Below are 144,179 nucleotides of genomic sequence, written 5' to 3' on the forward strand. Positions count from 1 at the left end.
TGCAGTGCGTAAAGTCAAAATGGCCATGGACACCCCTACTGGTTGTAGCATCTCATCTCTAAGGACACCTAAAATCAAAACGGGATCTCTGAGACACCAATTTTACAATTTACAGTCATCATTCTCTTCTGGATGTCGAGCCCTTAGAAGCATTCAATGTGTACAATGTATATCAGCAAATGGTTCATTGGCAAGACAAAGTTTGTCATACATGCATGCTAGTACCCGCTATATACAGCAGGTGTCTGGACTCCTGAAAGCTGGTGTGACAACTCTCCGGAGTAGTTCATCATCTTATGAAGTGGTGCAAGGTATGTGAAGTTTCAACCTCCATACGTTGTATTGGAACTGATAAAATATTGTGTAGCAATACAACTGATAAAATATTGTATAGCCATATTCTGTGATTATATTATTTGGCGCACCTCATAGGCTAACCTTCTTGCCTAGTGTCATTATGTGTTGAAGAATATGTCTCTGTTTGATGGCATGAAGGTTGCCATAAATTCAGTAAAAGATAAATTAAGTTTGGATATTTTTCTGGAATAGTGTTCTCTGTTGCAACTTGCAACCCTTTATTCTTCTGCTATGGGATGGGTGTATCACTTCCTAGAATTGGGAATTAATGAACCTGGAAAGTTATGCTTCTGTAGGTTGCTTGATACTTAAGTATAAATATTTACGCATGTCTCAAAAGTTGAATATCTATTGTAGAAGAACACAGAAAGTCGGGGAGTCACTAAATATATATATATATATTTTTTGATTAAGCTTCCTTTATCGTCTCTTCAGAGTTTTGGATTGTTTCAGAAAAATAATAGGAATTTTCCTTTCCTGATGTCATCAGTAAAGCTCATGGCTTGTGCTACATCTTTGAGTACAATTATTTTGCCCAAAAATTTTCATTTCATAGCATATTTTTTTGTTTTCCGAGGTCCTTGTTCCAATTTTTTCAATGTGGTCACAAGTTTATTATTTATGACAATGATTAATGGCCTATATGTTCTGAGAATAGATAAAAAGTTATGCCTGCTTGATTCTCGTTTTTCTTGTTTGGATTTTCGCTTGATCCTTTTCTTCCAGTTCTATTAATGTTTATTCCTGTGCTTGTGTCAGAGACATACTCCTGTTTTTTAAGACTGAAAAGCTCAACTGAAGAAGATACCATCAGAATGCAACCTGGATCTAGTGAAACTCATATATTGTAAGTATTATTTCCTTCTAATGTTTTATGAATGTCCTGTTTGAATTAGTATCTGATTACTTTACAGTTTTCCAGATGGCTTTGGAGATGATTTAATTGTTGAAGTCCAAGATTCTACAGGGAAGCATCTGGGCCTTGTTCATGTCCAAGTGGCTGCTATTGCTGATGATTCAGTAAGATTTTCTCCTGCAATTTTTCCATCCAGTTACCATTGTTTGTGATGATTGATGTTTGTGATGATATGATCGGATGCATGTTCAATATGAATGCAGGCTGACAAATTTCACTGGTGGCCTATTTATCATGAGCCCGACCATGAGCTAGTGGGCAAGATACAACTTTATATAACTTATTCAACAAGTTTAGATGAAATTAATAGTCTCAAGGTAAGTCATATTATGATTGTTACGTAGTGTTCATATTATCTAAACTATGGTAGTGAGTCTATATTAGGTATACCATCAGCCTTGCTATCTGGGGCTTGGTATTTGCTTTACCTTCAATTATTTTCCAAGAAAACAGCAATATATCGATATACAGTTTTAGAAGTTATTGCAAGCTGTGCTAAGAACTCTAGAAATGAGTTTTCCAGAATAACATTTGGAAGCATCAGTTGTCCCTTCACGTAGAAATTTTTTCATTTTTATTTGACGTATTTATTGCAAGACTAGAGCATAATGCAATGAACAATTTGCATCCTATTAGCCCCTTAGATGCCCATGTCAGTATGTCACCTCTTTTCTAGTGGAAAAGAAGAAATTATACTTTGTTTGAATCAATGGTTTTCATATGTGATGGGTTGTTGCTAATGGGCCAAGGCTGAATGGAATGTTGATGAGGTGGGCGGGAAGGAAGAGAAATAATGCTAGTAACTGACTCACGTGGGTCGTGTGGGGTAAGAGAGAAAGAGAAAGAAGGGCCGTGGGGTTAGGCTTATTTGTTGTGGAGGGTAGGGTGGATAAGGGAGTAAGGAAGGATTTATTACGGGAGGAGAGTCTTTAGGCTCTCAAATGCTTGGGTAGTCTATATTTTCTCATAACCTTTATGTCTTTATTTTTTGAGTTTTCTGTTGCATTGGACCTCACACAGTTACCCATAATTGACCTTTTGTCTTGTGGGTTCAGTGTGGTTCTGTGGCAGAGACTGTCGCATATGATATAGTTTTAGAAGTTGCTATGAAAGTTCAAGGCTTTCGGCAGAGGAATCTAATATTGGATGGTCCGTGGAATTGGCTTTTATCAGAGTTTGCATCATACTATGGGGTATCTGAGGTATATACGAAGTTAAGGTAATATGATGTTGATTCTCTTATATTTGTTAAATCTTTAATATTGTTAAAACAGATGCTTCCCACCATATATTTTGTTATTGTGCTAGTGTTGCTCCTAACTTTTCATGTGAATAGGTATCTATCTTATGTCATGGATGTGGCTACACCAACAGCAGATTGCCTTAACTTGGTGTGTGATCTGCTAACACCTGTTATCATGACGAGTAATATCAAGAAGTCTCTGAGCCACCAGGAGGTAATATAGAAATTTCTGAGTTGAACCATGTAATTCAAACTGTTAGTGCAATCTGTTTTGTAATCTCTTTGTACTTTTATTGTAATGTGGTATGAATCAAAAGTTCCATGTTAGCATGTAGTTCTTTCCAATAGTTCAATGGATTTTTTTTTTTTTTTGGTCTTGTCTAACCTGGTAGATTGCTGTTTATCAGAACCGACTATTGGGAGAGACCAAGGATCAAATCGAACAGACTCTCACTCTTGTTTTTGAGAATTACAAGTCACTGGATGAATCATCCCTCTCAGGTATCACAGAGGCTTTTAGACCTGCGTCTGGTCTTGCAGCGCATGCACTGGAGCCTGCTGTTAAACTCTACAAGCTGCTTCATGATATCTTATCTCCTGAAGTTCAAACTGCTTTCTGTCATTACTTTCAGGTAAGAGAATTTTGAGATCTTTGTCATGATGCCTGAAAGTAAATGGGCATACTTACTCCCTCAGTAAATGACTATAACTGCTTGTATCTGCCAGGTTGCTGCAAAAAGGAGGTCAAGAAGGCACCTTAGTGAAACTGATGAATATGTTTCTAACAATAATGAAACTAGTCTGATGGACAGCATGACCATGTCTACTGCTTATGGGAAGATGAAAACACTATGCATAAATCTAAAGAATGAGATCTACACTGATATTCAGATTCATAATCACAACATACTTCCCAGGTATAATGCATTTTATCAAATAATCTTTTATGCATTTAGTTTTGTTGGAGTTTTAATTTAGATTCAGATGCTGGAATCAGTTTTAATTTAGTTTTGTTGAAATTTTCCTATATATAGATAAATATTGTAAGAAAAGAATGCACGTTTGGTGGTTGACCTGGAATATGGAATAAGATGCTTTGTGGCTAATAAATGACAATCACATGATTTTTGGTAGTCTGATGACTCTTGATTTGTGAGTTATGTTTCATCATGTGTTTTGGACTGGCGTTTACTGCTTAAGAACATCTACTAAACACTCTGTTAGTTATCACTTGTCATTAAAAAGTGCCTTTGTATATACTTCCTAACATTCTTTCACCATGACTGTTACACAATAAGATACGTATTCATGTCTGTTATGATTGGTTACCTAGATAAAAACTATGAATACAGTTTCTATTCGTCACTGTAACCTCTTTCTTTAATAGAGAAGACAACATCTAAGCTTGACAATTTTCAAATGAGTAATGCCATATTAAATTTAATAATTGCATAGCAGTATGTTATTTCTCAGGATTAAAAGTCCATCACGGCTTAAAAAAAAAAATAGATTAGCCTGAAAAAAGAAGCAGCAGCAGCAAAGCTAGAAGACTAGCACCACAACTGATAAGAACAGGACAAGCAAGATGCTAACAAAAACGGGTGTAGGGGTTATGTGAACCATGGAAGTAGGGATTCTTTGTCATTTGACCTAAGATTTGAATGCACTTTACCAACTCTCTTCTCATCTTCTGTTCCTGCTTATTGTGTACTGTATTTACCAATATTAACAATTACCAATGTTTTCACATATGTGATGGCATGTTTTTCTTGGATATTATGATTCTTGTTTTATTATTTTTGCGCTTTTGATTCTTGGCAAAAATCATCGTTCAAACCACTTCAGTTGCCATATTTCAAAATTTTATGTTCCTTGTGTAACCATTCTTGTCTGGTTGTTTATCTAACTGTTAATGCTAGTTGAAGGTTCTAATATTGTTACTTTCATATTCTTGCACAGCTTTGTGGATCTACCAAATTTGTGCGCATCCATATACAGCACTGAGCTTTGCAGTAGATTACGAGCTTTCCTCATTGCTTGCCCACCCACAGGCCCTTCCCCGCCAGTAGCAGAACTTGTTATTGCAACATCAGATTTTCAGAGGGACCTTACCAGCTGGAAAATTAGGTAAATGTTCTAGGTACTAGTACATCTTTTTTTGTGTGGTCAAAGAATTAATTTGTGCTACTCAGCATGATTCTAACTTGTTTTATTCCTCGTCAGTCCCATCAAAGGTGGAGTAGATGCAAAAGAATTGTTCCACTTGTATATTCTTGTCTGGATCCAAGATAAACGCTTGTCCTTGCTTGAGTCATGCAAACTGGATAAGGTGCTTATTTCAACACACTGCTATTATGTGATATATCCTGTCCTTTGATATTTTATCTGCGGATTGGGTTGTTTCTTACCTCATTCTTATTAGTGTTTTTTCAACATACTGCTATTATGCTATCAAAACATTATCTTACGCAACAAATTGTTAAAAGCTTTGCCCTTGCAGGTGAAATGGTCAGGGGTTAGAACTCAAAGTTCTACTACTCCTTTTGTTGATGACATGTATGAACGAGTGAAGGAAACGTTAAAAAATTATGATGTCATCATTTGCCGCTGGCCAGAGTACACCTTGGTTCTAGAGAATGTATGTTAGAATTGATCTTACTTCCTCTTATCTTTGCTCATCCCAAATCATTTTCCCCCATTTTTCCTTGCAAATTAAAGTTGCGAGATGCATTTGGTTCCATTTTGATTGTACTTCTGGCCATGGTTTGATACTGATGAGACTGTGAGATATGGTCAGACTTATAAGAGGAGATCAAGGGAGCAGTTGGGTGTAGAAAGTAAATACCCATTGGGTTAGGAATAACATCCTGGGGGTCCAGAAAAGAAGGATTATGTCATGATGTTTTGGTAGGGTGGCTTAGATTTAGTCTCGATATTGAAGTCACCTTTTTGCTTGCTTTATTTGGCTGTATTATTTTTGTTGGCACTCAAGGATGTTTTAGAGAAGTTAGACAGAAGTGAGGAGAGTGCTGGTCTCTCGAACACCAGTGAGAGATCTTTTCTTGTTGCTGTGTTCTTTCATTTGGTTTGTAATTTCAGTCATAGGGAATAGGGTTTTGGCTAGAATCAGTGAGTTTCTCTTGTAACACTGATTCGGTTCATATGCATTAATATCAAAAACCTCAGAATTTTCCTCATTTATTTCTCTTTGCATTGAAAGCTTGGTTCTATTAGTTACTTTAGAGCAGAGCTCTATCAAATACCAATAAACATTGTCTGATTGACTTTTAAATTACATTATAGAATAACTCAAAAGTGAATTCGGTGCTACAATGAGATTCAATGTCAATAGATCTGTTATTTGTCACTTCAACCTCCTGGGTGACATTATTTGTCAAAATGGTATACTTTTCTTTTGTTTGAAGGAGGTAGAAGTAAGGAGGGTCTTTGTTGTGGTTTCATGTGTCAACTATTAAATCATGTCATTGACATGCGTTGGAGTTATTTATTCATTTCAGTTCATATTTCAGCGTCTTTCCCACTTATCATTTCTCCTGTAGATCTTCAAACATCCATCTTGCAGAGTAGTATTTTGTTAATTCGGTTATGTGATTTGTAATATCTTTTCTGTAAAGCTTTCGTACACATGGATATATTTTCCTTGATGCTAAATTTATTATTGTGTCTGAAGAAAAAGTAATGAGTTTTCATTGTACCCTTTTTTTCTGACAATAGGCCATAGCTGATATTGAAAAGGCCACAATAGAAGCTTTAGACAGACAGTATGCAGATGTGCTGTCGCCTCTCAAGGAAAACATGACTCCTAAGAAGTTTGGACTTAAATATGTCCAGAAACTTACCAAACGACCTGCATCTCTCTATGTAGTTCCTGACGAGGTGATTAGAGTTCTCAAGTCTGCAATCTTCAACACGTTTATGCTGTTGTCTAAACATATGTTATTGCTTTCAGCTTGGAATTCTTTTGAATTCCATGAAGAGAATGCTCGATGTCCTGCGTCCCAGGGTAGAATCAAAATTCAAGTCATGGGGTTCTTGTTTGCCAAATGTTGGGAAACACAGCACCAGGTGAAAGACTTAGTGAAGTAACGGTGATGCTGAGATCAAAATTCAGGAACTACATTCAAGCTATTGTGGAGAAACTTGCAGAGAATGTTAGTATCACTATGAAACTATAAGTTTCTTGTTGAGTTATGAACCTATGATATGTTGATGGCATTGGTTATCTCTGAATCTCGTAATAGGAAATATCTTTAGGATTATTGAGCAATAACGCAGTCAGCATGTGTACGCACATCAATATGTTTACACTGTTCTAAAACTCATGGTATCTTATTTCCTATGTGCACGTTTTATTTCCCCTGAAGTTTGTATTTTCTACAGTTTGTAGTAATGCAAGATATTCATTTGTATTTTACTGATCTTACTAGAATAATACTTTTCAAGTGGTGACGGTTATGTGTTTCCCTGATATGCAATTTTGATTTCAGATGAAGTTACAGAATGCTACGAAACTTAAAAAAATTCTGCAAGATTCAAAGGAAACTGTCATAGAATCTGATGTAAGAGGAAGAATGCAACCACTGCAAGACCAGCTGGCTAATACCATTAGTCATCTTCACACCGTCTTTGAGACTCACGTCTTCATTGCCATTTGTCGAGGTTATTGGGATCGTATTGGACAGGTAAGTTCATTTTCATCTCGGTATAATTGACCCTTGATGACTAAGAAATCTGACTGCAGGAAAATAATTTAATTTTTTTTTTTTTTACCGGATTCCTTCTTTTAAACAGGAGATTTTAAGTTTCTTGGAGAACAGAAAAGAAAACAGATCATGGTACAAAGGTTCAAGGATCGCAGTATCTGTGAGTAGTCATCTGCCAACTTAACTAGCATAAACATGATTCGTATTGTAAACTCTACACAATTGGGAGGAATAGCACGTGCTGAATTTATTAGTTAGTTGACTTCAGAAATACAGAAGTGAAAAACTTTCCGTCGACGGCTCTTGGGGAGCTGTGATAGACCATTGTTGCAGATTTATTGCAGGATTGTCAACTTAATGAGGATTATCTATATGTTTATCATACCTGGTCCGCCATATATTCCCCTTGGTTTGGAAATCAGATTTGCAGGTTTTCTAGCCTTAGCCAGGAGAGTTCTGAGAAAGATTCCTAACTGGTTTACTCTACTGGAACTATATTTTCTCAATTAGGCGTTGGAACTATATTTTTAGCTTAACCATCGTGAATTTAAGCAATGTAGAAGATATGGAGTCTATTAGCTTCCAATGTTTGAAACACTAGTTTAGTTTTCATCCTTTCTTCTCTTACCTGAGGTTGTCTGTGCAGATTCTGGATGATACCTTCGCCTCGCAATTGCAGCAGCTTCTAGGACATACGTTGCAAGAGAAAGACCTGGAGCCTCCTAGATCCATCATGGAAGTTCGTTCCATGCTCTGCAAGGATGCTCCCAACCTCAACAACAACTCTTTCTATTTTTAAGCTCAGCCTTGTAAATATGATTTCAGGAAAACCGTGGAAGAGAAAGACTTGGCTGGAGGGAGATGACCAGTGCCTGCACAAGTTAGTTTTTTTTTTTCCCGCCAGCAAAGCAAGATGCGTCCATAAATTCAGTGAATAATATCATCGGGGCTTACCAATTTTGTTGCAGGGGCAAGCAACTCGGCTGCTCCTGAAAATGTTGCATTCCTTAATTATTTGGCCCAGCAATTTAGTACATATTTATCCAGCAAATTCCCACGTATTTTTAGCGTCGTTTTATAATTTTAGCAGCTTTATTCTTTTTATGTGAAACCTTTGCCCGTTGCCGGAAGAGCACTGTCTGATATTACCAGTTTGCCAATCACTGCCAAAGAGTTTAGACTATTATTCTACCAAAATAAGTTTAAAATATTAGGGCATGTTTAGTATCATGTTAACAAAACCATCAAAAGTTAAAATTATGATCTTGATGGCTTTCAATGTAACATTTAAATTGAAATGAAATTTAATTCATCAAGATTTGGTTTTGATAGTTTAAATCTTAAATTATCTAAAACAATACCAATAAGTTTTGTTCCACTACATATCTGGTCATGAATTAATAGTTCAACATGTTTAAACTATTCATTTTTTTTTTTAAATTCAAATCATGTTTCCAAACTATGATACATGCATAAAAAAGTAATACTAATGGATATGTGTGTATACATATATAATAAGTAATCTCATAGTTACTTTTTATTATATTTTTCTTCTTACACTTGATTGTTTTTCAAATCTTATTATTCATTTAATAGAAATCATTTTTTATATTTAGTTAGCATATTTTATCTTTCATATTTAATATGTACCATATAATTTAGATTTAAAATAAGCTAAATATATTTTTAATTATCTAACTTTATATAAAATTTTAATCTAATCCTTTAATTTTATAAAATATCTTTTTAATTCTTTATCATTATTTAAAAAAATTAAATTTAATATGTCAACATTTAAAAATTCAATATAAAAATTTATTAAGATAAAGTTAACATTATTAGAATTAAAGGACTAATAAAACACCTTATAAACTTAGAGGACAAAATAAAACAATGTGTAAAATTAAATGATTAGATATACTTTCTTTGTTCAAAATATGAAGCATTTTTAGCCGAATCTCACCCTTAATAAAAAAATTACTTACTTTTAAATTAACCCTATATTTTTTTATTTATCCCTATTAAATACCATACAATAAATATAAAGTTATTCATTAATAGGGACATTTTTAAAAGAAAAAAAAATTACATCTCAAAAGATTAAAAATAATGCCTTACATTTTTAAATATCAAACTCTTAAAAAAATTCCTTATAATTTTAAATAAAGAGAGTATACTTTAACCAATTAAATTAATTATAACCAATTTGACCAATTCAATATAATTCCACTAATGAACCCTAGAAAGGTTTCCCGAATTGCTCCGTGTAACTTCTATAGCTATATATTTATAAAATCCCACATGAGCCATTATTCATAAAATCAGTTCAATTCTTTTAAATAATTTACTATTTACTAGTCAATTGAATATGGATAGCTAGCCTTGCATTAATCTCCTTATATTTCAAGGCCCCCCACAAATCTCCATGTATTTCTTCATTCTATTATTCTTTCAATTTCTATATGATCCAACAGGGAAGGCAATGGAATAGGGGAACGTTAAATTTGTGAATGAGAAATTCAACCTAATATTTGATGAATTAGGAGATATTTACAACTGATTTATGGGGCAAACCACTTAGATAAATTTTAAATGACAAGTGGGAAATCAAGCTGATTTGCAGCACAAGCACAAGTAAAAAGGGTAAATAATTAATTATAATAAAAAGGGGGTTAATGACTATCAAAAAGACGAAAAAGGGGGTGGGGGTAAATAACTACACTACAACTCTTCTCCACTCTTCACTGGCACATTAGAGAAGCTTTGAGATAACATGGCAAGATGTCCACAATGCCTTTGTTGCAGCCTCTATTATAACAGGGTTTTGATAAATCCTGTCAACCAAGCCAAGCCAAGTTGTCAATAAAATGAATGTACTACCTGAAAATTGGGGAGGACTAATGACCACCTTGATGTACAAAAACCCTGTTTGGATATAATTAGATTAGACAATTGCTTAATTAAGACAGCCAACCAATTAGCTACATCTCTTATAAGTGCAATCTCAAATAAGTTAGTGTGCGATATATATAGACACTACAAGTAGCTCTTAGAAGTTAAAAAATCAATTATGACAGTTTTTTCAAAAATAATTGTAACAATAACGGCTTAACCTGTGTTAATCTTTTGCAAAACAAGCTAAGCGAAAATAGCTTGTAGAGGCATTACAGTTGCTTGAATAAGTTAATCCAAACACAAACATTTTAAAGGGGAAAAAACAAATGCGCATTCATGCTCACACATACAAAACAGTTGATCAGTGCTGGTTGGAGTATAACTGACCGTTAACCAGTTAATAGCACAGCCAAATGGGACTGTAAAAGCAATATAAAACAGGATAAACGAAGGGAGCTTGGCCAGGCATCGGTAAAACAAAAATATCTATAGCATTTCCCTGCTTTGGAGAGATACCAATCTGGTTAGAAAGAAAATATAACCCCTTACCCAATGGCTGTAGCCCCCCAGGACGCAACATTGTATATAACTTTGCTCCCATCCCATGCCTTTTGAAGCTTACCCTTCTTCTTTTTCACCGAGAATGTCTTTCTTAGTACTGATAAGAACACATCAACAAGTAAAAAGCCATTTAACATTCATTTTTATCTAATTAGCATTATGATTGTCTCAACTACGCAAATAAATCCATCTCCAAAGCGAAAAGAGTACACACAGAAGAGTTATTTCAGGCGTTGGTTTGCACTGGAAAATACGGATGAATAACAACTGCAATGTATCATTCTAGGAAGGAAACAATCAAAAGCACCTTTCTGAAGTTGATTAGGAGTCATGTCCTGCAACTGCAAACCATGCAACAAAGGTATGTAAGTGAGATGTAATATAAACTTCAAATATGTCATGCAATATATGCTTTGATTGCTTTCTGTTATTAATATTTGATCATGGCCGACTTTCATAAACCACATTCTTCATTGGTACACAAGAGGGGTTATTATCCAAGAAGCACCAAAAGGGATTTCGGGTTTAAAGAAGCAATGCAGCTTAAACAGAGAATTGTTCACTTTAACAAACATACAAGTGTCTTACATGATTACCCATTTACTACAATGGGATGATTTTTCAGGCATACGTTTGCAAACACACACTTGTAAGTATATAATTTTGTTCTTACATTGATTGCAAAAAAACATAAACAAATAAAATAAGATAAAATTTAAGCACCTCAAGTAAGATTTTTATCTCTATTTTTCAAGGAAGAATAATAATATTTTCTTCATTTTTCACCGTTCATTCTTTCACAAATTAAAATTATTTTTTTCCAGACTTCTTTGGCCATATTTTCAATTCATTATGAACATAAATAAAGTTTTGTAGATATAAAGATCATTACAAATAAACCCCAAGTAAAGCAACAATAACATGCATAAAGCCTCCTAACTTGAGGTATACAGATACCTTAGTATGGTCGAGGGATAGCAAACACGCAGCCATGAAGCAAGCCATTCCCTCTGCTATATCTTCCTGTCGAACAAGGACATAACCTTCTTGGTCTGATTCAATATCTTCACCTTTCCATAGGTCATCCTCACTGACCATATCCCAAGAATTACCTTCTTCTGTCATAACCCAATAAATTTTCTAATCATTCTAAAACTGAAACATAAAAAACAAAAGGCTTTTCCAATGTCTTCAATCTAAACATTGAAACTAGATTACTTTGTAATGTTATAAGCAACAAGTTAAATACAGGAATATATTTGGAGATGTACCAATTGTATTCCATGAATCTGATGCCTGGGCACACTGCAACTTTTCAAGAAAAGCAGGGCATTCAAACCTGGATTTGAGTAGGTCACGTAACTGCATTGGACACACAGACTAGAATGAATATCCATCAACAGCGGAACCAAAATCTTACGAGAGCTATTCACTATGAATCATCCACAATAGATGGGAGATAAGATTGCATTCCACATCATGATCAAGCAGGAGAGTGTCAAATGCTCGTATTACAGTTCCAATGATATACGCACCTTCGATGCATATACGTGTCCTTAAGGGCACTAGCGTCTAAATGCAAGTGGAACTGCTCAGTGAAATATTTCCAAGAAACATGGTCATATGCATGATCGATGCTGTCAGTCAAAAAGTGTACAAGTAAAGACACTGGACCAGTAGCTCTGGGCTAATATGAATGGTTGGCAATTTAAAAACACAGAAAACAAGCTCCTAAGAAGGTTCCGCAGTATTTGATCACTACATCAGCACTTGGTCACTAGAGATAATACAACGTAAAATGTAAATCAAGAATTATTTCCCGCTATTTGTCTGCCTCTTGGATCCAGATCACCCGCCAAAATAAACTCCATCTAACCACCAAACCTCAAAAGGATGGAGAAAACAGAAAAATAAAACAAAACAATTACCTCGTCGGCGTCTTGATCATCTCTTGTAGAAGGTGATCCTTCAAGGCGCCGATCCGACCCAGTAGGTTCAACCTCAATCCCAAAATCCTTTTCAACTTCGTCAACAACGCTAGTCATGTTGAGTAATTCGAGAGATCTCCGACACTGCTCAAACGCAGCAAGCAACGTCTCCCTCCTCGGCCGAACCCGATCCTTTCCCAACCGCTCCCTTGGAATTTCAACAGTGGGTTTTGTATCACATAAATCGATCTCCATTGAAAGTTCGCGAGGCTAGACAATGGCCAGAAAACACTAATAAAATAGCGATTTGTCTTGATAAGAATTGAGCCCTAGAAAAGTTTATCGTCAGTATCAGATGTCGTCAAAGCTGCTGGGCGATGATGTCAAATAGATGTTGTGAGCTAAAAGGGACACGTGCTTCTCATGGTCGTGGGGGTTGTTTGTCTCCTGCACGCGAGCCGACCGGTGGCGCGGATGATGATAACGGAGAGACTGGGCGGAGCGGGCCACGAAACCGCCAGTCATCATATAGCCCTTCGGTCGCAAATTATAAAACATTTTTAAAAAAAATTTACCGTGTTCAAATATAGTACACTTTAAAAAAATTAAAATTTTATTAAATATATTTATTTTAATATCTTTTTTTTCTTTCTATTTAATATTAATTAAGTATAAATTTAAGAATATTAATTAAAAAATATTTTTAAAAGTTTATATTTTTACTTAAAAAATTATTAAGTATATTTTTTTAACAAAAAAATGTTAAGTGTATTTAATAAGAGTTATTAGTATATGAGATTTTATTTAAAAATATTTTATAATTTAAGACGAAAGGAATATTATATAATTCATCAATAAATTAATACTCCCTCCCTTTAAAAAGATAAAATATTTTAAATTTTTAAAAATGTTATCATTATTTCTTTTTTAAAGTGTCAAATTAAATAAATTATTTTATATTTATTTTAAAGTAAAATATTCTATTAAATAAGAATAAATATAAAAATATAGGGTTAATTTAAAAATAAGTAACAATTTTATTGAATAGTGAGATTTAATTAAAAATACCTTACATTTTTTAGTGAAGGGAGTATCAATAATCAATAATATATACTCCCATAATTCTCTTTATAAATCATTTCTATCGACTTTATTAATATTAATGCAAAAAAAAATACAAGGAATAAGATTATGTAGAATTTTAAATATGTCCCTTTATTACAAATTTAAAAAGTAATGTCATATTATTTTTTCTTTTTTATGAAGAGTAATTTTAAAAATATTTTTTAAATATTAGCTAAAAAGTCACACCATAACTTATAAATGAGATTAAATAGACCTTTTAAAATATGACTTATAAATGAAATTAGAGGAAGAATATATATACAAGCTAATGTATAGTTTAGTCTTCCAACTTTATATAAAATTTTAATTTGATCATTTAATTTTATAAAGTATCTTTTTAGTTTCTTAACCTTAACACCATTAGTTTAATGTGATTATTTTTTGTGTCAATTATTATTATTTTAAAAAATTAAACTCAATATGCCAACATTTGATAGTGTTTTGTCAACATTTAAAATTTTAATACAAATTTTTTTCATGATAAAACAAACTGTATTAGAGTTAAAGAATTGAAATAATACTTTAATCACAAAATCAAACTTTATGTGAAGTTAAAGGATTAAAAATTTATCTTAATCTATATATAAACACATCGTATCAAATGTACACACAAACCCAGAAACCCATTTATATAAGTAGTTCTAACAATAATTTACATATATACTATTTTTAATTTTTAGTTATAATTTATAATAAATGAGAAAATGATCATAAATTCACATATTAAAAAATTAAAGTTAATAAATACAAGAGACAAAAAATATTTACAAATACAAAGAATTTATATTTTGCACCAAAATTAATTAAAAAAATACTTATATTTTAAAAGAAGAAGTACCATTCTTCTTAGGTTCATGCAAATTATTTTTCATCATTTAGTTCTTGTCACTAACTTTGTTTGTTTTGAATTTGATAGCAAGCTATTTGGTTATTTTGAGTAAAATATTCTCACCACTCTTTTATTTTGTCTTAATTACACAATCATCTCTTTTATTTTGAAAACATATAATTTAGTTCAATATATTAACTTTGTTAGGAATATTTTAAAAAGATTCTTGAAATTTATTTACTAATTTACCCCTCACCCTAATAAATTCTAAATTATATTATTTTGAAAATTATATAATTTAATTGTAAAACACATGTTTATGAATTTTAAATTAAAATTATTTATATAATCTCTTGAACTTATATCATTTTTCATTATATAATGAACAAAAATATGTGTTTGAAATATATTTTTAGCAATTTTAAAAAACATAAATAATTAAGTTTCAATAAACTTGATAGAATTAAAAATTTATACTATGATAAAATTAATAAATTTTATGATTTACTAAAAATTTCAAAATGTAAATGATCCATTACCCTCATATCTCTTTATGCTGGGTATGGATAAACTTTCTTATATTTTTTATAATGCTGTAAATGATGAGAAGTGGAATCCATTAAAGGCAGGGAGGAATAGTACTTCAATGTTTCATTTATTTATTGATGATGATTTACTCTTATTTTGTGAAGCTGATGTGGGTTAGATAATTAATGTGTTGGATTGCTTAGATTTGTTTAGTGGAGTTTCTAGTCAAAAAGAGAATAAAGATAAGACCAACATATATTTCTCAAAAAATGTATCCAAATTGAAGTGAAATTAGCTATTTTGAGTATGTGATTTTTAAGAAAAAGAAGAATTGGGAAGATATTTAGGGCTTTTATCGCACAAGAAAGAGCTTTAAGAAACACATTCCAATTTTCAATTAACAAGGTGCAAAATAGGCTTAGTGGTTGGAAAAAGCAATTTTTATATCTCAACGATAAGTTAACACTTGTATAATCAGTATCTTCTTAATTGTCAATTTTTACCATGCAACATGCTTAGATTCCTATCAGGGTATGTAATGAAATTGAGAAGGTGCAAAGGGAGTTTTTTTGAGGGCTTATCAAAAGAAAAGAGAAATCTCTATGCTATCAATTAGGGTGCGATTTGTCTACTTAAGGAATTTTGGGGACATGGTGATAAGGATATGAAAAGGAAAAATGCTACACTTGTGGCTAGAGTAGGATGGAATATGCTAGTTGTAACATCCCAATTTAAATTTTAATAGTTAATTTGGGTTAATAAAAATTTTGAAAAATATTTAGAGCTAAATAAATTAGTAGGAGATGATTATTAAATTTAACTTAAGATATAATTATAAATTAAAAATAAAAAAAATAAAAAAAATAAAAAATAAAAAAATAAAAATATTATTAAATTATTATTATTATAATAAAAAAAGAAATGAAGAAGAAGAAGAAAGTTTGGCTTCCTCTTTCGGCATCCGTGCAATCATTATATATAATAATAATATAAAAAAAAGGGGGGAGAGAGAAAAGAAGAAATAATTAAAAAAAAAGATGTGAGACCCACTGAATTTTTATAAAAACTCACCTTCCTTCATTTCCTCATTCATTCCTTCGTGCGTGCTGAGGCAGAGAGAACGCAAATCACCGGTGCGAAATATCTAAATTTTTAAGGTAAGAGTTTTTAATAGGATATTTAGGGTGTGATTTTAAGTTTTTCAAGACTAAGTAAGTGTTCTAAAAATTTTTCTTAGTCATCCTTCTTCTTTGGTTTCTGAGTTTGTAGTGGTAGAAAATTTAAGATCTGGAAGAGGGATGAATTTATGTTGAATAAATATGATTTTTGAGGTTGTCAGTAGTATAATAAATGTTATAGAGTATAAATTTGTTAATGATCTTTGAATTTATGGCTTATGAATCAAATTCTAAACTAGATCTGAAAATATATGTTGATTTATTGAGGTTTAGATGATTATTTGGGATGAGAAATGAATTATTATGGCTATAGGATTATGATTCTAAGCTAGAGACTCAATTTTTAAATTTTGAGTATTTTAGGTGCGAATTTATAAAATAAAAAGAAAATTTTGATAATAGAAATTAGTTTAGAAGTTGATTTTTAGATTATTAATGTTTATTGATAATTAAAAGAGGAGTTAAAAATTATACTTAATAGTATTAACTATAGATTTGTATTAAGATTGAGATTAGGAATTATGTTATATTTTTAATTCTATTATTAGAATTATTTTATTAGTTTCAAAAATTGAAACTAATATTTATAAATAATATGTTATTTGTAGATTGTATTACTGGTGAAGATTGTGGTGAGAGAGAAATTTTAAGGAATAATTTATTGAAAAAGCCACAAGGTAACCATGCTTTTAATTTGTGATTAGTGTTACTTCATGTTAATTGGGTGATTATTGAGAAAATTATGAATTTTGTAATATTGTATAATTGTGCAATATTATTATGAATTTGTTTATTTATTGTGGGAGGTGTTGGGAGACTTGCTATTATTGTTGTATTTATGTGCCACGTGGTATGCCCCTATTGGAGCTCAATAGGTGGCTTGTAAGGGCTCGGGCTAATCTACCTTTGGCCGGGTAATTTAGCACCGAGTGAGGGCTACGGCTCGAGGTTAATGGAGGGATATAAGGATGGTTGTTTGTGTTTATTGTAATATTTCTTATATTTGTTGGAATTATATTATTTTTAATTCTCACTTAGTAAGCACACACTTAACTGTTTGTATACACTATCATAAATTGGCTTTGGTTACTGGGACTTTTGAGTCTCATTATGTGATTAACAATTTTCAGGAGAAGAGCCACAAGTGACACGTGGAGGAGTCCCAGAGGCTTAGTGGTATAGATCCACTGTCTCTTTTGGGTATTTAATTTATGATTTATAATGTGTTATATTGCCAATATTAGAGCTTTTTGTTTATTGTCAATTATATGAATATATAAATGTAATCATGCCTTTCAAACTATTTCTATTTTTGGTACAATTTGGATGACTGTAATTTTAATATTTGGTTTACTTTGGATTGGTTAAAATGGCATGATTATAAGGCCAAATAACTGGCTTGTGTTGAAAATTGACTAAATTGCTTATTTTACTTGTTGGGAGTATAAGGATGGACAAATGTGATTTAGTTTACTTGTTGGGAGTATAAGGATGGACAAATGTGATTTAGCCTAATGGCATGTGGGAGGTAAAAATTTATCTGAAATGTTATAGTGTGTGAGTTGAAGCCAATTATAAAATATTTTATATCGAAATTATTGATATAAAAATGTGTTGGGTGGCTGTAACCCAACTATGGTTGAGTTAAATTATTTAAAAAAAAAATTGGTGTGTTACACTAGTAAGACCTGAAAACTTATGCTCTAAAGTACTGATTGAGAATTATGGAAGAGATGTTGATCTTTTGAAAGAATGCTTTACTAAAAATTTTGGATTCTACATTTTAGAAGTTTTTGGCAAGGATTTGGCCAAAAATTGTAGACATGGTTTTATGCGAATGTCAAGAGTAGGATCAATTTTTGGCATGATGTGTGGCTGCAAGATAATGCTAAGTTGTATGACTTATGTCATAGAAAACTTGAAGGCAGATTGTTGGAGTGTTACATGTGTGGTATGATAAGTGAACATAGTGACTGGGAGTTGTTGTATCTTAAGGATTTTCTAACTGATGAGATGCTATTAAGATTGAGGGCTACCCTGTATCCTTGTGCTAATTGTGGAGTTGATTGTATTAGTGGAAGGGCTTTGCTTCTAATGACTATTGTGTTGCTGATATGTATAGGTACACGTCTAATTTACATGCTAATATTCTTTAGAGAAAAATTTGAAGATGGCATGGGCCTAAAAGAATCTAAGTCTTTCTTTGGCTTGTCAACCATAATAGATTACTAACTTTTGGTATGAGGGACGAGGTTCTTGGGGGGGTTCTCCTATCTATTATAGACGTGGGTTAGCTAATGAATCATTTTTTTGTGCAATTAGAGATTGTATAGTATCTAAATGTGCTTGGCTATCTCTATGTTGTTCGACGATATATGGTAATTTTTTTAGTTGAATTGTGAAGACTGGCTCAAATACAATTTAGGAAGAAGGGGTGAGTAGATTGTCATTTTTGCTGTAATGTGTTGGTTTCGATAGAATTGGAGGAAAAAGTATCTATTTAAGGAAGGGTTTAATCTTCCTAATGACATGGCTGCTGTTATTAAACAATATGTGTAGGCATTGTCCAACTTAACAAGCTGTAGCACCATGCTAAATCAACCTACTTCAATGTTTCTTGTTTATTAGGAAAAGCCCTCGGCTAGCTAGATTAAACTAACTTTGATAGGGCTTCTAAAAGGAAATTAACACTAGCAAGTTGTGGTGGATTATTAAGGGATAGGTTTGGCAAATGGGTTGGAGGTTGCATAAAAAATATGGGTGTTTTGTTCTGCATTTGATGCAAAATTATGGAGTGCATTATGGGGATTGAGGTTAGCAAGGAAATTGGGGGTGAGAAAGATGATTGTAGAAGGTAATTATACCTCTGTGATAAGTATATTGAAATGTGTGTGAGAGGGAGCTGATATTTGCAAGTCTTTATTATGGCTGATACAAACAAAGATGATAGGTGATCGGGATTTTCATTTTTTGCATATTTACAGATAAGGCAACTAGTATGCTGACTAGCTTACTAATCATAGTTTTACTTTTGATTTGATGCTGTTGATTTGTTTGAGTCTCCTAGACTTGTTATATAATGATAAATTGGGTATTGCTTATCCAAGGAAATTTTGCTAGTTGAATAATACTGGCCTTTTGCCCAAGCATTCACAAAAAAAAATCAAAATGTATTTTATTATTTTTTTTAGTTGTCTAAAAAAATATTTTTTGGCAAATATATATTTTAAGATAATTCTTATGTTAAATAGGGACATTTTAGTTGAATTAAAAAATTAAAAATTCAAACCTAATGATTAACTAACAGTTGGATAGATAAAAAATAGAATATTAAATATACAAGAAAAGTTTATGCAATATATATTTTAATTTAAAAAAAGTTTGTGAGTTTTTAAAATAGAGGGAATGTTTATATAATTAAAATATAATCGAAGAGTAGTATTTTATTGTTTTGATTCAGCCATTCAGGGGTGTTTTGTACGTCAGCAGTGGGAATATTCCACGTTTATTGATGAGGATAACGATGACGGAGGTGAAATCCATTTCTTTAGACAAGTAAAGAAAATCCTCATTTTAGCTTTAAAAAAAGAGGTAAAGAAAATGTTACATGCATATTAGCTTCTAAGTTTAAGATTACTAGGATGAGATATACGTCTATCTAATATTCAACACGCATTAGCCACATACGCTCGCCATGTACAAAACTTTATTTACATTCATCATGAATTGAAAATATGGCCAAAGAAGTTTGGAAAAAAATAATTTTAATTTGTGAAAGAATGAATGTTGAAAAATGAAGAAAATATTATTATTCTTCCTTGAAAAATAGAGGTAAAAATCTTACTTGAGGTGATTAAATTTTATCTTATTTTATTTGTTTATATTTTTTCACAATCAATGTAAGAACAAAATTGTGTACTTACAAGTGTATGTTTGCAAACGTATGCCTAAAAAATCATCCCATTATAGTAAATGGGTAATCATGTAAGACGCTTGTATGTTTGTTAAAGTAAACAATTCTCTGTTTAAGCTGCATTGCTTCTTCTTTAAACCTAAAATCCCTTTTAGTGCTTCTTGGATAATAAGCCCCTCTTGTGTACCAATGAAGAATGTGGTTTATGAAAGTCAGCCATGATCAAATATTAATAACAGAAAGCAATCAAACATATATTGCATGACATATTTAAAGTTTATGTTACATCTCACTTACATACCTTTGTTGCATGGTTTGCAAGACTTGACTCCTAATCAACTTCAGAAAGGTGCTTTTGATTGTTTCCTACCTAGAGTAATACATTGCAGTTGTTATTCATTCGTATTTTCTAGTGCAAACCAACGCCTGAAATAACTCTTCTGTGTGTACTCTTTTCACTTTGGAGATGGATTTATTTGCGTAGTTGAGACAATCATAATGCTAATTAGATAAAAAATGAATGTTAAATGGCTTTTTACTTGTTGATGTGTTCTTATCAGTACTAAGAAAGACATTCTAGTGAAAAAGAAGAAGGTAAGCTTCAAAAGGCATGGGATGGGAGCAAAGTTATATACAATGTTGCGTCCTGGGGGGCTACAGCCATTGGGTAAAGGGTTATATTTCTTTCTAACCAGATTGGTATCTCTCCAAAGCAGAGAAATGCTATAGATATTTTTACTTTGCTGATGCGTGGCTAAGCTCCCTTAGTTTACCTTATTTTATATTGCTTTTACAGTCCCATTTGGTTGTGCTATTAACTAGTTAATGGGTTAATTATACTCCAACTAGCATTGATCAACTATTTTGTATGTGTAAGCATGAATGTGCATTTTTTTCCCTTTTAAAATGTTTGTATGTTTGAATTAACTTATTCAAGCACTTATAATGCCTCTATAAGCTATATATATTTTAAATTTGGACCATCCAAATTAAAATATGAATGGTCCAAATTATATGATGAACACCTAAACTAAGTCCATACCTCACCTACTTTTCTGTACTCATGGTTGATAAAAAATATTGCTATCCTAATTACTCTTTTGGACCTAAACTTTATTTTGATCCTTTCAAGCTCCCTCACCCTAAAAAGGATATGTCTTACTACACCATTGCTGTTGTCATTGACCGTTATGAATTCAATACTGGTAGGTTACAAGACAAACTCCGAATTGCTTAGAATCTTTGTGAATCCTTCATTGTTGAAGGTTAGGAAGGATGTTTCTTTCTAGTTTGCTTTGATAACATTACTGATCAAGACTTCATCATCATTAATGGCCTATGGACAATTGTGAGCTCTTTGGTTGTTGTTGAAGGATGGACTTCTAATGCCATTACTAAAGAGATTCAGCTTGAATGTTTCCCTATTTGGGTATAGTTCTAGAGCCTCCCTCCTAGCTTCCATAACGAATCGTAGGTGTATATGCTTGGTAATATCATCAGAGATACTGTTGTGAGAGACGGCTCTACCATGTTCACTACTACCCTCAACTACATCAGAGTCAAAGTTAATCTCAACCCTTAACGTCCCTTTATCCACTGAGTCTTTATTCAAGTTGACAATGAAGAGGTTCGATGGGTTGATTATCATTTTGAGAGAGTTTTTATAATTATGCACCTTGTGCACTCTATTGGTCTTACCAACCATGAATGTCATAGGGATATCTTTTATGTCTTAGGAGCTAAAAAAAGGGTCTACTATAACATCATCAGATTCAATACTCATCTCAACCTTAGCTTTGATTTTAGCCCTCAAAAATTTGAATGGAAATGATGGATTCATGATCACTGTTCATGTCTTTTCTTTTATGCTTGCTTCCTCTCTGAAAGTAATCACTAAAATGTTTTTGAATCCAAGACTAGGGACATTATCCTTAGTAATTTTAGTGGTCCTTCTAATATTATCTACCTTGTTGATGACTCAACAGATGTAAACAGTGTTTGCCCTCCCCCTTCTTAAAGTTTACCCCCCAAGTTTTTCCTAATGGGTCAAAGAGTGGGACCCTTTTGAGCCTAATTTACTTAAGACAGGGTACACTAGTGGTACAGCTATCCCAAAAGCCTTCCTAATAATCAAATTCCTAAGGGTTTGGCATAACTCTCACCCCTGGGATTCAATCCCATAGCCTCTCCTACAAAGCTAAGAAGCAAGCAATATTGATACCACTGACCTCCATTAAACCCTCTCCCTTATTCCTTTAACACCATTCCTAGAGTTAGGAAATGAACAGGCTTGGCCCATATGGGCTCAGCCCTTATATGCCTGGTTCTTATGGGTTCAGGCCCATAAGCCCGATTTCCTTAAAACTCTCCATTTTTTAAAGCCTGGCCTTTATTATAAGGGCTTAGGGTTAGTCCCATAAGCTAGTTTTTAAAAAAAATAAAATAAAATTTATCATTATAACAATATATATTAATTAAAATATTCTAAAATCAAAGAAATTGAGATCTTCATCTTGGTCATGATTCATAAATCAAATAATCAAAACTAGAATCCCGAATCAAGAAAACAAATCACAGGAAAACAAAAGCCATATATTGTCTACGAACTATAAGAATCACAACAAAATCAAAGAACAATACGTCAGCAAGGAATAAGACTCAGAAATAAAACCAAAACATTTAAACAATTAGAAAACCACCAGAACAATGGTTAGTGATTGAGAGATTGAGATTGGGTGAGATCAAGGTCATGAGGAGACGGAGACAAATCATAGAGGCGAGATCTAAAGGATAGTCGTCAGTGGTAAGAGGAGATAGAGACAACGGAGAGGCCAGGAATAAGAGATTAAGAAGGAGAGCATTATGACTGAGTCGTGACCACCTTAATTGAAGAGGGAGAGCACTGTGACGGAGGACCCATAGCTTTAGGGTGAGCAGAGTGAAGAGCGACGACTCATAAGTCATGAGTAGTGGAGACTGGAGAGGTTAAGAATCTGCACAACCATGGTCTAACCAGCAGTCGAGCACTAACAATGAGACTGTAAGAGCACCAGGCAAGATGAGAGATCATGAGAGATTAAGAATTGAGAGCAAAGAGGGAGACTGGAGAGGCCATATATAGAGTCAAGCTAAGTGAGTGTTTAAGTGAGGGATTGAAGGTTGCAAATGACTAGGTATGAGATTAGAGTTTTTAGGATTTATGCAAACACTCAAATGGTGTGTTTTGAAAGATGGGTAACAAAAAAACAGAGAGAAACTGGGCTTAGAGGCTTGCCTAGGCTTGGGCTCATTTTTTCAGGACTTAAAAGGGTTGAGCCCTAAAGCCTGATTTGCTAAAAAAATTAATTTTTAAAGCCTAAACCCTTATAAAAACAAGCTTAAATGGATAGCCTTTTAAGCTTGGTCTTTATTCCTGACTCTAATTCCATTCCTCCTGTACTTGACATCTCCCTTACCTCTTCTCATTTTTTCTCCACCTCTATTGGTTCTTTAGTTAATAAATGAAAAATTGAAACCCTTGATAGCCCCTTAAAGAATATTATGCTTATCATTGGGAGATTCCTTTCATTCTCTCTACCTACCATGTAGCATCCTAAATTTTATGGGGCATTATATTGACAATAGACACCTTAAAGAGGGCATGGGATCAAATTTTGAGCTTAGAGTAGTAGACTTAAGAAAATAAAATAAAATAATAATTAAAGTAGTTAAATTTAGTGAATGTTTGAAACTTACTTATAAATAAAATATAAATAGACACACACACACACACACACACAAATCATAGCCAGATAATCTTGTTAAATTTTAAAAGATATCATATCATTTTAAAATTATCTTTGAAGATATTATGAAACTAATAACAACTAAGGAAAAATATTTTAACTTTATAAATTTATAAGTTTAAATTTTTAACCTAGTGAAAACCCTACTTTTTTGTTCATTGAGTTTCCATTTCATTCCTCCAAGATGGCTGATTGCTCTCGACGAAGTCTCACAAGTACTTTTTTTTCCCTTTCCTTCCCCCTCTCCCGTTGTTTTCCTTTTGCCCAGTGTCTCTTTTTATTGTTAGCAACCATCCTTGTCTATGCATGCACGCAATACACGCATCCTTTTTTATCCTTTCCAATTGACAATCCTCACAAATCTGAGACTACTAAAAACTAAATTATGCAAGTGGTGGTATTAACTAAACATAACTATGATTTATGTACACATGCCTCATAGTGATGTTAGTTTTTGCAAAATTCCATAACACTGCTTCAAAAATAAATCTAACTTAGTCAATGTCTTTTTTGCATTTTTGCTACATGCTTGATTAAAATCACAATGCCTAACAGTAATGGAATTTTGCAAACATATATCATATAATAGTTTACACACATACACACACATTTTATAATAGGAAATTAGATTAAAACTTAAAATCTATAAAAATGTATATTTAATTTATATAATTGATGTTTAGCATGAAATTGGAACATTCCACTAAATTAATTAAACTATAAGGGGACTTGAATTTAAGAAAGGAAAATTGGGTTCTCTATGATAGCTTTAAAATTCTAGAGTAATTTTTAGGGTAACTTTAGAGCAGCTTTTACATATTTTTTGATAGCTTGGATTTTATTTTAATATTTTTTGTATATATGTGCTTCATGCAGAGTCTCATTGAAAGCTCTTCTTGTTTGGATTTTGTTATGTGGTTGCTTGCTAGCTCAAGGAGAACACATAACTCGAGATTTTTTCATGTATTTACAAACTATATATATTTGGTATGGTGATTTTGTACAAGTATTGCTCATGTATCATTTTATTTATTTGAGTATGATATATATAGACTATGTATGTGCGTGTGATAAATTATGAAGAAATTTTAAAAAATGTGATTATGAAATTTAATAAGTTACTTTAATCTTGCCTAGCAGGATTATGACTTATAGTCATGATTTAATGAGATACTAGGTTCCTTTTAAAGCCTGCATGTAAGCTATGATTGTCGTATATACATGAATGTATTGGTGAGGGGTTCAGGAGATGAGCTAATGATGTCACTATATATAATTCAGGGACCATGTGTTTGCCTCCACTATGTGCGTAGTGGTTGGCCTTATATAGGGCCTTGTTCCTCAATACTTACTTGGCCAGGTTTGTAGAAGAGGAATATGGGACCATAACACCTCTTAGTTAGGTTCTTTAAGGAGGGGATCCATAGTTTAGGGCTTAGGCTCTATACCTTTAGTTGAGTATATCTCAAGCTTTAGAGATTCATTAGTTAAACTAACATATAGGCTGGACTATGGATAAGCCTATTGTTTCGGTCAGCAGTATAAGCTTGGATAGAGCAATAAAGGGGGTTGCTTATTTTGCATATGATCATGTGTTGCATCTAATGGTTATGAATTGTGTCATTTAAGCTTTTATGCTCATAACTAAATAATCATAATGGAATTGCATGTATGCCTATATTATGTTCTCTTGTGTGTTTTATTAGTTACATATATGGTAAAATCTTGAGTTATTGAGATGTTAGTACTCATCCCCTTTTTAACATTTTAAGTAACCCTGGTAGAGAAAAAGGTAAGTGTTTAGAAGTTTGAGGCTCAGCTTAAGTAAGTCTTAAGTCTCATTTTAGTTTGTAAAATAATTATTTTCCAGGTTAGGGTGCATTTCTCATCTTTGTTTCATTTTGTTAAATTGTGCGTTATTTATTGATAACTGATAAAAGTGGTTAGTTGAGTCCTGAGGCCATAGGAATTGCATAATTAATTTATCTAAAGAAAATAGTTTATCATAGAATTTTAGTGTGGAGACCTTTATTGAAATAAATATTTAGGCCTTTGTGATGAAGTGTGACATGTTGGTATGAAACCTTTAGTAAGACTAGACTTTATGAAATTGAATTTTTATTTGTAGGTTCTTTTTATCTACCATGGTAGACTCTTTTATACTATAGTAGGGTGTTGTATATGGTTTTAGTTTTAATTAAATATTAAGGTCAAACATTTGATGATCTTAGTAGTCTTTTTAAGTAGTTTAATTTTTTTCTACCTAGGTTAGTTTTAAATAATTGTTTATTAGGAAAATATTTTTATAACCATAGTAGCTCTTGAAAATAAGTTTAACTCTTTTCTACTATGGTTATATAAAAAAAAAGGATAAATTTGAGAACTTGTTTTAAACTTTTATAACATTGAATTAAGGTTTTAGTTAGTAAGATCAGGGCGTTACATTTCAGCCCTTCAAACATTAAAAAGTTTTCCCAGAAATCCTCAAACATAGCAATGCTATTGACGACATCTTCCCTAGCTACAAAAATATTATAGGATAAATCTCCTACATTATAGCCAATAGTTTTGAACTCTCTCTTTTCCCTCATCTTTGCACACCTTTAAGTGATCTTTATTAGATTAACTTAAATATCTGTATTGGCATCCCTTAATGTTTTTTCACATGGTACACTAAGAATAATAGTAGGTTTAAATAGGACAGTCAAGGGTTAGGTATTCTCATCAAAGTAAAAAATGGAGAGATTAATGAATAGCAGCTCCTCCCATTTGAGCTTGAAGAAGATAGTTTTGCCATCAAGCTTTGCAACTGCTTTTACTTTCCTTGCTTGAGTGCTTATATCTCTTGCTCGTGTGGATATTTCACTATTAATAACAACTAGTTTACTTTCATCAACTTTGAGAACTAGGTTGCTCTTAATAATATTAAGATATTGCAAAACCCTTCCAAAGTTCACATGTGGTTGCCATGGATGACATCTTGCTTGAGCTCGTCTCTCTTATTTTGCTTGGACTACTCTAAAATATCCGACAGCAAGTTGTAATATCACTCTTAATCAATCACAATTAACTCTAAATTCCAAGGCAACCATTAGACTAATCTAATTAGATTACTAAGTTTGTAATTTGTAGAAAATGAGATCCTAGGTTTTTCATGATTCAAATTATTAAATATCATTTAACAAAACCGACTTAAAATTAGTTGAAAAATACTAAGTGGAAAACAGGGTGATATGGTGTGTGCAAATATGTCGTGACTATCCCTCACTGTGCCATATGCTGTGATGCAAGCGCCATGCACTGTGGAGTGTTGCATATTATTAGACAACATTTTTTTGTCAAATGATATCAACCTGGGGCAACTTTTGACGAGCCCTATTTCTCCATCTAGCATTTGAATGAGATGATCTATGTGTTTAGAGTAAGCTCTTTTCATAATCTAGCTAATAGTATAGATTTTACTTCCAAATATTGTCACATAAGGAATATGGACACCCAAATACATATTCATAACTTTGTACACTTTTCACAATTCAACAGTGTCTAAAACCTCACCCATGTACCAAAAACCATTGTTAACACCTAGAACACACTCAATGGACCTAGGACTATCTGTATAGTACACCATATGCACATAAACTCAATAATTTCAATTTCTTCACTCCTCAACCCTTTTAATAACAAAAATAGAAGGGAGAGGTTTTAACATTGTATTAGACAAATAATTGTTATAGTTATGATGAAATCAATATTCTTACATTTTTACTAGTGTTTTGGCCTTATTAATCACTAATCAAACTTACATACACATTTCAGGGTCTAAAATACATTCCAAACTTATAAACAACAGTAAAGTGTAAGTGTATACAAAATGCATTCTAATTGGCAATACTTTATTTATTACATAAAATAAATGAGGTTAAGAGGCTTTACAGTAGGAATTCTAAATTCCTAACCCTTTAAAGTATTTTGTCTTTTTGCACCATAATTAGAACATATAAAATGTTAAAAAAGAGGGGTGAGTACAATCACTTAGTAACTAAGGTATGCTTATCTTATGCAATTTCATATCAATTGATTTAAAGCATATAAATAGGAGTGAAATACTTGATTTCATAAAATAACATGTAACACACATGCGGGCATTACAATATGCCATTAACTTTAATAGTCATATCATGAGACATGTTGCCACAATACAAACAACCACGTGATAATAATCTGTTTGATAATAATGATATACACATTGCCACAACACAAATGATTATGTGATAATGGCACAATCAACTATCATGACTTATTATAAACTTAACAATCATGTAACACGTTATATAAACATATGAATTAGGGCTCTGTCTGTGTGACTGGATTGCTTAAGCTTACCAATTATGAGGTACAACTCAAACAATGATCACGGCACTCATTCTTAGACCACGACTTCCCCCATTCTCAAATCCATAAGGTGTCGTAACCTTAAGCTAATCTCCTTAACAAACAGGTGAAAATAGCTAGGTTTAAGTCCCTCGATAAATAGTGGGATAAGGCTAGCCTTTGTGTACTGAAAGATAGCCATAAATATCATATGAATTTTATCTACTCCTCTCCCTAAGCAAACTCTCATCAAACAACCATGTAATATATAATGCTCACTCATTTCATAAATTTACAACTTAATTAACACATTGAGTTAACTAATACATTCACCCATATGAGTATCTTTGTTAATTTCTCAATTAGTTTTCATTTTAAATTCTAATGCATATTCTCCACATCACATTTTCATTAAACCAACATTCAAAAACTTAACTTTTCTTTCAAAATATAATCAAGGCATTTTTAAATATACTACATTCACACATCGCATGTTTGGCACATATACATAATCTCACAAAGTATTCATCCATATCACATCAATCATTTTTGAAATATAATTCAATTAATGTACAACTATACATAATAGGTTTCTCTCTATTACCTCAAACTTTTATAACATCAAAGATCTACCCCTTAATAACTTGCTTCCAAGTTGAATATGATGCCCGAACAATCAATCTACAAGTAATCAAGTCCAACCTCAATTAACATTACTATGTACACATACTTAACTTCATTTTTCAAATATCTAAAATACCCAAAGTCCTTGTTTCTCACATTTATTCTTACCTATTGGGTATGTCAACTCTCTTTAACTCCTATGAGCTTTATTAAATGTCTAACTTGCTATTAATAGCTTCAAAACACTTTAACAACCCTTATTTATTATTCATTTTTTAACATAAATGTCCACCTACTAACATTAATGCATAAAACTCCTTATTAATAGTTTCATTCTATCATTATCAAAACTAAGTCTTAATATTTGAATTATTTTGAAGAGTTTTGAATATCATACTAGCTTTTTGTGTTTTACACTAAAACTAATTATCACCATCGGTATTTATCTAACATAAACAATTTAAAGAATTTATATCAAACTAGTTATTACTACTAGTATTGAGGTATTTTAAAATGAATTTATTATTTATGAAGAAAACTAATAATACGATATTAATATCAGCACATTACAAAAAAATGACTTTTGATAACAACTTTGACTTTTCAACATTAAAAGTCTCATTACTAATAGTTTTTGATAGTTGTTAACATAGTTGCTATTAAAAGTATAGTTACCACCAAAAGTTTTATGCCGCTAAAAGTTTATTTTTCATGGCAACAAAAGTCCCTGTTAAAAGTTTTTTACGAAAAATAAAAGAGCCATCATATGCCACATCACTTACCCCGTCTATGCCTCTTCATGCCATGTCACCTAAAACTTTGTTCCAGGATTACCTTGTCACATGTAACTCCCATTAATTCTATTTAAGTCAGTAGGTTTAGACGTATAACCTATATGAATTGAAAATAACCCTACACTACAAACCTTAGTTTAAAACTAGTATAGAGAGGAAGGGGAAGGATAGGAAGGGCTTGCCTTAGTAACTGAGAGCTTTAAACCCTCTCAAATCCTTCACAATGTTATGCCCTATTAGAGTTTAAACTCTTTCCTTCTCCCTCTATCGCTTTCTCTTATTTCCTCTTTATATTTTTTTGGTCTGTTTACATCTTTTTTCTATAGAAAATGGGTCACATGCTGCGGTACACGCCATACTTCCTACGGCATATGGTATAAAGAGGCTCCTTCTCTTTCTTCTCCCACGACACACCACGCACGCACTACGACATGTGGCATAGGGACTCTTTTACTTGTTTTTCTCTATTTTTAATACCTATGTGACCTAATTTCACTTTTGGCCTAACTTTATGGTTGAAAACACATTTAAAAAATACTCATTAGCCCTCTTTGACCATGCACAACATAAATCCTATATATACTCAATCACCCTTAATTAGTTGATTATTAGAGTTTAATTTTTAAGATGTTACACACCTCCTATCTACATTCTCAAATCCATGAATCCTATGGTCTTAGAGAATAGCCATACTGCCCTTTAATCTAAATCTTTAGTCAACCTCAAGAATGTTTCAAGCTCACTTAGGAAGCATAGCCTTTATTTTGATAATCAACATGTTCAAAAAAAATTAAAGTCTCTTTACCAACCTCTCAACAATCCATTTATTAGACCTCTGTTTGTGATCCCAACTCATCCCAGTAATCGAACTTCTATAATAGCATTAGAACTAGCCTTTGTATTACTTCCACAGTTACCATGAAAGCCTTTTATTGGAATTGTCACTTCATAAATCCATGACAATTTAATGTTTAAAGTGACTTGTTTCCTTTCATTGTCCTAATGTTATTTTTATTTCTAAAACAAAAATTTATCTTTTAATTGTCAATACCATTTTAGCACCGTTAGGTTTTGATTGTATTTATGGCACTTATGCTTGTAAAAAAGGAGGATGTACAGTGATTGATTGGAACTCCTCCTTATCTTTCTCTCTCTTAAATTGTACTCCCTACTAGTGCTTGATTAGGACTCCCTATAATGATTTTGATGTTTTGTATCTTGGCTTTGATTAGAACTTTATCTTTTCTTGGCTTGCATTTTCAAATTAGACTTGCATGAAGTTAATCCAACTAGTACATAGTTCACATGGTCAAACAACTACAAAGGTAGTTACAAATCTAAAGCCCATCTTATAAGGTCACCTTTAATCTAAAATTAACTCCATAAAATTAAGGTAATAATGAGAATAACCCAAATGAATTATAAGTTTGTAAAATTTTTATAAATGGGATCCCAAATTTTTAAAAACTTAAAATGATATAAAATTATTTCATAAACTAAAATTAGAGCAAAACATGTATATGGAAGCATGAACATCATACAAGGTAAGATAAAATCAAACTAGGGTTAAAATAACAAAAAAAAACTAATTCTGGCAAAATTACGTTGCGACATAAACAGCAAAATCCGTGACAGCAACAAGCTGCCAGGATAAATTTTCTAGCTAAACTTTTGACACGCACCAAATCTTCGTTTGACATCCAATTGAGGAGATATAGGTGTTTATAGAAAGCTTTCTCCGAACTCTAGCTAATGGCATTAGTTTCACATTCAAATCATTTCTCAATCAAAAGTTGGACACTAAAATGTAAAATCACTCATTTATGCTCTTAAAGCACAACTAGGGTGTCCAAAACTCAATCCAAGTGCCAAAAGCCCACATTAACCTTAGATCATACTCAATAGACTTGGGACAACCTTTGTAACACACCACAACAACTAGATATAACATATTTTACAATTTCGACCCTCAATCCCTTGATTTAAGAAATAACAAGGGGCATTTTGACTTCAAAACTCCAAATAATTCAATACAATTATACATATTGTCAAATTTATATTTGTACTAGTATTTTAACCTTGCTCATATATCTCAACTAAACTGATACCATACATGCTAGGCCCAAAATACATCTTTCAATAATCAATATTCAATAGTGCAAGTAATAATAAAATATGATCATCCTAATTGGTAATATCAATTAATTACACATATATAACTAAAATTATGAGAGACCTATAGTAGGAAATTGAGTTTCCAAGCCTCTAGTACTTTTCCTTTGTCCTACTTGAAACTAGTGCTTATAAAATGTTAAATAGAAGGGTGAGTACAACCACTTATTAACTAAGGTCTACCTAATCTATGCACTTGCATATTAATTAAAAATAGATGTAATTGAAAATAAGCACACACATAAAGCATGTATGACAACATATAGCCTCGATCACAATAATAACAACCATGTGACTAGGCTTCAAATGCATAATCACATATATATTAGTAATGCATAACTTAGGTTGTAATAATACCAACCATACACCCCCAAACTGCACCAAACCACAATACTAACAACCATATGGTCAGGACTAAATGCATGATCATATGCCAACCTCGTATACCCTCCTGATTACCTCCAATATGAAACAAGTGGCTATTCGGTAGCTACGTCTTTTACGGACTAACTTAGCCTTCTACTTGCAAGGAGCTACTGGGCTAGGATCAACTTCTCACTTGTGTAATCTGGTTTTCCCCAATACTAACAACTATAGGTTGTCGTACCCTTAATCTAGCATTCTTATAAACTAGTGAAGATTAGTTAGGTTTGAGTCTCTCATTAAACAAGTGGGACAATTCCAAATTAACCATAAGATAAGGTCTACCTTTTGATTCTAACGATCGATGCAAAGGCAAGTTCTTGATTCTAATGTCACTGTCAATACTATATGGATTTACTAATCTACTCTCCCTAGGCGAACTCCCACCAATGATCATACTATATACGTATACCATGTATTCATGCATCTCAATTATCAATCATATAACAAGGATTCACATATCCATACTCACATAATCCACTCCACATACCAAATATCATATAACTAATTGTACATATTCACATAATCTCAATCATCATCATTATTCATATGTAAGTGAACACAACACTTTAACAAAATCACATTCTCAAATATGTCAATTTTGCATCAAGAGTTTAAAATAGAAAACATGTTTCAAATCATCCATTTCAATAAGAATCCATCAATATTTAACTATATAAACTAGATTTCCCCCAATTATCTCAAACCTTTGAGAGGTCAAAGGTTATCCCTCAATCACAATTTGCTTTTCAAGCTAAATTCAAGCTCATCGATGCTTTGTGAGGATAGTCTACAATTACATTAATACCTATCAGTGTCAATCATTAAAATCACCATATCCAACAATTAATTTCATACTTTAATAACCAAATTTTCAACTATAAAATCAACCTCACATCTAATGAGTTCTTTAACTCCCATTAATTTCATTTAGCTCTCAACAACTTAAATAATCACTAATATATAATCTAACAACCCAAAATCATCATCAATGTCATAAATTACTAACTTTCAACTCTCAAGTTTCAATATTTTAATAATCCAAAGCTCTCAACTATTGAGCTTAATCATCATATAAGGTTTATTAACTCTCATTAGCTCCAACTAACACTAACCCAATTCTTAATCAACATTAATGGTAGCCATCTACCTTAAGCACCACTATTTATGGCATTTTAGGGTATAATTTCGTCCACAATTGAAGCCCACTCTCTAGATGCATAAAGCCACCATATCTAGGCTCAAATAACTTAAATAACTCTCATTAGTCCCATTTAGATCAATGAATTCTGACCCATAGCTTTAAGTTCAAAAATTCATCATCTCCTAACTTCAAATCTCACTTTTAAAATGTGTCGAGAGAAAGAAGGAGAGATAAAGAAGACATACCTAGGTGAAACCAAGCTCCAATCACTTTTAAAATGCCCAAGAGTTGATGCCTTAGTAGAGGAACAACTCACTTCATTGCCCTCCTTTTGTTTCTAATCTTCTTTCCTTGTTTCAGACCATTTTTCACATTTTTAAAGAAACTAATTTTATAATTATGCTATAGCATAAATTTTTATACTGCAACATAATGTAGTGGGCCAAAAATCTAATTTCTTTTCTCTCTAATTTGAGTTTAGGTGATCCAAGTTACTTTTGAACATAATCTAAAAGGTAAAACCAAACCCAATAGCTCTAACTATTTTCAAATCCATTTATATTTAAATTTATCTTTTATTAGCTTAATTAATCAAGAGAATAATTTTTTGGGATGTTACACACCTCGACCATGCCTTTATCAACTCTTTTTAGCCTACTTCTTTCCCTCACACCAATCTCTCTACATTGCCCATCATAGCTTCCTACGACACCCCCATCTTTCTCTTAACAAGCCCATTCAAAACTATTAAAAAAAAAGGCCCAACAGATTTAAGCCCTTTTGTTAAACTTTTCTAAATGCTCAGCTATTATTCAAAACAACTAGCATCAACCCACCTTTGGCTCCCTAGCCTTTTGTCTTTGTAAAAAACTAGCTAACACCCTAACTTGTCTAAAATCTTAGAGTAGAAATTCAATTGGGAATATTCATCACATAATTTGGGATCTTGAAAACAAATTGGCTTGCCTTTCCTCCTCTCATCTAGGTCATTTTATTGACTCTTTGAAACATGATCTTGAATTTTTATATAATTGTGAGAACAACCTTCTTACACAAAGAGCTCACATGAACTGGATTACTCAAGGAGAAAGAAATTCCAAATATTTCCACGCTATAATCAATAAGAGGAAGGCTAGAAATTCCATTCAATGCCTAAAAAAGGATAATGGTGAATGGACAGAAGATCAAGATGAAATATCCTTAATGAAAGCTCCTATTTTAATGATATTTTCTCCTCCACATATGATTTGCGAATATCCCAACCACTATATGAAATTAGCAATATTCATCTGCCCTGTCTCTCCCATGCTAACATCAGTTTTCTTTTAACGCCCCTTTCTGAGCTTGAGATCAAGACTGCAATTTTTGAACTTCCCAAAAATAAGGCTCAAGGTCTATATGGCTTTCATATATGATTTTTTTTCAAAAATTATGGCCTATTATCAAAGTTGATGTTATCCTTGTTATCTCCTTCTTTTAGAACTCCAAATTCCTTCTCAGAGGACTTAACAAATCCTTCATTACCTTAATCCCTAAAGGCAAATTGACCTAAACTTTTAGGGATTTGAGACCTATCAGCCTTTGTAACATGGCTTACAAAATCATCTCTAAGATATTGTGTAATAAGTTAAAAGGAGTTCTTCATGACCTTATTGATCATAATGAATATGCTTTCCTACAAGGAAGACTGATCTTTAACAACATCCTTGTTGCTACTGAAATTCTGTATCAAATTCACCATGTAAGAAAAACCCTCCTCTAAGCGGTATACTCTCAAGGTAGATTTTGCTAAAGCTTTTGACAAGCTCTCATGGAACTTCATGAGGCCATCCTCATCAAAATGAACTTTCCTCTAAAATGGGTTAATATTATTCGACAATGTATAGGTATTGTTTCTTATCAAGTCCTAATAAATGGATCACCCTCCTCTCTTGTTCATCCAGCCAGAGGAATCATATAAGGAGACGTTCTTTATCCATACCTGTACATTTCAGTGGCTAGTGTTCTCTCACAACTCATTTCTCAAGAGGAAACATCTGGTTCATGGAAAGGTATCAATATTTGTTGAAATGCTTCTCCTATCTCTCACCTCATGTATGCAAATGATACCATCCTTTTCTTTTAAGGAACTTACGAATCTACTCTGGAAGTTCAATTTGTCCTAGATACCTTCTGCAAGTGGTTAGGGCAAAGCATTAATAAGACTACATCTAAATTAGTGTTCAACCCTTTTATTTGAAACCAGGATAAGGTATCAATCTCTAAAATCTTCAACATCCGCTTCTACAACAATCTAAGGAAATATTTGGAAATTTAGATTGATATGGAGAAAAGTAAAAAGCTTGTTTATGACAATACTTTAAAAAATTGAGAACAAGCTTGAAGATTGGAAAATTAAAGCTTTTTCTCAAACCTCTTGGCTCACTCTCATCAAGTTTGTTTTATCCCACTCTCGTATTTACCACTTATCTGACATCAAGCTCCCAATCTATGTTTGTAAAAAAATTGATAGTCTCTTAATGCATTTAGCAAAATGGGATATCATTTGCAATGACTCCAATATCGATGGTCTCTATTCATCAAATTATTCATGTTAATGACTCTCTTCTTGCTAAGCAGATCTCACATGTCCTTACTACACCATCCTCCCTTCTTGGAAGCACTCTTAAAATCAAATATGTTGACTCTGGATCCATTCATCTCCTCAAGTCTCGCTCCAAATGCATCTTGGATGTGGAAAGGTATTCTCAAATTGAAAAGCCTCCCTGTTGATAATCTTTCTTGAAAGGTTGGAGACAGTTAATCAATCCCAATCAACTACTCGTTTTAGTGGCCCATGCATGCAGACAAGCGAAGCTCTATCAATCAAAATGACATTGTTAGCAATCTTATGTGGCATAATACTTACTTTTAGAATTGTGAAAAAATCCTTATCTCTATGATGAGGATCATGTTAATTCCATCATAAAAACCCCTTCCTCCTTTTTCAGCGACCAATACCGCGTTGTTTGGAAGCTGGATCATAATGGTGATTTTTTGTTAAGAAAGCTTTAACAACTCTGAATATCTCCCATCCAAATCCATCTTCTGTCAACATGAATTGGAAACACCTTTGGAAACTCTGTCTTCCAACCAAATTCATTCTATTTCCTTTTAAAGATATCTTCAACCATCATCATTTTAGAACACTGATTCTTCATCCATCGCCCCTTTTACTAGAGCTATTTGGTGTGGGACATGCAAATTCTCCCTTTGTCTCTCCTCGTTATAATATGCTGAACTTCATCATCATTATTGCTCATAAAATCTGGTCTAAAAGAAATGACGTCATTCATTCCAAATCAAAGTCCACCACCTCACCTAACCCCCCTAATTCTATCAACACTATCCGCTCTATTTACAGTTTCATCGCTACTTGTTTTAACACCAACCCTAAACAGAATGACCCATTATCAGCTCATCTCTGCTCGCCATTATGAATCTTTCTATCCTAGCTTTTCCAACAACATTTGATTAGATTGTACAAATTTTCAAAAAGAAACATGAACAAAATTGGTCAATCTTCATCACATCTTCAGAGGGTCATCCTTCCAAAGTTTTAAGTAGATTTCTCATTCCAGCAAAATCCACAACCCAACTCTTGCGACTTTCAAAATTGTTCTCCACTGAATCATTTCTTCAAAGAATGCAACCTCGCAATAGGAACTTAAGTCTGTTTATCCAGAGCCATTGAAAGAACCTCATCTGCCCTGATGTCTTTTCAAGAAAAGAACATCTCTCTGCTATTTTTATCATTGTGGCTGTCATTTTCAAAAAAATTTATTTTTCATTATTTCTTGGGTCAATTTCCTTTTGAGAATTTTTATGCCTTTTCTTATCCATGCACTTAGACTCTTTAGATTAATTAAAATTGTCCATTTATATATATATATATATATATATATATATAAATCAACAGCCAAAAAGTAAGTACATGCTTGTGATATAAATATAATTTAATTTTCTTTAATTGTGAAAATCAAAAAGCAGGAATTAAGCCATGATTTTTTTTCCCAACCAGCTTGTGCCGTGAATATTACATCAATGGCAAAAAAAATTCGTCATTTAATTTTATACTAAATTTTAATTCTATCTTACAATTTTATTAAGATTATTTCTATTTCTTCAACATCAAAAATAGAATAAAAATGTGCTCCCATTGACTACAATCAATTTACTATTAATTAATGAAAAAATGCTTAAATAAAATTAAATTAACGCACCTAAAACAAGTTACATTTTTATTAGCAAGAAAAGGAGACGTTTGAAAACAGAGAATGAACGAAATTACGGAAAGACCATTGTGTTTCAAGATTGAGCATCGTCCACAATTTTCCCTCCAACACGGTTGATCGTTTTGGAGGGTAGACACGTGCAGGTGCCGAAGAGTTGAAGGAGACCCGCTCTCATTGGGCTCTTGAGTGACCACTGACCACCCACTAAGCCAGACATACTATCTTCAGTTGCGCTTTCCTTCCTTTCCCCCAAACAAACCGTCATTTTTTATTTCTGCTCTCTCCTTCAACTTCAATAATTACTCATTTATTTTTTCGCTGGAGAGGTACGGTCCAATCAATGCAGATCCATCAGCGACTCTAATTCTTTTTTCCTCGATTGAATGTTATGTTTTCATATAAGATTGTTGAACTTCTTTGACATTTTGATCAACTTAGGTGCAGGGGTTTGTTGATTAAATATGGTGACGTCTGGCTAATTGCCTGGGTTATGATTCTGACATTTTGTCTCACAGATATGACTACCAAAAATGCAGACGTATTTCAGGTAAATGTCTGGCAATTTTCTCTTGATACGAATGAAAATGGCGAGCTTCTTTTTTCATTCCTTTTTTCTTAGTTTATTTTCCTCGCTGATACGTGGTATCTAGAATGTATCGATTCAGAAAGAGGGATCAGTGTCATAATATAGATATTATACAGAATGAATGATGGTGTGAGTCATCTGGCTTTGTGTGTTGCAGGGAGATGGTGGGGTACCTGATCCCTCTCCTCAGCCTGGAAAGCCAGATCAGTTGCATTCTTGTGGCAGCAACACGGTAACTTTTTTTTTGCTACTTTCAACATGAATCTGGATCTATGGGACTGTTGCCAGTTTACGTGCCAACAATATGGATCATCATTCTATTCTTAGGGCCGATCACTTGGCCATTCAGTTGCTTCCAAACTCTATATATGATCATGTAATGGATGAAATTTTTTACTGTTGATGCCTCTGGGTATTTTTGGGGTTACTGAGATGATGAAAAACATGCAAGTCACAACTTTTAGGGTCACTCTTAAATTTAGATGTTTTAAGTGGAGTGAATGCATATATATCATATATTTTTATCTTTACTATTTAACAATTTCCTTTACTAGAGTTCGCTTCATGTGCTGTGGGTTCTCTCACCTGTCAGCTCAAATCCCTTTGATTTCATGTGTGTACTGCAGATTTTCAAGAGCGGACCACTTTTATTATCCTCAAAAGGTGAGTTTCACTGCACAAGCTCATGAATTTGCTCTCGTAAAACTTAGAAATTCATCAACAGACAAAAGTGTATATAATATTCATACATATTTTATTATTGATTGTCCTGAATACGTAAAAGCCAAGAGAGAAGTGTGATAATTTTCTTCCCTTTTTCATGGTCATTGGGATGTCCTGCATGTTAATGTACTCTCACACACTGTAGATTGATAATTATTGCTTTATGTACCCATCCAGAAGCCTCCGATGGAATTTTTAAAGGACAGCAATAAAAAGTCAGGCAATTATCAGATAACTAACTAGAAAGATGAACTGAAGACAAACTCTGTAATGCTTGATCTTTGAATTTTTTCCCCTTTTAATAAAGACTTCCATCTGAACTAATTATACGAGTGGGACTTGAAGAACTTTACACACCACAATGTCGGAGTTATAATCCTTCTCCCATATAATTGTAGTATGTATTTTTGTGATATATTACACAAACAACAAAGCTAGAATCCTTCCTGTGAAAGAACGATTGAGTTTTGTGAATTTAATAGTATTGCATGATGAGTATTTCTTGATGTGTAGGAATTGGATGGACATCTTGGAAGAAAAGGTGGTTTATCTTAACCCGCACTTCATTGGTTTTCTTCAAAAGTGATCCAGTAAGTCATTGTGTTTAATCTTTTCATCATCATTTTTCTTAAAAGTTGCAAAACGAATATATACCCGAGGAAGAGTCGTTGGATATAAAGTCTTGATTACTTTGGCATTGCCTATTATATGGTAGGGATTATCTATATCTTATCTGTCTCTGATAAACTTACCTTCCTTTTAAATGATTATTTATGTTTTCACCCTTGGCAACTAGGATCTTTTTTAAATGTTTTGCAAATCAAGAACAACCATCTTAGGCCTATAATTGTCGTTCTGTGGAATGGCACACCAGAATTATCTTATGTTCATGTTGATTTGATGACGAGTACATTAACTCGTAATTTTTTATGTTTGGAATTTTAATAGTAAACTGAATATAAGTTCGGGATTTATTATGTGGTTTGAGCTGAAGAAATCAATTATCAATATCACTAAAAGGGCTTAGGCACATAATGCTTGAACCTGCAGCTTCATTACCTTATTGTTTTATATGTATGATAAAGAAATTTGCTTTTATACATGCACGAGCGCGCACTCACAAACTTGATGAGCAGTCTTACATGGGACTTGAAATTTGTTCATTTCTAGATAATGCTCGGAAATGCATACTATCTTTATTTGGCATCGCAAGTTCTCTAGGTAAGCAATATTGGAATAAAAGAGACCTAACATAGGACATACATGCATGCAACCCTGAAATGCATGCCTGTTATTTATAGTGTGAAGTTGTACCTTCCTATGAATCCTTAACAGGTTTTTTTTTCTTCGTTAAAATACTTTCCCTCTTAATTTTTATTGCTTTCTCATTATTTTTTCTACTTTTCAGAATGCCGTTTCTCAGAAGGGAAGTGAAGTGAATTTGACACTTGGCGGCATTGACCTCAACAATTCAGGCAGGTTAGCTTGTTTTTCCAAACCAGGCATTATTTGCACTCTAATTGTCTTGATATACTCACCATAGCAGGATCTGTAAAGGTTATTGACCTCCTGTAATTTACTTTGTCAACTTTTTTAGTGTTGTTGTCAAAGCAGATAAGAAACTTTTGACTGTTCTTTTCCCTGATGGTCGTGATGGACGAGCTTTTACACTCAAGGTGATTCATTCCTCTTTTCCTTTTGTTTGAAGATTTTTTTTACTCAGACAAGTCCTTTCCTTTATGAATTTATAGTTCATGCTCTATTGTATTTTATTTTATGATGAATTTTATTTGTAGAAAATGGTAAAAATAATTTCTTTATTATATTTAATGAAAGCAGGAGCCATTACTTTTTCTACTGTAATTTCCTCAATGGCTTTAGACAAACTGAGATAAATGTTGAGTAAGAAATGATAAGAACTATATTACCCTCTCCTGCTTGATTTATTTATCAATGTTGCAGGCTGAAACTACGGAGGATTTAAATGAGTGGAAGACTGCACTTGAGAATGCTTTGGCACAAGCACCAAGTGCTGCCAACGTGACTGGGCAAAATGGTGCCATCAAGAACGAGCAGACTGAATCAAAGGATATTTCATTGGACCAGTGTATGCTCATCTTATAGTTGTGTTTTAGATATCTTATTGAATTTCTGGCATGCATGCTATGACTACTAATGTCTGTATACAATGCTTGAAAAAAATTATTGTCCTCCTAGTTTCATTCAAAATTTCTAGTCAACTGATTGTCTCTTTTGTATACTGGGGTGGATTTTGATAGCCTAGCATCTCAGTTGTTAAATCTTTGTTATGGTGCTTTTACTTAATAATGCTGTGCAAATTTATTACAAGCCTTTTATTTTTCTTCACTTATTTTATAGTGAAAGATAGAGAACCAATGAGGTCTAAGGTCATTGGCCAGCCAATTTTACTTGCTCTGGAAGATGCTGATGGAGCTCCAACTTTTCTGGAGAAAGGCCTTAGATTCATAGAAGAGCATGGTGGGTCCCTGTTTTCTTTTTTCCTTTTTAATGAACTATTTCTGGTCTTGCATTTGGTAATGTGTTACATTTTCTGCGATTTACTAAAGATTTAGACAATAATATGTTATGTCAGATAGAGACGAAGGAACGAAGATAGAGAAGTAGGAGAAAAGAATATATATATATATATAGAGAGAGAGAGAGAGAGACCAAACTCATATTCTTATTATCCGAAGCCTGATTACAAACTACCCAAGACCATCTATATATAGCCAAGGTCATTAACAACCTAATCCATATAACTCATCTAGCTCTCTCATTATTTACAATTATATATCATAATAAAATGCAACTTCTTTTTCTTGCATGTCCACATCAGATTCTTATGATCAAAGTACATGGTTCTTCGCCTGCAACTGTTTTGTAATGCACGATAGATTTCTTATGTTTTTCACTTTTTAAATATGTGCATGATGCATCATCAATAGGAAATTTATTTCAAGTGCACTGCTGTTTCTCTGCATTTGGATTTATTTTAATCTGGAGCACTTCACTTCATTATGTTCATATATCATTTGCCAGTGTTACCTACCAACGAAGAAAAGCATAATGATGTGTTAATGAAATAACATTTGTGATTCCTTGCATGACTTAGACACCTGCTGCTTGTCAAGCACGTATATTGGCATATCAATTGATGTTTTTGGAGCTAAAAGTAGCTTGGCAAGACCTAGCTTCTGAATATTTTCTTTTTGAAGTTGTCTCATGGAAACCTTCTTTTCCCCCCCTCATAACGACGACAAGCCTGATGCCTTGAGGCCCGAAAATGGAAAGCAAAAGACACCAGAAAGGAATTAGACAAGATCATGCATGTCTTCCATGACTGAATTTAGACAGCCGAGTGGAGTCTCCTGAATCAGTGTCGCATGGAAATTTTTGAGTTGTTGAGTGGTTATCATCTCGAGCTTCTCATTTTTAAAGTTTAATCTTAGGGCATCTGCTTTCGGTAGGAGCATCATGGCATGGGGTTTGGTCCCCCCCACCCCCTTCTTCTTCTTCTTGTTTTTTTTGGCAGAAGTAGTACAGTCATGGGGTAGGGAGTTTTTAGAATCTTCATTGGGTTTTTACAAAGGACGTGTTAATAGTTTTCATGAGGCTAATCATGATTAAAAAAAAAAATAGGAGTCAAGGTCGAAGGGATCTTACGGCAAGCTGCTGATGTCGAAGATGTTGAATTTCGAGTTCAGGAATATGAACAAGGTTAGTGCTTTTATTCTCATGGTTTCTAAATTATGTGTTTCTGTCCAGTTTCTTGTGTCATAACTTGCTTTCATTATGATCATTGCACTGTGCTATTGACTATTCTCACGTTTCACATTGTTAAGAGATTCCATCATCCATAAGGCTTTCTCTTGCAAATGCTTCCGAAAATATGAGGGATGTTGCGGATTAAACATTTTCCCCTTTTACATATGTCAATTTATATAAACGTACAAGGATTTGTGCTTGTGCGCAAATCTCGATAAAGGATTAACAAGATAATAAGCGTTAAAGTATCAAAAAAATAACTATGCATTAAAGCATAAAAAAAAAAGTTAAAATATCATTTCTGCCTCCTTCCTACATTATGAGATTAATTCAACCATGATGATTGACCATGAAGTCATGAAGATAAGCAGTTGATAAATTCAGCCATATGATTGTGAAAATCACTCCTAGAACCTGCAATCTGAGGCCTTTCTTGTGATGGTTGTCCAGTAACCTACAATAAGAATCAAAGAGATCCATAAAGTGTAAATGTTGCTGATATCTAGCCTTTCTCACTCAAAAATTTGATTTACTATTTTCCGTTTTAAGTAATTTTCAGATGTTTCTGTTTAGGTTTAAATTTTAAATATTTAGTTAGTTGGCCAAGATGCTTCCCTGATTTTTAAGGATCATTCGACTAGCCTTCATCAATTTATTTTTTACTCAAGGTGAATAAGTTGGAGCCTAGCATGTTGCTATCGACTCTAAGCTAATTCCTGTAAAATACACAGCAGAGAATAACTGGAAGAGTTGCCAATCACCCTTATTTGCAAAAATAATAATAAGTCCTCTACATGCTGCTTGCCACATCTATAAAAGTTGGATTCCCTAGTTCAATATTTAGCATGCACGAGCTTCTTTCTAAGCAGAACAATGTGGGTGATCTGCATGAAGGTCTCTGGTGTTCCAATCATAGGACCCATCTACCTATAAGTATACATGTGTTTGTGTGTGTTGAGTTATCAATGATAAAATCTGATGTTATTTGGCATGGCATACGGATGCAGGAAAAGTTGAATTTTCTGCAGAAGAGGATGCACACGTTATTGCTGATTGTGTTAAGGTATCCTCATTGCTGATTTTTTTCTGTAGGTCATGAACATGAAAGGTAATTTCTTAAACTAACATACTTTCAGCATCTACTCCGAGAATTGCCATCATCTCCAGTCCCCGCATCTTGTTGCAAGGCACTGTTAGAAGCTTGTCGTAAGTGTTATTTTGGCTTTATGATCTATATATATTTCTAGTTATCATTCATCAGCCTGGATCTCTTGTGTATGATTTGCTAGTTTCAGACAAGAAATTCTTCTATGACAAGATTTATAAGCAACCATCTGACACGTGTCATGAGAATTGTTAAATGAGCATTATCTTGCACTTGCATAATTTTTCTTCCATGTCTATGTGAGTACGAGTTATTTTATCATCCCTATTTTTTAGATTTAAATGTCTTGGCTCACAAATTAGTACGATTCATTCAGGTCAGGATAAGCCAATCTTCCAATTTCTTAAGTACACATTTTCTTGGTTTGTAGGTAAGATGTTGAAACAGAATCTTTTTTCCTCGTAGATTGTAGTGTTAATTTCTTTATCTAGAGTTAATAATTTGACGATCCCAATGAGAACAGTTTTGAGTTTATCTAAGAAGACTACGAAAACAAGTTTCTTTTCTGTAAAATTGATTGGCCATGAATCTCAAATGATTAAGTTAAACTACGCTAGTGAAAAAATGATTGATAAATATACCAACAAGGGCTTGTTAGGTTTAATGGAAAATATTATAAAAGACTTTTTTCCTCGTAGATTGTAATGCTAATTTCTTTATCTAGACTTATAATTTGACAATCCAAATGAAAACAGTTGAATTTATCTAAGAGGACTTAGGAAAAGTTTCTTTTGTGTAAAATTGATTTGCCATGAACCTCAAATGATTAAGTTAATTCACCATGCTGATAAAAAATGATTGATAAATACAGAAATAAGGGCTCGTTTGGTTAAACGGAGTGGTGGGGTTTTCATGTTCCTCGTTTGGTTTGAAAGAAAAGGTGAGTGAAATAATAATTAACTAAATATTATACCCCCCATCAAATTTAAGTTCTTAGCTTGGCATTCCCGCCCCCGGGGGGGAAGTTGTTGGTTTCCGTCAAATGAGATGGAGAAGCTGAGAAAGGCCAGAAGTTGGATGCACAAGGATGCAGAGCAACAGCAATAATGATGTGAAAAGTGAGATGCGTGATTCTAGGGATATCCAACGAAAATTTAGAATTAATAAATTAAGTGAGGATAGTTTGGCTTTTGTAAAATACGGATGCTCCTCTTCCCTTCCAATCCTCTAATTTTGGAGGGGAGGGGAGGAAATTTTCCCTCCTTCCTCCCTCAAAATCCTTCCAGCACTATGTAAATGCAGTTCCCTTAGGCAACTATACCGGATCCTACCTTCCAAATTGTTGGAACTGTGGCCCTCAATCTTTTTGGGATTCCAAATTTTATGATTTCTCATCTTGGATACTCATTGTTTTACTTTTGATATTAATGAATCTCAGTACCTACATTTTCTCTTCTATTGCGCCCTCGTTATGAGAAATTAAAAATTGTTGTCCCAACAATTTGTCAATCAAATTGAAACACTCTTATTATCCTCAAATATTATATATAAACTGTTGGTAAATTTCATTTTCACAGGGTAAGCATGATTCCTGACGAAACCTTACAACACATAAGGAGAAGAACAAAACCTATGCTAACAGAATATGACTGAAGGCAGATACCTAGAATATGTGACTGTAAGATAAAGATTAATGTGACTATTCTAAATTGATGAAAAACTTGAGGGTGACGCTGCATTTTCCAAACCCACAAAGTGCATGAACAGTTTAGATGTTGTATAAGGTTGGCTTTTCTTGGGTGTAGAATTAGAATGAAACCATTTTTGGTATGGTCTTTTATTTTGCACTAGTAAAAATTTTCTGCTATTGCGACTGCTGTTTGTGGCTACTATAGAAAGCAATTTTAGAGCATTATGTTTGAGTGAATACTGCATTTTTGTATCTTAGTAGTTAGTTTTTTTCCTTTCAATATTCTATGGATCTTTAAAGTTTGATTTTCTTTTCACTATTGGCAAATGGGCACAATTATTAGGAACTGAACGAGCTAGAAGGGTTTCTGCTATGCGTGTAGCAATATGTGAAACTTTCCCAGAGCCAAATCGCCGTTTGTTGCAAAGGTATTTGGTTAAGCACTTTTTCCCCATTTTAATCTGAAAAGGAAATCCTTTTCTTTTCCTCTTCTGCCTCCATTTTGGTGAACATGTATGAATTACTTTAATGGCTATATTTTGTTATCTTGTTGAGAGAGCTACAGGTTAAGATGACTCTTTTACTATCACTTAATTTCATAACTTTACGTTAATGTTTATTTGACTTTTTTTTCCTTTTTGACACAATCATCCATTGCAAATGTGCCAAATATTTCTTTAGGTTTGAGTGGTGGTCTACATAGATAGTTTGTGTATGCATTGATGGACTATTGGACTCGAAAGCATTGATAGATAATCTTTTAAATTGAAAAGATCATCATTCAAGTAAATGGACCTTGAAATGTTGGGTCCCCCCCCCCCCGGGCGAAAATCTCAACATAACCTTGTTAAACGTATTGATCTATCAAGACATTGACCTATATGAATGAACCAAAGAATTACACAATAAACGACAAAGAAGCCACGCATTGAAATTATATTCTTGAAACTTGCTGAAAATTGTCGGAAAGAGGATGGTCAAGACCCAAACAGTTGAGTCTTAAACATCCACACTAGCTAATGGAAATGGGATCAGATCAACCATGCAATAATAGTTGGAAACTTGGAATGTGATTTGGTATTTTGCCTACATATGGGTTATATTATATAAGCAATCCTCCTTCTATGGTGTTAGGCCTAGTTTCTTTCAACTAACAACTAAGCGCTTCGCCTATCAGTCTTTCTACTAAGCTCTGATTAGTAGTCCCCCTGAAGCTTGAGTCAAAGAATCTGTCAATTCCACATCCCTTGATTCCAATTCAACTATAGGAAGTATTGTTATGATTGATTTTGCTTCTCCTCTTCATTAATAGCCTGGGAATTGAGATTCTTTATGAAGACTTTTCCTAAGTTCATCAATCCCTTTCTTTAATTGAAAGACCAAGGGAAAGAAGTTTGTTATATACTAAAAATCATTTTTGTCAAATAGATTCATCTGATATTGACTCAGAGCCAAGTTGACATTCTTCTTCAAATGCTTTCACAAGATGAGGAGTATGAGATGGGCATCAAAGGGCGTAATCTCCTAGTTTACTGATTCTTTGACTTTTCAATATTTTATCTTCCTTGCCACACAAGTAGCAACAAGTCTGAACTCCTAATCGCTTAGTAAATCTGTCACAAGTGAAAATGAGACCTTTTTGCCAAACTGGGAAAGTGCTAACATGTTTTTTTGTCATGATAATGATGAATTATATGGTTCTTAATCATTTTATATGGTTCTTAATGTCAATGACAGAAATCTATGGAGTATATTCCACTTTACTTTTTCTATGATGTAATTTGTTCATTTTACTACTACCAGAATACTATTGATGATGCAAGCTGTAGCTTCTCACAAAGCAGAGAACCGAATGAGCTCCTCAGCAGTAGCAGCTTGCATGGCACCCTTACTTCTTCGTGCTCTTCTTGTTGGGGAATGTGAGATTGAAAATGATTTTGATGTGGGCGGTGATGGTTCTGTTCAACTTCTGCAAGCAGCTGCTGCAGCTAACCATGCTCAAGCAATTGTTATAACTTTATTGGAAGAATATGACAGCTTATTTGGGGTAAGTTTAATTGTAGCTTGGTTTTCAGGCATGGGTATCATTCATAATGTATGCATGCAGCCATGCATATCAATTCTTGAATATCAGTCTTGAGTGGTAGATGTTCTTTGCTCAAACGTTTATTGATATATGTCCATGCTTTTCATTTATGTGCCCTTTTGTTCTTAACAATTGAAAGGAGGGTACCCTTTTCTTCTAAATAATGTCTAGGGGACCTATGATCTTTTGTATATTTATAATATAAAGATTTCTCCAAGTTTGAGGATTTAATCGTTCTAAATGGTGCAAGTATTTTGAAGGCTTAATACACATTTTGATAAACACAATATTCCTTGTGTGAGTTTTAAACAAGAACTAATATTAAATTGGTAATAAAACTGGGTCCAAAGGACCTAGGTTTGGAGAGGGGATTGAACCCCCGTTGGAATTGTGAAATATGGTTTGCCAACCAATATCATAATATTATGTTGTGATGAGGTTAAAAATCTTAGACTTATAAGGCTTTGGTACTTTGTTCGTATAGTCACTTTATCTGACAAAATTGTGTGCTTCTTTCTCTAATTATTTTTTATTGAAAAGTATATACAGCCATTTTTGTGGATTATTAAGTTATACATATTCTAGTGGCAGGAAGCTCGAGTATCCCCGGATATGTACATTGAGTCAGATGAGAGTGAAACTGGGAGTGAGGGTTCTGATATGGAGTCCTATGATGATGATGATGATGATGAACAAGACAAATCAGTAGAGGAGTGTGATCCAGATGAAGATGATGATCTTCTTAGTGAAGCAAGCAGTAAGACTGGAAACTCTAAGGAATATCACGTACCTGATAATGAGGTTAGTGACTTTTTTTTTCATTTGTAGCATAGAATAGATTGCATGGACTGTAAATGTAAATAATAATAATAATAATTGTTGAAAATTAGAATTTATTCTTTGTATTTACTGTATATCAAGGTTAACCAGAGTAGTTGTTAGGTATAAGTATTTATTGCTCTGTCTTGTATATTATATATATATATATATATATGAAAATTGGTAGATCAGTAAAATATACTGGCTACATTTTTTGAATCACTATCTCTCCTTATCTTTAAATCTATATGGTATCAAAGCAATGGTTCTAAATTCCTAGGATTGTGCTTCATTCCAACCCTTCATTTTCTTTTAGAATATTGTTCATCCATGCATCACTGTTGATTGACCTATTGCCATTTAACCTCTATTCACCACGTGTGAGCCACCATCGTGTCCAAAGTTGATGTCCATTGCTGCACACACTCCCATGTGCCACCTTTATTTCTCTATATAGCTACATCTTCCTGACATGTGAAGGCACGTCTGATGTCCATTCTCACCGTTGTTTGCTCCGTCATGCTCGTTAAGGTCATCCCCTTTTAATCCCAGGGTGTGCTTCTCCATTATCCACTGTGTTGCATGTTTCATCATTCATCATGCTCTTTCAAGGCTGTTTCTTTTGTGATGTCTACTTCGGAATCCAAGACCAGTGCCATTTCCTCTATTTTCAATGGTGCTCCTGTTATTACCACTGGGAAGTTACATGGACCTTCAAATTACAAGTCTTGGGTTGCTTCTGTTTCTTCTTTGGTTTAAGGGACAAGGCTACTTGGATCACTTGGCCAAGTAAGAAGCTGATATTCTTGAAGCTCAGCAACCTGCATGGATTAAAATTGATACTCAACTATGCTCCTTGCTATGAATTCCATTGATCCCAAGTTACTTCCTTCATACTTGTCTTTTGCGACTTGCTTTGATGTCTGGAGTGAGGCTGCCACTTTATACAGCAATGATATTCACTGCTATTACAATGTGATTATCTCTCTTGTTAGTTTGAAATAAGAGGACATGGATGATACTACTTATGTCAGCTGCAATGAGTCTCTTTGCTAGGAATTTTGCTCTTTAATGCCTATTACTTCTGAAGTCTAAGAAAAAGAGTTGGACAAACTATTTGTGTTTCTTACTTTATACAATCTTTGTCCTGTTCTTAGTCATTTTCGGGACCAAATTCTTAGTAGATCATTGCTTCCTGCTCTAGATGGTGTCCTGCTTATCTTGTTTAAGTCTCTTAATACTGTGGCTCCTCTCGAATCTACTGCTAGTGTTTCTATTCTGATTTCTCTTAACTCTACTCATTGTGGACGTGGACATGGTGGTCCTAAAAAATGCTCTCACTGTACTTATTGTAACAAGTTATTACATACTCAAGATCGCTACTACAAACTTTTTAGGTGACCTTCTTAGTTTGCCAATGTTGTTTAGACTTCTGACTTGTACTCGCATACATCCTCCACTCCTACTGATGAGTAGCCATTTGATTCCATTACCTTGAAAGGAGCTAACTATGAAGAGTATCTTCATTTCCAAGCCATCAAGTAATCATCTTGTGTTGCCTCTATTGCCCATACTAGTAATTTTGTTGCTTGTCTTGCTCATTCTTCTCTTGGACCAAAGGGTATTGACTTAGGTGCTTCTTCTTATATGTCTAGTAATAAGAATCTCTTATGTCACTTTACTAATTCATTCTCTCTTTCAGCCATTACTGAATCTAGTGGTTCTTCTATTGCAATTAAAGGAATCAGCTAAGCTTCCATTTCTCCTTCTATAAATTTACAATTTATCCTTTACATTCCTGGGTGTCGTTACAATCTTATTTCTGTTAGTCAACTTACTCATGCTCTCTTTTGTTTGATTATCTATAGTGATGTCTTTATCATTTTGTAGGATTGGAGTATAGGTCGGAAGATTGGCATCAGGCGTTAGTCCCAAGGACTTTACTATTTTCCATCTATTATATCAGTAGCTGCTTGCATTGCCATCCCACTAAATCTTATTCACAGTTGCATTGCCATCCCACTAAATCTTATTCACAATTGTCTTGACCAACCTTGTCTTTCCAAACTTTAGAAGATGGTTCCTAATCTTTCAACTTTCAATCTCTTGATTGTGAGTCATGTCAACTTGAAAAAAAAAACTCCGTCTTTGTTTCCTAGTTGTGTCAATAAACGAGCTTATGCTCCTTCTAAACTTGTTTACTTTAATGTTTAGGGTCCTAGTTATGTGACAAGCAATCTTGGTTTTCAATACTTTGTAACTTTTATTGATGATTATTCCTGTTACGCTTGGTTATATTTTATTAAAGAACATTCAGAAGTACTATTTGTGTTTCAATCTTTTTGTACTAAAATTAAAAATCTGTTTGGTATTTCAATTTCTATATTATGGAATGATAATGCAAAGGAGTACTTCTCTACCCTATCTGTCCATTATTTATCTTCTTAGGGTATTTTACATCAATCTTCATGTGCATACACACCTCAACAAAATGGTGTGGCCAAAAGAAAAAATTGACATCTTATTGAAACCACTCGCACTCTTGTTCTTTATTCTAAAATGCCACATCGTTTTTAGGGCGATGCTATTTTCACTGCTTGTTATTTGATCAATCACATGCCTTCTTCTATTTTACACAATGAGATTCCTTACTCTATTTTTTCCTTCGGCACCTTTTTATTCACTTCCTCCTCGTGTTTTTAGGTGTACTTGCTTTGTCCATGATTTAACCCTTGGCAAAGATAAACTTGCTGCCAAAGCCATCACATGTGTTTTTCTTAGGTACCCTCAGCTCCAAAAAGGTTATCATTGTTTCTTTCTTACCATTAACAAGTACATTACCTCTGCTGATGTCATTTTCTTTGAGACCTCCCCTTATTTTCTCTCTTTTGAGTCTAAACTTGTTTCTGAGGTCCTTTCTCTTCCTTACCTCAATCCACCCACTATGAATAAACCACCAATCATTCAAACATACCACCGTCGCTCTCATCCTTCCTTCTTGGCAGGTGTTAGTGATATACTTGTGGACTTGCCCCCCCACGCCAGCACTGGCTCCTACTCAGATCCTGCATCCTTTTGATGATGCCCCTATTGCTCTTCATAAAAGTACATTCTACTTGTAATCCCTATCCTATTTATAATTTTTTGAGCTATCATCGTTTATCTCCATCATATATTGCTTTTGTGTCTTCTTTAGATTCCGTTATCATTCCTAGGAATGTCAATGAGGCACTTTCCCATCCTAGGCAGTGACAGGCAATGCTTGATGAGATGGCTAATCTCCATACTAATCATACTTGGGATCTAGTTGTTTTACCTCTTGGAAAGCCATTGATCGGTTGCAGATGGATGTTTACCATTAAGTTTGCTCTTAATGGTTCTATTGATCTATTGAAAGCCCGGTTAGTTGCTAAGGGCTATACCCAAATCTTTGGCCTTGACTATGACAACACTTTTTCACAAGTTGCCAAAATTGCATCTGTTCACTTGCTCTTGGCCATTGGAGTAATCAATCATTGGACTCTTTATTAGCTTGATATTAAAAATGCTTTTCTCCATGGTGACCTAGAGGAAGAGGTGTATATAGAGCAATCTCCTTGTTTTGTTGTTCAAGGGGGTCTAGGAAGGTTTGTAGACTGTGCAATTCCCTTTATGGGCTAAAACAATCTCCTCAAGCTTGGTTTAGTGCAATATGGTTCTTCAAGAGTATGGAATGATCTGCAGTGCTGCGATCACTCTGTGTTCTATCATCACTCACCATCTAGTCAATGCATTTATTTGGTTGAACTTTGTTATTACAAGTAATAATTAGGATGGGATCTCTAAACTCAAAAATCATTTAATGGAATCCTTTCAAACAAAGGATTTGGATAAGCTCAAGTATTTTTTTGGGCATTGAGGTAGCTCAATCATCAACTAGAGTTGCTGTATCATAATGAAAGTATTTTCTTGATATTCTGAAAGAGACAGGGATGCTACCAATTGTCACTCCTATGGATCTAAATGTCAAACTTCTACTAGGATAGGAGGAGCCTCTTGCAACCTAGAAAGATGCCAGAGATTGGTTGGAGAACTCAATCACCTTACTCTTACTTGTCCTAATATCTCTTTCCCTATAAGTGTGGTAAGTTAGTTCTTAGAATCTCCATGTGATAGCTACTGGGAAGCTGTAGTTTGGATTCTTAGATACATCAAGGAATCCTCAAGTCAAGGACTCTTATATGAAGACAAGGAGAGTTCTCAAATAAGTGGCTATGGTTATAGTGATAAGGATGATTCCTAAGATGATACTCAGATTGTTAGGTAAAGTAATGCGGACTAGGCTAGATGCCTGATTGATCGACGCTCTATAGGGTATTGTATGATTATTAGTGGAAATCTAATTTCCTAGAAGAGTAAGAAACAAAATGTTGCTGCTAGGTCTAGTGCTAAAGCTGAATATCGTGCTGTGGCCTTAGTTACATGTAAACTTATCTAGTTAAAACAGCTTCTTTAGGAATTAAAATATGGGAATATTACTGAAATAGACTTGATCTATGACAATCAAGCTACAATGCATATAGCCTCAAATACAGTATCTTATGAGATAACTAAACATATTGAGATAGATTTTCATTTTGTGGAGAAAACATTCAATTAGGATGTCTTGTTATGAAGTATGTTAGCTCCAATGATCAACTGTCAAACATATTAACCAAAGCTTTTCAGGGACCTCGAAGAAAGTACATTTGTAACAAGCGTGGTGCACATGATCTACACATACCAACTTGAGGGGAAGTGTTGAGAATTAGAATTTATTCTTTGTATTTATTGTATATTAGGGTTAACCAGAGTAGTTGTTAAGTGTACGTATTTCTTGCTCTGTCTCGTATGTTCTCTATATATATGAAAATTGGTAGATCAGTAAAATACACAAACTTTTTCAAATCACTTTCTCTCCTCATCTCTAAATCTATATAATAATAATAAATTGCGTTGAACTAAATTTAAGTATATGAAAAGAAGCAAATTGCACAACGATGTATCAAGACAACGGTCATTGACCTTGGACTCAAAAGAGAAGATCAAGCACCAAAGGTAGCCAAAAGTCAACTTTTCACATATATGGAATCAATGCTGCAAAAGGAAAATAAAACAGAAGTGAAAGAAGATCCATCATTCCATCTATTTTGAAAGCAAATTGCACAACTTTTCACATGGTCTTTCTTTTGGACTTTTGGTTGAACATTTTTCCTGCAGTGATCTGATGTCCCATCCAAAGATTGAATTCGCCTCAAGGGTACCTTAATGATTGCCAAGGGGCCATAAAACAAGAATAAAAATGGAGAATCCCTGCCTCATGAGCATTCAAGGTCCACAAAGTGCTCTCATATGCCTCTGAGGAACAATTTTTTTAACAGACCTGCTGCATATAACCTTATCTTGGATCCAAGATCTGGATTATAAAAAAAATAGGGAATAAAGTTTGACTCCCCAACCTTAAGGAGCCAACCCTAAAGGTAATGCACTGAGGTATCCCTCTTGAAACCTCCAAGTATTCTTGAGGCTCCTAGCACTTAGGGACCAACCCTTAGGCCACCTTGATTGAGGTTTACCATTCAAAGCTAACTTAAAAAAAAAAAACAGAGAGAGAGAGAGAGAGAGAGAGAAGATGAAACTAAGTAGTTCCTAGACTTAGATTGGGCTTAAGCTTTAACGTATCTCCTCTCAGGAAACATTGCCTGTGGCATTGTAAGGTTGGACAAGGATGCCTTCTAGTGAATACCCATCATGATTACTTTTAGTAAGGTTTGAGCTTCATGAGATTCCTGGGATTTTCTGCTTGCTACTTGATCGGTGTTTTCTTTTCCAACAAGATACTTATTTCCCTGAGTAGCTTTACCCCATGCCTTTGAGTTGTCCACTAGCTTTACCCGTGATGCTGTTGATAAACTAAATGCTTAACTGATGCCACAGATTCTGCGTTTGCATGCTTGTTTGTTAGATAAAATATCATTTGGTCATAATTCATCATCTGCTTGCCCATCAAAATCATACGGATTGTATGACTAATTTCCTCTTTTAGAGAATTATAGTGAATGGAGCTATCTTTTTTGGGGCTTGGGAAGTGGAAGAAGTGTGAAATTTCTCTGCTTATGCCATTTATTTTAATTGTGCAGGACCATAGTCATTCGAGTCCAAAATCCTCAGATATGAGTGAAGATCTTAAAATCAATCAGGTGAACTCAGAAAATCTTGATATTCTGAGTATGACTGCTAGTTTAGAGCAGTCCAGTAAGCCTTCTGGAGTACCTGAAGGTGTTTTCACAGATGAAAGTACAGTGCATCATACAAGTTCTACTAATGCTTCTTGTATAAAAAAATCAGTAACAATGTCCAATGCCCCAGCATGTGATTCTCGGCATCATTCTAAATGGGGACGTACCTCTGTGAGTTAACTTGTTCTTATGGTTAACAATTGATGTTCAACTGCCGTGTTCATTTAGTTTTCTAGTTTTTTGAGTCTAGTCATTTCTACTTTTTGTCGTTAAGTCCACGTTATTGTATCTTTCATAATATCTCCAGGCAAGGAAGAACCTTTCTATGGAATCTATTGAATTTTCAGCTGAAGATGAGTAAGCAATTGACATCTGTAAACTGTGAAAACTGTGATAGTTTTTCTTCCCCTAAGTTTCTTGCGATATCTTTGTAGTTTGAACTGTGTCTTTTTCATTGCCAAGTACGCTGTGATACTCAATCCACTGATTATCTTTCTGACCATACGTAGTGTTGGATTTGGGACGTTTGACGATGCCAAGACTGAATTGCAAAATAAATTTGCTGAAGAGGTACGTACTTGATTCTTTCTGGGAAGTTTTTGTTTGTGTAGTACAACTCTTTGATGGCAAATATTTTTCTTGTTTACACCTTGTTGAAGGTTAAAGAGAACCTGAAGCTGCAACATGGTCTGCGAAAACAAAATAGCCCGTCACATGAGCCTCATCTGGCTTTTGAGCAAGATGTATGTTCGTTATGACAGATGTTGCCCTCTCCCCAGCCCCCCTCTCAAGATTTTGTTGCCTAAAATTTCTATCTATAGATGGCAAGCCTACAGGAACAGTTGTCAGAGGAGAAGAGTTCTTGTGCAACTCTTGAAGCAGGGCTGAAATTACCTCCAGGAATCTTGTCAGGTTTGACCAGTATTGATGACAAGGTTGGTCTATCTTTACCTTTTTATCCTAATGTTTTTATCTTGGACTAGAATTTAATCTGCAAACTTGTTGAAGACTAAGGCAGATTTGGAGGAGTTGGCTCTGTTAGAAGCAGACCTCACCAGTTTAGAAAAGAAGGTCAATGATATGAGAATACGGCTTAATCTACAGCATAAAACAAACCAAAATTCTGCATTGAATTTCTGTAATAAGCCCGAGCAGATTTCAAACGATGAAATGAAGCTGTACGCCCATCATTACTTACAATCTTACCACTGCGTATTCTTCTTGTTTCTACGATCTTCTGTTTAAATTTCATGAAAAGAAACTTTGTTTGACAGGAAGAATAAACCAGATACTGAAGTTACAGCCACGCCACAATTTGGCAAGTCAAGAAGTAAGGTAAATCTCACCTTAAGAATTTGTTCCATGAGCTCTGCCAGCCCATCCTAGTGCAAATATGAGAATCAAATAATTGTTTGAAGCTATTAAGTTGTCAGTTTTGGACGGATGGGATGATGAGGACTTTCAACTCTTGCATAGCTCTCCTCTTCAGCAATGAACTGAGCCGTTTTTGGGCTATTCAAACTCTGGCTGGCCGAAATCTCAAATTGTGCTTGTCTCATTTATTATAAATGATTGAGCTTGATCCCGATATTAAGCTAGTTTAGAAAGAAACCAAGTTTGAAATTTTGATATTTAGCTCGTTAAACTTGCAAACTGCTAGAGTCATAATAAAGTATTCTTTTATATGATATATATATTGTATTTATATATGATCTTTTTAAAGATTATAAACAAATACAAAAGTCCATGCATTGTTAAAACTTTGTAATAAATGATTTTTATAGAAATTCATTATCTTTTTTTATATAGATTAACTTTGTAGATGCATAAATATGAAGGAGCTGGATCATGCTAAAATTCAGCTTGTCTTGTTTGCTGTCCTAAATATGCCTATAATGCGATAAAAGAAAGGGTTGAGAAGAGGGGAATAAAAAACAAAACACCTAAAGAGGAAAAAGAAATGGGATCAAAGAAACCAACTGTTCAGCCTTCTTTTTTTTTTTTTTGTGAACCAGCTTTATTTACTTGATGGGTGTGCAATGCGATAAAAGGAGATTTGGGACTTTTATCCAGAGGAGGAGGAGGAGGATTAAATCACTTGTTATCCCTCAAGTTTTGCTTGGTCCAACACCAGAGGCCCAACACTTGATTATTGCGAATGATATTGATATATATATATATATATATATTTGGACTAAATATATTATTTGTTGAACCTTCGGTATTTGGTACAACAGGACAGTCAACTTGGAGCAGAACATGACGGTGAGAGAAAGCTGGAATCAACATCCTTGCCATGCATTCATCCCCGCAAAATAGTACCAAGAAATTTGGAACGAAGAAAGAGGTTGGTTTCACAAACTTAACAATACTCTGGTTATTGATTGACTTTTACTTTGAATGGTGCAATTCGTACTGTTATCTTTTGTTGCAGGGAGTAGAAATGCCAATGTTTTTGTTTGATAATCTGCTAGAAATGCCAATGTTTTTGTTTGAAAATCTACCAGAAATGCCAATATTTGATGTTTCTCAATTCTACAATCCACAAAAAAAAAAAAAAAGGAAACGCGCGTCTTAATTGCTTTTATGATCCATGTCATTTCTTTCCCTGCTACATAATCATCCTCTATATAACATTGCATGGTAAAAAAGTTGGTGGATGAAGAGATCAATTTTATGTGCGGGGGTTTTAGTTAGTGACTAGGTGAGGCTTGTAGATGTGTTTTTACTTTTAACTAAGCCAATCATATATTCATATTACTGTATTGGGAATTGACAGTATAAACTTAATTTATTAAAATGCTTTAACAGCAGGGAGCAAACCCACTGACAAAACTGTCGTTCAGACTAAATTTTATGAAGGATAAAGGGCGTGAGTCTGCTCATTCTGCACAAAACCCAGAAAAAGGAAAAGGATCAGAATTTCACCAGCCACTGCCATCCCCCAATGCCTCTCGAGGACCTAAAGTTCATTCTGTATCAATCCCAGAAAAAGGAAAAGGAGCTGAATTTCGCCAACCATTGCCATCCCCTGGTAAGTCTCGAGGATCTGAAATTCATTCTGTACCAAACCCAGAAAAAGATAGAGGCATAGGCAGTTCTTTCCAGATCCCAGATAAAGGTTCAGGCAAGGAAGGTCCGTCACTTGAAGTTTCAGATAAAACGGGAAAATCAGGTAGTCACACAGCCGAACACTCGGAGAAATGGAGTCAGCATCCACAACCCTCGGAGAGAGGCAAGTCAGAAGGCCATAAGCCTTATAATGTGGATAAAGGACGTTGATAAGAAGGCCGATATGTTCTTAGAAGTAAAACAAATTCAAGATGATCCCAGGCCATCGCAATCATTCAGTATCGTGCTTGGCCTCCTGTGGCATTGCTTCTTGTTCAATCCCTTCTTGTGGCTTGTGGAGCACAGTAGGAAGAGAAACCTCGTCTGGTAAGGTCGATACAAGGACCCTTGTTGCTGGAGATACACAAGTCCGTTTACCCCAAAATGCAGGATGCAGAAGGCATAGGTCAACCATCTCCACGACCTAATCCTTGGTGAAGAATAACGTTGAGTTGCTTGTCCTCAGCTGGTAAAGCGTCCTGGGGCTGTTGTGTGTATTTTTCTAAAAAGATATGCTTTCGAGAAACCTTTTTTTTTAAATTAGTTTTCTTTTACTTTTGCGTTTTTGTGTTAGATAAAAGCTTTTCTTCTATTGATTGCGGTGCATGATCAGTCTTTTGACTCTTTGTAACTGAGTGAAGAGGCTGAAATCTTTTTTCAAAAAATGATCAAATATATTAATAAGGTAAAAAGATAATTTGCAGTAGTATATGCTAAGCTTGGATGAAATAAATTAGATGCAGTAGTAACAAAAGAAACAAAAGCAAAATAAGAAATTAAAAAATCTAAATCATAACTTAGAACATCCAAGATTGAAGATTTATGCTAAAGAGCCCATAAAAGCTTCTATTCATGGCAAATTATATAACGAGGGCATGATCAAGGGAAAATTAAAAAATTGCTGTTAATATTCAAGAGAGCATCAAGTGAAGATAAGTAAGATTAAAGTTTTGAATTGTTAAAGTTGATCGCTGTCGAAGAAAAGAATGCATCTCTTGTGAACTATGTCAAATGAAAACTTAGCAGAAGTTGAGGCCTTTTCATTTGTACTTTTTAATTCAAATCTTCATTCCTGACAATTAAAAAGGGAATGAGACAGAGTTAGGTTGTCAGCTTCACTTCTTGAAGAAAGACATTGAGACAACCTTGGATATGAGACAACTGGCAAACATTAGTTAAATAGTGAACAGTGCTAGCAAATCCTTGATTACCTAATTAGGAAGGGAAATGACTTCTTTATGAAAGGACTTCATTCCTTTTTTTACCGGATCAAATTTAATAAAATAATGATTTGCAAAATGATTTCAATTTGCCCTTCCTTGTATAAAGAAGGCAATTCAGAACATAGCCAAGAGACCAAGCCAATTTGGGCTATATTTGAAGATTTAATGGACAGCTCTAGATTCATCCTCAAGACATCCTCAAAATCACTTATTTATTATCAGATGAAACGTTGTTGTTATGTTTTTTTTTTTTTTATAGATGAGTGTGCCTGCATAGCCTTATTCCTAGATGAAGATTTTTTCTCTTTTTTGCCGGTAAAACCTTAGATGAAGAGTTGATTAAGCAGGGAGAGATTGTAATTTATAGCCATAAAATAAAGAAGGTAAAGACTGTGAAGAAAGAACCAAAAACAAAAAAAACATGGAGCAGTTTATGAAAACCTAACCTTGCTACTTGCCCAATGATCACTCTGGCAAGTAAACAGGATTATAATAATAAATTATTTGAAGTATTTCAGGTATTAAATCTACAAAGAAGTTTCTCTTTTATTAATTTAAATAATTAATAGATTGAGAAAAATAAATAAAATGAATTATTTTGTGAAAATATAGAGAATAAAAATAAAGTAAGAAAATAATGACAAGAAAAACACAATCACTTGAAATTTTGATATTTAGAATTCACTCTATAGATTACTAGTTTTTACTGTTTGAGTTAACTCTTTAATCAATTATACTAACAACTATTTTTAAAATATTTTAATATTCTCACGAATTACTAGTCCCTTTTTAATTAGCATTAAATTTATTTTCATGATACTAAACAACTAATTAAACTGTAATGCTATAGTTAAAGTCACCACAAATTTTTAAAACTATCTCTAGCCTAATTATTTATATTTATTTTTCTAAATTTATGTTCTTTTTTCACCTCCCAACCCATCAAGATTATCTATAGATTTGATTAAATGGTGACTAATCATAAAATAATATGAAAAATAGTAGAAATAAATATAATTAAAAAATATTCATAAATATAAATGTAATGAGTCAAAGCAAAAAAAAAATGAAAACTAACTTCTCAATTGATCTACATCTCTGTCCTAAGTGAGTAAATTAGAAATATAATAAAATTAAATAATACTGTTTTAAAATTCTCAATTATGATAAATGATCATGAATAAAATTAAGGAGTAGAAAAAATGATGATAATATATATAACTTCTCAACAATCTTACTTTCAGTCTTCAAAATTTTTACGAGCTACAAATATTTTAGAGAAAAATTCTTAAAATACTTAAATAAGTGATTGAATATTCTTGAATAAGGCTATGAGCTCTTATTTATAATATTTTACAATTAATATTTCCTAATCCTTTTAAAATATCATAATATTATTTTAGATTTGATGTTATTTAAAATTATATTCTTTTCAAAACAATTCTCGTGTTCTCTCTTGCCTCTTCAGTGCATTTTTTCTTTTATATAATTTTCCTCTTTCCTTTAATATATTTTATAATATTACCTGCACACAAAAAGTAAAAAAGATATATGAATATATTTTGTAGAGAATTTTTTCTTTATTTTATAACTAAGTAGTGAGGGAAAAATATCAATATTAATTATATATATATATATGAAATGTTAATAAATATAATTAAATATAAATCAAAATCTATACCTATTTAATTATAAAATATGCACTTATCACCTATTTTTTGGTTGCCGCTAATATTCTTTCACACACTCTTCTTCCTCACTCCTTTCCCTAGCTAAAAATGGGAGGTCTCTATCATTAAAATAAAATTAATGAGAGCTCAATGTATTTTATTTTATATTTAAATAATTGAACAAATTAAAATACATTATTTACAATACATGGTTGAAAACAGAAAAGAAAAGAAGAAGCCTATTGAAAATAAAAATTTATGCTAATATTATACATATATATTATATATATGATTGTTGCACTTGTTCCGCTGCAAAGTGTAAAGACTCTTCAATCTGTCGATTTTTGTTTTCAAAACGTGTTTGGTAGATTTTTTTTTTTTTTGTTTTTTCTTTTTCGTCATCACCCTGTAAGTAGAACAGGTTCCCTAAGTTTCAACGAAAAAAATAATAGCTTCCCTCAGATATAGTTCCATTAAAAGTCACTGTGGAATGAATCGCTTGAATATTGCACGATTCAATATATCAATGTCAATATTGTATAAAAAAGGGGGGCCTGGGTCCTCTCCTGATCCCTTCCCTTCTTTTTTTTTCTCCTCATCCTCATTTCCACCCCTAAACAATAAAATAAATAGTCTAAATTTATTTATTTTATAAAATAATTATCATACTATCATATAAAAATAAAAATAAATTTAAACTATTAAAATTTAATCTTTACAGTTTACAGTTGTATATTGTTATTAATTTATTTATTGCAGTTATTAACTATGCAGATTACATTTTAACATTTTAAAATTATTTATTTATTTTTTAATATAACATTATGATATTTTTTTATAAAAGAATTCAATTTGAGCCCTTTATTTTTTAACTTAAGGTGGAGACAAGGATGAAAAGAAAAAAAGGAGAGAAGGGATGAGGAGAGGATCTTCTTCCATAAAAAATTTATGAATGATATATCTCTACCTAAAAAAAAAAAGAATTGTGAGGGGGGGACTTCAGGCACGGAAAAAATATTTTTTTTTAGTGATCTTTCCATAATCGAATGGTAGGCTATAAAACCAGAATTTTTCATATACTAAAAACTATTGAGATCCTGTTTGATATGATGGAATTGTATTCTTAAAATTGAAAATGGAAATAAAATTCAAAAAAAAGTTTAGTTTAGTATGACTGCAATCAATTTCATATGAAATGCAATTCCACCAGAATGGGTAAAATTGAATTCCATCAAAAATATTCAGATTTCAAATTCTATCTCACTAGTTTCAATATTTATCCTTCCTTTCTCATTCAATAACTTGAACGCCAGCGACCCTCGTCAACAACCTCAGTGACTTGAATGTCGACGACCTCTTGTCAGCAACCTCCAGTGACCTGAACGCCGGCGAAATCTTGTCAACAACCTCCACTGACCTGAATGACGGTGACCTTCTGTCAACAACCTCCAGCGACCTCAACGTCGTCAACAAAGACCCGCCTTCTCCTCTATGTTGCCACAACATTCAATCGCTTACAAGATTTCGCCGTATAATGTTGATGCGGCAGCTTCTCTTCCACCTCAAGCCGACAATAATAAATGCAATTCATGAAGTTTATAAGGTCACAAGAGCGCAAGTTCTCATCGCACTGTGCGACACCATGAACATACTTGGGTTGGATGGTGTTCTCATCACACGAGCTCCAGATTTTTATTTTTGATTTATATTGTTATTTCATTGGATGGAGATTTTGATATCTGGGTTGGAAAATTGATATGTAGGTTGAAGCAGAGTGTTTTTAGGTGAGGGCATTTTAGTATTTTTATATTGTAAATATTAATATTAAGTAAAAATAATTTATCAATTCCATCAACATACTAAATATATTTTTAAACCTCATTTTCACTTTTAATTTCATATTTATTTTTATTTTTATTAAAATCATTTTCATCATATCAAATCAGGGATAAATAATTCGAATATATTTCGTCGTCATCGTACGCTGCGGCCCTACTCTCGATCAAAATTCCTGAGTAGTTTCCTGACTTGTTCAAGCGTCACAAATAACACCACTGTAAAAGGTCCCTGCCTTGAAATCGTAGGGATAAATCCCTTGTAAAGGGCCATAGGCCCTTCAGCCTTCACTGTCTTAAGAACACAATCTAAGGCTCCCATGTACGGTGGCGCCGCCCCTGGCTCCACCTTCATGTTCATCACCCTGGTCTTTATCACATCCACCGGATTCGAAGCTAGCGCCGCCACAAACCCCGCAGCAAAACTAGCCGTTACGTGGGTCCCAAGCCCGTCCTTCATCAACCCCTTCGCCACAATCATCTCCTTGAACTGTTCGTACGACGCCAACTGCGAAGCCGTCACGATCATGGCTCTGTTTACCGTCAGCGCCGAGCCGTGCCACAAGCTGGCCACTCCTTCCTCCTTCGACATGCGCTTGATCGCGTCGAACACGCTGTTATAATTGCGCTGCTGAACCACCGGGAGCCGACCGTCAGCTTGCATACGGACCATTGCCATATCGGCAGGGTTTCCTACGGCCGCACCAACCCCGCCGGCAATAAGCCCAGCCACAATCTTTCGGCCAACGGATATGTTTCCCTTATCTGGGTCGGTCCATTTTTGCTTGAGCACATCGTAAAGACCCATACGAGTGGTGGAATAGAGTGTTTGACGGAGCATGGTGGCGGAGACGCCGGAAAACAGAGCAGAAACACCTTCAGAGCGAAGAATCTGCACACCATCCGATATGGGTCCAGCTCTAGCACGAGGAGCCGCCATGCCAAGTGAAGAAGAAACATCCATTGGAGGAGACTGCATGGGAACGGCCAAAGTGGGACGAAGATTCTGAACGTGGTGGGAGTTGATGGAAGCAGAGAGTTGCTCACCCTGAAGCTGCATCCGAAACTTGATCAGATCAAGCGGATGAGTGCTGCACCCAGCAACTATGGACGCGATACCACCCTCAACAAAACTCTTAACACCCATTTCACAATTTGAAATTTGTATGAAGAGAAGAATGAGAAGTAGGGGCGAAGAAGTAGAGATTTGGGAGTTGTGGAGTGGTGAGGGAAGAAGGAAGAGATGGGAGCGTTTATATAAGGATGGAATTGAGTGGCCTGGTTCTAGCTGGTGCAGCTTCGTTGTTGAACGCCGTCCACCCTCATTCATTAACTGCGTTGAAAAGAATGACTTTGTCGTCTCTCGTTGATTCATTCGCTAGATGTAGTGTTTTGTGTTCTCCCACTTCTTAGGACAGTTATATGTGTAAGTCGTTACAAAATAATAATAGGATCAGACCAGAGAATCGAATCAATCTGCCCCTCTTCGTTCGTTCTTTGTTTTTTTTTTTTTTTTTTTTTGCTTCCTTCGTTCTAGACTTCTTGAATAATTTTGGAATTAATTAAATATGAGATAAATTAAGAGTAACAAAAGAGAAAGTCAATTGAAAGCGGAAAATTAATGAATGCTTGGGGTTGTCAAATGGAATTGAAAAATCTCACAGTTGGAAAGGCAAGCACCAAATTGAGGAGCCATCTTGGAACCTGATTAGGGAGCCGCCTGCTGAGTCCACGCGCTCCTTGCTGGTTACTACTCTCTCACCAAATTGATTTTCTTTTTTCTTTTTTCTAGCAATTTTTATATAATTAAGATTTTTAAAAAAATTATAAAACTGAATATAGTATATAATGCTTCAAGCAATGTGCTTCGCGGTTTTTATAGCCAAAAGTGCTTGCATAGAGCTACTAATGTTTTTTTCTTTTTTTTTTTGGGATTGGAAAGGGCTAATTAAGAGCTAGGCAAAGTGAGGAAAACAAAAATACAACGAAATTAAACCTGACCAGCCAGGGTATTCTGCACCTCTGTCTTGGTCATGCAAAAGTAAATTTATACAACCACTCGAAACTCCATAAAGGAGGGAGAGATGACTTGGGCCATCCAGTGCCAGGCGAGGCATGTAATCTGCACATAAATTAATTTCACGGGGAACATGATGCAGCTCCAAGTCTGGTTGTTCTTGCACTTCCACGACATCATTATAAAAAGGATTATCTCCTGCTGCGCCCCTGGAGATCAGAGAGCTACTAATGTTATTAGCGTTTTTGATTCTATTCTTCCTTAATGTGCTGCTCAACATGAGCATGATAGGGGACAATCTCACTAATCAGTCCCCTCTTAATAATGAAGCTTTTGCTTGCCTTTCTAAATTCAAATTAAAAAAAAAAAGTATAGTATAATGCTTCAATGATTATGAGGCTTAGGGCCCAACTTTTTGCATGCGAGGAAGGCCCAAGGCCCATAATTGGTATATTTTCCCTGCATTACGATCAGCAAGTTATAATTAATTATAGTAAGCTGGTTCCACAGTACAGGGCACGACGTTACTGCAGTTAAAAATGACTATAAGATTGAAATGGCCTAATGAGGAGACAAATCCAAAATTAGTCAAAAGCTAAGAACCCTCTGCCGCGTGAAAAGGCAGAAAAGCCAGTAGGATGAAACATTGGTTCACTGTAAAAACAGGAAATTTCGCGGCAAATTTTCTTTCCCGGAAGCAAAAACCAACCCAAACATGCATGCACCACCGAACGAGCGAGAACATAGGGTGTGCCAAAGGAAGAGTACATGGATGGTCTAACTTAAATGTCGTGTCACCAACCATTTCTTTTGAATCGAGCTCAAAATCTAGACTCGGTGCACTCCATGACTCTTTCATACATATAAAATCCCAGACTTAGAATCCACTGCGCATACCACCATTTTTTCTCTCATCCCTCCCAACAACAGTTAAATAGTCTGCTCCCAGGGTAGCACAGATCTCTCTCTTCCCTCCCTCCATGCATTTATGATCGGTGACCTTGGGTTCCACCCACTCACGAGCCATCATGAATATGCCACGTTAGGCAGAGGCCATCTTCATCGATCTGGGTTCTCAATTCCAGAAATGGAGGCTCAACGGTTGAGAGAGCTGTTGTCTCTTTGGTCTACTCTGCAATCTACTCGTGTGGCCCTTGTGGGTGGAAATCACACGGCCTCTCGATTTTGCACTCGCTAATTCATTCCTCTGTCTTCTTCATCATCGTCTCTTTCTCTCCTTTTCTTTCTACATGCGGTTTCTTTTGCCCGCCACGCTTTTTGTTCCTAGCGATTTACTTGTTTCCTTTCTCATTTGTTGTAAAAGGCTCGGTCCTCTGACATGGGCATCGCCCTCGCTTCTACCTTCCCTTTCCGATCCAAACCTTGTTATTTGACGATCACCACACTTTCGAACTACGAAATCATGAAGGTCTTGTGTCGCCTCATCATGCTGGCCTTCCTTCTGGTTTCATTCACGTACGTCAGTTCATTCGGTAATGATAAACACTCTTCTTCCTCCATCACCGGTCACGAGCAATCTGTTCCCTCCGCTTCTGATTCGGTCAACCTCGATCAGCTTCTCTCTCTGTTCTTCCGCGACCTGACCAATGAAGGTCTCGTGAAGAGGGAATCTAGGAGATCAGTTTTCCTCAGCAATGAAATTGAGGAAAACCTCGCTGGGGCTCAGAGTCTCGCCGATTACAACATCGACCTCATTGCTCTCCACGATTCAGAGAAACAGAGCTCTGTTCTTGACGGAACAGTTGATTTCATCCTCACCTTTAATTTCCAAGCAGCTTCGAGATTCATCGACCGGACTCTGAAAACAGGTGGGGTTGTCACCGTTCTTCTGAATGACAGTCCCTCGGCCGCATTCTGCAAGCCTCCCAATTACAAAATCGCGTATATGCGGCGGTTCGACTTGATTGCGGTGGCTATGTGGAAAACTAGCGTCGCTGGAACAAAACTCCACGATCAGAGAAAATTGCTCTCCGGGCATCCTTCAGAGGCGAAGAAAGCTGCGTTGCTGAAACTCGAAGACGTTCTCCTGGAGCCTCCGCGATCGGCATCGAAGAAGTCCAGACGGTATTTGAAACGCACAAGGTATCTTCCGGATTTGATGGAAGACTCTCTGGAGAGCTACCCTCGCCGGGTTTTCATCGACGTAGGGTCGCCGGAGAAAGACGGAGGTAGCAAGAGCGACTGGTTTTCGACAAATTATCCGACAAGAAACAAGGATTTTGAGATGTACAAAATAGAGACAGTAACAGGGGACTCGTCGGGGAGCGAAGTGCCCCGGATTGGGATGTCGGATTGGGTGAGGAAGAATGTGAAGGAGGAAGAGTACGTAGTGATGAAAGCAGAGGCAGAAGTAGTGGAAGAGATGGTGAGGAGCAAGGCGATAATGTTAGTGGATGAGCTATTCTTGGTATGCCAGCCACAGTTAGGGAAGAGAGGTGAGAGCAAAAGCCGAAGGGCTTACTGGGAGTGCTTGGCATTGTACGGCAAGTTGAGAGACGAAGGTGTGGCAGTGCACCAGTGGTGGGGATAGACGATAGTGATAGGCACTGTGAGGGGGGAAGGGGGGAAGGAGATTCGATGTTCTGAGAGCAAATTAAGGCGGTCCTGGCAATCAACTATGATCAAGTAAGGAAGGGGGTACGCCTTTTTATTTTTTATTTTTTTGGCTGTAGTTTGTGGGCTGTGTGTTCAGCAATTCTTTCTATATTATGTTTTCAGTTTTTCCCTCTTTTTTTAATCTTTGGTGATGCCGGGGAGATATGATTGCATGTTCGTTCTCTGGGAAACTGGCCGTGTACCTGCATGCTGTTCGTACAAGATTAATGTTGAAGGAGTCCACGAGTTGAAGACGAGTACTACAACGATGACATTGCTAAGCAAGGAAGTAAGGCGGGCTTTAGTACGATTTGGATTCAGTTGTTATACTGCATATTGAAATTTATATTATTAATTCAGATAAATTTATTTATTCAACAGTCTGAATTAAGTTATAAATTTAAAATTATTGATTTAAATTTCAATAATTTAAATTATACAGATACTTAATATCTTTATTAAGTATAATTATTAAGTTTAAATCTGATTTTAATGGTGATTTATGTATAAAAACTACCTCACAAAACAAGCAGCTTTTATTTTTATGGGTTTTTTTTGGGACAAGATTAAGAATAGAGTGCTAAATGTCTCTCTTAAAGCAATGATAAATATATATTTACACATAGTTACAACCAATCTATTTTGCAGCTTCTATATATATTCTATACTCTCTTGTGTCTATCAAAAACTGTTAAATTACCTTTGATATGCTAGCTAGTACAGTTGAACAAAATCAAGTCGAATTAATTTTTATTATTTAATTTAGTTTATTTAATTTTTTAGTTTAGATTTGCTTTTAAAAAAAATATTTTGGTTGACTGATTTAATTCGATTAATAAAATTTAAAATTAAATAAACTAAACCAAGTATATATATAAATTATATTTAGTTTATTAATTTTTCTTAAATTTTATAGTTAAATAAAAGTAAATGTATAATTTGATAAGTCAGAAATTCTAACCCCTCATTAAAATGAACTATGATCATTTTACAAGCTTAATTTTATATATAAATTTTGCCTATTGTAGTAGAAAAAAAATAATAAAATTGGTTCAAATCCAAACGGCCCAACACCAAATTAACCGACTGAGCTGAATTATCTAGTTTTAATTCAATTCTCATTCAATTCGATTCATTTCATATTTTTAGTGTTATCTGATCTATTAATTTTACACATTTTGAGGGATACTAACCCCTACTAGCTAGCTTCAAAAATTTCTCTCATTGTGTACAATGAAATAAAAATTGTTCTCACAAGCCACATGGGGATATATGGCTTACATGAAACCCGTGTCCAGGTAACATTTTTATCGTAATATATAAAATTTCAAATCTTAAGATAATTTAAATGATTATGAGATAAATAGTTTGCTTCACTGTATTATTTTTCTCTGTTTCGGTAGTTGATTGCCAAAGCATCTTCACGAAGACATCCACCAACAAGAAATTTTATGCTCTTGCTTTTCTAGCCATTGATATTGGTATTACACTTGATCCATCATTACAATAATCGCTCCCCTTTGTGGTAACGATCATCATCAACAGAGATGTTACATCATATATCTTCCAAAGCCACAGTGCTTATTCGCTGACACAAAAAGACGGGTTCGAAACAAAACATAAAGGCCGTTTACCCACAAACAACACAAAACAAAAGCCTAGTTGCATAGCTCTCGAGCTATGCCAACCCTGTTGCTCACCGTGTCGAACAAAAGCCTAACGTTCTGCTGCTGGTAATTGGCAATCACATTCAACACGGAGTTAACGTTGTTGGGTGCTGCCGCCATGGCCAAGCAAGCTAGTGAACCTGAACTGCTGTGTATCAGACTGTTCTCCATCGGCAGAGTCAAATCCAGACCTGTGAAATGCATTGTGATAGCCGGAGCCAGGGTCTCGTACGTCTTAACGAAGCAGGTTTCAAATGCCCCCAAGCTCGAAAACGGACCTTTCACCTGCTTCCTAAACTCATCCCTGATTGCATTGTACGCTGGCTCAACGAATCGGGTTATGACAGTGCCCGAATCTATTATGGTTCCCGATCCGGTGTACGGGTTAAACGCCAGAAGCTCAGTGGGAAAAGGGACCCACACGCGCCCGACGCTGACCCCCGTAAGGTTCACGTAGTACAGAGACGGCCGGTGGGGGTTTTGCAGAAGAGGGGTGGTTCGGATGCTCCTGGGTTGACCCACGGGTCCCAGTTTGAGTGACCCGGAGAAGTAGTAGGACTTGAAACTGGGAAGGCAGTAGGAGAACACGCCCGAGTAAAGATATCCGGTTTGGGAAAGCAGTGAGAGAGGCCCGCGGCCTAACCCCAATAAACCTTGGGCTGGAATTGAACCGCCGGCAATGGCGTTGATGCAGCCGAAAGCATAATTCGTTATGACCTTTTCGGCTAACGTGAGCGAATCATGCACGAGCGTGGCCGAGAACGATGAGTCCGCGTAGGATTGGTTGAAGGAGCACGAAGTGGATCCGGTACTGAGGCAGGACAGCCCACGGACCGAGCTGCACTGGGGGTCGGAGCAATCCAACGACCCGTAGCTGGTAGAAGCGTTGGGGGAGAATGTGGTGGCGGAGCAACCGGTGCATCCGGAGCATGGGACCCAGGCCTCATTGCTGCTGGTGTCGAGGACCATGAACATGAGTTGTGCTGGAGATCCGATTTTGACCCGGACGACGTAGTTGCCGATGTTGAAGTTCTGACCGGAAGCAATGGGGATGGAGGAGACGGACTTTTGAGCAACGAGGGTGGACAAGTACTTGACTCGCTCCGGATCCTTAGTGGCCATGTTCATGATGGTGTTGACCCAGGATTCTGTTTTGGGCAGGTTGAAGGGTGAGCACTTGCCATAAATGGGTATGACGGTAAGGCCGGAGTCGTCGGGCTTTGAAGCACAAGGGTCAACGGCGACGGAGGAAGATAGATATATTGCACAGAGAAGACTTAAGGTTGCGATGAACTTGACAATGACGCCCATGGTTCAGTCGGAAGTGAGTCCTGGCTCACTGAGGTCTGAAAAGCATATGGTGGATGGTTGCGAGCTTTGCATGGCTGGATGGTGCGTGCATATTATGTATATATATAAGTCGCGAAGAGAAGATTGGAGGGGCTGAAGTTACTAAAGTAACCTTGGAATTATTAAAGTAGGGGCAGATACAAGTATTAGTATTGCGTAACAATATGAGACGAGATTGGAGCAATTACCTTCGGGTCAAAAAGTACAGGTTGGACGCAGACAGTGTGCAAAGCAAGTTATACTATATATATATATATATTACCAACGCTATAGTTCAGCTTCAATTTGTAAAATAGTATAAATGATTTAGTGGGAACTCAGCAGTGAGTCGTGACTCACCGAGGAGCGTCGGCGGCGTGGTTGTGAGCTTTGCCTGGCTGAAGGCGTGTGAGTGTATAATAGAAGACAAGAGTGGAATTACTAAATGAACCTTGAAATTATTGAAGTGGAGAGGTAGATATAGTTAGGAATTAGGATGTGCGATGAGATGAGCTGGCATCTACGTGGACCAATTGTACGTCCAAAGAGTTGCAAAAGCAAATCATTGTATGAACTCAAATAACAGGACTTATTTGAACATGGTTTCTGTTCAATTAATGAGAGGGTTTTAATTGGTGAGACGGAATGATTGAAGGGGGGAGGGGAAGGGATTGAGAGGGAAAAAGTGGACAAGCAGTGAAAGAAACGTCAGGATTGGAAGGTTGTCTCGTGAGGAAGGAGAAGATAAATAAAAATGGACGCCAATCGAGAGTTGTTTGTCCTCACGTAGGTGTTGCACGACATGCGGTCGGTCACGGGTTTTCGGACGGACCCTTCCTTCCTTCCTTCCTTCATTTTTCTAATCTTGCTTTGCTTCTGTCTCAATCACTGCTTGCCGATTATCCGCCTTCAAATTTGCAGCACATAAGGTCTACTCTGCAATCATCAAGCATCTCGCAACATTTAAGGGAGTCATTAATTACTCTTTTATTTAATAAATTAATTGAAAATATATGCAAGTTGATGATCTTTTAACCTGTCATTTAACTAATTCCCGAGGAATCTCTCGTACTTTCTGTGATGAAACACGAGTCCCGCTTTGTCTTTTGTCTTTTGTCTTTTATTGGCCTACTTCCGAGGCTTCCATGTTCCATTTTATGATACTGTTTTTGGCTCCCATCTTGATTTTGATATTAAAATGTAGATCTGATATTTGAAGCTCGAAAAATGAAGATCAACCCATGGCTTCTTCAACCTGGAGAGGTCTTTGGTTAGATGATGAAGGTAGTTGTTGACATGGGTTTGCTAATTTGAATGTAGAGGTCTTTGGTCTGGAGTAGTTCCGATGGGTTAGATCATAGATGATAAAGGTGGGTGATGATTTCTGCAATGAGTCCGATGGTGGTTTTCAGTGTTGAAAGTGGATGTTGATCTGGGTTTGTTTTTTAAAGTAAGGATATTTTGATATTTTGACATTATAAATATATATTTTAAATAAAAATAATATCATGATTCTATTTATTTTCATATCCATTTACATTTTCATGTCTATTTATATTTCCATAAAAATCTTTATAAAAAAACCCGAGGGAAATCCATGGCTGCTGTTTCTCTTTTCGTGCATTTCAATTCGTTCACACCGTTATTATTTCAAGAGTCCCCACGCATTCACGAGTTCACAGCACTGTTCCATTCACTATAACATAACGGGACATGTCAACAACATCAAAACAGTGACGTGATCCATATTTATCCATTACTTTTCTGCGGAATTGAAGCCGAAGGCAAGGGTCACTCCAAAAGTGATCAATTGGTCCTGTGCCAGGGTTTTCAAGTCGTCGTGCAGAAACTAATTTCGAAAACTTGCCCATCTCGTATGTGTTTGGCCGAATATTGGAAACATTCCTCAAACGCAGCAAAATCTTGAAAAATGAAAGGAACAAAGAAACAGTGATGCACACAGTTAGTTCGTTATTGGAATTAATTACCTAAGATTGTTAGTAATCATTTTTTCGGCCAACGATTGTTAGTGATCATGTATCTTGTATTGTAAAGGATGTCTCATTGTGTTAGATGTAGAGAAAGTTGTTGTGCTCCCTTAAAGCTTCTCCCCATAATTTGGGGTTTGATTTATTTATTACCATAGTTAAGGGCTGATTAATTCGAGGTTGTTGCTCTAGGTTAATAATTTTTCGTATGAGAGTAGTTGCAGGAATATTATTTCTCTCTTTACTTTCTGAACCCAGTGTAACCCACTAATATATAGCAACCCTACTCAATAACACATAAGATTTAAAATCAAATAAATAATGCTCTCGTTTGTAAGTAAACAAGGCGGAATCACTGAAATGCACAACGGAAAAGCAGAGGATTGTGTGTTGTAAAATCCTTTAATGGAATAATTTATTCAGCATAAATTTTGGTTTCAGAGCAAAGATTGGGCCAGGCTGGATCGAAATGGGTTGGGTCTAATTCATTGGGCCAAGCCTAACTTGTGTCTGTCTCGAAAGGGAGTCTTTTCGTTATATTATTTACGGGTTCTTTTACTTTCATTTTACACAGTAATAATGACAGTACAGGTGATTGGGCTGAGTGATAGGTCGGTCAACACTATTTAAACAAGACTTGAATTTTTATGTCAAACAGAATTTGAATTTAAACGTTTTGTATTTAAAAAAATCTGACCTTTTTTTTTCTAAATTCCATTGAAATTATTATTCTTTACACAGTTAAAACACCGTTCTTATTACAGTACAACAATATTTTATATTTTGTTAGATTATTTTGTAATGATGTGGCTCTTTTACGTTTTTATGTTTTATGCCGCTGTGTTTGTTCTTGTGAGCCCATTTGTGCTTTAGATGGGCCTTATGTTTGTATGGACTAACCTTTGTGGTTTTTAATAAATTCTCCTTTGCTCAAAAAAAAAAAACCACTAAAACTCACAAAAAGCCACAAAGTTTACTTGTAGTCGCAATGAAGGGGGCTGGAAAGCTGGCTGATATCCACTCTTCTCCATCCGCTTCCTTCTTTCCAAAGCACGAAAGGGAAAATAATAAGTAAAGACCTCATAAAAAAAAGTAATATCAAATCAAATACTTCTAATGTAATTTAAGAAGCTTAGCTATGAAAAAAATTCTAAGTTGCAATTAATCCTTTTATGGAGTCCTTCCTTGTCATTTCCCCAGCACAAAAACCCACATTTGCATAAGCAGGTGAGGATATAATTTGTAATTATACATATAAATATTTGGTAAGATTACAATCTATTATCTATCCAACTATTCTACATCTCTTTCTATGGTTGAGGTAGCCTTAACAATGGTTATTCAGTAAAATTGCAAATCTATCATTTGTTCTGGTGTTTTACATTTCTTTCTCTTTTTTACTCATTTTGGCTGAATCTTGACTATAATTTAATAGTGGTTATGCAGTAAAATTACATTTTCATTCTTTACCCCATTAATATATATTTCTCTCCCCCTTTCTCTAATCATCTTGGCTGAAGTTCTTCCTTTTCGAGCTTCTCTTGCCCATTGTATGTGTTTGCCTCTCCTGCCCAAAACCATCACCCTGTCCCCTTTTCAGCAAATTGATTGTTAAAAATTATAAGAAGCGAGTTGCATTAAATTCAAGTTTAAATATTAAATTATAACTAAATTAAAATTGTAAAAATTAAATGAATTTTTTTTTTCACTAAAACACAAGATGATTGTATTTTTATCATGTTCATGGGTAGAAAATTATAAAAAGAGTAAAATACTCCAACCTCCAATTTATTTTATTTTAATTAAATTTACTTTCCTTCTATTTTTCAAACATATATAAATATTTTTTGGTATGACTGTTTATAAAATATGAATGTCCCCTCTATTTTTAATATTTTATCTTCGTCCATTCCATCAATACTTGACTATTGAATTATGTATGTTTGATTAAAATATCACTCTTTAAATATATATTGTCTAAAAATCATTCAAAGTACCAAAAAAATTAATGCACATATAATTTTTATTTTTTCATTTATATTTAAATATTACATTATGTAAATTTTATTTATTCAGTAACTTTTAAAGAAATAAATATATGAATTGGCTAAAATAATATTCAAACATGCAGTTCAAAAAATTTAACATATTTTTTCATGAAAAAAATTGTGAAACAGAATTTAATATAATAAATTACTTGATATAATTTTTGTTTTTTAACTTCATTGATTTTAACACGATATTTTTTATTGTTTTTGTTTTTGGCATACAAGCGTTGACGTTAAATTATTTATTTAAAAATTTGACAATCTTAATTAGTTAATTTTTTTTAAAATTGGGACAGAGGGCAGACAACTATATCATAAGGACAAATTAATAATTATCATAATAAATTATGTATTTTAAAATATTTTACGAAATATTCTTAACAATGCCAATGATTGAACTAAAATATAGGTTTTGAAAATAAGAAGAAGGCTTCTATGATTTTAACAAAATGGAATGTAGGTTATTGTATTTTACTCTCTTGAAAAGTAACAAGTTGTTATTACACTTGCTGCATGGACAATAAATCTTATCAGCTACCTGTTTTGAAAACAGAATTTTTTTTTTTACTTTTTAAAATTATTTAAGAGCTACTAAAGCTACGTAATCCCTTAAACAGCTACGTTGTAAGGGTTTTTGGCTTAAAATTCATCAGCCATGAAGGAATTTATGAATTATAACATTTTCTGGTAAAGTTCAACATACTACAAACTTTTCAAATTAGTATAATCTATATTTATTTTTAATAGTAAAATTTTTATACTTTTATAAATTGATTATCAGGTGCACTAACAATCCATATTTACTATTAAATTTAAAAAAAAACGTATAAACTTTGATTTTGATAAATATAATTTTAAAAATACTTAAAAATTAATTTTAAATGAACACCAGGATATTTTGAAATAAATGAAAGGCCCAAATCAAGTTGTTGGTTGATAAGTACCGGATGTGACCCCTCCAACCTTTAAAGACAAAAAAAAAAAAAAAAAAACTCAACCTTCTGCATTGTGCGCACGATTTTCTACTCACGCATGTGAAGTTTCTAACTCAAATTGAGACTTTGACTTGGATTCAACTTGTACTGGCCAAATGCATCAACTTATGGTTTATGAGAAGGTTAAAATGTATAAAGCTCGTGAACTTTGAGAAAGATTTCTCTCATCTTTTAACATTTAAAATTAACCCTCTAATTCTCAATTTTATTTTTTCAAAACCCTTTTATTATTAGTTAATTATCATATCATATTAATGCAACATACATGTTATAAAAAATATTTTTTATTATCTTTTAACATAATTTAAGAAGGCATAAAATTATAGTTCATACTTTTAGCACACATAAGGATACCCTCATTTTTTTTAGTTGAGAAACATTGTTCTCGTTATTCATGAATAATACAATTCAAGAGAAAAATTATAATTTTTTTATACTTTATCAATTAAAACAGCCTTTTATATTAAACAAATAAAAAATATTTAAAAGCTACCATTGATAGAAGTTGTATAAATTTTATTATCTATTTTGTTCATCTTGCTCATACTCTTATCTATTTATAAATGTTATTTTTTCTTTTGAATGAAGTTTTCAATACTCATTCAAATAAAAAATGTTATTGGTATGTAATAAATGGAATGTTTATAGGTTTAGAATAAGATATTTTTTTTGCTATTGGTGTTTTGTATCGATTTTAAAAAATAATAAAATATTTTTTCATGTTATATGTCATGTGTATTGCATTAATATGACATGAAAATAAATATATTAATAAAATAATAGTTAATTAATAGTAGGAGATTTTGAAAATAAAATTAAAGTTTAGGATGATTAATTTTAGGAAAAATTAATCTTTTAATCCTTCAATTTTTAACTCATTTGTAACTCGATATCTCAACTATGACTCGCAACGACTCAGTCCCTCAACTTTTGATTCACCTATAACTTGGTCTTATTTTTTAATTTTCTTTAAAAAAATTTCTTATCAAATAAGAGGGATAAAAAATGCTCATATATTATTTTAAAATATCCTTCTCTTGCTCATTGATGTGAGATATAAGCTAACATAAAAAAATTAATAAAAGTTAAGGAACTAAATTGTAAGTGATTCAAAAGTTGAGGGATTGAGTCATAGGCGAGTCATAGCTGAGGGACTGAGTTACAAGTGAAGTAAAAGTTGGAGGACTAAAAGATTAATTTTTTCTTAATTTTAAATGCTTAAAGGTAAGGAGAGATATATGCAACTGCTTCAAAGTTGATGAGGTTTTATATATTTTAGCCTTGTAAAGAAAGAGGAAATGATAATAAAATTTTCCAAATTATATAAATAACAATCCAGTCTTTCAAAATTTTATAACTTTATTGAAGTCTTTAGGAATTTCTGTGTCAATAAATTTTAAACTAAAAAGATCATTTTATCTTTATTGATAAGTTATAATTTTTTATTTAATTATTATTCTTATTATTTTTGAAATAAAAGTTGTTATTTGTTAAATAAAAATTATTATTGAGGTTTGCTAGTTTGATAACTTATTTTTCAATAACATAAATTACACTTGACAAGTTGTAATTTCTTATTCAACTTTTACGATTCACAAAATAGAAGTTATTATTCCTTAAGTAAAAGTTGTGATTATGACTTTTTATATTGAATAAGGGTAAAATGATCTTTTCACTTTAAAATTTATTGACAAAAAAGTTCTTCAAATTTATTGACAAAAAAGTTTTTAAAGACTTTAATGAAATTGTAACATTTCAAGCAATTAGATTATCATTCATATAATTTGGGGGTTTTTATTGTTATGTTCCCTATAAAAATATGACTATAACGTTGGTAATAAATAAACTTGAAGCTATCAGGCCAAAAATAAAAATCAAAATAAACTTGAAGGCAAGGTATTATTAGGCATATGGTCCCTGCTCATGAAACGACGATGAAGGATCACGCATTATTTCTCAAGAGATCAATGACCACCCTCCTTTGAATTTCTTCTTTCGTGCAAGCAAAAATAATTTTAAAAAAATAGGGGTCTCTCAAGTGGCTCTATTATTAAAGACAAAATTCTTCAACATTATATCAGTGCTTCTTCCCAGATTATAGACTAAAAAGTAGCTTTCGCCCCCTCTCTCTTTCAGTTTAGGAATAATATTTTTATAAGGCAACAATGGACAAACCTATTAATCATAATGTCATATTTATGCACAGAGAGGGAGGGAGGGAGGGAGACGGGTAAAACAGCAGTTGAGAATGATGAGATTATAAAGCAGACAGGGCTGGAGTGTAGTGGGAGAGAGAGCGGAGGAGACAAGTAAAACAACAGTTGAGAATGATGAGATCATAAAGCAGACAAGGCTGGAGTGTAGTATTTCGTCAAAGATTCCATGATTTGGTTTTATTAGGGTTGAAAGGGGAGGCCAAATGAATGAAAGCACTAAGTTAGGTCCTAACCTTAGAAAAAACGACAGACTAGTGAGCTTACAACGAGCTTCACATTTCTTGGGCTTATGAGTGGGAAATGCCAACTGAAATCCAAAGTCTAGACGCACGCCTCTCATAATTGACAACGTTTCACGCCCGCGTTGGGTGATCCATTTGACACTACCATCCCTTTTCTCCACCATTGACCTAAAAGCCCACCCGCTCCCACCCTCGTTTCCCTCTTCATTCACTGTAACTCCCATCCACCATTTCAACTTTCATACATCCCTCCAAGCATCTCAATTCACTATTTATTCGTTACTTCTTATTAATATCCTTATGTAGTTTTTATTTTTACCTTTTAGTGGCTTCACGAACCATTGATTTCAATATTCACAACACCCTGCAGCGTCAGGTGGGCGTGGGTCAGTCTTTTTAGGATTTTCGGCGTCATAATCACATGCAGTGGATTTTTTGGACTAGTTCTGGTCCAAGCAAGAGAAAAATCAGAAAATATAAGCAAAATATATTAAACTTAGCCCCCGAGAAAAAAAAAGGATCAGCTCCTCAATGGTCAGAAATATTCCACTTCTAAATCGCCTATCCTCCTGCTGTCCCGTGGCTAGATTACTTCCTCTGTGTTGAATGCATGTACACACTAACTGACATTTGATTGCAGCAAAAATAATTTATATAGCGAATTGAAGAAAACACAAAAGGATTCAATCCCGCTGGATGAGCACTGTGACGAAAATTACAATATAGGGAAAATTTTAAATAAAGATCATAAAAGATATTTAATTATTGATCGGTTCCAAAAAATTTAAAATCTTAGTCCAGTTTTCTAAGATTGAAGTGAAAATAATTTGGACAAAAAAATGAAAATTCCCTTACACAAAGAAAGAAAAAAAAAGGGGGTAGCTGCTGATGAAGGAAAGAAAACGCGCACAAAAAGCTAGACATGCACTTTGCTATTTTTCACTCTTCACCTTAAGGATAAGCCGATAACATTTATCACCCACCTCCTTCCTGATTCTGCATTCTCCTTTTAGTCTGGTTGAAAACTGTGTTGTTGTGTAATGTATTCTAATTCTTCCTTCTCTGTATAGTCTGATTCAAAATGGTTATTGACCAAAGATGATTCAAAACGATAGTTTATAGCAACAATCAATTGAGGGGAGGTAAAATACTGTAATTTTGTAATAACAAGAGCCATCTTCTGTTGAATACAAATGGGTATAAAACATTTGATATGAATATGAGTATGGGTTCAATGTGGGGAATGAGCATGGAATGAATCGATTATTTGGTATGAAAGAGTTCGAGCTTTTTATTGATATAAAGTGTTAACGTTAATAAAAACAAGTTAACATTTATAAAAATTCATGTATATTAAAATTTTTGACAAATCTCATTAATAGTTTAACAAACAGTCATTTCTAAAATAACCAATACCTATTCAATTCCTGATAAGTATTAGCATGAAAAGTAAAAATGAAGTTAAAAAGATGTATAAAAATTTGCATTATATAATTGAAAGGAATCATTATCTTAGTGGCCAACTATTTTTTTGATAGCTAAAGGAATATTAGTTCAAATCCTTTTGGTCACCTTAAAAAAAATTAATTGATCTCGCTCATTGATTTGGTGATTGATGCCTGTTAGACATACGTCTCAGTTCACTCAACTCATATCACAACAGCCCACAACTGTAGGGTTCAAGAAGCAGTCTAGGAAAAGTAAACGGCCTAAAGACTGATAAGACGAATAAATATAGTAACGATAATGTGCATAGTATTATTTGCAGTTGTGTTTGTATATGATTCTTTTCTGCTTATTTTCTAGGGCTGACATGTCCATATTATTGTAACTAACTTTGCTATACGTTGCATATATAATGATGAGGAATTGTACAGGCTCCTCACATTGAGTAAGCATTACATTTGCTATTTGTTTTTCTCAAGTTGGCATCACAGCTGGAGCATCCATGGCATCCCTTCCTGTTCTTTTTACCACTAGCTCACCTACATTCTTTTCCTCCACCATTCCACTCTTTGCTACTTCTGCCATATCTTCTTTCTTTTTCTTCATTATCCTCTTCCATTCTTGAAATCAATATCGCTTGTGAACACCATATTTTCTCTAGGTCCTGATAAATAAATAAGGTAACATCCATAATAAAATAATAAAAAAGAGAAAATAATAACAATGAAAATAGGAAAATCTTTTATAACAAAAAAAAAAGTTAAAAGGTATTGAATGTGAAGATAATAAAAAAATATAATCAAGTAGAACACAATCTAATATAATAATGAGCCATAAATATTTGAAAATCTTAAGATAATATAATCTAATATTATGATTTGAAGAATTCAAGATGATATAATCTAATATATAATATTAAAATTTAAATATTTTAAAATAATATAATAATCAGGATAAAATAATAGGTAAGATAACAATTAATATTCAATCTCAATAATAATAATAATAATAATAATAATAATAATAATATAAGATTATATAAAAAATAGTGACATAGATCACGATACAATTGAGATTTTAGAAAAACTCTAAGTATATAAGTTTTTATAAAGGAAAGCAAAAGCTAGCAAGAGAAGAGTAGAGAGAAACTCAAGGAAGAAAAGATGAGACAATAGAGATCAAAGCTAATCGAGATTCATGTGTGGTCCCACATGCATTAGATGAAATCATTATTTACCTTGGGAAAATCAATTAACTGGCCCTTAGTTTTAATGTGTAATATACCATTCAACATCTCATTTTGTAATTAACATTTTACTTGTGCCCTTGTGATAAGTGCATGTATTAATTAAATTGCTTGAAAATTTTTGGTATCATCTGTTACTTTGGGACATTTGAACTTGGGAATAAATTATCAACATGTGTATCAATAAAATTATCTTTTATTTTTTTAATCATGTAAGACTTTAGGGTCTTCACAAACTTATATCCTTTTAATTACTTAAGACTTTCAAAATCCTTGCAATTTTATAAATTAATTAATCTATATTATATAGCCGATAAATTATCGCATGTACATAGTTTTGAAACCATTAGTTACATGAAACTTTTAGAGTTTTCACAAATTTAAAAATCAAATAACTTATCCTATACAGCAATAAATTATTGCGTATATTTTAAAATATTTTATCATCCTTAAATAAAAGTAGCAATTTTTCCTAAAATAAATAAATAAAATAAAGTATTTTTGAAAGGTGAATGTATAAAGCTTTCATAAATCTTATTAAAATAGTTTTCCCAAAATTGTTCCTTAGATTTTTGTCACAAATGAAAAATAAAATATTTTCATAAATAAAAACCACAAACCAATATTAAAAATTATTTTATAAAAAATAATAATTAATATTTTTCTAAAAAAATTTTGACCAAGAGACACACATTTTTATGCCAAACTACGTGATTTTGATTCTTCAAAAGGGTACGTAGGCCCCAAGATTTTATCCTGGTTAAGTCCAACTTATAAATAAATAAAAAATTTTCTTTTTAATTTTCTTACTTTTGTATCTTATTTTTCATTAAGAATAATTAATATATTTTAAGGTTATTTAAATTTATATAGTTAACTTAAGGTAACCATTCACATAAATGAGTGTTGTGAGGTGCCTAACACCTTTCTTGCACATAATTGATTTTCTTATCCTTTTTTCTATACGTAGACTATACAGTTAAAAGGTTTCAAAATTATCTTTTAAAATTTTGGTAGCAACTCATAAATATTTATATTTATTATTCAAATTTCTTTATCAAGAAATTCCAAATCAAGCACGAGATCACTATTCCTTCTGCTACAATTGTCTAGTTAAAGATGACACCACTTCTCAACAACCTCAATTAGGATGGATTGGTCCATTTTGTTCTCTGAAGTCATTTTGTTATCTTTATTCTTAGAGGACACAATTAGAAGGTTTGTTATAGGAATGAAGACTCCTCCTTTAGAGTTTCTTGCTGATGGTAATGATGTTACTATGAATCCTATTTTTGAGGATTGGCAAGATACAGACAAGCTTATATATGGCCAGCTGCTTAGATCTGTGGGAACTGATATTTCAACCCAGGTTTTTCATTGTCATACTGCTGTATAAATCTGGAAAGCTATCACTAATTTAGTATGCTCAAATACTCGTGCACGTATTACTTTGATGAAGTCCGAATTTTAGAGTACTTAAAAATGGTCTCCATATGGATGAATATCTCAGCAAAATAAAGCCTCTAGCTGATCACATGGCATTAGCATGGCATTACCTATACTTGATATTATTATGCAGACATTAGCTGGTCTAGATGTTGATTATACTCTTATTGCCATTTCATCTTGTTGATAAACCTAATTTGTCATGGGTTGATTTGCTTTCATTTATCATGACATATGAGAAGCATCTTAAACATCTTTATAATGCTAGTACTATAAGTTTAGCATTTACTAATTTAAGTTTTCAAGTTGATTGCTTTGGTTCGAGTATTATACAATATAAGTTCTCGTGCTTTCTAGTATTTTATTAGATGAAGTCGTGGTGGCAACCAAGGTCGAAGATGTTACAAAAGTAATAATAACAACAAAGTGCAATGGCAACTTTATTGTCGACCTGATCATGTTGTTGAAGATTGTTTCTACCTTTTTGATAGAAACTATGTCTATAATGAGGGGGATGCTCCTCTTGCCTCTGCTTTTTATGCATCACCAAAAACTTTATAAGACCCAGCCCTGTACTTAGATAGTGGCACCTCAAATTAAGTCACCCTCCTGAATGGAAATTCAATTTTCGGTACTCAAGCAACGACAAGTAACTTGACCATTGGATATGGTGCTAATTTACCTCTATCTGGTCATACTTCTAGTCACTCTAATTATGGTTCGATTGATTGTTTGCTACTAAAGGATATTCTTATGGTTTTTGCTAGAAAGAAAAATCTACTTAATGTTCTTGAATTAGTCCTGGACAATGATACACTAATCTAATTCTTAGGTGCTTATTGTGTTGTGAAGGACCTGAAAATGAACAAGGTTTTACTTAGAGGTACATGACGTGATGGCTTGCACAAGATTAATGGTGAACCATAAGTCTATTAACTTTATGATTTAGCTCATTATAACAAACATGTTGCCTTATTAGCAACCTAAAATGTGGCATAAGAGATTAGGCCATTCTTCTTGTAAAACTCTATTAAGAAAGTTTTAAAAAGTTGTAACATCAACTTTAATATTATTGTCGCTCTTGATTTTTGTGATCCATGTCAACTTGCTAAAATGCACAAGTTACCCTTTTCTTTATCTACATCAACTACTAAAACTTATTTAGAATTAGTTTACCATATTTATGGGGTCCTGCTCCCTTTTCTTCCATATCTGGGTTTAAATACTATATTAGGTTGTAGATGTTTTCAGTCATTATATATGGTTAAATCCATATCGGTCTAGGGGCAAGCTTTATCATCTTTCCTTAGGTTTTAAAAGTTGGTGGAAAATCAATTAGACTAAAAAATTAAAACTCTTCAGAGCGATTAGGGTGGAGAATTTTATAGCTTCACTTCAACTCTAGCTAACTCTGGCATTTTATTTTAACATCATTACCCATATACTTCTGAACAAAATGGAATGATTGAACAGAAGCATCACTATATAGTTGAAATGGGTTTAACAATGCTCACACAACCTACAATGCCTCTTTGTTATTGGTGGGAGGCCTTCATGAATTTTGTTTACGTAAGCAATCGTCTTCCCACACCAATGTTAAAGCAGAAATCACCTTTTGAAGTGCTGTTTGGTTTTAAACCAAATTATGAAGGATTTAAAATTTTCAGGTGTGCATGTTTTCCTCATCTTTGACCATATAATAAACACAGGATGAAATTTTGCTAAAAAAAGTGTACTTATCTCGGTCTTAGTCCTTCACATGAAGGATTCAAATGCTTCAGTCCTTTAGGTTGAATCGTTATCCAACGACACATTATGATTAATGAAGGTGATTTTCCTTTTACAAGTGTCGCCACATAGCCATGCAGTATTACCAATAATGATAATGATTCTTTTTATCTACCATCTCCTATGCTCTGTTCTAAGCATGTTGAAACAAGGATAGTACTCAACAACTTCTACATACAAAAGTTGACATGGGCAATATTGACAATTCATGCTCTTTGATAATGCTAGTCCATGTTTGTCTTAGCTTAAGTTTGATTCACTTAACAATGGCTTTATATGTCAGCATCAGCATCCATGGTTTCTTCTGATGTTATATCAAATAAACTTTCTCCTTCTTCTAGCACTAGTCAAGCATAGTCCAATAATGACACTTGACCTCTTCCAGTGCCTAATACTCATCCCATGGTAACATGTGGCAAGAGTGGCATTTTCAAAATAAAACAACTATATGTGTTGCTCAGTATGACCCATAACATTTATATGTAGAACCTTCATCTATTCATGACGTACTCCAACTTACTTATTGAAAAAGGCTATGTCAGATGAGTATTCAGCTCTTGTCCACAATCATACTTGGCATTTAGTTTCCTTTCATCTAGATTACAATCTCGTAGGCTGTCGATGGGGGTTTAAGACCAAGTTCAAGCTAGATAACACCATTGATCAGCATAAAGCATGGCTTGTTGCGAAAGGATATTTGCAGTAACTTAGAATTGACTATAGTAAAATATATAGTCCAGTGATTAAACCGTCTACTTTTTGAGTGGTGCTCACTTTAGTTGCTTCTAAGAACTGGAGTGTAAGGCAACTTGATATTAACAATGCCTTCCTTAATGGTGTGTTGATTGAGACAGTTTACATGATTTAACTAGAAGGATTCATTAATTCTCACAAGCCTCGTTATGTTTGCAGATTAAGAAAAGTACTTTATGCTTTGAAACAAGCACCGCGAGCATGGTTTGATCAACTTCAATCCACTCTTTTATCATAGTATTTCACAATAGTAAAAGTGACACTTCTTTATTCATTTTTCAAAACCATGGTTAGATTTTGCTCATTTTGATCTATGTTGACGACATCCTTATCACTAGAAGCAATGTACAAAGTATGAGTTTATTTATCTCCAAGCTTAACGAGATGTTCTCGCTTAAGGATATGGGACCCATACATTACTTTTTAAGGATTGAAGTCACTTATGATGCTTCTGGTTTCTACTTAAGTCAAAGGAAGTATATTTCCACCATTCTTAGTAAATGGAATATGAGCAACTCTTCTTCATGCAAGACTCCAATGGCTCTAGAAAAGACACTCTCTAGTTATGATAGTAATCCTCTACCCACGGCCTTTGACTATTGTTCAAATCATGGGTTCTCTTCAATACTTGGCAAAACACTTGGGCTGATGTGTCATTTGTGGTTAGCAAGCTCAATCAGTTTCTTTTTGCTCCAACTCTTTTGCACTGGGATGCTATAAAGAGACTTCTTTAATATCTTAAAGGAACCATTGATGTTGGCTTACACATTAAGAGGACAAATTGTCTTGATCTTGTGGCTCATTCAGATGCCAATTGGGCAAGTTGTCTCGATGATTGTAGATCTACAAGTGGATACTTTGTGTTCTTCAACGATTCCTTAGTGTCTTGGTCTTCTAAGAAGCAGTTTGTTGTCACTCGTTGGAGCGTCGAGTTTGAGTATTGTTCACTTTGCTCACATGGCCTCTAAACTACTTTGGCTTATAGTCTCTGCTTGGTGAACTTGGCTTAATTTCATAGCCTTCGTCTATCACTTGGTGCGATAATATTAGTGCATTTGCCTTAGCCTCAAATCCTATTTTTCTTGCCCGTACCAAGCATATCGAGATTGATATTCATTTTGTTTGTGATTTGGTGCTTGCTAAGACACTTGCCATTCATTTTGTTCCTTTTGAGGATCAGTTAGCTGTTTTATTAACTAAGCCATTCTCCTTATCTAGATTTCTTTCTCTACATAACAAACTCAAGCTTTCATTGGTACCCTCTCCTTTGAGGGGGAATGTTAGACATATCTCTCAGTTCACTCAACCCATATTACAGCAACCCACAGCTATGGAGTTCAAGAAGCAGTTTGAAAAGAGTAAACGGCCCAAAGGCTATTCAGACTAATAAATATAGTAACGATGTTGTGCATAGTATTCTCTGTAGTTTTGTTTGTATCTGATTCTTTTTTGCATATTTTCACACTACTAATAAATACGAAAGCTCCAACGGCTCCGCCTGTGATATTGAGAATTTTTTTAAATGAAGGATAATTTTATTTGTTTACATTAAAATTAATTATATTTTGATTTTTTGATAAAGGGTGAATTTTAGAATTATTTATTTATTTTTAAATAAAATACTTTAGAGGATTGTCCCCCTCAGGGTGTTGACTCGGCCTGGTGCAGCTGCATCCTAATTAGCTATGCCCGATGCTAAATTTCTCTGCGCCGTCCAATATTGAAATATTGGTTTTTTCACTGGTCACTCGCTGGTCAAGTCTCACTCATTTCATTCGAAGACCACGGCTCTTAAAAACGGATCACCAGTCCCCGTCTTAATAACTATCTACCAAGAAAAAATGTATACACGTGGTTTTGATTTGATTCCATATGCTCAGATGTAGCATTGATTATTATCAGTTTAATTCACGCATAGCAACGTCCAGTGTCTTTTCATTGAGATCAAAAGCCAGGGTTATACATGCCTGATGCGGCCTCGCGCCCACGACGGCACAGGCGGCAAATTCTCAGTGAATCCTGTTATTTACTGTTGAACTTGAAACAGATATATTAATACATCATCTATTAGCGGCGATGGAAGATTATACTGACAATAGCGTTACATAAGCGTTTGGATTAGAGTTACGTTAACATTAAGTATTGTTGTGTTAGGCTCCGCGCGAGTTTGTTTATGTTGTTAATTTATAATTCATGACAATTTTTTTCATGCAAAAAACCAATGGTTAAAAAACCATTCCTATCTGCCAAACAGGGCATTTGGGAATTACCGATCAAAATCAGACGTCATGATTACTGTACCTTGTCCTGTTACCATCCATGATCGTTGCCTGTTTCCCACCTCGCTCGTCACACCAAACACCCCACTAATTATTTGACGCGCATTGAAAAAATTGCCCAATGCATGTACACACAAATGCTAAATATGTGTATTTTCTTGTTCAAAAATTAGTTGAAGCGTTGGTATCCCTTAACTGCGAAGTCTAACTCGGAAACCATCATCCTCGCCCGTGTCTTTGACGAGACTATTAGACTAATAAAACACCATACAATTCTCGCCAAATAACAATTTTTTGAATCTTAAGTTAACTGAGCTTTGAATTCAATCTGCACGTAAGCACGAGGGTGAAAAAATGTCGACTCTAGAGTCTAGAATCTTGAGCTGCATACTGAAATAAAATAGGCATATTTTGAGAGCAATAACAAATTATTTGAAAAGAGATTGAATATAACTTTTTTCTCCCAAAAACACCAACGTTGAAAGTGACAACATCAAAAAAAAAAAAAAAGAAAGAAAGAATGAAAGTGACAACGGCATCCTTAGAATATTTTTTATAAGAGTGACCAAGTCTTTTGGCCAAAAAATTAATATGTTTTTTTTGATATCATCAGTTAATTTAAATTTAAGCACCGCCAAGCTTTTAAAACAAGATGGATTTCATGGTATGGTCACTTTCATCAGTCAAACTAGAACTCAATATATTGTCTGAAGTTGAGCGTCTTCTATTTAGCTCAATAATGGATGGTTAATCAACCAAGATTCGAGAGAAGGTAATATTTGTTAAGTTTTGTCTTTTGTCGATTACATATTAATATTTTACCCCAAATTTGTAGTATTTTCTCTGATGGCACATGTCCAACTAAAGTATTCCCTCAGCGGGAATTACGTCCTTGTTCAGCGTTAATCAATCCAGGTTACCTTAAAAAGATGCTACCATTATGACCCACGGTTAGTTTTTAACTACTCGTCGCGATGTGATCGTTATAATTTGCTTGATGATCAGCCTAACTCTTAGCTTCCAAGCTTCCACTCATACTCCTCAGTGAATAATACACTATCCACACAAACGTCAGGATCTGGCCGCTTGGCGCCAATCGCAGCCTTATAATTCTTAATGCTAGGTAATCAAATTAAAATCAACAAAAAGTGAACACATGGAATAAAATTGAAAACTCAAGCTAATTCACGAGAAATTCTTGCATAGATAAGATGCAACACATTATTTATAATCTATTTAATAAAAATATAATATTTAAATTACACTAAATATAAATTGATATTAATATTAATGATATTAAAGAGAAAAAATAAAAGAAATTAAATATACATTTTGTTATGAGAATAAAATTAATTAAAATAATTTTATATAATATTTTATTTAGATAACTCAGGATATTGCAATTGAACAGACGATAAATGATATGATGCATGTAGAGAAACTTGACTTATCTTCACTATTCTCTCTCTCCATTCCTCTTTACTAACTTAAAATAAAATCTGAACTATTTAATTTTAATTTAAATAAAATTTGGGCCATTTAAATTTAATCTATTTGGATGGCTTAAATTTAAATTTTTTATTTTTTATCTATATTTATACTTTGTATTTTATAATTTTTAAATTTTTTAAATTAAATCTGAATTATTTTGATTGATAATAAAATAAATTTATTAAAATTTTTTGTAAATATAAAAAGTAAATGTAAATAAAAAATAAAAATTTTATATTTGAACTATTTAAATTTAATTTGAATAAAATCTGGACGGATTAAATTTTGTTTTAGGTCAGAAAATGGGGAGGATGGGTAATGGAAAAAAGCTAAGTACCACCCAGAATTTCTCGCCAATTCACTCACAGAATCTGTCATGTCAAACACTTCGTACCTTAGAGGGCCCCACTCTCACATGCCCTGCCCCGGCAACCTTCCGAGTCACCAATTCCAATATCTCCCGCAAAGAATCGAGCCGGTCATTAAACAGTCCGGATCGTGGCTGAAAAACCACCGTTGAGTCCGGTCCGAATATTTCATGGGCGACGGCTGCACGACTTCCCATGCGTCCCAACGAAATTCCTTTTTCTGTCCCGGGCAAAAAAAAAAAAAAACACGAAATTCCTTTCCCACGCCCCACACAAGCAATTCCTTATTCCTGTGATCCTATTTCAGTTAAAAGGGATTTAATTATTCCTATTTAATAACCCCACGAAGCTTTACCCCCGTTCTATTTCCTTCCTGAAAGAAACATCTGATCGGAAAAGGTAACAAACAAATCAAGGTTCAGCTTTGTCCGAATCGGACCTTGTTGGGTTTTAATATTTGCTTCTGTTCCTTGCATCGTCGGATTCGGCAAAAGCAAGCAACTTAGTGCCTTTCTCCCCTGCAAAGAATTGGCTTTTCTCGCTAGTCTGGCTGGCGCAGTCTGCCCCACCTTCGTTCCGGTAACATCACCAGAAAGGTTTCTGGTTGTTTGGCCGCCTGGTTGTTTTTGCAGTTTGTTTCGCCACTGCCGCCGCTGAATCCATCTATGTTTGGTGGTGAAATTAGGAGTTTAGGGTTTGTTGCTTTCGTTGGATGTTTGTTGGGTGCAGGATAAATGCGTGTCACCGAGGATCTAGGGTTTTCGAGCCTGGTCCTTGTGGTGGTATGTTTCGTCGTGCCGGTGATCGGGTTCGTAATTCACCGGAAATGGCAATTCGCCTTGGCCAGGCAGGAGGAAATCAAGAGGCTTCTGATTTTGGCCGCCGAGGAGGCAGCTCGGGCCGAGAGTGAGGCTTCGTATGCCTACGCTACATTTTCTGCTCCCAAGATCAATCAATGCGTAGTGTGTTATTCCCCTACCACTACCCGGTGTTCCAGATGCAAAGCAGTTCGCTACTGGTATGTAGCGTCGATTTCATCTGCCGTCTGCTAGTTCAATTTTTAATTTGTTGCCTCGATCATTAAGTTTCTTAAATCAATCAAGTTTCTCTTTCCATTCTATGGAATCTGGTCGCTTTTGGAGTTTTATCGTTCAGATTCTCATGATCATGAGTTGCTATTTAGTAGCCTTTATTTATTGCTGCACTGTTTGTCTGATTTCCAATTTCTTTCCCTCTGGTTCAGATCATAGAGTAATAATGCATTGTTGGGTGGAATCCTGACGCGAAAATGGAGTGAATTTCATGCCATTTCTAAACCCCAATATATTAAGTCTTTATTTGCTTATTAACATTAAGAAAACAAACATAATCCGAATGTTTGGCTTGCATTTGTTAGCTGATCGCTTCAGTGGGTCTGCCGCTGTAATCCATTTCTGTGCGTATCACCATACATACGAATAGGTTATGTCTCTTTATATATTGATGGCTGTTGCTCCTGAGAATAATGATCCTGTTGTAACTCTTCAAAAAGTTTTTTTTTTAATTCCATGTTCAATACATTTGGAAAAGAAGGCGTTTCTTATAAGTTTTTCTAAAATTGATATTATTTACGTTTGGATGTGGGTATGATGACTCTATTTGTTCTTGACATTTGTGATTTGTTTGATTAGATTGACAGCAATAGGGAACATCACTTGGTTTCTAAATTATTATTCTTTTATGATGTGTATTTTAATTTTTCCTCATTCGGTATCATGTATTATAGTTCGGGTAAGTGCCAAATCATTCATTGGCGTCAAGGCCACAAAGAAGAATGTCATCCTCCCAGCACAACATGCCAGGATGATGATGTGTTTGATGACCATATGGTAGCAGAGAAAGACCGCTGTAGAATTCTTGAAGAGAAGTCTGAGGTTGAAGGTACAAGGTGTGAAACAGTCTCTAAGAAAACCCCACTGTCTGGAATCAATTCTCCTGAGGTCACATGTGGAAAGGATGATATCAATAGTTTTGAGCCTCTTGCAGCTGGAAATATAACAGATTCTAATTCTGAATTGTCTAGTAACTCATTTTCTGGATTCTCATCTTCTACTGTTGCTAGCGAATCATCTGATGACGCCTCTGTATGTGAGAGTGTCGTTTCAAGTGAGCCAGAGAGATCAGAAGGACATATTTTTGCTGATCCTGCCCTCGATATGCATGATGCCAATTCAAGTGATAATAGCATGGATATGACCATGCCATCATTGCCAAAGTTTGCTAATTCAGTTGATGCAATAGATGGCTTTTCTAGTATGCGTAATTTAAATCAAACTAGACCTAGTTTTAGTAAAGAAAAGGGTAAGCTTGCGAAGAATGGTTCTTCATGTTTGAGTGTGGGTCAGGAAGTAACAATCGAGCATCATACTGTGTCTTCTGGTTTTTGGGATAAAACTCTTGATTCCGAAGGGACTAACGGCGATGCAAAAAATGAACTGCTTCCATCTCACTCTGATGAATCCACTGACCATCAGAAACCTGGATGTGGCTCTTCAATTTGTGTTTCAGTCAATATCTTGCCTCCCATGCATGTACAAGGTCAAGAGGAAGAAGATTCAGCTGCTGACAATTGTGTTCTAAACTCTGCTGGGAATATGGCAAGTGCAGGGTCAGCATTATCAGAGAATGACAGTATGGATTCTTTGAAGAGGCAAATTTCCACATCTTTAGACCACAAAGGGTCCAACAGTCCAAGCTTTATGAGGAAAGATAATTGTGGGTCGCCTTCATCTTTTGTCCATCACTCTTCTAGTGTTGGTAAAAAATCAGGTTTTGCAGATTCTTCAAGCATCAGCAACTTGCAATCAGCAGGCTCTAAGGCATCAAATAACATTCTGGTTGACCCTGATAGTGCATCACATCAATTGGAGTCTGTTGAAGTGAGATATATGCCAAGTCCATATGCTGATGCTCATTTAGAATCTAGAACTAAAAATTATGCACATTCCAGTACAATATCTGGGAATAATGCTGTTCAACCCAGGATCACTACTTCATCTCAAGTTGCTAGCCGATCACCAACTCCGAAGAATGGCTTGAAAACATCTATGTTGAAAGTTGTTGATCAGTTCAAAGGATCAAATTCATCAAAACGATTGCCACTAGCTGTTGGGAGTGATGTTACTGGAAGATACAGTGACAAGGTTTTTCATGATCACAACTTGGTATTTGTTTTGCTGCTGATTGCATGTATACTTACATGGTCTGGTAGTTATTGCAGGGTCTTTTTTCATATGACTTGTTTGTCAAGCTTTATAACTGGAACAAGGCAGAGTTGCAACCATTTGGTCTTGTAAATTGCGGAAACAGGTAATTTGATGTGTTTTGTGTTTGATAAATCTTTTTGAAAGCTGCTTGCTTGTGCATGGACTTATAACAAATTGATGGTATAGCTGAAGTTTTATGCTTTACATATTTTTTCTCTATGGTTAATTGGTTAGTTGATATCAGTGGTCAGGTTACAGAATTTTGCCATCCATTTGATATTACGTTTCTACAGTGAAGAATTTACCCCTGCCACCTTCTTAACATACTTGTGTCCCTTGTCCGCAGCTGTTATGCTAACGCTGTACTCCAGTGCTTAGCTTTTACACCTCCCCTTACTGCTTATTTACTTCAAGGACTTCATTCTAAAGCATGTACGTTTGAAATCACAGTTTCCTTATGTGCCAAAAGTCTTACTACAATCTATAATAATTGTTGCATTGGATTGAATTTTTCTTGTCTGCTCAGGTGCTAATAAGAAAGGGTGTTTCACCTGTGAGTTTGAAAGTTTAGTTTTGAAGTCAAAAGGCACAAAATCTGCACTCTCACCGAAAGGTATTCTTTCCCAATTACAAAATATTGGTAGTCGACTTGGCAATGGGAGAGAAGAAGATGCACATGAGTTTTTAAGGTTTGCCTTTACATATTGAAAAATATTATGAATTTTTTAGCATAGTCCTTGTTTTGTATTCATCCTTAATGAGCTGTAATGCTATATTTGACAGGAGTGCTATTGACACCATGCAATTGGTTTGTCTAGCGGAAGCTGGTCTTAATGCATCAGGCTCATCAGAAGAGGAAACAACTTTAATGGGTCTAACATTTGGAGGTTACCTTCGTTCAAAGGTTATGCACTATTCACATTATAATTTTATCTGAAAAGAATATTATAAAACTATGTGAAGCACCCCCCCTTCCATTGAATGCAACACTGTGGGGGCCTGTTAATGATACAGATAATGCTATTATTCCTATATTTCTATCATCCTTTGGTACAAGCAGCAAGTATGATGAAAATCTGATAATATGTTGACAGATAAAATGCATGAGATGTGGCGGGAAGTCTGAGCGTCAGGAAAGAATGATGGATCTAACCGTTGCAATAGAAGGGGAGATAACAACCCTGGAGGAGGCTCTACGGCAATTTACTAGCACTGAGTCTCTAGAAGGAGAAAACAAGTATCATTGTGTCAGGTTTTTTGATTCTTGAGTTTCTAAACTCTTTAATACTATCTATTTATCATATGCTTAGGCTGCTATCATATTGAAGCTTCATGATTGATTATTATGGTTTACTGGTAATCACTTGAAAAATTGCTGGAGTTTACTGGTTTGACATTAAGTGTTACGTTTGGCTTCTAGTTTGGAAATTGTTCTGTTTCTTTCTTCTTCATTTCTGTCTTGAATGTACAAGCCTTTGGGAGGAAGAAACACTGATGTGGAATCTGATCAGAATTACTAAGGTCTATTAGAATGGGATCCAATTTTAAGATTTATGAAAGTGTAAAGATGGTGGGATTGAGGGCATTTTGTAAGCACTCATTGGTGATTAAGGATCCAAATAATTGCTTCTTGGGTGCTTTGAACTGCACCTGCAAAGCCAAGGTTTTGATGGTTTGTGGGGTAGATTCAAGAAAGAAAGAGCAATTGAGGGTTGAGGGTTTTGGATGATTTTTTTTTCCTGTGACATCTGCTTAGGGGTGATTATTTCAGCATGGCTTTAAATTGAACGATGTGGATTTGGCATTAAATTGAAAACTTTCATGCTTAGGCCTTTTGTTGAGTAGTCCCTTCTGAGGTTTGATCAGATGCTAAGGAAAGAGTAATTCAAACAGTTATTCTCATAATCGTACCTTACTTTATGCCATTATGAATGAGTGTCAGCGAAACTTATCCTGCTAGTACCTATCAGAATGAGGACTTCCTGTTAATACTAATGATTGGCCAACAATTGAGGTTGAAAATTAAAACCTCATAATAAGACCATATATTATTACTTATGTCCAGGCAATTCCTTGAATGAGGGACCACAGGTATTTGATGAAAGTTGGAGAAAATTACCAAAAGCGCCTTATGCTGTAGGAAAACAACAGCTGTTTGATGGAACTTAATAACAGCTTTTTTAGACACGAAATGTTCTTTGATATTGGGTCTAATTAAGGTTATGCATGGGTTTTCATGCTAGAGCACTTTCCCAATCCTCATCTGAGAGTTAGAATAGTTTTTGCATGCCTTTTTGCAGCTCTGCTAAGGGCTACTGCTATTGCCCTATCACCATCTTTGCTGAGATTAATGGATCCTTTGGCACAATCAGTGCCATTACTTGAAATTATGCTTTGGTAGCCCAAGGTCTGAATGGTTCAAAATTTATTTGCATGATTTTCATTTTCTCTGCTGATTCTCATTTTCATTGCTAAGGGGGGTCATCATCAGAAATTTGTCATCTTGCAATTGGACCTGCATCTAGAAGTTGCCATTTTTCAGAATAATTTTTATTTTTTCGTTATTTTTTGAATACATTGTGCTCTCACTCCTCCTTGCCTTTGGGGCCACGCCTAATAAAATTATAGTCGTCTTGCTTCTCATCCAGGCAAATTTTGTCTTGGTGTGCAGCAGACTTTGGCATATAATTTAGAATACTACAACTTTGGCGTCAACCATCCTTGTCTGTTTGAGTTTTAGCATTCTAAGCAGTTACACATTATATTATTTTGTTATTAATTGATAATTGACTATTTTCATGTTAAGCAGGTGTAAATCTTATGAGAATGCCAAGAAGAAGTTGACAGTGTCGGAGGCCCCAAATATTCTTACAATTGCATTAAAGAGATTTCAGGTATTTCATTTGTTGAACTCAAAAATGAGATGTTACTATCTTGTTGCATTTTTATATCTTTTTTTTTTTTTGGTGTACGAGGCTTTTTAACATTTGTTAGATGTGTTGCTGCAGTCTGGAAAATTTGGGAAGCTCAACAAGCCCATTCGATTTCCTGAAATACTTGACTTGGCCCCTTTTATGAGTGGGACTAGTGATAAGTCACCTATATACAGGCTGTATGGGGTAGTTGTTCACTTGGATATTATGAATGCTGCCTTTTCGGGCCACTATGTGTGCTATGTGAAGAATAGCCAAAATAAGTGGTTCAAGGTTGATGACAGTGTGGTATGTCCCAATTTCCTTTAGTTTTGATATCTTTTGTTCTGCAGCTAGTTTAGAACTTTTTTTCCTCCCTTGGATTTATTATTCTTAGAAGTTCTGTGATCCTGCTTATCAGCTCACAACCCGTCTTTCTGCTTGCTTGCATTCTCCAGGAAAGCTGTTTGGACATTATTAATAATCAACATCAAAAATTAACTAAAGATGATATTTGGTCCTGTGGGAATATAATTGACAGTTAACACTAGTGCTCTATTAAGTGTGAATAGACTGTACATTAGCATTGTGGAGCAGTTACTTTGAAGATTTCACCCTGAGGATTGAAAGTGTGTTCAAGTTCTCTGGGTGAACATGTCTCTTCCAAAGTTGTCTTATGTACCTTCTCATTGACTCTGGTCGAGCCTCCTGATTCAATTCACAGGCCGGAAGGAAAATTGAGAACCTTGCGGTAAAAATGGAAAATCAAGAACCTTAGGAGTTGTTTGGTATAGAGGACGTTAGGGGGAGAAGTAAAACTTATCAGGAAATAGATGATTTACTTTTGTTTGTATAAAAAAAATATTAGTTGTTCTTTTGAACTTGGAGGCCCAGCTTCTCCGAGAATTTGGGAAATAACTTCTTGAGTAAACCTTGGAAAAGTTGCGCTCTCCAAGTATTTTATATTAATATTCCAAAAGGGATAAAACTTAGACACCTAGTCTCATGTACTTAATATGCGTGTTTCCAATCCAATCAAGATGTGTGAATTTTTTATACATTATTTATTATATAATAAACTCTTGTTAATATTAATAATATGTTAAAATCCTTTTGTTCTAATTTGATTGCTTAAAAGTATATTAAGTATGAGGCCAAGTATGTAAGCCTTTCCCTTCCAAAAATACCTCTCACAATTAAACTTCCTAAACATAAAACAAGTGATATTTATGTCTTCAACATTAAAAATAAGTATATTTATTTTTTTATTCATTTAGTGAATGCATTTCAGTTTTATTCGAAAAAAATATAGTTTTTGGGAAGTTAACTTTCCTAGAAGTGTGACTACATGAACCAAACGATCTCTTGAATATGTGCATTCAGATCTGATGTTAGCAATCCACTGGACTTGTTTATAGTTCAGTTGCTACTGCTAAGAACATGAATTTTAAGACTTGCAGTGTTTCTGCATGTGTGTGAAGTTAATCAATGGAAAACAAAGTCTTTTTTTTTTATTGTCGATTTTGCTGCTGCTGCTATTTGGATAACTTGACTACTTGATTGTTTTATGTTTTTTTAGGTGACAGCGGTTGAATTGGAGCGAGTCTTGACAAAAGGAGCGTACATGCTTCTGTACGCAAGGTAACCGATCTTCCAGTCTATTATTTTTTGTCGTCGAGGCTGCTTATAATTTTTTCTGATCAACTGAATCACCTGCTAGGTGCTCACCAAGGGCCCCAAGGTTGATTAGGAATACAATTTCTAATGATTCAAAGAGTAAAGCTGCCAATGGAAAGATTACGATAATGAAATCCAGATATGTGCCCACAAATTCTGTTGCTGCCGAATATTTTCCAAGCTCAGTTTCTCCCAATGGCTCACCCACCTTAGACCCTTTCAATTCAAAGTTTCACCACTTGAAAAGGATTCTGGTAGATGATTCATCAAGTGATAACTCGTCCCTTATCAGTACCAATTCTGATGAAGGTTCTTGCAGCACTGACAGCACCCGGTACTCAACCAGCACCGATGACTTCTCCGAATACATTTTTGGCGAATCAGGTTGTAGCTGGAACAACACATGGAAGAATTCTGATTCTGACTCGAGCTCCTCATCGTCATCCTCACCCTTGAACTTGAGACATTCTCCCCTATCTGATAAGGTCCGATATGGCTCAGGTTTTCCAGACATCAATGGGTTGCGTACTCCTGCTGGTTCCAGTTTGGAGGCAGGTAGTCCATTGTACAGAGATTATACGGGTGTTAACAGAGTGGCGGATACTGAAAGGGGAGTTACTCTTTTGCGTTCTAACACAAATATACATGTTAGGAAGTTAGGTAATAGCCGTAGCAATAGTATTATTAGTAGGGAGACTAACTATTTTCAGGGACTAGGATCTAACCATTTTAGCGATAAAAATTATGGTGCTTCGTGTATAAAGTCACGGGAAAGAACGGGCTGACTTTTATGGAGTAAATAATTAGGGATGCAGATGCAGTACGTAAAGTGCTCTTGTTAATAACTTATCTCTCAAATTTGCCTTTTGGGTCTCGATCATGACCTTGAAAAACTCGTAACGTTGGTCTGTCTTGTTGAAAACAAATAAAGTGAAACAAGCTATGATGCATCAAAAGAAATTTTTTCTGTAATCTTGAGCAAGTGCTCTCACGTCTCCATTACGCGTTAGTTAAATGTTTATTATGAGTGTCCCGTACAGGATTTGGATTCCATGCCCGGAGCAAATCCCCGCACCCAATGCATGGCGACACATGAAAAATATGAAGGTATGAGTGAGTTAGCGGTCAGAGGCAAATCCACATGAGAGGGACTTGAGCAGGCGCTCTCATTTTCACTCGTTTTCATTCACGAGCTTGAAAGATTTGATCCCACAACAAACTGAAATTTGGATACTACTTCCTTATTCTTCAAATATTTGGGAGATTCCATGAGAATGAGAGAGACGATTTCGGTTCCATACGTGATTTTTTAATTTGAATTTTTTTATTTTAAATTGAAACCTATATAACCTCTGCTATAATACAAATTCTGCGTAATGGGGTGTATTCTTGAAAATACTATGTCATTATAATTCAAAATACTTGGTTTCTCGTTGTCTTTAACGCAATCCAAAAAATAAAGTCCATTATTGAATAACCTGAAAACACAACTCTAAGGTTTCTGAGAGAAAGAAATTGTGAAGCGAGAAGATAGAGTTCAAAACCTAATAATAACACTTCAGAATTGAAGCATGGATCCAAAACCAAAACCATATTACCCATATTGCTTCGTCTTGCTAATTCACTTTAGATTAATCGCTTCATCTTCTTCATCCTGATCAAGGGTGGTTCCAGAAAGAAGAAAATAAAGTACCAATACGTGAAAATACTCACTAGTTCTCTTACTCCTCTCATGTGCGTCTACCTTTGACCGTTAATTTGATCTTACGCTTGTAAATTTGCCACATGTCGCCATGCATTGGGTGTGTGGATTTGCTCTAAGCATGGAATCCAAATCTGTAGCGTCACGTGACCTCTCGTAACTTGAATGTAAATACATGCCTATTTAAAAAGGGGATGCAAAAATATGTCAAAGTAAATAATTATTTTATATATTTATTTTGAATCATTAATATTACAAATTTGAGCATGCTTTTTTAATAATGGTAATAAAAAATATTTAATGTTCAAATACATTTCATTATTATTAATAATTGGTATATTTTTATATTGAGGGCATTGCCATAATTTAATCTACATTCATTTTTATTATCTCATTGTATTTATGCAATCAAGTAACAAATTATCCATCACCTCTGTCCTTTGGGTTTTTCACGTCCTAAAATGAGGAGAAGAAAATTAAAAAGGTGTGGGTTTGTTGGCAGTTTGCATGAACCATGCAGATAGAGGTATATTTCATGATTTGGTATGGGAGATGTGGGGTTATTTTTATTCACAAATCTGGAATCCTGATTTGGTACTTGCCTATTCGATCCCACATACATGTCCTTGCTCCATCGTTCTCGTTCCTTAAAAAAGGTTCCTAATTAGTTCTCAATAAGGAGGGGTAGGGTGATCAATAATTTAGGCATTGTTTTAATTTTGTTCACAAAAGGGTGTCGTACAAGCAGATCTGAAGGAGCAAGCATGGCGCGATTGGGTTGACTTTGCAGAGGGGTCGTGCGTTTTCTTTGAGCAATGAATACAAATGTAATGATGGCAACACAATCCACAGTGCTGTCACATATATATGAAGTTACTGACACAAACCGTCGTCGTCGTCGTCAATATCAATAAATATATTAATAGAGCATCTCATACATGGCGCGGTATATGAACAATTTTATACAGACTATGCCTCTGGTTTACGTTGAAAAGATATTAACTAACAGAGTATTAAATAAAATCGGGGAACATAATTAAATGAGTTATAAATACGTTTATCAATTTATAATTGTTGACGAATAGTGAAAGCTTCAGAGCAGTCGTACTGCAGCTGAAAGTCTTGTGAACAGAGGGATGGGTACTGAAATGATGAATAAGAAGCCGAAGCCGCGGGTATGGCTGATCCCTGCGTATACGGCATACTTTCTGGCCCCACCCACATGCTGCCCTTTCATCATTCTATGTGTCGCTGCACACAAACACACACACACTCCCCCCCCCCCCCAATACGTACTTTATAATTATGCATATGTTTGCGTTTCTAAATACCAATTCAATTTAACCAATTCTTGCGCTTACACTTACTCCAACCTTAATTATATCATATCATCAAACAGATAGTGCCCCAGCGCCTTTGTTTTAGATCATCGATGGCCCCATTAAGTTTTAACACCAGATAACTATCAAACCAACTTTTTCGTTCAATTCTTCGGATTTATCCGACGTTCTTTTTTCGGGTGATGCATCTTCCTATCTTAAATAAGAAAAGGACTGATTTAACATTTGCAGCTCAATATATTCTGAGCAGCAAGGAAGGTATGGGGATAATGTGGGACCCTCATTTGTCAACTTGCCTGAAAAAGACACCCGAAACTTGTGGCTCAAGTCAAGTCAGGTTTACCATTCACACAGCAGACTTCAAATTTGTTCTTCCCTCCCTCAAAGAATCTTTTTTTTTTTTTTCAAATATTATAATTGCAGCTTGTTTTCTTTTTCTTGGGGCTAAGAAGAATAGAAGAGAGCTTGGCGATGAATGTGATCATGAAGGGGAAAGAAAGAGATGAAAAGAAAAAAAGGGTGTTTTGATTTGCAGTCTGTGACGGGACAAGCATGCACAGTTAGGAAGGTAGCTATGCTACTTGCGTGCGTTGGTTCCCGCTAATTATGCTTCGTTCTTTCCTACGCGTGCACTACTTTTTTATTCATTATTATGCGAATTTTCTTAACAACTTGCTCTTTTAAATCTCCACGCAACTTCTTAGAGTTCATACTCATTTATGTATAATTATATCTATATATATACACACACAGTGGCAGAATCAGAACCCCGGTACAACATAATTAAAAATAAATAATTTTAAAAAAATTAATAATTAAAAATTTAAATTTATATATTATAATTATGATTTTATGTTTAAAAAAATTGAATATGAAATAAAAAATAAATAATTTTTAAAAATTTGTTGTGAAAAATTTGGATTTGATATATGAAAATGACAAAAAAAAGGCATATTTAATATTAGTGAGTTTACAATTTATGTTTAAAGTTTACAATTTATATATAAAAAACTATTTAAATAAAATATATTTAAATATAAATCAAGAGTAGGTGACTTTAAATAATAACTGCAAGTTGTATAAAATGTCAAGGATAAGCGCTATACAAACGAACCACGTATAGCACAGGAGATGTAAAAGATTAAATCTTTTACACAACCTACTTATAAAATGATGTATTTCCATTTTTTAATAAAAAATAAAGAGTATTTTATAGAATGAATACAAAACATTAATGGTACATAAGACCTTTATGTGTTTTTAATTTCTCATCCCTACCTGACAAGATTTTTAACGTTCAACTCTTCCTAATTTCTCCCTCCCCCTCATCACACACTGTTCAAGGTTTTATAATTAAATGGTGCAAAGCATTAATAGCTCATTACTCACATTGAATTACACCCAAGTCAGGGGTGCATTTGCCGCCCGAGTTCAACGTGGCTTCGCCACTTTATATATATATATATATATATATATATATTTGTTTTTTTTTTCTTGAAAAGAATAAAAAGCTCAGCGTACACTAGAAAGAGAAACATAGGATACGCATGCATGTGTTAGACTTGAACGTAAGAAGAAGAGAAGGGATTTGCGGAAAATAAAACAGAAAAGTAAGCGGTTAGGTTGCTTATACAATTGCACCGCCATGGCTTTTTGCAGCTCTGAGAATCCTTTTGCTTTGGAGCTTTGTCTGAGAAAGCAGAAACAGATCAGAGACAGGTTGACAATTGTTCACATTTCCGAGTTGACAACAATTCTTTTAGTTCCCGACATGTTTTTCCGGCGGCGTAGTTTAAAGAGAACTTAAAATTATGACTGATTTCCCGTGGAGTATATTTATCCTAATATCAAAAATTTTATTATTCCTTGAAAATTAAATAAAGAGATCTGTTTGTTAAAATTAAATAGAAATGAACAACATTTTCAAGCTCTTCTAACCATATATAATTATACATATGAATTATAATTAACACCCGGGACTACGGGAATATTAAAAATTAGTGGTTGTTTTAAGATGGGTTATTCTCGCATACATTGTTATATATAAGTAAATTAAAAATCTAAAACAATTTGGCATCACATACATATTAAATAGTTAAACAGCATATCTTATTTTATAACTTATTACTCGATGCACTCTGTGTATAAGAAATTAGTTATTTTTTTGCAATTTGTTACTTTTACGTATGCTAAAAATATAAATATTCTATTTCATGTAACAAATTATTATCATGCATTTCTCTTTTATTATCAGTAAAGCAGATATGTTCATTAAAAGGAAAAGGTTTCAATAGTTTCCACTGAAAAATTTAAAAGAAAAAAAGAAAAGGTTTCAAGAGACAAAAACAAGCAACAGATCGAAGCCGTAAGCCAGACAGCAGAGACATGAACTAAGTAACTAAACTAGACAAGGCCAAATTAATTAACCTATTCCTTACCTATCTCTGTTAACATTAAAAATTTTGATATTACCTGTGCATGTTAAAAGAAACGTGAGTAAGAAATTATTTTATTTTAATATTCATTAGTCCGTGCATAATAAAATTCTAAATAACAAAAACCTTTCAGTTCAACACCTCGGTTTTCACAATTTTTGTAAACTAAATTTGTTATTTCATTATAGATTACACTTGCCTTTTTTAATTGCGGGACTTACATTTACAGTATTTTAATTTTTGCATCGTAGAGTAGGCTCCACACCAACCATTTTTACCACAAGCCATAATAGAGTGCCGCAATTAAAAAAAAAACTGTTCAATTGAACAGCTAATCCAGTATTTTAATCAATTTAATAAAATGATTAATTTAATCATGTTTTGTATATAATTTTATCATTAATTCTTGAATCAATACCCACTTCATTGACTAATATAATTTCAGTGACTTTCTACAGACCCTACATTCTATCGAGCATGTACATTGATGATGATTACTATACAGTGATTTTGAAAATTTTGCCTTGTCTTACTTTAAATATTATGTTTTTTTTATAATATTAACAACTTTGGAAGAACAACCGCCGACAATGTTTTAGGAGGGATCTCAAATCTACTAACCACATGATCTTCACCATGTGATGTTATTTTGTTCAGCGTAACCATGACAAAATGACTTTTTGCCGTGCTTCATCAAGCGAACAATTTCTTCCCCCTTTTTTTCTTTTCTTAGCCTTTTTATTATTCTTCACCAAATGTTAGCTGTGTTTGTTCCTACTTTTGTTAAACTGTAAAGTCGCAACGATTTTATGTAGAAAAAAAGGATTTACACATTTTTGACGGCACCTTATAGGAAGAACAAAATAATGGCAACTAAATATATAAACTTACAAATGGCTTAGTCTTTCGAAATAATTAAATTTCATTTGAAAATAACGCTAAAAATGGTCCTTAATAATGTATCATCATTCTTCTCACGAGGTTCCAAAACGCTATTTTCTTTCCTTTTAAGGGAAAAAAAATGATATTTTAGAACAATGCAACAAGAAGAACGATAATTAATTTAAAAAAAAAAAAGTTGATGACAAATAATCTTTGCTAGAAACCACGAAAGTCAAGGTGAGTCAAACTCAAAGGATAAAAAATTACATTATCCTTCATTAAAACAAGCCCACTCATAAATTCTGTACATGAGATAAAAACATTGATGTAAGAAATTGGGGAAATTTAGAAATGAATAATGATAGTGCATGCAATGAAAAACACCCAAATGATAGCATTAGAGAGATAAAGCACAAAAGTCACACGCACGGTTGATGGAAGGAGGAAGCATGCAATGAATAATGATACAGGTAAGAAGGAGGGAAGAGATGGCACGTGTGAACTGTTAAGGAAGAAGATGGGTTGAGGTAGACGGGATAAGGAAGATGGTGGCGCGCCTTCACCGTCACGTCAGCTAAGTGGGCCCGCTCCTCCTGTCGACCAACTCAGATTCAATGAACCTGCACTATTTCTTTACCCCCCATATTCATTACTCCTTTTTATCTCTTTCTCATCTTTATCCTCTTTTATTTTCCTTCTGCTGCTCCTGAAACCAAACTCAGCAAAATTCTTATTCTTATTTTTGTTATTATATCATACAAATATTAGTATTTTAATAATAAATGGGTAAGGGAAGCATGTGCAGTTATGGGCAGTGGGCACCATCCCGAAAGGACGAACCGGGCTGCCCATACAAATCTTCCATTTGCATATTTCAACATCTTATCATCTCCTTCCCCTCATAAGTCCCACATCAATCCACACCTCAATCATCCCATCTTCCTCTTTCTTTGTCTCCCCCTCAACTTCTCGACTATGACTTTCTTTGGTTTTTTTTTTTTTTTGCCCCCTCCTCATGTAATCGTCGGACTATTCATGATTCACAAAATGTGCAGCTTCCTAATGCTGGGTAAATACATGCCCATTTCTTTGCTCTGTTATCTTTATGTTGGAATATTTTTAAAGTCACGTCTTGTAAATTAAAAAATATTTTCATCAAAGGTTACGTAAAAAGTTGTAGTCACCATGAGCATGTCTCTCTAGATTCTATAGATACTTTTGAAGGGTTATAAAATTAATAGCTGTCACTTGACAAAAGGAAATGTATTTTAAAAAAAATTCTACATAGTTTTTTTTTTTATGAAAACTAATTATAAACAACCCTTAGTTAAGGTTAATTATTGAAGTATGTAGGTTCATAAACCAACATTTGGATGTTGATGAACTAATATAGTGGTTATCAACTGACATTAGTTATAACTTTTAATGAAAGTTTTATTATTTAAAAGGTATGACTTTAAGGCATCATTTCAATATCTATAAATACCCTCTTAAGACATTAATTTAATTTGGACATTTAAAAAGGTCCATCTATTGCAACTCATTGTCTTATTTTTTGAGTGCACCAGAGATAAAATTAACTTATTATTTCATATAAACCCTTATTATCTTGGCTTGAATCTTGATAGTGCAAATCATATTTAAGGGTTTTTATTGTATCTTAAAAGAAATTTGCCATCAACCTAACTTGTATTCAAAGATTGAAATAGGTAAGGGTGAATTAAACTTAAAGAGAACTGCTGCCCATGAATTGAAGACGACATGTACGATTTTTTTCTTCATCTCTACTTCTTTTGATCTTCAGAAAGCCATCCTCACCAATCATCTTTAGGCTAAATTTCATGCACTATAAATGACTTCTTTAAAGAAGTTGACTATAAACTTTGTAAAACTGAAAATATTTGAAGGAGACAACTTTTTAAGATGACATTGATTTTGCTCGTGAGAAGGATTGGATGCTTGGATCCAGCGGCTTTGCACAGGATTTCTTTTGGGGTTCATTTGGTTTAAGGAAATGAGACATAAGTTTTTTAAACGGTCTTTTCTTTAAAGAAAATTTCCCACAACAATTGAAACTTGATAATTTCTTGCAAACTTGCTTACGAAAAATCATTTTATGCATGATCTTTTATACATTTTTTCTCATGACTATGATATGAAAGAAATATCTATGAGAATTGTGTGAGAAAATTTGCAAGAACTGTAGCGCTATGGTGGCACGGTTGGCAAGTGTAAGAAAACCAAAGGAATGTTATCAAAACATAATAAAAATAACTTCTTACAAAAAGTATAGGTAAAGGACATTCTCACAAAATTTATTCCTGTAAAAAATATTTTTAAATGACAGAATTCTTATGCTTTTTATTCATGAGAAATTTCTCATGAAATTTATACCAATAAGTAATTATCACATATTGGATACCATGGGAAATTCTCTTCAATTAATTTATGTGAGAAAGCATTTTGAGCAAACTTTTCTCATGGTCAGCTTGACCAAGAGAACTTCTTTAGATACATTATCCATGAAAAAAGTTTTCAAGTTATGCCTTTCAAATGTTTCTCACAAATAATATGTCAAGAGAACCTCTTTTAAATTTTTACCCGTGAAAAATTGTTATCTTAAAGGTTTCTCAGAGTTTATTGGTGATAAAAAATTCTCCTTGATAATCATTGTGAAAAAAATATTTAAGTGTATATTTATTTTTCCAGCAATTTTGTTAAATAATATTAATTAATTAAAAAATTATTTCTATAAAAAAATTATTTAAGTGTATAGTTTTTATTTTATATGAAGTTTATTACTGTAACATCCCAATTTAAATTTTAATAGTTAATTTGAGTTAATAAAAATTTTAAAAAATATTTAAAGGTAATCAAATTAGTAGGAGATGATTATTAAATCTAACTTAGGATATAATTCTAAATTAAAATAAAAAAATTAATTAAAAATTAATTAATTAAAAAATTAATTAAATTAAATTATTATTATTATTATAAAAAAAAGGTACAGAAACAAGAAAGGAGAAGAACAAGAAAACTTTCAACGCGGCATGAAATCATCACATATATAAATAATAAATAAAAGAAAAGAAGAGAAGAGAGAGGAAAGAGGAAAATAATAAAAAAAATGTGAGACCTACAGTATTCTTTTAAAAAACCCACCTCTTTCTTCGTTTCTTCATTTCTCCTTCTTTTTTTTCATTTCTCTTCGTGCACGAACAGAGGGGGCGACGGTGTGCAAGTTCGCCGGTACTGGGTTTTAAGGTAAGAGTTTTTAATAGAATATTTAGGGTGTGATTTCAAGCTTTTCAAATTAAGTATGTGTTTTAAAAATTTTTCTTTGTGATCTTTCCTCTTTGGTTTTTAATTTTGTGGTGGTAGAAAATTTAGGATTTGGAAGGGGATGAATTTATGTTGAATAAATATAGTTTTTGAGGTTGTTAGTAGTATATTAAATATTTTAGAGTATAAATTTATTGATGATCTTTGAATTTATGGCTTAAGGATTAAATTCTAGACTAGATTTTTATTAAATCTGAAAATATATGTTGATTTATTGAGGTTTAAATGATTATTTGGGATGAGAAATGAATTATTATGGCTATAGAATTATGATTCTAAGCTTAAGACTCAATTTTAATTTTTGAGTATTTTAGGTGCGAATTTATGAAATAAAAAAAAATTTTGATAATAGAAATTAGTTTAGAAGTTGATTTTTAGATTATTAATGTTTATTGATGAGTAAAAGAGGAGTTGAAAATTTTACTTAATAGTATTAACTCTAGATTTGTATTAAGATTGAGATTAGAAATTATGTTATATTTTTAATTCTATTATTAAAATTATTTTATTAGTTTCAATTTATAAATAATATGTTATTTGTAGATTGTGTTGTTGGTGAAGATTGTGATGGGAGAGAAATTGTAAGGAATAATTTATTAAAAAAGCCACGAGGTAACCATGCTTTTAATTTGTGATTAGTGTTACTTCATGTTAATTGGGTGATTATTGAGAAAATTATGAATTTTGTAATATTATATAATTGTGCAATATTGTTATGAATTTTGTTTGATTATTGTGGGAGATGTTGGGAAATTTGCTATTGTTGAATTTATGTACCACGTGGTACGTCCCTATTGGAGCTCAATAGGTAGCTTGTAAGGGCTCGGGCTAATCTACCTTTGATCAGGTAATTTAACACCGAGTGAGGGCTACAGCTCGAGGTTAATGGAAGGATATGAGGATGATTGTTTGTATGTATTGTAATATTTCTTATATTTTGTTGGGATTATATTATTTTTGGTTTTCATTTAGTAAGCATACACTTAACTGTTTGTATACACTATCATAAATTGGCTTTGGTTACTAGGACTTTTGAGTCTCATTATATGGTTAACAATTTTTAGGAGAAGAGCCACGAGTGACATGTGGAGGAGTCTCAGAGGCTTAATGGCATAGATCTACTGTCTCTTTTGAGTATTTGATTTATGATTTATAATATTTTATATTACCAATATTAGGGCTTTTTATTTATTGATAATTATATGAATATATAAATGTAATCATGCCTTTCAAACTATTTTTATTTTTGGTACACTTTGAATGACTGTAATTTTAATATTTGATTTATTTTAAATTGGTTAAAATGACATGATTATGAGATCAAATAACTGGCTTATTTAAAAAATTGACTAAATTATTTATTTTACTTGTTGGGAGTATAAGGATGGACAAATGTGATTTAAGCTAATGGCATGTGGGAGGTAAAAATTTAGCTGAAATGTTGTATTGTGCGAGTTGAAATCAATTATAAAATATTTTTATATTGAAATTATTGATATAAAATGTGTTGGGTGACTGTAACCCAACTATGATTGAGTTAAATTATTTAAAAAAAAATTTGGTGTGTTACAATTACTAACTAATTAAAAAATATTCAGATAATATTGATTTTGCTCAAGGTCAAATCATAAATATTTTTATCTACATTTTAAGCATAGAAATATTTTCCTTTTATTACAAATAAAATAAATAAATAATTGATACAATAAAATAAAGTAAATATAAAATTTTCTCACAATTTATATGTTAAGGGAATCTCTCTTAAATTCCTACCTATGACTATATTATCAAGTATGCGAAATTCTCAATGATAATGGGTGTGAAAAGGTTGTTTAAGTGCGTATTTTTTTTACAATAATGTATAAAAATATTAAAAAAAAATTTAGGAGCTTCTAGTATCTTGAAGTAAACAATAATGCATAGATACTCATTAACTTTATAAAAAAGACCATATAGCTAAGCTTTGCCTTAATACCTAGTGCTTCTGGGTTGAACCAAATAACTAAATTGTTAAATTTCATTTAATTTTTTGTTCTCTTTTTTAATCACTTTCAATTTATATCTTAAAAATAAAGATTTGAATTTTATTTTATTAATAATAGAAAAAGCATTTGACTGTTCAAGACTGGCCCAAATTTCTTTAGCTTATTGATTTGAGGTATGACATGATTAGAGATTATCTAGATTGATCATATATGATATCCTTATAATTATTTTGTATTCTAAGTTATTGGTGTTCATTAAAAATTAAATTTTTTTCAAAATGACTATTAACAAAATTTATATGATTAAAATTAATTTTTAATTAAAATATCTTTTGAGATAATTGAAAAGTTATAGATAAAATTTATTTTTAAGAAAGGAAGGAAAACATATAACCATTTTGGGAGAAAATAAAAATTCAATCATTCATTTATTAGTTTTTGAGAAAAATATGGAAAAATAAAAGTAAAATATATTCAACACAAACTTTATTATGGACGCCAACATAAACTAATATAATACATATTATAAATAAATTATATATTTAATTATTTTAATTTAAAAATAAAAAATTATAAATTTTTTAAAATGTTTATGAGAAATTATTTAATATTTAATATTTATTTCTTTTTGGTTCATTTTCGTAACAAAAATAATACTTGTTGACAAAAAATAATATTTTATAAAAAATATAATATAAATAGTCATATAAATTATTTTATTATATTATTAATTAAAAATAAAATAAAATATATGCATATCCTTTTAGTAGTATATTATTTAATATTTGTATTTGAAGTTAACATATATTTAATTTCATGTTGCAGGTGCGTTTCAATTTAACTAGTAAAGAAGGAGGATAGAAGACTTAAAAGGTAAAAGGTCAAAGGTTTAAGTCTTGATTTTGACATACTTTGCAACAAAATAAATGACAGCATGAGGAGGTGACGTGGCACAAGCTAACAAGTGACATATGACATGAGGTGGTGATGTGATAGATAACATGATATGAGCTAACTCACACCTAGTAAGTGACATGGCACTAGGTGGCAAATGATGTGGTATGAGCTAGATCCACACATGGTGCCTCATGTGTTGAGGTGTTATATGATGTGAGACTAACTAATACACACGCGGTAGCTGACATGGCACAAGGTGGCAAATGATGTGGCATTAGTTTTGTAGTGTTTCTCATGGCATGGTGAAATATCAATTGCAAGTTTATATACTTGTAAAGGTTGTATGAGGTGATGCATGAGTTTTGCAAGGAATTGAACAATATTATGTTAGAATATTGTATTCAATTAATTTGCATTAAATCTAATAGCAGTGTGGTTCACCTCTAAAATTCCAGTTTAATTGAGTAATTGGAAAAGGTGCCATGATTTTTTTTTGAATGTAAATGGCATGTTAATTTTTGGTATTGATTGGGATGAAGTAAAGAAAACAAAAAAAAGTTGTATAAAAACTTTGACACGAAAGATATATGGGAGAAGTAGATGTCATATTGGAAATCAAGATTATTAGAGATAACAATTGTCTTGGTCTTTTCCCAATCTAATTACATTGAAAAGATATTAAAGAAATTTGATTGTTTTGGTTGTTGTCTTATTTCTACTCCATTTGTTTCTAGTATAAAATTAGTACCAAATAAAGGTTGTCATATAAGACAACTAGATTATTTAAAAGTAATTAGATGCTTGGTGTATGCTATGACATGTATTAGAACTATTAGCACGTTATAGATAGAGTACTAAGGTATTTGAAAGGGATAATTGACTATAGTTTGACTTAAAGTGGTAATTGTAACACCTCAAATTTTAACTTAAGGGTTAGATTAATTAATTAATTTAATTAATTTAATTTGTTAATCAGGGTGATTAGGAGTTAATATTAGAGTTTGAATGGCCTTTTGGGCTATTGAACCTCTTAAAAGGGTTAGAATATGGTTTAAAAGGGTTTTAGGCTAACTTCAGTCCAATTTAAATGTCTTTAGCGATGCTGCTCATTTTGGTTCATCCGTTATGATGGATGGTGCAATTGGCCATGGTGGATAGGATAAAATTTTAAATCACTAATCTACTAGATGAAAGTGCAGTTAGAGAGGATTTTTGAGACTTTGGATAAGAGAAAGAAGAAAGGCTCTACTAGGCTTTCATTTCAGAGGTCCTTCGGAGTATCTTGAAACTTGACAATCATTGGTACATTTTCTATAATTTTTGGGATTGAAGAGTTAATATTCAAACTTGTGGTTAAGCTATAGCCCTTCATATTATATAAATGTAGTCTATGGATGCTATTTAATGTTTCTATCAATAGGTCTTAATTGTTGGCAATTTTAAATGACATTAATGAGGGGTTTAAAGTTAACCTTAAAGCTAAATAATTGAGTTTAAGCTAAAAGGGGTAGTTGACAATAATTATTAAGCTTAATGGAACTCAAATAAGCTAATGGAAATGAGTTTTAGACTTAGTTATACTTTGTCATGCTTAATAAGGGGTTAAGTCTTTGATCATGATTAAAGGTTAATTAATGAAATTAATCATTAATATTATTTTGGATTATTGTTGTAGGCTAATTATGTTTGGAGCTTACAATTAAGGAAGCTCCCTTGAGAAATTTAAATTAAACTCTTTAGGTGGTAATTCAAAAGTAGAGGTAACGAAGATTGATTTAAGTATATCATTATGTTTGCAAGAATTTTATTGATGATATTAATGTTTTGGCATAAGCAACTAAGAGCATGATGCTAAAATTGTTTAGCTTTGAATTTCACACATGAGTGATAGAGTTTGCCTTTTTATGATAAATTATACTTGGTGATCAATTGCATACAATTATCACATGATCGTATGATTAGAAATTGTCGAGCCTAGATTAGTTGTGCATTAATTCTATGATTATGAAACGTTGAATCATTATGGATTGTGTTGTTCTATGAGTTGTGATAAGCACGCAAGATCTTGGATAATGAGAATGTTGAATTATTGAGATATGCATAAGTGTATGTTTGCATATGTTAGATGAACTTACATCATCATAATAGGTGAGAGTTCACCCTAAGTAGTAGAGGGCTATATTGGTAAAATTCATGTGGTGTGGCTTCTATCAATTTTGTGCATAGTGATTGGCATATTTAATTTCTACTTATGCTTAGTATTGACAATGACCAATGAGTTCAGCATGGTCAGACATGCGCTAAGTATCACCAATTGATGAAAGGGACTGTGTGGATTAGACACCTATGACACCTTAAAATTCAAGTAACAGAGATCCACGATCTAAGAGCAAGTGTGGGAGCATTTGGCCTGGTGATCCAACAATTAGAGAATGTGGACGGACTAGACCTATATAAGTTACTAACACAATGAGAGATATAAGGCAATTGCATTGATCATACAGCATATAATCTTGTAACAAATTGGGATTTATGAGTAGTATGTCTTGTGTATTATTGTTTGCCTACTTGATTGTGATTGCCACATTTTAACATTTTTTGATTAGATTTCATTGTTTAATCTTATTCTCGTTACTTATACATTTCTAGAAGATGTTAAGGCAAAGGACAAAGGGAAATCTCAAAGGCCAAGAGCTAGACACCTTATTTATGTTATCTCTAGTACTTGATTTAGTGTAATGATGTTTATATTTACAATATAGGATAATTGTAACTTATTAATTATAGGTCATTTACATGTGAGCCTAAATTGTTGCCTTAAGAATTTTGATTTAGTGGCCTAAGTGTGTATCTTTGGATTAAGACCTTATTGACGCCAAGTATTCTAGAATCCTCGTCCAGTATCAAATTGATTTATAATCGGTGTCATTAGATAGATGTCTTATTTATTTGCATGTAGATGTTTAGATCACCTTAATGAAAGGTCTAAGGGATTAATTAAGTTCATTTAAAGTGTAGTTTTTGCATGCTATTAAAGGGTTTCATTGTAACGGACAAATGAGTTAAGTGATTTTGGTTGCAATAGATGGTTCCTCAACCTCTTTACCACAATGGATGAGTGCAGTTTTGCTAAAATACATGTTTTGCCTTTATTTGAAGTTGTTTTTAATTCTCTATCTTTCTTAAGCATTTTGAAGTATTAATCTTTTTCAAATGATTTTTGAGATCCTAGTACTTAAAAGGTGTTTTGTAGACCTTGATTTAGTTAATTCAGTGTGATAGTTAGTCCTTAGTTGTAAGGGTTAGTTGGTTGTAGTGTTAATTAATGATTGAAGCCATTATAGTAATTAAGGGTGTGTAACAAGCGGGATGGGCTACCCCTAGCCATCTCATTTTTGTAAAAACAAGCTAAGCTAGCCTGTACTTGTGATTAGCTCATTTTAGTAATCCTTTAATTTTACATGGATATATAGATACTAGTTGGATAAGTTACTTAGAGAATCATGCCTTCATAAGTGGATAGGTTTATAGTTTAGGTGGGGGTATTGTTTCTTAATCAATGGTACCAATTTCAATTCATTGTGATAATCAATCTACTCTTTCAAGGGCTTATAGCCTAGTCTATAATGGAAAGTCATGACATATTATATTAGGACATAGTTATGTATTGGCTTCAAGTAGTAAGGAAGCAGAATGGCTTAGAAACTTGTTACTTAATTTTCATGTGGCTGAAGCCAATGGCGCCAATTTCAATCCATTCTAATAATCAATGAATTCTTTTAAGAGCTTATAGCCAAGTTTATGATGGAAAGTGACAGCATACTAGATTAAGATATAACCATGTGAAAGATGGCGTGATCTAGATAAGTTATATAAAATTAAAATTTAATCTTACAAGTCTTTTGATGAGAGGATTGACTAGGGACATGGCATTGAAAACATCAAAAGGGATGGAATTGAAGCCCTATAAAACCTCATCACCAATTGTGAAAATTTGACTTATATTTAATTATCATCAAGTCTTGAGTTCAATGGTAGAAGAATACTATTAGAGTTATTACAAGTACTTGATTTTTTATATACATCCCAAGGTTGAAAAGTACTTGATAACCATAAGATTAAAAGGGTAAAGGTTGAGATTCAATTATTGATGGATCTATAAGCATATATTTGCTAGCACACTAAACATCAAGGCTTTGTCTATAATATTATTTTAAATGGGTGAAACCATGTCCAGCTAAATAAACGTTCAAGTCTTTTGAGACACTTTTATCAAAAACATGAGACTTACAATGTGATAAGAGTTTGTGATCATTTTAAAAATGGTGGGACATTGTTGAAATATATTCAAAATGAAGAAATATCTTTTTGTAAAGCCATGTCCTTTTGAAAAGTTATATCTTTATAAAGTAAAGTTATGTCCTTATAAATTAAAGAATTTTTTTATGAAACGTTGTGTAGACAGTTATAATCACTAAGGTCATGTCTTTCTAAATTTTAAAGGCACTTTTAGAGGGTTGTAAAATTAAAAAGTGTCACTTATTGAAAGGAAATGTATTTCAAGAACACTCTACATATTAAAAGAATGTTTCTATTTATGGAAACTTATTATAAATAACCATTGATTAATATTAATTATTAAATTATGTAGGTTCATGAACCAACATTGGCATGTTTTTGAATTAACATAAAGTTGTTCATGAATCAAATATAAGAGTTATAGACCAACATTGATTATAATTTTCAATGAGAGTTTTATTCTTTGAATGCATCAAAAATAAAGTTAAATCATCACTTTATGAAAACTATTGTTATCTTAGCTTGAGTCTTGATAATGTAAACTATATTCAAGAATTTTTATTGTATCCTAAAAGAAATTTGCCACTAACACAACTTATACCCAAATATTAAAATAGGCTACGGTGAATTAAGCATAAAGAAAAGTGCTACCAACAATTTGAAGATAATGTGCATAATTTTTTCTTTATCTTTACTTCTTTTGTTATTCGAAATCCCCCCCCCAAAAAAAAAAAAATACTAATATTATAAATGCATTCAAATTTTCTCGTATCAACACGTCCCCTTCTCCATTTTGATCCCATCCAATTGCCATTCCCCTCCCCGTGATTTTTCACTCTCGATTCTTCAACGATAACATATATGTATAATTATGTTCTAGCATCTCCCTCGTTGAGGATTCGATTATTAGGACTCAACTAATTAATCAACCTCGTAATTAAATACTACAGTTTAGAACAAGATTCAACTAATTAATCATAAGCACTTTGGTATAGAAGAGTATATAGTATAAAATGATTTAATTACAAGGTTGATTTATTTGTTAAGTCGTGATAATCAAATCCTTAACTGAGGGGATGCAAGCACATCAACATAAGCACATGCTCTATTTTTAAGTCAAGTTATTTCCATGTGTACTGTATATTTCAAGCGAAATTAATGTGGTGGGATCTAGTTAAATATGGGATTCACGTATCATAAATTCACAATTTTTTATGTCCATCCAATTATTTTATACATCGCTTTGACTTTGAATCCATCATGTAAAACTTTCAAAACTTTAAATTTGGATTTCATACACGTGGGATATATTAAAATATTAGAAGGGACTTGGGAGATGAAAGAAATACATGAATTTTAGTGAGTTTGATTTTTTTTAACGATGGCAAATTACCTCTATAGACGTGAGCCTCAAGATTTAGACCGTATTTTAGCATTTGGGTGCGGGACTTGTGTGTTTAAATTGATTACTTTTAAAAAAGAAGTTTCATTTTTTTTATTTTAAAAAAAAGACAACTGGCTTAATCTACAGTATCACAGCACGGAATTTACAGTGGAAGAAGATCAATGAGATTACCGGAAAAGACTTTGTTGATTACAGATATTATCAAAGTGTGAGAAAATTCGTGTACTCTCTACATGGTAGGGCTAACAAATTTGATGTTCACCACTGGCTGTAGCTTTCACCTTTAATTAAGGTTAATATATTATTTGAACCATAAATTTTTAAAAGATACATATTAAATTTTAAATAAATAAAATTAAAATAATTTTACTCTTATTATTAAATTTAAACAAACATAAATTAAATTATAATTTAATGTGTGATTTTTACCAAGTGAGGGAGAAGAGAGAGGGACAGCAAAATTTGATAAAAGTTGCAAATTATGCCCACATTTGATGGACATTTATTCAAATTTAATGGTGAGGTAAAATTACTTTAATTTTAATTGTTTAATATTTAAAATATATTTTTTAAAAATTTAAAATTCAAATCATGCCCTAAATTCATAGTTTAGGATTTAAATTATATATTAATTCTTTAATTAATTTGATAAATATATACACTTTCATGTCCTATTTATGATCCTATTTATAAGACAGAAAAAAAATTTAATCATCCATATCATTATATTTTCATCATAAAAGTTTTCTTTTATTTTTTTATTGAATGTTGAAAAAAATTATTAAAATATGTATTTTTAATGTGGTCAAAGTTAAAAACTTACCAATTTTTTGAATAAAATTAATAAAATTTAAGATTTTTTTAATTCAGTAAAACATGCGCTGATTATAATGGCAAAAGAGTCAATTAATATATAAAAAGAAATGAGCAAAGTGGCTTCGGTCATTGAACATAAGTGCGCAATTAATTAGAATGCCGCCCGCCTGGTGAACATTTTCGGTACGTTTTGAGAATTTCGCGCTGGAACAGCACAGTCAACATTCACCCAAAAATTAGCGGCTAGTGCTAGCAAAAGAAATACTTTCTTCATTTAAAAATATAAAATATTTTTAATTAAATTTTATTTTTAATAAAATAATTATTTATTTTTAAATTAATATTATTTTTTATATTTATTTTTATTAAATATTTTATAATAAATATAAAATTATTTATTAATAAAGACACTTTAAAAAAATAATAATTACATCTTAAAAAATTAAAAATATTTATATTTTTTAACATCTAACTTTTAAAAAAATACCTCACATTTTTTTAACAGAGGGAGTATATATTTATCCTTTTTTATAAAAATTTTTAATTATTTAATTAAAATTAAGAAGAGATAGTTAAATTATTAATATTATAAAAAATATTAATACTTTATAGTGTGTGTTATACTAAGAGCAAATTTGTTTAAGAAAAGTAACCCATAATAAAAGATTGATGGAGTATTAATTAGTTAGATTTGTCCTCAAATGGCTCCGAAATATGAATCGCATTAATTGAGTAATTAAGACATTATAATAATCTCCATGGCGATGTGTTTGACCATTTGACCAGACGGTTTTCTCGAGCAAGAAAGAAGCCTCAGCCAAGCAGGAAAATAGTTACGTTTCATTAACTTTAATTGTTGTGTTATTAGTAATGAGAAATTCTTAAGTAAGACTGATGCACCACATTATTCATAATTCATCAATAAAAAATCTAACATTTGCATGAAATTAAATATAAATTGATTATAATATTAATGATAATAAAGAGATAAAATGTAAGAAATTAAGCAGGCACATTATATTATAAAAATAAAATAATTTAAAATAATAAAATAAGATTTTATTTAATTTAATTTAGGCATTTTTATTGGATGGGTATGAATGACAAGATATCCTATCCGTCTAAAAATTTCTCAATTCCAAACATGAGTGCTTATTAATCACACTTGGATTCTTTCTGACCAGTTTTATCCTTAATTATATTATTTGTTTTTATTATAAGCAAAGACACAGCTTTTTTGCGCATTTGGTCAAATTGGTCATAGCTGGCTGGCTATATCCATACAGAGTAGCTTCTGGATTCTTATCGATAACTGTCAACGCCTTCCTCGTCAGATTTTTCAAGATCTTATCTTCTCGGCGCCCAAACATTCTGTTCTTGAATGCCGGTGAGATGTTTGTGCAGGCAAAAATTTAAAATTTTTCAATCAAAATACTTTTTATTCAAATTTTTTAATTATCTAGAATAGAATTTTTTACTATATAATTTTTGATAGGAAGATCATCCACCATGTCCAATTTTAGGTTGAAACTAGCATATTGGAAGGTCAATCAACCAAAATAACCACAAGCAGCTACAATATTACATGTTTCTTCCTCTTGATCAAATCCGTAACCCTCGTTAGCAGATTCATTGTCTATGATTTCCCTAATCAAATTAGAAGTTTCTTAGGATCTGTGCATAACATTGAATAGGGAGCTGCCGAATACACCAGCTACACCTAACATTTGAAATAGATGCATAAGAACATTATGTTCAACTTGAAATACAATCATAAAGTTAAAAGTATTAGAAATTCTTAGAGACATATCATCAGAAAAGCTTCCTTGACCAATTAAATAAATAAAAAAAACAGTAATAGCAGTTGCAATTGGAGCTGGATATGCAACAGAAATCCAAAAATTGATTTAATTCTTATAATTAAGACAACACGACTACATCAAACGATCGGTATCTAACCTAAAAAAAAAAAAATCTGAACACATTTTTCTGCGCTAAGCTTTGAGATGATTGTGCAATACGTACAATATTTAAATATCTATGAACAATAATTGCCATAGATTTTATTTCTTTCATACTCCTCCTGTCCTATAAGATGGAATTTTTTTAAAATTTTATTTATAAATTTGTTATTAAGTTTTCATCACATCCTTTTACCTTTCATTAATTATTAGAGAGAAAAAAATAAATTGTTAAATAAGGACAAAATTAAAAATTTATTAAATTTTTAAATAGTTAATAAATTTTAAAATTTTTATTAACTTTAGTGAAACATATTAAAAAAATTATAAATAAATACAGACGAGCAGTGAATAAGCACCATATCATATCTTCTTAGACACACAGATTCTGCATTGTTGAGCTTGAGTGTTTAGGATAGCGAAAACCACAACCAAGCATGGATCGATAATTACTACTTAATAGGTCTGTCATCCACGTGCAACTATAACGGAAAATCGAGTCAAATTACTCTTCCAAATGAATATTATATTAACAATTTCGTAATATGATCAAAGGATGAATAGCTGTCTTGTTCGTCAAAACATGCAAGTCACAGGAAAACTGATCCTAAGTTTCAAAACATTTGACGGTTTTCAAGTATATACTTTTCAAAAACAATAATGTCAACTCTGTTCGAAATATAAATAACAAAATAATACAAAAACAATGACAAATGGTTTTATGGCTGGCCATGCCATCCACTACGATGGTGTAAATTCGAAAAAGGGAAAACTGGAATTGAAAATGAGCTAATTAAAAATCGGCAACTGTTTTATTTTCCATGTTCTGCGATCCATTTTTTTTTTTTAAAATGTTTTCCAGTAGGTTCTTAATTCCAAATTTCCTTGGGAAAATCGAAGAAAGAGTTGAAATTTGCCATGTCAACTTTGCCAATCTCTTCTTGATTTTTCCTGATAATATTATTATCAACTTAACAATATAATTTATACAGTAAAAATTAATTCTAACTATCCATACATCTTTAATTATATAAAATTAATTTAAAAAAATTAAATAGATTAATATTTTATTATAACATAATCAATTATAATTAAAATCAACCATATTGATTAATTATTTTCATAATTAATCATGCCCAACTAAAATATAAACGAACTCTTAAACAAAATATGAATTAAACCAAAGACTGAGAGTGACAAAGTTTAAGAACAACTTTAATCTGATTAAAAATTAAAAATTTAAACAATAAAAGTAGAACAAATAATGTAATTCACGTTTTGTAGTTGTGTCACAGTAGGAATCAGTGATGCAACATTGAATTGCAACAGTATCCTAGTCGTGAAAAGTGAAAACAGTATAGTATTTTTAAAAATGGAGATGCAGGATCATAGTGCAGTGAATTAAATTAAACACACTGACACGGTGAATTGATTTCATCTTCCCCAAATGCAGGTAATTGCAGTGGAATCTTTGGCTTATAACAAAATCCCAGTGACTGATGCGACAGCGTAGACGAACAGCGAAGCAGTGAAAAACTCGGGCCGCGTCCACGGAGAGAGGTTGCACCGTTGCTTTTACTTTTTGCATCGATAAATCTTTCGCTTTAATAGGAGAGAACAGCGAAAGTACAGGAAGGATCAGAGAAATGAAGCGAAGATGGGAGAAATAAAGAGAGAAGGTGGCAGAGAGAAGAAGCGGAAGGATAAAAGCAAAGACAGCAGCCTAGGCATGTTCTCCTCTGCCATACACTTAATCCAAATCAAGGAAGCTAAGACTATGACAGTCTCATCTGATAAGATACATCAGGCTCAGTGCCTAGCTGTGTCTATCATGTTATCTTCACCCACCCATGCCTCCCCAAGTAAGCCTTAGCTCGCTGCTCCTGCTCTCCCAGACAGTGCTCAGATATGCTCAGTCCCAAACTCCAAAGCACCCATCTCTCAACCAAATCCCCATTTTCCCCAACCCCACTTTCCCTTTCCAACCAGATGCCACTACCCACCTTCTCTTTCTTTCCAATCCAACCTCAACCTTTACATCATCTAGCGCATAATGTGGACACTTCTATATCAATAACACCTCCCAGTTTGTTTGTTGGTCTATGTTATTATGATAATGATGATGATATAACGATATAGTACTAGTGGCCATTTTAGTAACAGAAATGAGGAAATTTTGAGCACATACTGCAGCTTGGTTGGATTCTTCCTCGGAGATCAACAATACTCGGTTCTAAAAAGAATATGAAGCGAAAACTAGCTGCTCCTACTGATACTGTCTACACTGTTTCCGTTCGAAACTAGAATGCTAATGAACTCAACAGCGACATCAAAGTTTAACCAGACAAGAAACAAAGGAACAGTAACATCTAACTTTCAATTCACAATGGCCGCAAGGTTACTGAGAAGTGCGAGACAAGTACACGATATCAGTATGGCGGCGGTGGCCTTGCAGTTGGAGCCCAGATCACATCGGACGGTAGTTGACAGCTGTACATGGACATCCCACACGAATCGCCGGGCGCGTGACCGCTCTCCCCACCACCTCCGGACACCGGCGGGGACTGCCCCTCTCCGCCGCCGCCCGAGACGGAGTTCCTGACGTCCTCCTCAGCCGGTAACCTGTGATAGGACGGGTTGTTGAAGGAAGCGGCTATGACGAACACAGTTCCCGCCGCCAACAAATTGCCGGCGACCAATCCTCCGACGATCTGACCCTGCGGGCCGGCCAGCGATATGGTGAAGCTGTTGGGGACCGCCGGCAAAGCACCCGATTGCTGGTTGGCCAGAAAGGTGGCAGATATGGATAAGATGTCGAAACGGCCGTGAAAAGTAACGGTAGCCCCCGGGGTGGTGGAGGGCTGGCGGAGGGTGACGTTAGCTACGGTCCCCGATCCCGTTAACACGCAGAGGCCAGTGTTCTTGCGGCGACAGAAGCGAGCAATCGCTTCGACGACGTCCGTCCCGCCGGGGACCTCGAGAATGAAGGAACTCATGGTAGGCTCGGGGTCACGGGTAATGATGACGGGGGGCTTGGGCTTGTTTTTGGAGCCAGGCGGGCGGCCCCTGGGGCGCCTGACGACCTCAATGCTGGAGCCATCGGCGGCAGAGGAGGGCTCGACGGAGAGGGGCTTTTGAGGGTGGTTGGGGGTGTGGGCGGCGGTGGCGCTGCGGGTGTCATCTTCCTCGGAGGTTTGGGGGTCGCGAGAGAGCTGGAAGGGGTGGTGGGGGAAAGGGTGGTGGTGAAGCTTGGAGAACATATTGGGAGTCTCTTGCTTGGCGTGCTGCTCCACATAATCACCTTTCATGGCTGAATCTCTCAATTTTCTATGCAGGTAAGTGTCCAATCCCAAGGGGGGGAATGATTGGGAATGGGGGGATATGGATAGAAGTGAATGAATACGAATAACACTCTGCTAGAAGAGAGACAAGGGAGGGAGAGGGGAGGATGGAAGAGGACGCGTAGAGAAAAGAGAGGAGGCTTTATAGGATTTGTTTAATAGAGGGAGGAAGTCGATGTGCGGTTTAGGAAGGAAGGGTGGGGGGTGGGTGGCCTTGGAAACAAAGTAAAGGCTAATGGCGCCGCTGGACGGAGGAGCGTGGGTCCACAGAGTATGAGAGGTAGATACGTTAGAATGAGACGTGAGTGAGAGAAAAATTAAAAAAAAAAAAAACAACAGGTCAGTAGAGAGAGAGAGAGAGAGAGAGAGTCTGGATGGTGGGGGTGAGCAAGTAGTGAAATACAGAAAATGACAAGGACGGGTTGATGTTCTTGTTTTGGGTTATGGGGGATCCCCTTTTCCTGTTCTCTCTCTCTCTCTAGATCCCACTGCTCCAATACTTTCAAAATCCTTCGCTCACTTTTTTTGACGCCAAGAAATCTTCCCTGGTTTCGGATTTATTTCTTCCTCTTCAATAATTCAACTCCAATCCAATCAATCTTCCTTGTTTGGTTGAGTCCGCTTCCAATCACTTCTCATTCTAGCTAACGCTCCTTACAAGTTCACTCTGATTTGATCTTGAACTCCTCATATTACTCACAAAATTGAATTTTAACATTTTACAGACCACGCTTTGACTCGGCTAAGTTCTCGCCCTGTTCATTCTCGGTTTATTGAACAAGGTCTTATTCTGATTTTTTGACATGTATCTAACACAGATTATTATACTAGCATATGCATAATCCCTGTCTGGATGTTTCGACTCTGGATATGTGTGCGTCTATATATTATATTATAATGGAGAAGCAGCCATGACAAGCTAGTTAATTAAATTAATTAAATAGTAAGAAAGTGATATTTAAACGTCTTAAAATTAGATGTCTTTTTATTGGGAATTCATCAAAGTTGGAAGGACATGTGTCTCTCAAGTTTAAACTGTCAAATATATAAATAATTCTTGGTCAACTGGAACGTTCAGAGTGTGCGAGTTGGATGAGAAAACCTTCCTTAGACTGCACTGCTGTCAAGTTCACCACAGGTAACCCTGTGGCCAAAAAAAATTTAAAAAAAGAAATCACTAAGCATCGGAGTTCATATTAGATTCGAACTAATATTAAAGAAAGGAAGGCGGGGGCTTAAACCCAAAGGAAGTGCTCTACAAATTCAAGCATAATTTATTGCACTTAAATAAAACCCAACCCTTTCTGGTAGAATTAACCAATGATAGTGGTATACTACTATCAACTAGATTTTATTATTATTCAAGTACCATAACAAAAATGACTAATTAGGTCAAGATGAAAGCTAAATATGAAGGGAGGGCCATAATATATGAAATACTGCTTCTGGACAAACATTCTCTACCACCAAGGGATCCATTTGGAAAATATGGAAATTTCTTAATTCTTTTTTTAAAAAAAATAAAAAGCGAAAAAACCGTTTCATCATTTTAAGATTAGACACTTAGCACAAAATTCAATTTTCTAAATTTAAAAAACGCACAGTACAATCCCACAAAATGACAATACAAGTATCAGAATTATAAGACATTTTAAAAAGAAATTTAACATTTAAAATATAAAATATTTTAATAAAAATAAAATTTTTTAATAAATTTTTTAATATTGCCTTTTTTTATATATTTTATTTTTTTATATTATTTAATAAATGAAGTATTAAATGAAAAGTATTTTTAAAATTTTTAAAAAATAGGATTGTAAAATATATTTAATAAAATTTATTAACATTTATAATTTTTTAAAAAATGTCTGATAATTTGATAATTTAAGACGGAGACAGTAGCATATCTGGAGCTGGAATCATTCCTTGCCGCGTTAACTGCTTTCACGAGATGTTATAAATGTGATGTGTAGATAAAGACATTAATAGACTCTTATGATTTTAAATTGAAGTCAATTGATTATGCGCCAAGCATGCAAGGGCAGGACCTCTATTGCCCTGCTTTATTTATTTAATTTATAATTAAGACGATTATCTTTCTTTCCTTTTCCCCGCTTAATGCTCATTCTCAGCCATGCACATCTTAAACGGGTGCACTTGTTGAAGAAAAAAAATATGTTTTTTAAATATGAGGTATTTATAAATTATTTTTAATATGTTTTGCAAGAATAAAAAAACTTAAAATCATTTAATCCTGTATAAGAATTTAAAAAAATTTTATCTTAACTCCTATTAAATATAAATACTTTAATAATGTATACTTACTTTACTATTTGGTGGGAGCAGGACAAAAAATTTATGATCAAATTAATAATATATTTTATGAATAAGACAAGTCAATTACTTTCTTTATGCCTCATAAAATAGGACCGGATGAGTAATTAGTAATATGGTTCAAAATTGCGCGAATAATTCAACGGGAAAACATTGTTATGGGATTAAATAAGATGCAGTTTTCCCCATCAAAAGTCAAACCATTAGTCCACACGAGTCTGTCCAGTTTACTTAATTTTTAGAGGGTACGTAACCCATTTAAAATTAGCAAATTAAAAAATAATTTACTAATTTGGTGCAAGGCGCATGGTCTTTCCACAAAAAGGGGGAAGTTTTAGGACTATTGTGACTAAATGTTCCTTTTGGGGGTTGATGGTAAAAAGACAGACACTGGACGGGAATCAATGTCTTGCCGGGCTCCGAATAAAGACACTGTTACGTCCAATTAAATGTGCAAACAGCGATTGCTTATTCCTGAGAGACGGCGGGTGAGAATGGAACCAAGCTGCATTTTAGTTTATTACAATATTGGGAATGCAAGACTAATTAAAACATTCATGTTTAGCTTAATAATTAAAAATTACTTGCTTTGTTTCTTTTTTAACATTAACTATTAAGGGAGGTTTTTGGTTTATATTTGGCTGTCATTTTGAAATATTAAGACAACGTTGATTATTATATCATCAATTACTATATATCCTTATTTGTGTCCCTAGTTTTAGAAGTCTAAGGTAATATTGAGTATTAAAATAAACTAAGAATACATTAAAAAGGGTAAAAAAAAATTGGGATGAATAACAATTAGGTCCTAAAGAATGAATTAATAACAATTAAGTTCACAATAATTTTTATTAAAAAATAAGTTGATAATATCGATCTAAATTATTATAAATTTAAGAGTTTCAATTGTATTTAAAATTTAAATATAAAATGTAACTCTTAAATTATAATAAAAAATTTTATTTATAACTGTTTTAAATTAATATTTATAATTTATTTTATTAAAAAATTTATCAATAGTTTAACTATCATTAATTTATTTATTTAGGACCAGACCATCATTTCTTCCAAAAAAATTGTGGGTAAAGAAGATGGACGGGCCAGGGGGGAAGTGAGGTCTCTCCACTTCCTTTTTCTCCATTTTCCTCCACTTCCCCCATCCTCACCATTCATTAATTTTTTTATTTAAAAAAATTATTTAATAAAAATTTGAATGGTGGAGATGGGGGAAGTGGAGGGAAAGGGAGAGAAAAAAAAGGAGAGACCCCTGGTCCAGCCGGGGGGATGGTGGGTGGATGCCGTGGAAGGCGGCAAAGGTGGGCTACATGTTGTCACCACACACAGTTTTGGAAAGTTTAACTTTTCTGCAAACTAATTTCTACAAATTATTTACATTATTTTGATAACTTATTTATATGAAGAAAAAGCATGTTAATATTAGAGTTAATAATTTGGACAAGCTAAATTTATTTAGGCCCAACCTGAACTTTTTGAATAGCCTGAATAATCAAATATGGCCCGAACCTCTTTATGTTTCTGGTCATTTGAATGAATCAATTTTTTATTTTTGAAATTAATTATTTTTATTTTATAAAATATATAAAATATATTTTTTAATACCTATAAAAGAGTAAAAAAAATAAAAAATATGTGAATCTTAAAATTTAAAAATTGATGTTAAAATATATTTTAAATATTATTTTGAGATATTTTATAGATTAAAATAATAAAAATATTTTAATTTTTTAAAAAATATAACAATATACTCAAATATATAGCATTTTCATATAAAATGACCCAAAAGTTAAAGAATTTATTAATTTTTAATATATTTTATAATTTTTTTAAAATAATTTTTTATATTTAGGCCAATATCGAATTTGATCAAAATTGATTTAAGCCTGAATATGCTCAAGCATTAAAAAGTACAATTTTGCAAAGTTTGATCCTAATTTTTTTTATATTTATTTAGATTGACCTGTTAAGATTCAAATTATCTATTTTAGTCTATATACCAAAAACAAATATACACGTAGACATGCAGATAAATTTTATTGAAAGCAAAAAAAAAAAAATTCAGAATATACGGGAGAGGAGAATAGCCCCAAAAAGACATTAAAGGAAGGCAAGCCCAACGCGGAAGTGATTGGAAGACAAGGGGGGCTTTGCTATTTATGGCATATGTTCTTTCTTTCAACAAACTCAACTTGGAAAGGACATCAAACAAAGTTGCTGTGTATGCCACTTATGCAAAAGTGATTCCTTTAAGGATAATATATTTAATAAAAATAAATTATTTTTTTATTTTGAGATGACAACAATAAAATAACTAATTTTTTTTTTGATTCATACTACTCCATCTTTAATATAAGATGAAGTTAACAAATTTTATACTTATTAAAAAGAATGTTAGTTATAGTTTCGAAATTGCTAAAAAAGTATTTTGGCAAAAAAAAAAAATTATTACTCTAACTTCATTTTATGTTTAAGACCAAGAAAAACTATTGAACTTTATCTTTACAACGAGGAAGGAAGGAATATGAGACTATTAGGAGTGATTTATATATAAAATTAGAGATTTTTCATATGAAAACCTAATTGACAAATTCCCACAACTGCCCCACCACTGCTCCATGTAATCTTCCCACCAACTCCCCGTCACCTGCATAACAAGGCTCTTTATTATCTTCCCGACGAGTATATACTTCCCTGCCTTCACTTTATCATTGAGTGAATTATTTGCCCAATCTATGTATATCTTAAATTTAAAAAGGTCAGCTTATTTAACTTTCTTAAAAATCAACTCAAGATAACAATGTCTTGTAGATTTTTGCATGCATCACATTTTCCTACTTGTAGATATCATGACAATAGCCCGTTTGAATTTCAATGAAGTATAATTAATTATAAAAAATTATTAATATGATTAATTTTGATAATAATTAATTATATTACAACGTGATCATATTTAGATGTTATTTTCTAAAATTAATTTTAATAAAATTAAAAATGTTTGAGTGAATGAGCAAAAATTAATTTTAAATGCATAAATTATTATAAAGGATACTCCATTCATTTAAAAATATAAAGTATTTTTAATCAAATCTCATCCCCAATAAAATAGTTACTTATTTTCAATCTAAGTTTATTTTTTTACATATTTACCCGTATTAAATCCCCTATAATAAATCTAAAGTCACTATCAACAGAAGTATTTTTGAAAGAAAAGAAGCAATGATTATATCTCAAAAAATTAAAAATGTCTTATACTTTTAAATATCCAACTCCTTAAAAAATATCTTATATTTTTAAATAAAAGGATTATTACTTTTTAAAATGTAAATATTGATAAAGTGGTGTGTAATATTGTAGTGGATTGGATAGGGAGGTTGAAAGTTGGACTAGAAATGGTGGCAGCTCAATTATGCAGCTGGAGGATCATGTTGTATTTAATTAAAGGGTACACATAACGATTGAAATATCTGGCAAATAATGACAGTATAATTAAATTTAATGAGCTCCTTTTGCCAACTTAATCCACAACCAAGTTTGGGTTCAAATAATCAATTATGTAAAGATGAAAGTGTTTGTGTATTTTTAATCAAAACTATGGTTTTGGTACACTTAATCATGGGTTAAAATGCAAATCTATACCTAAAATTTTTTATGACGCACAATTGGTATCCTAGAGATTTTTAAAATGCAATGTTCCCCATACTTTTTAAAAACAGAACAATATCGCCCAATTTTAATAGACGCACATGTTTGACCATTGGTTGACCTAATAGTGCCTAGGTGGCATGCATTTGTGGCATTCACGCCACTTTTGTTTTTAGCTTGAATTAAAACTTTGACCATGTGGCAATATAAAAAGCATAAGAGGAACACCAAGCGTTCAAGCCCACCAACAACTCAGATTCCATCGACAACTCTGGCACTGAACATGTTTTTCGATCATTCAAGCAACAATTGGAGGATCGATTCTAAAGAATTCTTGAAGCACAGAGGGCAGCCCAAAACTTAAAGAAGCCGATAACCATCACTCTGTAATGTCTGCTTACTAGAATAACATTCTAACAACATTGTTGTGATAACTAGAATTAATTAAAATCTTTATATAAAGTTATCATAACATAAATGTTTAGAAAATAAATAGTTTAAATAATGGAATCCACTGAAAACCTTTTTTACAGAATGTTTGAGCTTAAACTAAAATTTAAAACAAGTTAAACAATGTAGTAGAAACATAGAAACCAATTACAATAATTAAAAACATCAAATGAGCATTTTGGAAAAACCTCCAGAAATGCACTATCCTCTGTGGCACAAGCATCACCCCTTATGGCGGATGGCATAGGGGAACTACGTTCCTCTCTATGTAGTGCACTAGGGCGTAAGGCAGCACATTCCTACTATCATGACAATTTTGCTATCATGACAACTCCTCCGGCTAACTTTTAAAGTATGCAGTTTCGCTATTTGATGTTCAATTTGAGTGAATCAAGTGTTCTCATGTAGCTCTTCGAGCCCACTATCTATTGGCATCGACCTCACACATAAACACTCAATCGTTTAAAAGTTAATCATCTGAATCCAATTTGATCCATTTTTAATTCAAAACACACACAAGGGTATCCAAAACTCACAACCTAATGCCAATGACCTTGTAATTACTTGGACTAACTCAAATGAACCATAGGCAACCTGATAGACCCATCATAACACATCAATAACAATCCAAAAATAAATTGGCCATCAAAACCCCAATTTCATAATGAATTCAAAAGGATGTCTATGATTTACAATAAACATCATTTGGGCCAATCTAACACATAAACAACACAAAAATATCACTTGCACTAATATCTTGACCTCTCACAACAATTTTAACACAAATACATCATTATAGGTCAAGATACACACCTCTACACAGTAGTTCTCATACAAGTGATTACAAAATAACACATGATCCTAGGTTGGCATAATTAACACAAATTCATTACAATATCAAAATATAAAAGGGAATAGCTATACAAACAAAGCTTTTTAATCCTCACTAGTTTCTTCCATCCCTTTTTCCTATACCAAATTTCTTACCTATAAAACGTAGCAAGGAGGTAAGATAAACATATCAGTAACAGAATAACTTATAACTATCAATTAACATTTCATATCCACACGTCGTTTTCACACTCTAACATGATCATCCTATCATCCGAGTTTTCATATCATCCTAGCTAAAACTAAAAATTTTATTGGACCAAGCGTACATACACGATGGCTTGAGCGCACTTTCGACGATATAACTGCCCAACAAAAGGTGTCATATCCCACTTTCAGATATAATTTCTCTTATCACACACTATTTGACGTGTCATTACTTTAACATCGCATAATTGATGCTGAAGAGAGTAAATTTTCAACACCATACCTCACACGGGTATTGAGGAGATAATCTCCAACACTGTACCTTATTAGGTACTAAGGAGATAATTGCCATATATACTTTCATTATTCCTTCCTTTTAGTAAACTTTCACCCCTGTCATAATCATGCTAAACCATGACGAAATAAACTAATGGGTTCAATCAAAATCTAATGAAAGATGAACTCAAACCCTCACATTGCCCTACAAAAATTCACATAATGAAGAAGGAGAGGGGAAATGAAGCTTATATAATGATGAAACTTATTCAAAATGCCTCCAAATAGCTCCCAATATGATGCCCTAACAGACCACAATGTCTCTTCTGTCGCTTCTCTCTTATTCTTTCTTTTCTCCTTCTAAGAATCAAAAGTGTTTCACGTCTAATTTATCCTAGAAATTGGCTGTGTGCCGTGGCACATGGCATAGTAAGTGCCTTATGCCATTTTGACCTTCCATTTGAGTTTGATCGACCCATACACTATCTTAGTTCTTTTTCAAAGCTATCCAAAGATCCAAAACCTTAATAGTAGCCTAAGAACATAATTAATTCATAAATCACTTATTTTAACCAAATTACCCTTTTTAAACATTTAAAGTTCTAAGTTAAAGACTCAGGGTGTTACACACTTTATATCCCTCCATTTTCATCCTCAGAATGCTCCAATTCTTCAATCATCACATTGCTGTCAAAGCAAAAGGGAAGCTCCTAGATGCGACTGAAGGCATAGGGCCGCACCTCCATAACTTGTTGTTCTTGAAACTCAAAAGTGCCTAAGCTTAAAAAAAAAGGGTTCCTACATTTAGAAAGTGGCTTGTGTCGAACCTAGTGCTTAAGCCTCCGTCACAATTTCTTGCAAAAATTCTCTCTTTTCTTTTCCATTGGCCTTCTCAAGATCTAGGACTATGATTTTAATTTTAATTTTTTTGACAGGCTATTTGGCTCATGTTCTTCTATTTTGTTTCATTTGATCTTTATTAAAGAGATTGGCATAAGTCACCACCTGTTATGCCACCATCAAGTCCGAACTTGAAGTTGATTGGTCTAAGACTAATAGGGACGTGTTCATTAGCATCTCATGCTTAAGGGTTTTGTGTGTTCGACGTAGCAATCCTTCATCCTCTACTTTGTTGCCATTATTGTATTGTAGGTCAAATTCCTATGAGAATCTTTCACACCTTCCTTTTGCATTTATCCACAATTCCTTCGTGATTCCTTCATCTATAGTGGTTGAATCATGATTTCTTTCCTTCATGGTTTGATTATTTGCTTTTATGGCTTTTCTTTCCATTTCTCCCTTATTATTGTTGATGGCTAATGGTGTCCGACGGTTTGTGGTGGCTATTAGGGTTAAGGTGAGAGGGTTTTTTTTAAAAAAAAAGAGAGAGGAGTATATTGGTCCTACCACATTAGATGCCAGCTCAATCCTACAACGTGTGCCAACTAAGCATAAGATAGTCAAAAAATGCATGTTAACAATCAACGTTGGAAATTTGTCAATTTTTGGAAACATGCTCTGGTTTTGAAAATATGGGGGGTACATTGCACTTTTTAAAACTTTAGGATGCCGATTACTCTTATGATCCTTGTTATAAATCATTTCTACCAACCTCATTAATACCAATGCAAAAAAAGTATAAAGAATAAAATTGTGAAAATTTCAAATATGTCCCTATATAATAAATTTAAAAAATAATGTTATATTATTTTTCTCTCTCGTAAAAGGTGATTTTGAAAATATTTTTTAAATATTATCTAAAAAACTGTATATTTATAAATGAAATCAAATAAACCTTTTAGAATGTAACTTATAAATAGGATTGGAGAGAGTACATCTTATAAAAAATTTTAAAGTGAATTTATACTTAACCCATTAATCAATTATGAGGTATATACAAACAGGCAAAATAAAGGATAGTTAAGCCGAGGGAATTATCATCCAGTGTTCAGACTTCACCGTGTCTCCTACTACATCAAACTTTCAACGTTTTGAGCTGACACGTGGTGGGAAGAAAATGCCCAAAGCCTCCCTCCCCATCTCTCTTCCACTCGATGCATAGAAGTAATCACCCTAAATATGAATGAACAAGCTTTTGTTTCTTCTGACGAGTTTACTCATTCAATATGATTTGTGCTTGCCAAATGCCTTGATTTATGATTTTATATACTTTTCTCTATTCCTTATCTTAGAGAGCAAAGCCTCTGCTGGCCCGACCTTCATAGGAAACCAAAGAAAAGTCTTTGAATGCATTCGCCTTGTGCACTTTTTCCTAAATAAGGAATGTGAAAGATTTTTATCTCACGCAAGGTAGATTCTTTCGTGAAAAAGATTCTCCGATTGAGATGTGACTTTGTATTTTTTCGAGACGCTTCTGATTTCAGTGTGTTAAAACTTTGTTGGTATAGCTGTGTCTTTTGAAGATTTTTGCACTTCTGGTTTAGGATCCTCGAGAATATATGTCGACTTTTATCAGTCCTTGAACTGATATCTGCTTCCCTCTTTTCTTTTTCTTTTTTTCTCAGGCCAGATTCTTTCCAGGACAAGAGGAAGTTGAATAGTCGGGTCTTTGCATCGGAATGCTTCATGCTATGTAAAACTGATTCAGGAAAATATTCTTTTTACTGCATGAGACGTTACAAAATACGAACTTGGAAAAATTGCCTCAATCTCTACGGTACCATATGACGCCAATATAATCACGCAATTACCATCCTTGCATTAGATTACTAAGCTTGAGCTTTTTGCTTATCTCCTCACGGGACATTGGGTTTCGGGGGATGTAGACTTCGGGGAGCCATGAGATGGCAAATTGGGACCGTTTTGGCGCTTCTTTTCTAACCTTTATTGTGGATTAGAACTTTTTTGTTTTTGTTTACATAAAAGGATTTACGCCCCATTTATCACCCTCATCCTGCCAGGTTCGTTTTCCGTGCTCAGCATCAAAACACTGCGTTTTGCAGCATTAATTTTTTGTCTTTTTTTAAATCATAAAATTATTATTATAATAAAAAACAAATATTATAAAATTGTTATTTTAGTATTTAATAAATAAATAAATTTGACTTCAATGGTTAGTCTGAACAGTTTGTATTGAAAAAATAATGAATTTAAAATAGAAATTAAGTCAAGTAAAAGGAACTAATTTTTTATAATATAATAAAATAATATTTAAATTTTTGTTAAAAAAAACACTTATATTTAATGCTCGACCATTAGATATTACTTTTCATAAATGTACAACTGTACAAAATCAATAAAATAAAATATTTTATAAAATATATTTTGTCATAGTTCTAAATTTTTTACTACAGTTCTAATCAAAATTTTTATCAAAACCGTTGAGATCAAAATTTAACAAGTTAAACTTATTTATTTATTAAATATTAAAATCACAAGTTTATAATACTTAATTATTTAGCTTTTATTATAATAATAATTTTGTGATTTAAAAAAATAAAAAAATTAACACCGCAGACTGATAGACCTTTGATCAGAACTGATTTGATTGATCGCAAAATGAAGATGGATGACGTTAAAGAAGGAAAGTGGCCGGTCCAATGTCCTGTGAGGTTTTCCCCCTTAAACAACTACGAGGCAATGTGACATGACAGCTTTCATCTTTCGTGCTGACTTTAATCCTCAAGTGGGACAATGCGTCTTCCTCCTTCCTTAGAATGAAACAGGAATCACAAACAAAAAAGGCAGGCAGTGTTTCAATTAGGGTTGGCCTCAATTCCTCATCCAAATCGGGATGCTTAGCTCATCGTTGAGGATACACAGTATTGTCAACCATGAAAAAAACAGAACGGTTATTGAACAGAGGTTTATTGGCCTAATATTATGAATTATTATCAAGCATTTATAGAACGTGAGGACCAGAATTAATAAAAAGAAGGCAACTAAAACTCGAGCTGCTCCACCACCATAAATGGCAGCATTCAAAGTGGGCATGAGAAATTCCACTTTGACAGCAACCTAAGTCAACCCGGATAACACGAACAAGCTTCTCAAGTTGGGAGGTTAATAAATGTACAGCTTCAGGCAAAGACACGGTGGACGACCTTCTTCCACCACTATTCATAAAGGCATGAGATCTCTCAGTGCCTCGTCCTCTTACTACTCTTAAAAACTTCAATGAGGCTGGCGATGGTTTAAGCGACGGCGAAGTGTAACGAAAGAATAGCAATGAGTTTAAAACAGGTTGTTGGTAACAGGAGGTTTAGGATAACATGAATCCAAACTGCGTGATTTACAATTTACAAATGAATGATAAAACAACGTAAAATTGTCCTTTTTTTTTTTTTTGGGAGGAGCGGGCAAGGAGATTCATATACGAGCAACATAGGAATTTGCCTGCGTCACGTATCTCACCCACCGATAAGGCTCCGAGACTCGGGATTTCTTTGATATCTGCAAGTATTTTACCTGCATCAAAGAAACATTTTAAGCACTCAGCATCTTGAAACGAACTCCGAGACGGACGAAACCAGCAATTTTTAGGCTTGGAAAATTAGGACAGGCAATAGGCCTCCCTAATTTCACTGGTCCAAGTCGTTGCACAATGTTGAACATTTTCCCAATCAGATTTTTCCTTTGGAGGGGAGAGGCAGGATAAAATCATGCAATTAAGATTTCAGTTCAAATTGAGTAAGCTTTTGCATGCGAGCCAATAACTGTCAAGATACTAGCATAACATCTAATTGATCTACAATCGGGGTACTGAATGTTGGTGATATAGAGAAGTTAATACAAATATGTTTACCTGAAGCCGTGACACATTGTACATCGGTATGGTAAATGTCATGCTAACAGGTCCAGATTCCTTCGTTATATTCCCTTGTGAACAAAACGTAGTATAATTGTGAAGATCAATTGATAATTAAACCTAACAATAGGCAAACTATTGATTCTACACATCAAGCAATTAAAAAGATAAATACCATGTGATTCCTGAGAAAATGTTAGCTTTGCACGTAGTGTATGCTCAGATGCACCAACAATCTGTTTGGTAGCACTTGTCGGTCAATATTTTCTCATGTTAAAAATGTGAACAGAACTGTGTTTAGCCAATGCATAGATTTTCTTAAGATAGATAACTTTTGAGAGATTGACAAGAAACCTTGCCTTCTTTAAACTCCACTCCAGCTTCTTATTTGCTTCCTTGAAGTCAGTTGTTTCTCCAACGGCTCCAGGGTTCAACTCAAAATTAACCCTGAGAAAACGCCAGGTAATAACTTATATCAGACACTATAACACTAGTGAAGAGTAACGGCTCTATGCATTTCTTTTCTTATGCAAGGAATCGCTACTTTCCCAGGTTCCTCGAACTTATCCCACAGGTAAAGAAAAATTAACAAGCATGGTCCGCTTATCTTTCTAATGAAGTTAAGAATCCTCAGCAAAACTATTTAATATGCATTCTTTTGAAACTTTTTTAATTTCTTTAAAGCCTTAACATATAGAATGCACCATTATGATGCACTCTTTGAACACTGATCAACAGAAATGGTTCCTTGAAACCTTAAAAGGGATTCTTTTGAAATTCTTTTCATTTCATACTAAAAAAATTTCATGCACTACATTGCCTCATGGAGGCTTTTGAAGCTAATTTAAAAAAGTTCTCCTACCTTACAGTTTAAAATACAAGATAAATTTCGCTAGACTTCCACTGTTTTCCAGGAAAGCTCTAGTGATTCCATCAAGAGTACATATTTATAAAAAAGACAAAACCCTGGCCAAAAACATTTCCTCGAACTTCAATTCTGAAACAAATCCATTGCATCAAATTTGATGGAAACTAAGCTAACAAGGGATGCCCTGTCCCTTATGGAGTTGTATGGGATGCCCTATAAAGTATTTAATAGGGTTGGTTTCCACCTTAATAGCTAGCTTTTGGGGACGGATTCCCATCCCATTTGAGTAACCATCAATTGGCATCAGAGTTGGTGGTCAACCTTTCCTATGGAGGATTCTAACTGGTAAGAGGTTCTAACCAATGAGGATGTCAAGTGACGTATCTTAGAGAGTAGTTGCCAAGATATCAGCTCTCCAAAAGGGACAATTGATAGAGACTAACGTAGTATTGGATGCCTAAGTCCCACATGGAGCAATATAGGATTATACAGTATTTGCGAGTCAGCTCTCCCGCCTTAGCAGCTAACTTTTGGGAGAACATTATCCATCCCACTTGAGTACCCATCAACACTAGGCAAAGATTTTAATCAACTGCAAATCATTGTCTAAGATAAGTCTCTTATCAAGTGATTTAGAGAAAAATGGAACAAAACCTGGTCGTATATTTGGGTAGTGGCATCTGCACCTTGACAGTGTTTGCAGTTACACTTGAACCAAACTCAGCATATATCTTAAGAATCACCTCAGCCTGCAATTGCCATTTCACAAGTGAGTTCTAGATGGGAAAATGAAATATTTGACGTAAAGGATGAAGGATGGGAAGAAGATTTCTTTTTAATAAAAAATAAAAAAGGAAATTTTGATGTAACCTTGAGGGGCCCTGCTTCTTCAATTAAAACATTAATGCGAAAAGGAGGCCTGAACTCTTGAGTCATACGATAGTTCATTACAGGAAACTCACCATCTGGTGGTATCTACAATTAGCAATAGGAGACAACCATTAAATTATAATTAAGAGGGAGCAAACTAGTAAAGTACCTTATAATGTGAAATTTCATAACCCATAAAACCACATTTTTTATACACACCAGAGACAGCGTTCTGTCCACATCAAAACTATCAAGACGAACAGACTCATGGAAATTACAGTCATCCAATATCACGGCTCCAGAACCAGATGAACTACGATAACCTGCTCATGAAGAAGGTTCACGTAAGCAATCATTGAAACACGTGAAATTTACAGCTCTAATGAAAGAAAAATATCTCCTCATTTTAGTAAGAATATAATTAACAGTAACCCTCCAAGTTTAAGTAAATGAGGTGGTTCTTTCTAAAGCTTAAATGACTACTTCACAGAATAGGTCATTATCTGACCATCATTTTGAGGAAATATTGTCACTGAAAACCTGAAGGAATGGATCCAATGTACAAACGTACTGTTGCACATCATCATATGGTATCTAATTTCCAGAACCTTAAAAAAAAAAAAAAAATTCTCTTTACTTATCCACACAATGAGGAAGCAGGAACAGACCCAAAGCACAATTGTTCAACACTCCAACTGGAGAAATAAGCAATGAGTCGGAAATGCCAAACCACACCAAATAGAGGGGGAAAAGAAAAATACCATATATTGGTCCCTGTCCCCTTCCTATGGCAAGGTCATCATTAAGAGCTAATCGAATTTCAGGATTGCCAGTAAGGTAGCTTTTCATTTGTATGGTGCCATCAATTTCTGAAGTCAATATATATCCCTAAACAAATCACATAAAATATGTTAAAATGATTAATAAAATATATAATAAGTGAACTACTTGACAGTGCAAATGAAATAAAGGAAACAAAAAGGAAGATTTAACTTGCATAGAACATTCATTGAGAAAAAATTAATGCAACAACACTCATAATGTTACACTTCAACACCTTGCCACCTAAATACCAATCCTTGAGGCCTGAAAAACTTGATACAGATTATCCCAGACATGGCTTTGATAACTTATTCTGCAGTAGCTAATAGCTCAACAAGAACAGAATTATAAAATCATGTCAAACATAATCTCGAATTATGTAGTAATGCAACTCAGTTTGAGATGCTTGTGAGAGCTCTTAGAAGGGTAAATCATCAAAGCATCTGGAAAGAAACAAAATAATGAATGAAAGGGGCCAAGCCCTTCCACTTTGCATTTAAGAAAACAGTCTAAATAGATAATTTGTTAAACTTAATAGCACTTGGATTAAATATTTCTCTGTTTTTGTGGAGTGCCAAACATTAACTATTCGGGCAATAATTGAAACATTTGTGAGTCCCGACAGATGAAGCAATGCCAAACAGATCAAGCAATGCCAAAATAATAATTATCATGGATTTCAAGTCACATTATGATACATGTACTCACACTGGAGCTGAAGGTGATGCTGATTTTCTCAATTACATCAACGAAGATTTCCTCCCTATTTCTACCCCCAGGCTCCGTAGCTATAACTGATTTTGTGACAGCTATACCTGGCATTCTTTTAGCCCTTTGCTGAAAGCAATCAAATTTGAGGATTAATAGCATCAAATGTGCAAATAATTATTATACATAGAATACCATAAAGTGCCTTATAAAGATTACCGCAAAAATTGCAGCAGGTTCAAGAGGTGGCAAACGAGGAGCATCAACCACAATTGGCTCATTGAAAACATAGGATTTCAACAACTCTGTAGATGTCGTTTGAACATAACCAAAGTCCTGCAACAGAGAAAGTCATCAACTTTGATGTTAGTGAGGATTTCAAGGGGGAACTTTTCACAAGCCATATTACAATAGTGGTATAGTTGTATCACGAGCATGTGATTGGGCATTTTTCATTTGTTTCAAACAACTTTAGGTTGGTTTGAAATTTCCATATTTGATGAAGAATAAGATAAAAAAGAGTATACAAGGCTCACAATGACTTCATCAAGCAACTCATACACAAGCACAAAGTTCTTTCGTAATGTGTCTTCATTGAGAACCCCAAGGTAATCTTTAATAACACGAGCAATCCTTTGTAAAAGCTCCAAGGCAAAGGAAGGCGACATATTAACCCTTGTGGTTGCAACAAACAATAGTCCCACAACCTTCACATGAAAGTAGTTCACACCATCCACATTCTATCAACACAAAAAAAAAAAAAAAATCATGTATAAGTCAACATTTTATACCAGATAAGCAAAGACATAAAGTGATATATATATATATATATTTTTTTTTTCATATATTGTATAAAAGATGAATTCATGAGAACATCAAAAGACATGCTGTTCAAGGCACTTCCATGTTTGAGGATTAAGATTTAATATTATCGAAACCATCAAATGATAGTAGTTTAAACATTAAAATGCACTTCCTGATTCGGGAAAATAATACCTACAAAGACAGGTGGTGCATCCTCCTGCCCATCCTCTTTCCAAAACTTTACTTTGCGGAAGAAAATCTCTGCACTTCCATTTTGCACATCTCCACGATCTGCAATTGAAAGAAATAGGCAGCCATAAGCATTGAGGATTTGATGGCAATATTTACAAAGAATCAGGATAGGTATAAGTAGAGAAAAACAAGAAATCTTGTATGATAATGTACTCATACTTCACTCTAATCATATTGCTTTTAACTCTATTATGTTCCTTATTTACAATACCACTTGCTTGTTAGAGTTGACTATGTTTTGCATCTCATGCAGCATCATAGTTTAACACCATAAAATTCAAGTGACTTGTCAAACAATACAGAAAATTCTGAGCAGCTTCAATCACAAAATTAACATAAAAACAAAAACCACATACAAACGTGACCTCTGAGATAAAGATGAGAAGATAAAGCAAGAAGCATCAACAAAAAAATTTGACTCGCAGCTATTTCATGAATTCTTAAACTATTAAGAATGGGGTGCAACAGCCTGAAAAAAAGGGAGAAAACAAATGGACAAAGAGCAATAGAAATACACCACATTTTAACTTGTTTTGAGTTTATGTATACTTTCACTATATTATATATTAATTATTAAGGTCAACTTTATGTGATGTAAAACTTCTTGCATCAGTTCAACACATTCACAGTTGACATCTACACAATATCCGCTAAAATATGAGTCCATAAGCTTCTCATATCAAGACATTTCAAACGCCAAGTTTCTAGTCTTGTAAGCAAAGCCTGCCCAATTTTTGAGATTCAAACAATGTGGTGCACACACAAGTCCCTAAAGCTTCAACAAGGGCAGTCCCATTATGAGCTTTGGACGAGTGTGCAATACGAGCTTCTTGTTTCATCTTTTTCATCCAAGTCTCTAGCAAAAACTAACCCTGATACTACTTTTTAGTCACTATTCAGAAAGAGGAAAAGAATAAATGGATGAAGAGCAATGAAAGAACACAACATCTTAACTCAAAACATCATAACTCAAGTTTATCAATCCTTCCACCTTGTTATATATTAGCTCTTAAACTCAATTTTATTTCATATATAACTTCTCATATCAGCTCAAATCTACTCACACTTAGACATCATGACATAAACGACCTTGTTGTCGGTGTTAGTAAAACAGCTTCGCAATTTTGTGGATTGCTAGACTAAGAATGATGATCCTGTCTATATAGCACAGAATGCACATTTTCTTTTTTCCAATCTTCCCGCGAAGGAATTAGCTTGAGTAGATAATTCAAGCAAGATAGATCTGGAAGTAAAACTTGAATCAAGTATGAGAAGTTTATTATGGATCGGCAAGTAAAAACGAAGTCAAAAAACAAGAAAAACTGGAACTAGAATATAAAATACTCAGAAACGAAAGTCATCATGCGGTTTAGAAAGAACATCGGATAGAACGGCATCAGATCTAAGAACAAAGTATACCGGAATAAAAAATCGCGAAGGGGAAGGTACGTCCATGTGGGAGAGAAGGAGCTTACAGTCTCGGAAGACGATGTTATCGCCACGCTGTGACAAAACGAAGAACTGCGAGATCATGACTTGTTCGGCGTTACTTCACCCAGGATGCACGGTCAGCTGCTGCCTTGGCTATGGCTACCTGTTTTCCTTTCGGCTGACAGGAGCGTTGCTTCCCACTCTTTCAAAATGATTTTTCACCGTTGTCCCACCTGCTGAGATTTTGAGCGTTTTTCCCCCCCTTCCTTCTAAAAAAAACTTACCTCGTAAAAAATTACTTTTGGGGGTTTAATATCACACACACTTTTTTTTTTGCCACATTTATTATCTAAAAATTTCCAAAGGATTTTTAGTAAAAGTGTTTAAAATAATTGATGGAAATTAAGTGACCTTCTGGAGATGGTCTTAAGTTATCTTTTGGATAAATTAATCCATAATGATAAAAATACCAATTATGCGTTGGGAGGGGGGGGAAGCTTTTGCTAGCCTCTGTTTTTTTTTTAAAAAAAAAGGAAAAATAAGGGAAATAAATGAGTATGTTCGGATGTATCCGAATTCTTCACATATCTTATAAAATTGAATATAATACAGGCGCGCAGTACTTTGTCTTGAAGTAGGGGGCTTAATTAGTTTACAAGTTTTCTTACTGTGAAAGCAGTTGCCATCAGCAATTAGCAGTAACATCTGGCGATAGGTTATGTGGCCCAAGTTGAGTTTCGTGACAAAGCCACAACATCAACACCAAAATTCTTGGTCTTTAACAGCATAGCTGCGTTCTGCTTGTTCATCTTGAACATCGCTTCCTCTCCAATCAAGTGTCCATTTCTCAAAGGAGCAATTAGAAAAGTCGTAGTATCCTCCATGAAGAGAAAGCAGCTCCTTTTTCACTCTTTCTTCTATCCAAGGGTAACTCAGCAGGTTCAATAATGATTGCTTTATAGACTCCTGCAACCATTCAATAACACAACCACCAAAATTCGAGTAATTTACCCAGTATTGAAAGAGAATTAATTCTTTCATGCACTTCCTGCATAGAAACAGGGAAAATCACAATAAAGGACTTGTGGAGCACCTTGTTCACAGCCTGAATTCACTCTATAGGACTTAGGAATTAAAATATAATTAAATTTTAGTGTGGAAAAATAAAATTACCCATCACGCAACAAATCGCGCGCATGCGTCCCTACATTTTTAAAAAAACACTGGCGTGACACAGGCAATATTTTAATAATACTAACATATCAATTAATATCATTAATTCTGTATTTACGTGTCAAATTAACATTAATATAAAAATTTTAGTGAGCAATAATTTAAAAAAAAACTACATGAAATTTGTGCGTCTTGTTGATAATTCAAAATGTCCAGGTAAGTATTTTGATTTCATTAGCATAATTTTTTTTTAATTTTTGCTTATTAAAATAATTTTATATTAGCATCCATTTGACACATAAGTATAAAATTAACAGTGTTAATTAACTATCAGCATTATTAACATCGTTTAAACTACATCAATATCCCTATGAAAATGTAAGAACCAATGTTGCATAGGGAGAAAAGTATAGAGATATAAAACATTAAAAACAAAAATGTAATAACTTGTACCAAAGCTTAAATAAAGTGCAACGATGAAAGTAGTATTTTTCCAAAAGTTTAATATACACTAGTGCAGATTCGTTAAATAAATTTAATATGAAATTATTTTTTTAAATATTTACTTATTTTTACTATCAAAAATTTACATGTTAGAAGCTTAAATAAATTTGTTATTGTACTAAAATTTACTTATCAAAGTGTAAGGAAAATTTTTAAAACTAGTAACGAGAGTTGTCATTTTATAAAAAGTTGATTATTAAATTACTAATGAGGACTTATTAAAAAAATTTAATATGAAGCAATTTTTACAAATGTTTACCTATTTTTATTACTAAAATTTTACACATTAAAAATTTATGTGAACTTATTATTTTGTTAAAATTTATTTGTTAAATTATCAAGAAAAAATTTTAAAATCAATAATAAGGCTTGTCATTTCACAATTGATTACTTATTAAATTATAAATGAAAACTTGTCATTCCAGTGCATATTAAATTTGTTTAACAAGTTTTATTAGTAATTTAATAAATAAATATTTGTAAAATGACAAGTTGACAAGTATTGATGTGACAAGTAAAAAAAAAGTTAAAAAAATTTAATATGCACTAAAATTACATGTCTCTATTATTAATTTACTAAGTAACTATTTGTAAAATGATAAATTTCATTATTAGCTTTAAAAATTTCTTTTAATAATTTGATTAGTAAATTTTAACAAAATTATAAGTTTACATAAGTTTTTGAAGTGTAAAATTTTAGTAATAAAAATAAGTAAATATTTATAAAATATCACTTTACATTAAATTTTTTTAACAAGTTCCTATTGATAATTTAATAAGTAATCATTTGTAAAATGACAAATCTCATTATTAGCTTTAAAAATTTTCATTAACAATTTATTAAGTAAATTTTTGGTAGTAAAAACAATTAAACATTTTAAAAAATCAATTCATACTAAATTTCTTTAACAAATCCCCATTTATAATTTAACAAATAAATATTTGTGAAATGACAAATCCATTGCTTATTTTGAAATTTTGTCTTAACACATTAACAAGTAAATTTTAATAAAATAATAAGTTTACGTAAGCTTTTAACATGTAAGTTTTTGATGATAAAAATAAAAAAACATATATAAAATTTAGTGTCTATTAAATTTTTTAATAAGTCCCATTAATAATTTAATAAGTAATTATTTATAAAATGACAAATAACAATTAAACTCATGACAAGCATATGCATGAAAAGTGAAAGCAAAATTAATATATATATATATATATAAACTTGCATTATATAAATAAAAGAAATTAGTAACTTGCTATTTTTTAGAGTGGCCAAGAGACTGTGAGTTCAATCCCCTCTAGCCATCTCAAAAATAAATAAATAAATAATTTGTCACCAGTGATAATAAAGATATTTAAAAAAAATGGGAGGTGATTTTTTTTTACACTAAAATTTAATTTTTGATCTGAGTCTGTCATTCATTGTGATTTTCCCAAAAAAAACTGGTAGTTGTGTTTGAATTTCCCTTGCTAAAGACTATACCTTCTCACACCATCTGCATTGCGGACCAAAGCTAAGATGAGCTGTGACAGCTTTCGTCCTATCCTTGGCAACTTTTCCATTAACAACCCATCTGTGGATGAAGCTCCTGCGGCACACGAGAATTCCAATGAATGAACTATATCAGAACTCCTGAGCTTTCTTGGTTATGGTTTTTGTTAAGAGATAATCGTGATCAAATTAACAAACCTTGATTCCACATCCTCTTGTATATTCATCAACGTTTCAATTCCAGCGCAATTGCTGTGACCAATAACTAGGATATTTTCAACCTGAAAACAGCACCAAACATTTTTCAATCACACAACTATGCAGGTTTTGCAATCATAAAGGGAGGTGTTTCATCATTTGCTCTGTATCATCTAATTCCAGAAATTCTTTCTTCTCTGAGATATATCACTGAGTTCTGCAGTGCCAATATTTACACTTTACTCAAAAGTTCTATAGATAAGTACGTGCCTTGAGAATAGTTACAGCAAACTCAAGTGCAGCATTACACTCAGTTGGTCCGTTCTGGCTCCAAAAAGAAAAAAAAAACGAGGTCAACATTTTAGACTAGCCTTGCGAAAATTGGCAATCATTTGGCCGTCAAAAATCAGAAGCAACAATAAAATTACCTTCATGGGAGGAACAAGATTGGCGATGTTACGAATCATGAAGGCATCTCCAGGTTGAAATCCTAAAATGTTAGAGGGGCACACCCTAGAGTCTGCACAAGCAATTACCATAAACTGTGCTTGGATTTATCAGTTATGAACCTTCTATATGTTCATCTACTAAAATATGAAGCGGCGTAGGAATGAAGAACCACTGAAATGGACCTAAAACAAGATGAGCAAGATGATAATAAGTAGAAAGTATAGACTCGTGATACCACCTTGGGAGACTGAGCTTCAGCGAGAGCTTGAAAATGCCCGAACTCTATCCTGTCCAAATGCAACTTGCCTTATAAATAAGATACTTCACACAGATAACAAAGAACAAATACCAACCAACTGCTACTCACGTGTATTTCTGCTTCTTGAAAATCAGAAACCTGTGTTTCATCAAACCAAAGAAGTCCTTGCTATCATGAGTTTCAACCGTGGTTCCAAGGCTTGGACCTTTGTACTCTTGACTGAATCCGAGATAATTTGGAACCTCTGGTTGGTTCTCCCTAAAGAAAAGAAAAGATAGCAAATAAATGGAAGTTCTCTGGCCAGAAGAGTTCGTTAAAATGGCCGAATTCCTTGCAATTTATAGCCACAAGCTAGCTAGGAGGGGGAGCCTTTCTTCAAACACCAAAGTAGCTGACAAAGTTATAGAACACAGGTTCGAATTTTTGAGTGAGCGCAAATCTTAGCAATATCATTTTCCGTTGAATTTCAATCCATTTGAGCCGGTATTTTAAAGCCCAACTTACTTGATCGAAGGCGAGAATGCTGCCTCACTTCTTGCCCGTTTCGCCTGAACACCAAGCAAGAGTGGGAAAAAAAAAAATCAGCCAGGAACAAGATGAACACGAAAAGATCCATGAAACAATAGTATTAAATCGACAGGCCGATAGAGTATTTTCAACAACAGATAATTGAAGCATATAGGCCTTCAATTACAAAAGCTTAAGATCAGGATGAGATTAGAGAAACTGACGAAATTAAGGCGAGGCATTGTTCCGGAGAAACCCAAGGAGAAGCTGTTTGGAGTAGAAAAGGGTAAGCACCGAGAGGAGTCGCCATGGACAGACGAACGCACAAGAGCAAGCGTTGATCGGACAAGCGTGCCGGTTTTGGAGCCTGCATTTACCAAGTATAAAATTTTTTATCATTTGTTTTATCTCCATCTTGGAAAGCTTCTCTAACAGTAGAGTACTGCAGAATCCAGATTGG

At 33.6% G+C, this 144,179-nt stretch overlaps 10 protein-coding genes across 23 annotated transcripts in view; 4 read left to right on the forward strand and 6 right to left on the reverse strand.

Moving 5' to 3' along the window:
• The window catches only part of LOC129303394 (uncharacterized), an 11,106-nt gene extending 2,703 nt beyond the window's left edge, over positions 1-8,403 (forward strand). The window contains 17 exon segments of the mRNA XM_054942683.1: positions 6-311; positions 1,117-1,204; positions 1,272-1,377; positions 1,477-1,590; positions 2,329-2,492; positions 2,610-2,730; positions 2,924-3,148; positions 3,243-3,433; positions 4,476-4,643; positions 4,740-4,845; positions 5,017-5,154; positions 6,252-6,413; positions 6,487-6,585; positions 6,587-6,688; positions 7,025-7,219; positions 7,329-7,400; positions 7,887-8,403. Of these exon segments, the coding sequence (XP_054798658.1) occupies positions 6-311; positions 1,117-1,204; positions 1,272-1,377; positions 1,477-1,590; positions 2,329-2,492; positions 2,610-2,730; positions 2,924-3,148; positions 3,243-3,433; positions 4,476-4,643; positions 4,740-4,845; positions 5,017-5,154; positions 6,252-6,413; positions 6,487-6,585; positions 6,587-6,688; positions 7,025-7,219; positions 7,329-7,400; positions 7,887-8,039 (2,510 nt within the window). The 3' untranslated portion in view covers positions 8,040-8,403.
• Positions 8,404-9,743: 1,340 nt separating this feature from the next.
• LOC129303198 (uncharacterized) lies at positions 9,744-13,145 on the reverse strand. The gene is made up of 6 exons (XM_054942331.1): positions 12,625-13,145; positions 11,968-12,058; positions 11,654-11,814; positions 11,004-11,037; positions 10,685-10,793; positions 9,744-10,074 (listed from the first exon to the last, which is right to left on the reverse strand). Exons 1-6 carry the CDS (start codon positions 12,877-12,879, stop codon positions 9,993-9,995), a joined length of 732 nt encoding a protein of 243 aa, XP_054798306.1. The 5' UTR covers positions 12,880-13,145; the 3' UTR covers positions 9,744-9,992.
• A 24,793-nt stretch (positions 13,146-37,938) lies between these two features.
• Positions 37,939-58,562, forward strand: LOC129302485 (rho GTPase-activating protein REN1). Of its 9 annotated transcripts, XM_054941417.1 has the most exons (26): positions 37,939-38,110; positions 38,223-38,331; positions 38,528-38,602; positions 38,997-39,033; positions 39,607-39,683; positions 40,502-40,572; positions 40,691-40,769; positions 41,056-41,200; positions 41,473-41,592; positions 42,757-42,834; positions 43,890-43,945; positions 44,019-44,088; positions 44,364-44,417; positions 46,021-46,105; positions 47,481-47,724; positions 48,349-48,564; positions 54,741-55,010; positions 55,147-55,196; positions 55,349-55,409; positions 55,499-55,582; positions 55,661-55,774; positions 55,848-56,017; positions 56,114-56,174; positions 57,077-57,186; positions 57,686-57,873; positions 57,948-58,089. In XM_054941417.1, exons 2-26 carry the CDS (start codon positions 38,275-38,277, stop codon positions 57,956-57,958), a joined length of 2,583 nt encoding a protein of 860 aa, XP_054797392.1. In that variant the 5' UTR covers positions 37,939-38,110; positions 38,223-38,274; the 3' UTR covers positions 57,959-58,089. The 9 variants fall into 9 exon arrangements, with proteins under 9 accessions (XP_054797392.1, XP_054797394.1, XP_054797393.1 ...); XM_054941419.1 differs by lacking the exon at positions 57,948-58,089 and having other exon boundaries at positions 37,940-38,110; positions 57,654-57,829; XM_054941418.1 differs by lacking the exon at positions 57,948-58,089 and having other exon boundaries at positions 37,941-38,110; positions 57,651-57,829.
• A 3,502-nt stretch (positions 58,563-62,064) lies between these two features.
• On the reverse strand, positions 62,065-64,001 carry LOC129298902 (mitochondrial uncoupling protein 4-like). The gene has a single exon (XM_054937346.1). The coding sequence runs from the start codon at positions 63,823-63,825 to the stop codon at positions 62,836-62,838; it is 990 nt and encodes a 329-aa protein (XP_054793321.1). The 5' UTR covers positions 63,826-64,001; the 3' UTR covers positions 62,065-62,835.
• Positions 64,002-65,293: 1,292 nt separating this feature from the next.
• Positions 65,294-67,689, forward strand: LOC129300913 (uncharacterized). Of its 2 annotated transcripts, none has more exons than XM_054939516.1 (2): positions 65,294-67,353; positions 67,435-67,689. In XM_054939516.1, exon 1 carries the CDS (start codon positions 66,035-66,037, stop codon positions 67,244-67,246), a length of 1,212 nt encoding a protein of 403 aa, XP_054795491.1. In that variant the 5' UTR covers positions 65,294-66,034; the 3' UTR covers positions 67,247-67,353; positions 67,435-67,689. The 2 variants fall into 2 exon arrangements, with proteins under 2 accessions (XP_054795491.1, XP_054795497.1); XM_054939522.1 differs by having other exon boundaries at positions 65,294-67,341.
• Positions 67,690-68,743: 1,054 nt separating this feature from the next.
• Positions 68,744-70,383, reverse strand: LOC129301113 (aspartyl protease AED3-like). Its single transcript, XM_054939688.1, has one exon. It carries the CDS (start codon positions 70,287-70,289, stop codon positions 68,970-68,972), a length of 1,320 nt encoding a protein of 439 aa, XP_054795663.1. The 5' UTR covers positions 70,290-70,383; the 3' UTR covers positions 68,744-68,969.
• Positions 70,384-88,799: 18,416 nt separating this feature from the next.
• LOC129302221 (ubiquitin carboxyl-terminal hydrolase 17) lies at positions 88,800-97,419 on the forward strand. Of its 2 annotated transcripts, none has more exons than XM_054940927.1 (11): positions 88,800-89,631; positions 90,379-91,795; positions 91,864-91,961; positions 92,205-92,290; positions 92,385-92,547; positions 92,642-92,762; positions 92,953-93,110; positions 94,668-94,752; positions 94,867-95,079; positions 96,350-96,411; positions 96,491-97,419. In XM_054940927.1, the coding sequence occupies exons 1-11, from the start codon at positions 89,348-89,350 to the stop codon at positions 97,230-97,232; spliced, it is 3,429 nt and encodes a 1,142-aa protein (XP_054796902.1). In that variant the 5' UTR covers positions 88,800-89,347; the 3' UTR covers positions 97,233-97,419. The 2 variants fall into 2 exon arrangements, with proteins under 2 accessions (XP_054796902.1, XP_054796903.1); XM_054940928.1 differs by having other exon boundaries at positions 88,803-89,631; positions 91,873-91,961.
• A 22,220-nt stretch (positions 97,420-119,639) lies between these two features.
• Positions 119,640-120,985, reverse strand: LOC129301728 (AT-hook motif nuclear-localized protein 17). The gene has a single exon (XM_054940320.1). The coding sequence runs from the start codon at positions 120,817-120,819 to the stop codon at positions 119,941-119,943; it is 879 nt and encodes a 292-aa protein (XP_054796295.1). The 5' UTR covers positions 120,820-120,985; the 3' UTR covers positions 119,640-119,940.
• Positions 120,986-132,777: 11,792 nt separating this feature from the next.
• LOC129302446 (AP-4 complex subunit mu) lies at positions 132,778-139,603 on the reverse strand. Of its 4 annotated transcripts, none has more exons than XM_054941344.1 (13): positions 139,178-139,603; positions 137,647-137,741; positions 137,183-137,386; positions 136,866-136,982; positions 136,647-136,775; positions 135,878-136,004; positions 135,336-135,439; positions 135,117-135,221; positions 134,901-134,995; positions 133,738-133,825; positions 133,554-133,614; positions 133,376-133,449; positions 132,778-133,038 (listed from the first exon to the last, which is right to left on the reverse strand). In XM_054941344.1, exons 1-13 carry the CDS (start codon positions 139,233-139,235, stop codon positions 132,940-132,942), a joined length of 1,356 nt encoding a protein of 451 aa, XP_054797319.1. In that variant the 5' UTR covers positions 139,236-139,603; the 3' UTR covers positions 132,778-132,939. The 4 variants fall into 4 exon arrangements, with proteins under 4 accessions (XP_054797319.1, XP_054797322.1, XP_054797320.1 ...); XM_054941347.1 differs by having other exon boundaries at positions 137,643-137,741; positions 139,122-139,603; XM_054941345.1 differs by having other exon boundaries at positions 139,122-139,602.
• Positions 139,604-139,701: 98 nt separating this feature from the next.
• LOC129302447 (beta carbonic anhydrase 5, chloroplastic-like) overlaps positions 139,702-144,179 on the reverse strand; it is a 4,641-nt gene continuing 163 nt past the window's right edge. The window contains exons 2-10 of the mRNA XM_054941348.1: positions 143,944-144,086; positions 143,717-143,760; positions 143,321-143,470; positions 143,192-143,240; positions 142,932-143,045; positions 142,774-142,827; positions 142,504-142,586; positions 142,297-142,402; positions 139,702-140,099 (exon numbers count right to left, since the gene is read on the reverse strand). Of these exons, the coding sequence (XP_054797323.1) occupies positions 139,890-140,099; positions 142,297-142,402; positions 142,504-142,586; positions 142,774-142,827; positions 142,932-143,045; positions 143,192-143,240; positions 143,321-143,470; positions 143,717-143,760; positions 143,944-144,086 (953 nt within the window). The 3' untranslated portion in view covers positions 139,702-139,889. The remainder of the gene's footprint in view (positions 140,100-142,296; positions 142,403-142,503; positions 142,587-142,773; positions 142,828-142,931; positions 143,046-143,191; positions 143,241-143,320; positions 143,471-143,716; positions 143,761-143,943; positions 144,087-144,179) is intronic.

Source organism: Prosopis cineraria, unplaced genomic scaffold (genome assembly GCF_029017545.1).
Source record: "Prosopis cineraria cultivar Desert tree isolate PC_DT_omini unplaced genomic scaffold, ASM2901754v1 PC2, whole genome shotgun sequence".
Classification (NCBI taxonomy): domain Eukaryota; kingdom Viridiplantae; phylum Streptophyta; class Magnoliopsida; order Fabales; family Fabaceae; genus Prosopis; species Prosopis cineraria.

Bases quoted from the DNA above. Each gene is read 5' to 3' on its own strand.
- LOC129303198 (XM_054942331.1), bottom strand. From the start codon at position 12,879: ATGGAGATCGATTTATGTGATACAAAACCCACTGTTGAAATTCCAAGG. The intron at 12,059-12,624 runs GTAATTGTTTTG...TGTCCAATGCAG, and splicing joins ATGATCAAGACGCCGACGAG to TTACGTGACCTACTCAAATC. The intron at 11,038-11,653 runs GTATCTGTATAC...CATGGTTTGCAG, and splicing joins TATCCCTCGACCATACTAAG to TTGCAGGACATGACTCCTAA.
- LOC129302485 (XM_054941410.1), top strand. From the start codon at position 38,275: ATGATTCTGACATTTTGTCTCACAGATATGACTACCAAAAATGCAGAC. The intron at 38,332-38,527 runs GTAAATGTCTGG...TGTGTGTTGCAG, and splicing joins AAAATGCAGACGTATTTCAG to GGAGATGGTGGGGTACCTGA. The intron at 41,593-42,756 runs GTGGGTCCCTGT...AAAAAAAAATAG, and splicing joins TAGATTCATAGAAGAGCATG to GAGTCAAGGTCGAAGGGATC.
- LOC129298902 (XM_054937346.1), bottom strand. From the start codon at position 63,825: ATGGGTGTTAAGAGTTTTGTTGAGGGTGGTATCGCGTCCATAGTTGCT.
- LOC129300913 (XM_054939516.1), top strand. From the start codon at position 66,035: ATGGGCATCGCCCTCGCTTCTACCTTCCCTTTCCGATCCAAACCTTGT.
- LOC129301113 (XM_054939688.1), bottom strand. From the start codon at position 70,289: ATGGGCGTCATTGTCAAGTTCATCGCAACCTTAAGTCTTCTCTGTGCA.
- LOC129302221 (XM_054940927.1), top strand. From the start codon at position 89,348: ATGCGTGTCACCGAGGATCTAGGGTTTTCGAGCCTGGTCCTTGTGGTG. The intron at 92,291-92,384 runs GTACGTTTGAAA...TTGTCTGCTCAG, and splicing joins AGGACTTCATTCTAAAGCAT to GTGCTAATAAGAAAGGGTGT. The intron at 94,753-94,866 runs GTATTTCATTTG...GTGTTGCTGCAG, and splicing joins TTGCATTAAAGAGATTTCAG to TCTGGAAAATTTGGGAAGCT.
- LOC129301728 (XM_054940320.1), bottom strand. From the start codon at position 120,819: ATGAAAGGTGATTATGTGGAGCAGCACGCCAAGCAAGAGACTCCCAAT.
- LOC129302446 (XM_054941344.1), bottom strand. From the start codon at position 139,235: ATGATCTCGCAGTTCTTCGTTTTGTCACAGCGTGGCGATAACATCGTC. The intron at 137,742-139,177 runs GTAAGCTCCTTC...TTTCAATTGCAG, and splicing joins TAACATCGTCTTCCGAGACT to ATCGTGGAGATGTGCAAAAT. The intron at 133,039-133,375 runs GTAAACATATTT...TCTTTGATGCAG, and splicing joins ACAATGTGTCACGGCTTCAG to GTAAAATACTTGCAGATATC.